Source organism: Miniopterus schreibersii (genome assembly GCF_964146895.1).
Source record: "Miniopterus schreibersii genome assembly, chromosome: 8".
Classification (NCBI taxonomy): domain Eukaryota; kingdom Metazoa; phylum Chordata; class Mammalia; order Chiroptera; family Miniopteridae; genus Miniopterus; species Miniopterus schreibersii.
Window position 1 is genome coordinate 41,880,245 of NC_138109.1, and position 123,799 is coordinate 42,004,043.

General features: G+C 35.0%; 2 protein-coding genes across 13 annotated transcripts; one reads left to right on the plus strand and one right to left on the minus strand.

The window, feature by feature from the left end:
- Positions 1 to 705: 705 nt before the first annotated feature.
- DNAI4 (dynein axonemal intermediate chain 4) lies at positions 706 to 64,136 on the minus strand. Of its 2 annotated transcripts, XM_081144701.1 has the most exons (17): positions 63,946 to 64,136; positions 59,355 to 59,538; positions 50,470 to 50,654; positions 49,039 to 49,151; positions 40,766 to 40,919; positions 34,941 to 35,080; positions 31,737 to 31,931; positions 30,095 to 30,289; positions 20,694 to 20,902; positions 16,708 to 16,794; positions 15,356 to 15,507; positions 13,373 to 13,530; positions 12,301 to 12,422; positions 10,467 to 10,565; positions 9,382 to 9,608; positions 6,680 to 6,836; positions 706 to 2,025 (listed from the first exon to the last, which is right to left on the minus strand). In XM_081144701.1, the coding sequence occupies exons 1-17, from the start codon at positions 63,990 to 63,992 to the stop codon at positions 1,975 to 1,977; spliced, it is 2,475 nt and encodes an 824-aa protein (XP_081000827.1). In that variant the 5' UTR covers positions 63,993 to 64,136; the 3' UTR covers positions 706 to 1,974. The 2 variants fall into 2 exon arrangements, with proteins under 2 accessions (XP_081000827.1, XP_081000828.1); XM_081144702.1 differs by lacking the exon at positions 16,708 to 16,794 and having other exon boundaries at positions 63,946 to 64,105.
- On the plus strand, positions 64,097 to 116,235 carry MIER1 (MIER1 transcriptional regulator; the record flags this gene model as incomplete). Of its 11 annotated transcripts, none has more annotated exons than XM_081144704.1 (16): positions 64,097 to 64,379; positions 65,435 to 65,535; positions 67,652 to 67,747; positions 68,249 to 68,338; positions 78,753 to 78,777; positions 83,212 to 83,357; positions 90,622 to 90,783; positions 91,470 to 91,602; positions 93,717 to 93,781; positions 96,768 to 96,840; positions 103,908 to 104,059; positions 104,816 to 104,897; positions 106,074 to 106,168; positions 108,609 to 108,736; positions 110,858 to 110,997; positions 113,309 to 116,235. In XM_081144704.1, the coding sequence occupies 16 exons, from the start codon at positions 64,097 to 64,099 to the stop codon at positions 113,611 to 113,613; spliced, it is 2,076 nt and encodes a 691-aa protein (XP_081000830.1). In that variant the 3' UTR covers positions 113,614 to 116,235. The 11 variants fall into 11 exon arrangements, with proteins under 11 accessions (XP_081000830.1, XP_081000831.1, XP_081000829.1 ...); XM_081144705.1 differs by lacking the exon at positions 67,652 to 67,747 and adding an exon at positions 78,908 to 78,944 and having other exon boundaries at positions 68,265 to 68,338; XM_081144711.1 differs by lacking the exon at positions 67,652 to 67,747 and having other exon boundaries at positions 64,290 to 64,379; positions 68,304 to 68,338.
- Positions 116,236 to 123,799: the final 7,564 nt, after the last annotated feature.

A 123,799-nucleotide genomic window follows, 5' to 3' on the forward strand; every position in this document is an offset into this window, starting at 1 on the left:
AGATTTATTCTGAGAATGCAGAGAAATTTCAACATGAGGAAGGCTATCAACACAATTCTTTTTGTTTTTTTTAATCTCACCTGAGTATATATTTTACTGATTTTAGAGGGGGGGGGGAGGGAGACAGAGTGAAAGTGAGAGAAACAGAAACATTGATGTGAGAGACACACCAATTGGATCCCTGCCCCATGCGCCGGGGATCAAGCCTGCAACCAAGGTTCATGTGCCCCTGACCAGAATCAAACCCGAGACCCTTCAGTCCGAAGGCCAGCACTCTAACCACTGAGCAAAACCGGTAGGGCTATGAGAAATCTCTGTGCCTCCCTTTCAATTGTGTTATAAATCTCAAATTGCTACAAAAAAATTAAGTCTTTAAATTTTTAAAAATTTTATGGTAACTAAAATTTACTAGTGAGAATCCAAAGCCAGCCTAGAAAGCCAGCAAAATAATGCCTTCTGTAATCCGTAACTCTCAGGTGAAAATCTTCAAGTAAAAATTTGATGCTAATCTGAAAGTATAGGAGAGTCTACAAGATCAGGGTTGAGAAACGCAGAATGGAATAGTTCAGTGCTTCAGGCTCAGTTGCCCAGGATCCGAGTATGAAATAGCTTCATTTTTCATTTAGGCTTGATGAGAGTAGAATATGTGAAAATTTTTAAAGATCAAAAACACATAATAAAAAGAAACACATCTTTTTTTTTCTTCAATGAAATAAAGTTTTATTTTGTTGCACAAAGTGTTTTAGGAAGACCAGCCTTTCAAGAAAGACAAGAGGAAGTATCACAAGAACTTATAGGGCCAGAAAGGGTTGCTCCAAAGAAATGGAGATTTTGAAGAAACTGACACTTGTGAAAGGTAGTTCCCACTGTTGCACTGATTGCATTCTCGGTTTTCTATATCTGTCTTTTTTCAGAGAGCTTAGTGAGTTTTAAATGCCTTATCTTGCCCTCCTCACGGAACATGCTTTATAGGCCATACTGTCCTTCAGCCTCAGTTAACAAGATCGAGGACTTGTTAAACAGCACGGAACAGACTGTTAGCTATCTATATTTGGAGGAGTTGCTGCCTCCCACTCCTTCTATTTCCACAAGCTTGCCCTAGAACCCATTATAAAGTAACATCCTGATGCAAACTCTAGATCAGGGACTTTGTTTTCTCTGTGGGCCCATTAAGTCTGGGCAGATTCTGGGTGTGCAAGAGGAGGGAGCCCTGATGTGTCCCAGACTCTCCTCACTGAACCGGGAGTGTGATGCCCAGGGGGCAAACAGTTCAATTCTCACATTTGCTGTCATATCTTTTGCTTGTTGAATAGTGTAATAAAGCTCTATAGCTTCAGCTCTCAGATCCAAGAAGATTAATATTGATTTAAAGTTGAGCATGAGGATCCAATACTCTTCTTAATACTAACACCTGCATAATTCATAAACCTTGAAAAACAGAGCTTGGAAAGTAGAAGTGTATTTAAAAAGTAGAAGTAGATTTAAAAGTGTATAGAACTTGGTCTTAATTAATATTTTTGTTTAAGTAATTCTAATACCTTCCATGCTTTTCTTCTAAAGAAATAATTTTCTAACATATTTAGACATTTTCTAAGTATGTATGTCTACTTGGAATATGATTAAGAAACAGAGTAGGAGTATCTTTCAAAATTTAAGAAAATCTCAACAATACCCTTACAATTAGCTTAGATAAAAAATTAATCACATAACTCTGGAATAAAAGTTGATTAAATTTATATTATACTTAAACAGAAGTTATATGTTAAATATTATTTTTAAAAATAAAAATCCCAGCTTACTGCATCTGAATCAGACTATTGGATATTAAACGCTCTTTCTTTCTTTCTTTCTTTCTTTCTTTCTTTCTTTCTTTCTTTCTTTCTTTCTTTCTTTCTTTCTTCTTTCTTCTTTCTTCTTTCTTCTTTCTTTCTTTTATTTTAAACAATAACATGAAAAGATATCAGTAATGATGAATTATCCTGGTTGGTTTGACCTGGGTCCAAGCAAATTATCTATCATATCTCTCTGGAAAAAAAAAAAAAAAAAGTCACATAATTACAATCAAAATACAAATTAGGAGGTAAAGTAGTCTTTAAAATGTCATTTAAAATTTATAAGTTAGTGATACACATATAAAGGACATCTGATAAGATTGTAAAAGGGAAACAAACCAAGGTAAGTTTAAACAGTAACAGTCACTTCCTTGTATAAACTTGCTCTTTCCTATGAAAGGCTTTTACTGCAGTTTGATAAACAGATTTATAAGGATTAGTAAAGGGACAATTTTGGCAGCTCCTGTTTAGCTTAATGCATAGACCTGAGTTTTCCCATCTGTAAAATAACTTTTAATCTTAATGATATCTTAGGCTTTTTCATGATCTGTAATACTTGATTTAGAGAGAATAAAATGTCTGAATTTCGTATTTCATTTAATAATAACAATCTTCGTACTAAAGGGTCAAAATGATCATATGTAAGCGGATGAAACCAAAGAGGGGCGAGGAGTTTTTAAGAACGATACAGTGAAAAGATGGGAATTGGAAGCAGAAGGCTGGAGATTTTTCAATCACGCAGTCAAGGTGGTCTTGAGAAAATCACTTACATCTAGAAATCTTAGTTTCCTTTAGTGTATAAGGGAAATATTTAACATCTACTTCTAAAAAGGTTATAAGGTTCAATGAGCTAATGTATGTGAAAGTGTGTTATAAACTCTGAAGTTACAATAAACACAGTAGCTAGCGCTGTGCGACCCAGGTCCTGTCTTTCTGCCTGGACTATCGTTCTCCTTGGCCTTTCTCCATGCTTCACGCCCTGACACCCCAAATCAGCTGCCACATTGCTTCTCAAACCCACCTCATTCTAGTTCCTTCTCACTTGGGCAGATGTAATAGATCACTACTGTAATGTGTTCACTGTTATATTCTTAGTGCCCAAAATAGACCTCACCATAGTGCATACTCAGTAAATATTTGCTGAAAGAGTGGTCTGTTTTTTCTGCCTTCCATGTCTCTCAGCATTTATTTATTGTGTGTGTGTGTGTTATGTTTCTAAAACCCCATTTTGAAGATTTTACTTTTACTTTTTCTTTAATTTGGGGGAAGAAAAAGGTAAATGCCCAAAGTATACAGAATGACATGATAAACATTTGTGCATGGAAACGTAAGAGTAGACGTAATAACACCCAGGAGTCATTCTCTACAGGCTGCCTCCAGAAAAGGAGTTTCTTTGTGCAATGCCCCATGAAAATTGGCGTCTACCAAGTGCTTAAACCATAATTCTATACAATGCAAGACTTGAGCCCCCAGCAACCTGAGCCAGTTGGTGTTTGGACAAACAATAAATGCTAATGTGGTGGTAGATCCTGTTGACAGCTGGCTACATCATTTGCTCTAATTGCAAGGCTCGGACCCCAGGCCCGTTCACGCCAGGCATCAGAATGATGTTACGCCTAACCATGAGCCCTGACTGGGTAGGACAGGGCTGCAGCCAATGTTCCACCACGTCACAGCACAATAATATTCTGGGTTTTGATCACATCAGGGAGCAGCCAGAGCTTTAGAAATCTTGTCCCTCAAAACCTCCACAGCCCAAGGGTCCTTCTCCTCCTGCTGCTGTGTACGGCTACAAGGCTGCTGGGCAATGCGGAGATGCAGGGGAGTTCTGACCCTAAACCTGCTGCTGGTCCTTTCTCTGTGGGTTTTCCCCAGTGAGCCCTGCGGCAGCACACTAGGTGCATGTGCGTCTGTACTTTGCCTTTGGAAAACACACATCCACTCCAAGTCAACAAATGTCTCTTTGCCTTGGATACTTTTTAATAAAAGAAATAAAACCTTATTGATAAATTTAAAGTTCCCTTTGCAACCCTCCCCAATCCTGTTCCCTCAGCATTCACCTCCCAGAGACAGCCTTTACCATCAATTTGGGACACATTCTTCCTATAGAATGAAATCATAAGCCTTCCAAAATTTTGATTCACTCTTGGTCAAAATTAATGGGGAAATGATAGGTCATAATGTTACTTGATAAGATATCTTGATAGAAAATAATGGTTTGATGTTAATTTGAGACTTCATATTACTGTTATGATTATAATTCTCTGAAAAGCTAGGAAAGAGGTATATCAGATAAGCTTGTGTTTGGCTATAAGTAACATAAAAACTGATTATTGGTTAATCTCCCAGAAATACAATCCTTAACCTTTAAAATACTATGACCAAAGCATAAAAAACTTACTTGTAGTAGGAAACTATAGTTATTTACTAATGCCTGGAATATATTTGTTAAAAGAAAATTTTGCTCATCAGCATTGAAATCATTAACACACACACATGCACACATTTGTCAAAAAGTGCAGACTCTTGGAATGTAGCCTTCTTTCTGCTTGCATGGCATACTGCTCACAATAAAAGATGCCTCTAACTGATTTAAGTCCAAACACAAAAATGAAACATTGTCTTCCACATTCTAGTCCATACATTTACTAACTATAAATATGTCTACTAAGAAACACAGTTTTAACTTTTGTGTTTAAATAATATTATATAAATCATAACATATTGTACATTCATGAAATTTGCTTTTATCACTCAACACTGTGTTTTTTAAGATTTATTCAAAATTTGTCATATTGACACACTGAAATATATATCATTTAAACTTTTGTATTGTACTCACTCATGTGAATGTGCTATATTTTATTTATCTAGTTTTCCACTGATGATCATGTAGGTTGTTTCCAATTTATCAACACAGAAGCAAGGCTCTTATAAACATTCTTTTCTCATAAGTATGTCTGTCAAACTATCCACAAATTAAACAAAGCCCTGGGAGATATGTAGAATCCAAACAGATAGCATTTAAACATCTATAAAGATAGTAGTCCTACCAGATAGGAAAACTGTATTAACTTAGAATTAATTACCCAGTAAATAAGTGAATAGAAATCAGTCAAGTGATACAGCAATATGTACAGGATTGCAGACCTCCATGAGAAGATGGAGAATGTAAGTAATATGTAACTAGACTAGGAGACAAGAGCTTCGAGACCACTCCATATGGAGGACACTGACAAGTCAACAGTAGAACAGGGCGCGGCCCGGCAGCCAAGATAGGAAAGTCCCCTTAAGGTCCACAGACAATATGCATCTCAGCCAGTTGAGAAAAGAAATCTCCAAAACTGCTCAGAATGTTTCATGTGTTTCTTTATCGGGAAAACAAGTTTTTACCCTCAGGAGAATAAGAATTGTATATGGAAATAATGTAGCAAATCAAACCGATAATGTTGCCATTTTTGTATAAGGCATTTGAACATATATTTTGTATTTTAAATTATTCATTATATATAGAGAATTTGTCATATTAAATTTTCTAACGAATGAAGTTGTGATTTTAATTTAAATTAACTTTTATTTCTTTCCAATTTGATTATTTATTTAACATTTACAGCTACATAAATGGTTACGGTTGGGGTAGAACTAACTCCACCTCCTACACGTGACCCAAATCTAGTCCACACATCTGACTTCCCTGACCACATTCCCCTCTGGTTGGATACTCAAGTTAGTTCCTTCTTTTTCTTCTTCTTTTCTCTAATACAATCACAAATAATGCTATGGTTAATTTCTTTGATTGCCTTTATGAATATTTCTACAGGACAGAGTCCTAGAAGTGGACAGTCTCGGTTCATATTGCTAAATTGCTTCCAAAGAAGTCATACCAATTTCTCTTCCAACCACCAGTATACCAGAGGACCTATCTTATCAACTCAAATGTAAAAAAAATTTTTTTTAAATATAGGAGAATGCTATCACATTTTAATTTAATGTAATAAATTTTTATTTCTTTAGTTATTAGCAAGGTTGAATTTTAAAGTGTAAGTTACTAGTCATTTTTTGTGAATGAAGCTTCTAATCATTACCCACTCTCACTGAGTCTTAGTGTCTTTTCTTATTGATTTGTGAATATTTTTAACATGTTTATTGTATTTACTGTAATATTTGCAAGGTTAGTCCTTAAAATAGAAATTTAAACATGAAGAACTTGAAAAGCTACCTTAAAAATAATGGGCATCTATTGATACTGCTTTGCTTGCCAATGTTTTACAACACAGTTTTGGTATTTTAAGATCAGAGAAAGGAACTAGAATAATGCCAAACCAATAGAAACAAATGCCTAATTTAGGAACACTAGATACTGTCTAAAAATATTATTTCTTGTAAAAGTCTTTGAATATTTTCAGTAAACATTTTTTGGCAACATTTAACAATTATTAAGCCCTAAATATATACTAGACACAATTTTAAGTTCTTACATATGACATTATTATCCTCATTTTACAGATGGAGAACGTGAGGCTCAAAGAAAATAAGTCTAGGAATCATGCCTAGTAGTAGGTAGCAACTCTTGGGACTTATATTTTTCTATTAGATGTCATATATACGATTAACATTTAAATCAGGAGAATCTGAATATAGCAGATTATCCTACTGCACATGGGTGGGACTCATCCGATTTGTTGAAGGCTGTAAGAGAAAAACCTGAATTCCCGGAGGTGGAATAATATTCTGCCTCCTGACCGTACCATACTTAAGATATAAAAAATGTAAATCCCTTGCATGACACAAAATTGCAATTAAATAAAATCATGTAATCACATAAAATTTTGACTTTTGAGTCTTACCCGGCCAGACTCCGAAGCGGCGGGCATGTTTCTCAGTTCATACACAGCAACCTGCCCATCACTGTCTCCCACTAGAAGGCAGTCTGTTTGCTTAGCAAAGACGACAGTTGTGAACTTGATTCCAGGGTTAGCAACATTCACAATTAGGGGATCCAAACTGCAATAAAATATTTTATTTGTAAATTTAGTTGTTGTTAATACGTTCTTTGTACTATCAGACTTAGACAAGTCTGAAATATGCTTTGTGTTTCATGTAGCAAAAATCAAAAGCTTAAGTGTTTTCAAAATCAAAATAACTGCTTCTTACTCTTTTTTCAATCAAAACTTTCCATTTCAACTCGATAAAGCAATTCACAATTAAGGCGTGCACTTTTAAGGTTAAACTCCGGTGACGGTTAACTTCATGTGCTAACTTGGCTGGGCTAAGGTACTCAGCTATTTGGTCAAAACCAGTCTACATGTTGCTGTGAAGGCGTCATATACATGATGAACATTTAAATCAGGGGAATCTGAACATAGCAGATTATCCTACCGCACACGGGTGGGACTCATCCGATTTGTTGAAGGCCGTAAGAGAAAAGCCTGAATTCCTGGAGGTGGAATAATATTCTGCCTCTTGACCACCTTTGAACTCTAGGCTGCAGCCCGGACTCCTGACAAAAATGCCAGCTTGCCAGCCAGTCGTGCAGATTTGGGGTTTGCCAGGCACCTCAAGGATGTGAGCCAGTTCCTTACAAAAAATCTCTCTCCCCTTCTCTTTCTTCCTGTCCGCCTCCTCTTCACCCCCCCTTCCTTCTTTCTTCCCTCCCCCTCTTTTTTGGTTCTGTTTCCCTGACTAAATACAACTCCTTAAATAATAAATTTCTTTTAATAAAAGGACGTTTTGGTCCAAATGAACTTCTGAAACATAAAAGAATATTTTGAACAAGAACTTTTCCTACTCTTGGTCATCCAAAGCATCCATTTTTTTAAGGGAATTTTTAAGATTCCCTTAAAAAACAAACAGAAGCAGGAACTTGAATATTTCTTTTGAGGAAATGGGGTCTTAGGAGCTTCAGTTTTACCAGAATAATTAAAATCAGAGGTGGGATCATTTAAGTAGCCACTTTATATATTAGTCATCTCATACTCAAAAATTAATTGCTTTGTGATGTAATCCTTGATTTTTGGTTCAAGCTGTCTTAAGGAACAAACCATAACAAAAATTTTAAAGTTAAACATTATTAACTTCCAGGAAAAAATTTCTGCCATGAAGAATAAACCCATTGAATTTTCCATCATCTATTTAAAAAATTTTTAATTTATTGACTTTAGGAGGGGGAGGAGACAGAGAGAGAAGCATCATTTGTTGTTCCACTTATTTATGCCTCATTGGTTGCTTCTTGTATGTGCCCTGACTGGAGATCAAACCAGCAACCTTTGTGTATTGGGACAACGCTCTAATCAAGTGAGCTACATGGCCAAGGCCATCATTTTTTTAAACAAGAATGTTTTCCCCTGCTCCTTCTACTGAAAACTAGCATAAAGATCTCCAATATTTTCCAACTGAGGTGGAATCATTAAACACTTATTGCAGCATTACATAAACTTGCAAATTAAAAAGAATAGGTGGGTATAAGTGACACTAATAACTTTGGTGTAACACCTTAAGTCAAAAATTTTAATTAAATGAATTCTCCTTTGAATATGTTCTGAAACAAGGTAAGAGAATAAGTAAATATTGTAAAAAAATAATTATTTTGTTCCTTTTCTTTATCTTATTGAAGAAAATCTATAGTTAAAACAATTAGCTGCCTCTCTGCATTCTATAAACCGGGCAATTAAAAAGAATTAAAGGTAGTTATGATATTATATATCAGCCTGTAATCATTTGAGGAAATGAATAATATAACCTATTTTCTCTTTATTTTTATTTATTTATTTAAAAATTTTTTTTTTTTTTAATATATCTTTATTGATTTCAGAGAGAGGAAGGAAGAGGGGGAGAGAGAGAGAGAAAGAAACATCAATGATGAGAGAGTCATTGATCTGCTGCAGCCGGCAACCCAGGCATGTGCCCTGACCGGGAATCGAACCCTGATCGCCTGGATCCTAGGTCGACGCTCAACTGCTGAGCCACGCCCGACCGGGCTATTTTTATTTATTTTTAGAGAGTGAGGAAGGGAGAGGGAGCGTGCATGCATGAGAGAAACATTGATGTGACAGGGACACACTGACTGGCTGCCTCCTGCACGCCCCACACTAGGGATCAAGCCCACAACCCGGGCATGTGCTCTTACCAGGAATTGAACTGGCAACCTTTTGGTGCGAGGGACTACATTCAACCAACTGAGCCACACTGACCAGGGCAATATAACCTATTTTCATTGAAGTATTTTTAAAACCACATAAGTAATTAATGTTAATATAGCATCTTGGCATACATCTTTATTCTTAAAGGACTCTCATAGTATAAACTATTACTTGTTTCAAAGTAAATGCAAGATGGGGGAAGTAGGTTTGCAGTTGTGAGTACACAAAACACAGAGTTCATTCTTGTATTATTCTCTATTAATTATTGTATTATTTTTGATAGAACAGCTGTAAACCTGCTTTTGCCCTACCCTGTACAGGTCTCTCTAACCAATGTCAAAACTATCAGGTATCGCTTAGTTTGAACTGCTTCTACTAGAAACATCCCTAAGAAAAATACTAACACTTACGTGCTGATGTGAAGGTCCCAAATCTCCACTCTGCTCTCATTTGCAGCTGCAAATATATAGGATGATTTTGGAGACCAGGCAACATCATAAACGACAGAAGTAGTTGGATAAAAACTCAAAAATGGCTTGGGATTCTCCTGTTGCCATATAATGACACCCCAGTCTGCAGAACAGCTTAAGAATACATCATGACAGAATGGATTCCATGCTATCTTATATACTGGACCCTTAAATTAAAAAAACAAATGAAAACACATAGGTAAATAGTATTTAATATCTGATACTTTAAACTTCACCAATAAAATAAAAATGTTAAGATTTCTTAAAAAAAAAAAAAAAAAAAAAAAAAAAAAGCCTGGCCAGGCGTGGCTCAGCGGTTGAGCGTCAACCTAGGATCCAGGAGATCGGGGTTCGATTCCCGGTCAGGGCACATGCCCAGGTTGCAGGCTCGATCAATGACTCTCTCATCATTGATGTTTCTATCTCTCTCTCTCCCTCACCTTTCCTCTCTCTGAAATCAATAAAGATATATTTTTAAAAAAAAATCATTTAAAAAAGATTTCTAGAAGATTTATCTACCATGCATTATTGTGTGGGTATTATTTTTGCTGAGGGTAAGGTCATAAATTGAATCTTCTCTAAATTATGCCAAACAAAAACATAAAAAATAGTTGATATAATATTCACTAAATATTAATACATATTATACATATTTACTTAAAAATATAAGGAGTATTAAGAAATGAATATAGATGGAACAATCATAAAAGATACAGAGAACAGGGATAGCCAAGAGACAATTTTACTTTCGGATCAGCAAGTTATCATAAGCAAAGCCTTTCAGAAACAAATAAAAATTGTGACTTCCTTAATGTGCAAGAAAAAAATCGAGGGTATCTGGAAGCCAGATAAAACGCCCCAGACATTATGAGTGGTTTCCAAGTAAGAAAGCACTTATTTTGAGTTGATATTTTTAACTCTGAAGTTGTAAACTTATTGCATGTTAAAAATACTATGTATAATGACATTATTGTTTCAGAAATACTACAAGATAAATTTTCCATACTCACTATAATTAAACTAACCTTATGTCCTCTGTAGGTATCTAAGTATTGTTCATTGTATGAACAAGAACATTTGTGAATATGGCCTTCTTCAGTGCCAGCTAAATAGATATTTGTGTCCTACAACACAAAAAACAAAATGCGTTTGTTTTTAATACATTGGTAAATGTGCTAAATAGAAGATTAGACCATTCAAGATACATTAAAATCAATTCAAGAACCAAAACTAGAAATATTACCTCAAAGATAGTTGTCCATTGCCTTTTTCTTTCTATCATGATTTTATAATCATTAAACTACCTGAAGGCCTACTGTGCAAAGAAAACATAGATTTGTTCTTTGTTGGAATAGAGGATATAATTTAGAAATTATAAGGACAAACACTGGCTTAAAATGGGGAAGAAACTCTTTAACACTTTTACTATCTGACACTGGAACTAGCAGTCCAGGGAAATAGTAAGTATTCTTTCATTAGAACTAGTCAAGGATAAGGCAGATGACTTAATAATACCTATTAATGTATATAATGCTGAAGAATGGTTCTTGCTGGGAATGAGAACTTGAACTAGATGGTTTCTCAGAAATCTGTAACTAAATGTATGTATTAAATAAAGATTTTAAATGTATTTCCTATAGAGAAGTCTGGAAGTAAGTGTCCTATGTCCTCACTATGTGGGGTCAGAATCACCTTGGGACCATTTTAGAACTGCAGAATCTCAGGCCTTACCCCGGACCCTCTGAGTCAGAATCTGCATTTTCATAAGATTTCCAAATAATTTATATGTACATTAAAATTTGAGACACACTGTTTTAGTGTGTACCAGTACTTGAAGAATGCAACTACTGGATGATGGGGTATATGCAGTTTTAAATTACACAAAAAGTAAAATTTTTCCCCCAAAGTAGTATTACTAATTTACATTCAACTGTAAATAAAAGTCCCCTTTGACCTATGCTCTCTTCAACAGTTGGTTATAAAGAAATCTTAAATTTTGCCATTAAGTGTAAAGTTATACCTGATGATCTTAGGTCCCCTGTATGTGAATATTAAGTGTTAAGCACATTTTTATTTCCTATTCTGTTCATATCTCTTGACTATTTTACTAATAACCTGTCTTTTTCATATTTATTTGTGTAATTTCTTTATATGTTCTAATATATATGCTTTATCTATTAAATATGTCACAAATATCTTTTCCCAGTGTATGGCTTCTTATTTTCTTTAGTGTCTTTTGGTAAATAATAGCTCTCATTTTAATGTCATGGTTTGATTCCTGGTCAGGGCACATGCCTGGGTTGCAGGCTTGATCCCCAGTAGGGGGTGTGCATTGATGTTTCTATCTCTCTCTCCCTCTCCCTTCTTCTCTCTGAAATCAATAAAAATATATTTAAAAAAACCCAGAAGTTCATTAACTGTGCTTTGATTTGACTCTGGTCTTGATAAGCATGAACTTAAGTGGTCTTCCTGATCCCCAGAATCATAAGAGTAACTGCTCACACTAAGGGTATAGAGGGCTATATAGTACATTTGGTTTCTATCAGTACAATAGAGCAGCAGAGCAGATAAGAAGGGCAAGGAGGGGCACTCATTAAACATGCAGTTGTAAAGAGGATCCTGCCATCGTGCCTCAGAAATGCAGACCTTACCTCTGGAAAGTAGATAAAGACAGACTATATAGTCAACTGGAATGTGCCATACTACCTTAGGTTGGAAGCTATGTTTGTTATTTTTTTCACTTACAAGGCACAGTATTAATCAACATGCTAACCTTTTGTCTTGCTTCCTATCTTAATACACTTCAATTATTGGAAGTTGTTCATATGCAATAGTAAATAATGGCTTGAAATAATTTACCTTGGGATGAAAAGCAAAACACATTCCAGGAGCCTGTCGAGATATCAAAGCTTCACCTTTCTTTTCCTTTTCCCCTCCTTTTTTACTGGCGGTAGGAGTAGTTCGCTTCAAACGCATCAAATCTTTATTTAAAGGAAAAATACATTACATTTCTTAGGCCCCCCAAGGGTTTCAAATTATGGAGGTACACAGGTTTTTATTGCCTTCATGGGGAAATAAAGTCACTGTGATTTTTGCCATTAGTTCTGTTTTTTCATGGTCTGAAAATAGAAGGTTTTAAGTTGCTTTCCCTGGGACCAGGATGGGGGTTTTAGTAGCTAGAAGAAGCTAGGATGGTGAGTGGACCAAGCAGGTAACAGGGGAAGAAAATCAATTACCATGTGATTTAACACGCATATGCTGTTTCTGCTACATCTGTGCCATCGTTCCAAGCAATTATATAGACAACTGTCAGGGCATCTGAACTAATTTTTAGAATGATGCAGGGCAGAGATAAATAAATGGAAAAAAGAATGGGAGAGAATAAGGGAAAAGGCTTTCTGCCTTAGAAAAGTAAGTTTGCAAATATAATAGTGTTGTTTGAGAGTGTTACTAGTTTCAACTGAAATTCTAAACTGTCTCCAAACCTCTTTGTTAAAATTACTTTAGAAGGGCAAAAAATAAATAAAATAAAAATCTATCTATCTATCATCTATCTATCTATCTATCATCTATCTATCTATCTATCTATCTATCTATCTATCTATCTATCTATCTATCTATCTATCTATCTATCTATCATCTATCTATCTAATCTATCATCTATCTGATTTACCACATGAAAAAGTATTGTAGATATAATGTGTCCCTTCTGCAAATAATGATTTCTGCCATCTTTTGCATGTGATTAGGTTAAAATTAGCAAATACCCAAACTAGATCCTTAGAAAGAAAATGACCAAGCCCAGTTTTCTTATTTAGCAAAACCAAAATCTGTCACCTCTTACACATGGTCTCCTAGGAATTTTTAATTCAGCATATAACAAGAGAAAGATAATTTGACATATATTTATTAGTAGTATATATTTTTTTACCGTGACAGTCCAGTCCTTTCCTTATAACCCATTTGGAGATTCTTCCATCTGCTGATATAGAAACTAATATTTCTCTCTTGTCATCACCTGTTGTCCCTCGATCTTGCTCTATCCACTGTAGTTGCCATACAGGCCCCAGATGTTTTTGAGGTGATTCACTGAAACAGGGAAAAGTACTAAATATAGATTCATTATAATATTTTTTTTAAAAAAGACTTGGACTACAGGTGATAAGGACAACTCTGTAGAACACCATCACCTACTTACAGAATGCTTTTATTGCTCAAATCTGGACTTTTAATTTAAATATTTTGAAAAACAGGAAAGATCATCACTTTGCCACTTAATATTCACTGCTGTTTTTCTCATTTCTTAAAAAAGAAAAATTTTACTGCCATTAATTAAATTGGCTGTCATAACAAACACAAAAGCAAATTATTTCCTCTCTTAAGAATATATTTCACTTACTCTATTCCTTTTATTTTTTCCCAGTTAAGTTGTTTAAATTTAGTTTATTTTAGACAAACTAAATAAAAGTATTTTATTTTTATAAGGATTTTTCATAGTTTAAATGAATAAGTTGTTTAAGTTTTATTCACTTCTCAGTGAATTTTAAAATCACTTGTCAGATTACTGACTGTTTTTCTATCAATGTTAATGGGTTGCTCTGTTCCTAGTCCTGAATGCCTTGATTCTTTTAAAAAGCAAACTCTCCAAAATAATAGTTCTGAATCTTTTTAAAATCATAGATATCTTTGATTATATGGTAAAATTTATGGACACTCTTCCTGGAAATAAGCAGAAAGGCCCACACTTACAAAACTATGCAAATAATTTCAAAGTTAAGCTTAAGAACTCCTGTTTTAATGCCTACTGCCACCCAGTTCTTGCTAAGTTTACTCAAACACTAACATAAATATTCTACCTCATTTTTGCCCCATTGATATCTGGTCTATCACAAAAACCTAACGTACTCAATATTTTTCCCCTTTAACTTTTTCATTTTCTCAATATGACTCATTTATTTATTCATTCACTGTGTTTTTTTTTCTTTTAAAAGTTCAATATCTATTTCTTTTTTATTAAATGTATTAGGGTGACATTGGTTAATAAAATTATATAGGTTTCAAGTGTACAATCCTATAATACATCATCTGTATATTGCATTGTGCCTTTACAGTCATTCATTCATTCTTAAACACTTACTATAATCCTATTACATATCTAATATCATGTGACAGATGTACTGAGCATGCAAAGATAAGTAAGACTTAATCCTTGCCTTCAAAGAGCTTACAGACTCCTCAGGAAGATGATATATACATAAACAATTTACATACAGCACGATATATCTGTGACAGAGGTGTGTATAGGATGCACAAAAGAAAGACATGGGAATGTTTCCTTGAGAAGATGACACCGCAGCAGTCCAGGGTACATACAAACTTTCAGCTATAAGATGAGTAATTTCTGGAGATCTAATGTACAGCATGGTGATTATAGTTAATGATACTGTATTGTATGCTTGAGTTTTACTAAGAGAGGACATCTTAAGTGTTCTCACCACACACACAGAATGGTAACTATGTATGGTGATGGATGTGTTAATTAATTTGATTGTGCTCTTCATAATATTTACATATATTCAATCATCATATACAACCTAAATATATACAAATTTTTTAGTTATACCTCAATAAAGCTTAGAAAAAATTAATTTTCTTTAAAAAAGAATAAGCATAAACTGTCAAGCCAAAGGAAGTTTGTTGATGAGGTGGGCAGAGAAGGAGATGAAGGGGATATTAGAGCAAAGCATTGCAGCTGGGGAGACAGGATGAGGGATCAGTAAATGTTTGAAAAATAATGGTAGCCCTCTCGGTAACAACGTAAACACTCATTCAGAACCAAATAACGTTAGAGTGTATTTTTACTTCTCTCTAAATAAGTATGTCCTATACGTTTATCTAATTCTTGGATTCTCACCTGCTATCCAGAACTGGAACATTAACATTGCTCTGTACGTTATACACCGCAATGGTGCCATTGTGATAGCCAACTGCCAGAAGATTGGGTGTTCCAATCGAAAAGTCCACAGCAGTAACTCCATGTAGACTCTGATAAATACGTTCTGGCCACTGAATTAAAAAAAAAAATGACATCACATTGGTTTCGTAGACCACAGCAGGTAGGGTATGATGATGGCTGCAGTGTTGTTGGGTGGCAGTGGGGATGTGAAAAGAGTTAGTCCCCATTTAGTTACTCTTCTCTCCCTAACTTCCAGTATAAATGAGAACAGAGCCTCCTTGCCTTTCCTTTGACGAATCCTCAGAGCTCAATAATTTTAAGAAATACAAGATGGGCTTTTACAATAATTACCATATTTTGGCAATCTTTCAACAGGATTTGTTTGATCACTATAGGTTTACATTCTGAAAGAAAGAAATAATGGGCTCCAAAACAAATTACCTAGCATATATATTCCTATCTTCCAGTATATGTTCCAAAACAACCGATAGAAGAAGCTCCAGGACTCTCTAAGGTACTCTTTTCTACAACTCTGTCAAGAGTTTTATTGTTTGTTTTAATGTCTAATCTAAATCCTTTCTTGTTTTTAACACTCTACATGGAAAAGAAGACAACCTACTGATGAAGAATCTTATATCAATCCTTCCACATATTTAAAGTTGCTTCTTCCTTTCTTTTATGCTCTATAAACCTATCTTCCTAACAAACGTGAGACTATTTATAAAAACTCTAATTTTATATGCTCTTCTGATCCTTTATTAAGTTTTTTACTTTACATCTCAGTTGTGAATTAAAACTAAATGCAAAGCTATAAAGTAACAAGTTGACTAGGGCTATTTATCACACACACAAAAACATGACTGATTCTTATTTATTCTCTTTGAAAAATTCATGGCAATAATATCAATCTATTTTAAATCAACTGAGGGCAGCAGAAATCTGTATTGTAAGGTGATAAGGAGATACTCATATATTAAGAAACCACCCAGTATTAAATGAGATGTAATTTTCAAAGGCTTTTCATTTGCAAATTCATTCTTTGTATTTAGCAGTGATAAACAATGATGGTTCAGCTCTGGATCTTCAGATCTGACAGCACATAGTAGATGCTCACTAAATACTGAATGAATTTGTAAATGAATTTACTTTATCCTTCAACAAGAACACATTTTAATTGTTATGTATTTAAACCAAAAAAGAAGTTTTGTTTGAAAAATATTCTTGACTTTATCATACACAATTAACTACTTTATGATAGTTATGCAAACATTTAATTAAATAAAAATGGGTCTTATTCCTGTTTGGATTACCATGGGATTCTTTATTGACCAGCAGCAAGCCAATCCTTTTTTTTGCTCTTTAAATCCAAAATGCCCATAGCCAACAGCCAAAAGGTCCTGAAAACCAGAAAAATACATTTAATATAAGAGAGGGTGGTATACAAATATTGGCAAATGTATAAAGATGCATATTAATTAACTGTGTTTAAAATAGTTCAACTGAGATTTTTTAAAATGACAGTATACCATGTATTTTACTTTATACCTTCATCTTCCTAAGCAAAACTATAATAAAAATCAAACTTTCAGATTAAAGAATAAGTACCCCAAAAGAATGAATTGCTAACAAGTTCTTTTATTATTGAGATACATATAAAAGATTTATAATCTTTCCAAGATTGCATTATTACATTATAATATCCCATGAATTTTTGAATCATTTCAAATGTAAAATAAAAGACATTTAAGGTAACAACAGGTGTCATGGAATGAATTGTGTCTGCTCCTTCAAAACTCATATACAAAAGTCATAATCCCCAATGTGATTATTTTAAGGATAGGCTTTTAGGACGTTATTAAGGTTAAATGAGGTCATATGGGTGGGGTCCTAATCTGACAAAATCGATGGCCTTATAAAAAGAGAAAGAGACACCAGAGCCCTCTCTCTCCACCATGTGAGGACACAGCTGTCTGCAAGCCAGGAAGAGAGGCTTCACCAGTTACCCAATCAGTTAGCACCTTGATTCTGGACTTCCTAGCATCCAGAACTGTAAGAAAATAAATTTCTGTTGTTTAAGTCACCCAGTATATGGTATTTTATTATGGCACCCTAAGCTGATGAGTACAGCAGGTCATTTCAAGAAATGGTTATAAAGTTAATGATTGCCCTGGCCAGTGTGGCTCAGTGGGTTGGGCATTGTCCTGTGCACTGAAGAGTTGCCAGTTTGATTCCCCGTCAGGTCAGTCAGGGCACATGCCTGGGTTGTGAGCTCAATCCTTGGTATGGGATGTACAGGAGGCAGCTGATCAAAGTTTCACTCTCACATCTACGTTTTTTTTTTCTCTCTCTCTCTCCTTCTCCTTTCCTCTCTAAAAATTAATGAAAGTGTTTTTTTAAAAGCTAGTGATTGACCAAACCCAGTTTTTTATTTGTAATCAGAATACCTTTATCAAAAATATATTGTTATGTTTTCTTGCCATCACCCTACTTTCAAGCAAAATTCATCCGTCTACAATTCCCTCTGCCTTAAAATATTCTTTACTGCTGTCCTTTCACCCAGACATTGAAAAACTCCTATTTCATCTCTTCTAAACTCAGCATAGGCACCACTTCCTCTAAGAAGCATTCATGAAACTCTCTTATGTGCTCCCACAGCACTATTTATTTTCCTTATTAAAGCACGTAGAAAACAATTATATGGGCAGTGTCCATATATGACTAAATTACTACTATATCTCTAGTGCCTTAACAGAGTTCCTGGCACAGAGTAAATATTCAATAAATATTTGTAGAATAGTTTAGAATAATAAATATAATAAACACCATTTGTCATATATATTTTAGTTTCACTCACAATTATTTACGTTTAATCTTAATAGCAATACAGGGTGGGGCAAAAGTTTTACAGTTGTTCATATAGAAAATAACAAAATAATAAATAATAATACACAAATAAACCCTGTGTTTTATGTACTCACAATTGTAAACCTACTTTGCACCATGCTGTATATTAATTTTTAAAATGCCAATGGATATCCTAGATGGCTACAGAGTAGGTGGAAGCTACACTCACCTCCTAGTGACCAAACTGAAATTGCAACTAAAATATAGTACAATCAACCTGAATAACCAACTGAACATTGGCTGAACAGAAGTCTTATAACCAAAGATTTACAGAGGAAGCCACATGATGACTGGTAGGAAGGGTGGAGACGTGAAAGGAGCTGGCCCCACTCCCATGGGCCATGGCTGAGATTCCAGAGGATCATCTCATCTGCAAAGGTTCCCCTGAGGAGCAGTGTCTCAACTCCAGTGCCAAGCTCCCGAGTCCAAAGCACCAAAGCTGGGAAGAGGAGTCCATATAACATCTGCTGTGAAAAACAGTGAGAATTCTGTCCATCAGGGAAAGACAGGAGTATTCTAGAGGCACGGAAGCCATATTAAAGGGCCAATTCACAAAATCTTGTTCACAGCCACTCACCCTGGGCTCTGGCAGGGAGAGGGTAGAGCAGACTATAAGACTATAATCATGTGAGGATCGGCTGGGGTTTGTGGCTCTGGGGAAGAAGCTGAGGGGACAGTGACCAGAATTCCTGCACTGAGGCCCTCTACCACACTGCAGACACCATCTTTCTTGGGTGGGAGCCCTCCCCTTTCGGCATCAGCCTGGGGAATGCAAGAGCCCCACCCTCTGATCTCCCTGTTGTCCTACCCTGTAAAGCTCATGCCCTGCTGCGAAGTCTGCTATCAGAGCCAGGGAGCAAAAGTCCAGGCAAACTCAGGGGGTGTCCATGAATGGGTTGTGTGGCTGTGGGGCAGAAGCCATTCCCCACGCTTTCCAGTGAATAGTGATTGAGACTCAATTATAACAGGAGGGCTCACATAGCTCACACCAGGGAGGATCCTGGAGCACCCAGCTCAGATGGTAAGGAGACTGCACCACTGGGTCCCACAGGACACCTACTACATAAGGCCACCCTACCAAGACCTAGGAACACAGCAGATCTCCTAATACATAGAAACAAAGACAAAGAGGCAGAAAAAATGGGGAGACAAAGAAACACACCTCAAATGAAAGAACAGGGAGAAATCTCCAGAAAAAGAGCTAAATGAAATACAGGCAAGCAATCTACCAGATAGAGAGTTCAGCAAAATGGTTGTAAGGATGCTCAAGGAAATTAGTGAGAACTTCAACAGAGATAGCAAGCGTAAAAAAGGACATAGAAGCCATCAAAATGAACAAGTGAGGAATATAATATCTGAAATGAAGACTACACTAAAAAGAATAAAGGGTGGGTTGGATGAAACAGAGGATCAACGTTTCTCTCTCTCGCTCTCTCCCTCTCTCTCTGTCCCCCCTCTCTAAAATCAATAAAAGCATACTTAAAGTAATAATAATAATATATATAATTCAAATTATGTGTTAACTTTAAAAATACACTAAATATTTATTTCAAAGGTATTGACATTACATGAAAGGGTTTAGGAATAACTAATCCTGTCTTCAGAAGCAGTTTACAAATCCCAGGAGAAAATAAGTTTCATTACTCTATAATCATTTCTCTTTTACAAGCAAACATACCATTCCCCTGCTTGATGATTCGTCTAATTTGTCTCAAGATGATTTTTAGCAGTGTAATATTTAAGAGTAAGAAACCTGGAGACGGATGTCTGTGTTTGGACCCTAGCTGTTTCACTTACATTGCATAACTTTGGGCAAGTTATTTATCCTTTCTGTGCTTCAATTTCTTTATCAACATAATGGGGAAATTAATACCTAACTCACAGAGTTTTTATGTTAATACAAGTAAAGTGCTTATAATATGTCTGGTACGTAGTAAGTACTATTTAAGTATTTGCTATTAATAGTAGCGATAGTATTTTAAGGAATCTCAAAATTATTTTGCACATTTTCACTGTTACTGGATGAAGTATCTATTTCTGAATATGATTAACTTAAGGAGAATACAAATTTGGGTCCGTGAGTTTAGTAAATGTTGAAATAAATCAATTATATATTATATCCTAGGTCATTTCTCACTATCTGGTGTGAATTCAGAGAATGTAATGTCCCAAGTAAATCTCTCAAAATAAAAATGGTAAGGAGAAAAACACTTTTTCGTAACTGTAGGCATTCTCCCCCTTTTGAGATACGAACTTGCTTTACAGGCATTTTTAAAAGTACGGATTATGTCCATTTAAGTACCTTGCCTAATAGATAAAGGAATTTTCCTTTGGACTTGACAGTTGCCCTTAAAAGCTAGAGACGGAGTTGTTAAAATATTCGATAACTTACTGGATTTGTTTTATTCCAGGCGAGGCTGCTCACGTTAAGCCCTTTGGTTAAGTCACAGGAAAACGACCACAGCCGCTCCAGGTTGGCTGGTATGGTTGACTGCCCTGCGCCCATCTCTATTTCTTCTTCTTCTTCCTTCTTAGGCTCTTCTTCTGCCTCTTCAAGCTTTTCACCTTCTGAAAGTTCTTCAGGCTCTTCAGGTTCTGGTTCTAAAAGTAAATCGAATAAAGGGAGTAGCATTTTCTATGCCTGTAGGGCCCTGCCCAAGGATCCAAACAGCACCTCTGTCTACTGCTGACACCACAAGCCCCACTGGACCAGCTGGATCATGTGGCTCAAATGACAGCGCACCCTGCAATAGCCGCCTGGCCCTGTTACAGAAGCTTCTATGGTTCTAGGCCCCCTCAAAGCTAGCAGCTTTTCAGGTCACTCAATGAATAAGCCAGAGTAGCACATCCAAATGAGGAATGTGTTGCTTCCACAATGGGAAGAGGTCCATTGGGCATTGTGCCTCTCTTTTGGTTGTAAGAGGGGCTGGATGAAAGTATGTCTTGACATACTCCAAACCACCAGAAATTTAACTGAGGTGAAAGGCCCCTGAAACTTTGTGGGATTTATTTCTCACACTGATATGCAAATCAGTATGTTTATTTCTTGCTCACTGGATCCAGTCAGCATAATGTCATCAATGAAATGAACGAGTGTGATGTCTTGTTGAAGAAAAATGCCCCTGCAGACTAAATTACAACATAAAGCCCGAGAGTTGATATACCCCTGTGGTAGGACGGGGTCTTGTATTGTCAGCCTGGCAAGCTGAGAGCAGATGGTTCTGGTGGTTTTTACCAACAGATATTGGGGGGAAAGAAAGCATTCACTGTATAAATAAGTACACACCAGGTACCAAGAAAGGTGTTAATTTGCTCAGACAATGAAATCTCATCTGGAACAGCAGCTGCAGTTGGAGTCACCTATCATTAAGTTTATAATAACCCAATGTTTTTCTCCAAGATTGTATGTTTTCTACACAAGCCAAATAGTTGAGTTGAATGGGAGATGTGGTGGGAGTCAGTACTCCTGCATCTTTCAAGTTCTTGACGGTGGCATTAATCTCTGAAATCCCTCCAGAAATGTGGAATTGGTTTACTATTTTCATAGGTAGAGGCAGCCCCAGTGGCTTCCACTTAGCCATTTCCTACCATAAGAGCCCTCACTCCACAGTTCAACTATCAAGTGTGGAGACTCTGCCAGTTGCTAAATATTCTCTTGCAAGTATACGTTCTGGAACAGGGGAAATAACCACTGGACGGGCTCGGTGACCCACTGGACCCACTGTGAGATGGACCTGAGCTAGAGCTCCACTGATCACCTGACCTCTATGTGCCCTCACTCTCTGACTAGTGGATCACAGCGATGTTTTGGGTCTCTGGGAGCTAATGACTAATTATGTTTAGTACCTTTTTAGGTGTCTAGTAGTCATTCTTGTATATTTTGGTGAAGTTTCTGTTCAAACCTTTCACCTATTTTCATTAGACTGTTTACTTTCTTTTTATTAAGCTGTAAGTATCCTTTACAATATTCCAAATTTAAGTCTTTGATCAGATGTATGCACTGTAAACATATTCTTCTAGTCTGTTGCTTGCATTTTTTCCCTTTAACAGTTTCTCAAAGAGCAGACATTTTAACTATCTCAAAAGTCTTACCAGTTTTTTCTTTTATGTCTTGGAATTTTGGGGTATTAAGTAATCTTTTCTTATAAAAAGATGACAAACATTTCCTCTTTTATCTTTTCAAATTTTTAAATTTAAATGGTTCATTCTGAGTTAATTTAGACATACGATATGACATAGGGATTGAGGTTAATTTTTTGCCCATATAAATATCCAATTGTTTCAGCATCACTTATTTAAAAATCAGCCTTTTTCTACTGAATCACCTCTGCATGTTTGTCAAAAAGCAATTGATCATATAGGTCTGTGTTTATTTCTGGACCTACTCTTCTGATGCCATCTATATATCATCTATCCTTAGGCAAATACCACACCGCCTTGATTATTATAGCTTTATAATAAGTCACTTATAAACAGATAGGGTAAGTCCTTCACCTTCATTCTTCTGTTTCAAAATTGACTTGGTTATTCTAGGTCCTTTGCTTTGCCACGTAAAATTTGGAACCTTCTTGTCAGTTTAATTCTATTTAAAGAAATTTAAAATCATGGGAAATGTCTCATTTTTTACTCACAGTTTCCAGTTCTAGTACTCTTCATTCATTGGTGTGGATGCTAATATTTGTTATTGTCTTTCATCAATCTGAAGAACTTCCTTTAACATGCCTTGCAGTGGTGGTCTGCGAGCAACAAATTTTCTCATATTTTGTTTGTTTTTATTTCACCTTGATTATTGAAGATTATTTTCTCCAAGTGTAGAAGTTTTTTAGCACAGTAAAAATGTCATTGCATTGTCTTCTGGCTTCTGATGAGAAATTAGGGCATTATTCACTTTCTTCCCTGAATGTAATGCATTTTTTTTGGCAACTTTTAAGATTTTTGACATATTACTTATGATATGCCTCAGTCTTGTTTTTATTGTGTTTAGCTTGCTTTGGTTTTGTCGAGCTTCTTGTAATGGGTGGTTTAAAGATTTTTCAAGTATGGAAATTTTCAGCTATTCTTTCTTCAAATATTTTTCTGCTGCTTCTCCTCTCTTTTCTACCACCACGGTTCCAAGTGCATGCATGTTAAACAGCATGATCAATCTTGAGACACAGGTCACTGAGGCTCTATGTTTTTTTTAGCCTTATTTCTCTCTATACTTCATTTTGGAATGTCCCTATTGCTTTGCTTTCGAGTTCACTGATCTATAGTTTTTAGAATTCTTCAACCCATCCAGTGAATTTTTTTTATTTCAAGTATTATGTTTTTCAGACCTAGAAGTTTCCTTTGGTTCTACATGTAGCTTTCATTACTTTTCTTATATTCTTATTTTCCTTTAAATACTTAAGCATATTTTATTTATTTATTTTTTTAATATATCTTTATTGATTTCAGAGAGAGGAAAGGAGAGGGAAAGAGAGAGACAGAAACATCAATGATGAGAGAGTCATTGATCGAGCCCACAGCCCGGGCATGTGCCCTGACTGAGAATCAAACCCCGATCGCCAGGATCCTAGGTCGAAGCTCAACCGCTGAGCGACGCCGGGCTGGGCAAGCATATTCTAATATATTTTTCTTTAATAGACTATTTTTAAGGCAGTTTTAAATTCACAACAACATTGAACTCAAAGTGTAGAGTTCCCATACACTCAAACACAGATATATGCACAGCCTCCCCCAGAATCAACATCCTGAACCAATGGTACCTTTGCTACTATCAATGAACCTACATTTACAAATCATTATCACTGAAAATTCACAGTTCACATTAGGGTTCACCCTTGGTGTTGTACATTCTATGGCTTTGAACAATGGTACAATTGATATGTACCCATTATTCTAGCATCATACAGAATAGTTTCACTGCTCTAAAATCTTATATGCTCTGCCTATTCAATCTTCCCAACCCTCTAAACACTGGCAACCATTGATCTTTTTTACTGTCTTCATACTTTTGCCTTTTCCAGACTAGCATATAGTTGGAATCATACAGTATGCAGTCTTTTTAGATTGGCTTCTGTCACTTAGTAATATGCCTGTAAGTTTTCTCCATGTCTGTTCATGACTTGGTAATTCATTTCCTTTTAGTGCTAAATAATATTCCATTGTTTGGAAGTACCATAATTTACTCATTTATCTACTGAAAGACAGCCTGGTTGCTTCAAAGTTTTGGCACTTATCAATAAAGCCATTAAAAACATCTGTGTGCAGGTTTCTGTGTAGATATACTCAACTCCTTTGGGTAAATTCCAAGGTGTGCTATTATGAACCATATGGTAACAGTACATTTAGTTTTGTAATAAACTGCCAAACTGTCTTCCAAAGTGGCTAAACTTTTGTGCATTCTTACCAGCACTGAATGAGATTCTTGTTGCCCCACATCTTTGGCAGCATTTGGGGGGGGTGTTTTAAATTTTGGCCTTCTAATAGGTATATAGTGGTCTCATTTTAATTTGCAATTCCCTAATAACACATGATGTTGAGTATCTTTTTATATGCTTATTTGGCATATGTATATTTCTTTAGTGAGGTCTCTGTTAAGGTCTTCTGCCCATGTTTTAATAATGTTGTTTGTTTTCTTATTGTTGAGGGATTTTGGATAATATGTCTTTTGTAAATATTCTCCAGTCTGTGACTTTACTTCTCATTATCTTGAAAATGTCTTTCACAAACAGTTTTTTAATTTAATAAAGTAAGCTTATCAATTATTATTTTCAATGGATCATGCCTTTGGTGTTAAATTAAAAAAAAAAGTCATCACCATACTCAAGGTCATACTCATTTTCTCCTGTGTTGTCTTTTAGAAGTTTCATAGTTTTGCATTTTACATTGTGGTCTTTGATCCATTTTGAGTTACTTTTTGTGATAGGTGTGAGTTCTGTGTCTAGATTCTTTATTTTGCCTGTAAATGTCCAATTGTTGCAGTACTATTTGTTGAAAAGACTCTTTCCTTCACTGTATTGCCTTTCCTCTTTTGTCAAAGATCAGTTGACTATATTCATATGGATGTATTTCTGGGCTCTGTGTTTTGTTTTGATCCATTGATCTATGTATCTATCCTTTCATCAATGACCACACTGTCTTAACTACTGTAGCTTTATACTAAGTCTTGAAGTCCAGTAATGCCAGTCTTCTGACTTTGTTTTTTTTCTTCAATATTTACTGACTCTTCTGGGTATAATAGCCTTTTAAAAGTCCCTGCCTGCTTTCCCATCATCTCCACCACCTTTCATCTGTTTCTGTTGACTGAGTTCTCTCATGGCATGGCTCATGTGTCCTTGCTTCTTCACGTGACTAGGAATTTTTTGCTGGATGCTGTACATTGGATGTTACAGTATTGAAAGTCTGGATTGTGTTTTCTTCCTTTATACAGTGTTAAAGTTTGTTTTGAAAGGCAGTTCACTTACTTTCAGGTTAGCTTAATTTTTCTGAAAGCTTTTTCTAAAGGGTTGTTTGTTGGGGAAAGTGGCCCTTCTGGATATCTATTGAACACCCCAGGTGTGCAATAAGGTCTCTACCTTCAGCCACTCAGAACTCAAAGGTCTCCTAGTCCTGAGTAAACTCTGACACTTGTTCATCTTATAGCTCCTGGTAGTTGTTCTTTGTTTACATTCTGGAATTTTACTCCAACATGCACAACTTGTGTTTCGGCCAAAGACTCAATGGTAGATTTATGCATTTATTTCTCTTCATAGCTTCCTCCTGTCTGATTCTCTATCCTACCAATTCCAGTCACCTCAGCCTCTCTGAACTCTTATCTTTATGTGCCATAGAATAAGCAAAATGATGTACTCTACTACAATTCATCTCCCTGTCCTGTGTGTGGTCTCATAATTATCTACATTATAACTAAAAGTAGAAGTACTATTTCATCTTTTTAAAATGGTCAATGATGGGTTCCACATTGCTATGATAAGCTTCCAGTTATTATGAGTTAACTGTATTAGACTTGCCCTCCTACCATAAATAGATATAAAGCTGTATTTGAAATATGAGGTAACTTTTCAGGCACTAAACAATAGGCATTGCACAACTGTAAACACCATGGTCAACCACACTTTCAGCCTGGGACAATGACCTCACCACAGTGCTGGGAAGTGAGTGTAGCAAAACACAGCAGTCCAGCTGAGTTGCAGAGGCAGAGATAAAAGTTCAAAGAGGCAGAGATAAAAATAAGCTCCAACAACTTGATTTAAAGGTGGAGATTGTTAAACTGAGTAAAAAAATCAAGACCAAACTATATACTGTTTACAACAGATACATATTAAACATAAAAATAAAAATGTTATAAGTAAAAGGTAGGAAAAATATCTACCATGCAAATAAAAAGGCTAGGAAAGTTAGTATGGCTATATTAATGTAATGCAAATTAGACTTCAAGACAAAAAGTATTATCAGAATAAATACAGGCATTTCTTAATTATGAAAGTGCAAATAACGATTTTTAAAAAGGGTAGCATCAATAAGACAGAACACTTTTAAATTTGAATGTACCTGAAAACAAAGCTCTCAGATATATAGAACAAAATTAACAAACCTAAAGGAAAATATAAACAAAACTATAATCATAAACTAGGGATTTTAATATTACTCTCTTATTAATTGATAGAAAGGGTCAACAAAAAGTCAATAAAGGTAAAATTTTGAAAACATTAACAGCAATTTGACAAAATTAACATTTAAAGAATACCACACCAATAATAACAGAATATACAATGTTCTTGAGTATAAAACACTCTCCATATGCTGGGCCATAAAACAAGTCTTGATAAATTTCAAAGGCTAGAAATCATAGGAATATGTTCTCTGACCACCCCACAGTATTAAATTAGAAATCAATACAAAAATATAGTATAAAAATTAGTAAAAAACTTTAAAAAATACACACTTCAAACTAACCTATGGGTCAAGAAAATCCACATAAGAAATTAAAAATTATTACTAACTGAATAATTATGAAAACACAAGCTATCAAAATATGTGGGATGCAGCTAATATAGTACTTACAGGTGAATTTATAGTACTAAATACCTATCTTACGCAAGAAAAAATATGTGAAATTAATGACTAACCTTCTATCTTGAAAAACTTGAAAAAAAGAGTAAATTAAACACAATATAAAACAAAAACATAAAAGTAAAAATGGAAATAATTGAATTTTGTTTTTTTAAAAGCAGATAAAAATTGAGAAAGTCAAGAAAGCCAGGTGATTTTTTTTAAGGATTAATACAATTGAAAAAGGCCCAACTACACTAATAAAAAAAGAGGAGAAAATTCACAAATGACCAATATCAAGAATGAAATAAGTGATATCACTATAAAGCCTGCAGATATTAAAGGATAGAATTTAAGGAGAGGGTATTATGAGCAGCTTTATGCATATAACTTCAACAACATAAATAAAATGGGTAAATTCCTCACAAATTACCAAAACTGACATAGGTAGAAATAGAATATCTGAATAACCCTATATGTGTCAAAAAAATTAAACTTGCAATTTGAAAACTTCTTATAAAGAAAATTCAGTTCCAGATGGGTTCATTGGTAAATTTTATCAAACAATTAAAGAAGAAATAATACACTTCTTTTTTTTTAAAAAAAAGAAAATGAGAGAAGGCTTCCAAAACTCATTTTATATATCTATCATAAAACTGATACAAAAACTCATCATGGTCTTTACAAGAACAAAAAATTACAGAAAAATATGCTGCATAAACTCAATTGGAAAATTCTTAACAGAATATTAAAAAATTGAATTTGCCAATATAGAAAAAGGACAATACAACATAACCAAGTGAGATTTAAACACAGGGATTAAGTACTTGGGGAAAAAGCACCTGAAAAGTACTCAATGTGATTAGTCTTTAGGACATTAAAAAGATTGCCAACATCAGGTGTTACCGAGAGTATGGAGCAACTGCTACTCTTGTATTTTGCTTGTAGGATTGTAAGATGGTACAAGTACTTTGGAAAGGTATTTTTCAGTTTCGAAAGAAGTTAAACATACATCTACACAATGACTCAATAATTCCATCTCTAGGTATTTACCCAAGAGAAATTAAAACTTATGTCCACAAAAAGACACATAACAATGACCATAGCAGCTTTATCCATAATAGTCTAAAACTGCAGATAGCCCAGGTATCCATTAACAGATGAATCAATATACAAATCTTTACGGTACATTCATTAAATGAAACAGTACTTGGGGGGAAAATGAACTACTTATATATGCATCGCAAAATCATTATGTTGAGTGAAAGAAACCAGACACCAAAGAATACTACTATATGAACCCACTTATATGATATACCAAAACAGCTAATCGATGGTGAGAGAAATCAGGTGAATGCTTTTTATGGTAAGGTGTAACTAAAAAACAGCACAAGGGAATTTTGGGGATTGATGGATATATTCTCTACTTCTATTAGAGTATTAGTTACACAATCTTATATACTTTCAAAATATATCAAACGATACAGTTAAAATATCTCTATTTTATTGTGTGTAAATCTTATCTCATTAAAATACTTTCTACAATATTTAATTTCTTAGATACATTTAAAGAAGTAATCTATCAACAGTTTTGCTTTTAAAATGTCAAAATGCACAGTACAAAGTAAATTTCAACCTTATAGCTCTTTAAATATAGAATTAAAAGTTTACATATATGATGAAAATGGTAAATATCAACCTAATACAAGAGAGGGGACATAGTTTTTCAATATTCTTGGATGTATGTAAGGAAAAGGTTTACAACCATTTGTCACACATGCTATTTTGTAACCTAAGTTTTTAATGTAGGCATACAGAAGTTTGATTTTGACTTGAAGGATCAAGAAAGATGTCATGAAGCAGCCTGCCCTAATGCATACTTGAAAGATAGGAATATAATAGGCAAAGATGGGATGGGTACAAGGGTGGGTACTTTTAATTGAAATATGCTTGGACTGTCAAGCATATTCCAATTAAAAGTAAAGCAGAAATGTTTAGATTTTGTTTAGGGATTATCAGGTGAGTATAATATGGACAACTTTTAGGGTCTCCAAAGTCATACAACGAGATAAAGTAGTCCGTGTCCAGATTGCAAGTATCTTTGTATGATACGTTTGTAATTTATACTAGGCAATGGGAAGGTACTGAAGGGTTTTGGGGGCAGTTAAATGCCATGTTCAAACCTGTGTTTATGATACATCAGTATGTCAGGATGGTAGAGTGGAAAGACAATTGGAATGGAATCAAAAGATCTTGGTTGGATGTCTAGCTTTGCCATAGACTATGTAACCTTAGAAAGTTTCTATAGCCTTTATTTTGTTCATTCATATATTGAAAGGTGGAATAAGATCATCTTTAAAACCCTTCAAAATATTCTGAGAACAAAGAGGTGGAATTTGTAGCAAGGAGAACAGGAAGAATGACCCTGCAATAAAATTAGGGACAGGTGATAAAAGCCAGAACCTGGGAAGTGTTAATGGCAATGGAAAAGGAAGTCTGAATATGAGAGAATAATTTAATGCAGGGAGAAGGAAGCCACAGACGCTTATGAGTTTTGAATCCAAGGGACCAGGACTTGCTGTGGGTTCTCTAGTCTGGACTCTACTGTCACTCGCTCCCATGTTTAGTGCTGAAAGCTATATAAACACATCTTCTGATAAGTGATAACCCAGTCGAGATTACATTTAGAAATAGTAACATCGTTTAATTTTTAAAATTATTTGAGTTTGTTTAAATGTGATTATGTTTTGAAAATACCTTTTAAAATAGGAAGCTGACGATAAGCTGCAAGTTTGGGCTGAAATATATTTTCCATTAGAACTCGTTCCATAAAAAATAAGTCCTGCTGAAACTTTCCAGATTTGAATATTGAATCTGAGTAGTTTTCTTCATCATCATGCACTTTAGACAGAATTACATTTTCTATTTCCATTATAGAACTAGCTTCACTATCTGTAAAATACAAACATAATGATAAAATAATCCAAGTAATATTAGATGATTCATGCATTCTAAATATTTTAAAAATGACATTTTGCTATCACTATTTCTTTTCTTCCAGTACTCAACAACTTCAATATACATTTAATGAATATCTTTTATGTACTAAGCGCATGCAAGATATATATATATATATATATAATATACATATATGTGTGTATATATATATATAAAACACACACACACATATATATATTATCTCATTTTGGAATTCTCAACCACTCAAAAATGTACTGTCTTTTGAAAGATAAAAAATGATAACCTCATGAGGTAATTTTTATGTCTGTACATTTTTTCCAATTAAAATAAGATAATCAGTCTTCAGATAAATGTCTGATCTGATTATTGCTTCATAGGAATATTCTACTACTGTGTTAATTTTTTATTGATGCTATAATTAATTATCAAAAACTTAGTGGGTTAAAAACATGCAAATTTATTAACTTAGAATACTGTAGGTTAGAGGTCTGGTTGCAGGTCTCACTGGGCTAAACCAAGAAGTCAATAGGGTTATGTTCCTTTCCAGAGGCTCTAGAGGAGAATTTATTTTCTTTCCTTTTCCAGCTTCTAGAGGCCACCCACGCCCTCCCCCATCTTAAAAGTCAGGCAACATGGCATCTTGCTGATCTTCTGTCATTGCGTCTCCCTCTGACCACAGGTGGGAAAGGTCCTCCACTTTTAAGTACACATGTGATTAGATGGAGCCCACTTGAATAATGCAAGAAAATCTCCTCCTTTGAAGATCTTTATTTAATCACATCTGGAAAGTCTTTTTTGCCATGTAAAGTAAGATATTTATAGATTCCAGGGATTGGGATGTGTACATATTTGGGGAACTATTATTCTGCTTACCACACTACTTAGCACACTCTTATTTAAAAAAACAAAAACCAAATAAAGGTCAGTCCTACTTCCATGAAGATGGCATAGACATATTTTTGCCTGTTCCTCTTGCTAAAAACAACTAAAAATCCTGGAATATATGTGACAAACATAAAAAGGCTTTAAAAGTCTTTGGAAGAAGGCAGAGCAACTAGATAGAGTCCTGGGAACCTAAGGAATGACACAGTTGTGAATTCTCTGGGTTTCCTTATGGTCACATATATTCCAAATATAAAGCTCAAGAAGCCAGCAAATTTAATAAAATTGAATTTGTAATTGCAAAATTCCCCCCCCCCCCAAATCCCCAGGCACAGATAGTTTTACTGCAGAATTCTACCAGACATTTAAAGAATGAACACCAATTCTACACAATCTCTTCCAGAAAATAGAAGGGGAAGGGAAACTTTCTAATTCAATACTTTTCATGTTCCACCAGAAAGAAAATATTATAACTGCTAAAAAGAGAATTTATTGAAAATATCATGTGAAAACCTCATTCAAAAAACTGAAATCTTACTTTTTTCTGTAGTACTTCCTAGCCCTTTTCGGTCCTGATCTTTAGGAGGTACACTTGCTCTGCTGCTTGAATCAACTACAGATCGTTTTACACTTGCTTTACTGCTTGAATCAATTATAGATTGTGTTACTGGTAAGGAGGAAACTTCCAGAGCATTATAAGAATCATACAAATCCCAACCAGTAGACATTATGCCTAAAGAGACAGAAAGGTAAAAATTACTGGAGACCAAATTCTAATATTTCAGCTTATACATAAACTAGTCATAGCAAAATCTAAGATATCTACAGTCTAGGAAAAAAAGTACTACTATTTAACCACAAAAGTACCAGTGCAGGAAGTGAATAAAAATTAAAAAGAAATAGATCATGAAGACAACTTAAAAAATCCTTAGGCATCACACTCTTAGCATCTCCAAATACCTTACTGTTTTGGTGACAGCTCCAAATTATCCTCACCATCCTTTCTGACCCCCACACCTCCCTCCTCTTTATCCCAAGTTGGTGCAGCATAATCTCATCTGTCTGTGAGTTGATATGGACTCAGACAATCATGTTATAACAAGGTTTTAATGTTCCTTTACTATGGTTAACAGATAACATGTTATATTCTGCAGAGCTTTTCCTTTTTAATTATCTAATTCATTTTATCAAGAAAAATTTTCTATATGCTTATGTGAAAAGATCATACATTTTGGGGAAATGATAGACTGTTCTCAAAAAATTGGTAGACTAGTATGGTTTTTAACTTCTCTTTTAAATTTTTTGTTTATATTTGTTCAAACGGGCAAATATAACAATGTCTCAGGAAAAAAGCTCCCAACACTTCATTGCTGATATAAAAATGAAAGGCTTATATAGCAATTATTTTATCAGTGACCACATAACAATATATTCCTACATGCTAAACTTACTAAACTTTCAGTTAAAGTACAGTGATTTAATAAAGAATTTTTCCCTGAAAATAAAAACAGGATCTGGATCTAACAAGTGCAACTATTTCATTGTTAGCAGCTTTTTCATAACGTAAAATGAAAGATTTCTGGTGTCTAACAAGGTTTTCAATTAGTAGGAGGGTTAACTTACATTTTATAACATTTCTATCTTATTGAGCTTAATAATATCTAGCAAAATCATACACGGAATAAATACCTACTGTATTTTGCTGAATTGGAAGGGGTATAATGTCCATGTTCATGAAGTAAAAGATCATAGAAAGAAACTGTCTTTGAATATTGAATTAAAAAAAAAAGAATGCTCTACCCTAGCTGGTTTGGCTCAGTGGTTATAGCGTCAGCCCATGGGCTGAAGGGTCATAGGTTCAATTCCGGCCAAGGGCACATACTTCGGGTGCACACTTGATACCTGGCCCTGGTCAGGGGCATGTGCGGGAGGCAACCAATCGATGAGTCTCTCTCACATTGGTGATTCTCTCTCTCTCTCTCTCTCTCTCTCTCTTTCTCCCACTCTCGCTGAAAAGCAATGGAAATAAAATCCTTGGGTGAGGATGGAAAGAATGCTCTGCTTAAAAAGAAAGAGAGAACAAAATTACCACTCGTAGATGAGGACTCCCAGGAAAAGATAATCAGAACAGTCTGGGCCATAGTCTGACTTCAGCTTCCTTGAGAGTCTAGAGGAGCCACTTATAGGGAAAATACAGGGTAAGACCATAAATAAGTCCCCCGAAACAGAGTTTAACCCACTGAGGGCACCTGACAAGCTAGACACTGAATGTCCAGTGAAATAAAGATCAGGGTAAGTGGGCTGCTCTATATTTTCTATTCATCATGGTTTCTCTGAAGCTCTCCAGAGTAAGGTAAAACAGAACATGTCTGTGCAGTGAAATCCGTTTTCTCAACTTACCAAGAAAGGCCTATTGGAAAGGAACTACATTAAGAATGATAAAGGCAAGCTAGATACAGAGAAGAATCTGGGCAGATTCAACTGGGCATTCTATCCTCAGGTTTAGAAGATAGGACTTGGGATTTCCAGTTCCGTAATTAAGGAGCTTGGAAGTCACCATTCGGTCCTAAGAACAAGTGAAAAGCTAAACAGACTGAAAATCAACAACTCGTCTTGGATCTAAAAGAGAGGTAAGGATACTGCTGCCCCCAAGAGTGAAGAGATTAACAGGCAAATACAGGAAATCATGGCTTATTTGGAGCCGAGACTCAGGAGTGGAGTCCACTGTGGGAACCAGTGCTGGGGCAGGAAAACCTGGATTGTATTATCAGGTTGCTGGAGAACTCCACAAGATTTTGGAGAATAAAATATGCAAAACTGCCTTACCACTTGAGAGTTACGAGTTAGGCAAAAAACAAACAAACAGAGAGACAGACAAGTACATCAGTCCTTCAGATAAAACAGTCAAACCAAATTCCTTGAAAAAAAGGTCTGTTCTGCTCCCTCTCAAACCAGGAGCCAGGGTCTCATACTGGGAAGGCAGGCAGCTGTCTTTAAGACAAACCTTTCCCACTATTAAGTTCTTCTCTTGATTTAGCATTTGCCTAGAAGTTTGTCTTTTAAAAGAACTAGCTTATAGTTTTGCTGAGTAACAAAGGCCATTAAGATTATAACCTTTCTTTTAATTACCACTTTGACCACACTTCACTATTTTGGGCTATGCAGTGCTCTCAGGGTTGTTAATTTATAAACATTAAAAGATAGTAGTAAGAGAACAAGCTCTAGAGCTAGACTGTTTAGGGGTATCATTGTCTTCAATAATAGCTGAGTGACCTTGGGCAAGTGAGCTTGTTTCTTCCTCTAAAAAATGGGGGAATAATAATAGTACCTACCTTGTAGGGTTGTTTTGAGAATTAAACTGGTTAAAGGTCTAGAATAATGTAAAAGGCCTAGAATAATGTCTGGCACATTTTAAATGTTATTAGTTGTACATGATAGTCTTTGTAATATAAACAATTAGTCTTTATAAAGTTTCATAAACATTTGAAGAGTATAAAGTTCTGTGAGATAGTTTGTATGAAAATCAAAATTGATAATTATGTTATTCAAATATTCTCTATCTATTACTGGTTAACTTATTTGTCAAATTCTGAAAGCTGTACATCACAGTACCCAGTTACTGTTGTGATTTGGCAAATTATTTGTTGCTTTATATATTTTAACATTTACTTGTTAATTGACAGATTCAGAGAATGTATATCAAAACATGGTAGTTTATCAAGCAGAATAAAACATAAATTACCTTTCTCTTCCTTTATAATTTTGTCACATTGAACATCTTTATTCTTCGGTGCTCCATTAATAGTCTGCATCATTCTTTCAACATATAAGTCATTGCCTATTCTATTTCTACAAAGGTTCTCATAATTCTTGTTTCTATAGCTATAAAAAACAAAGTATACTCAGTTCATTAATAAAAATTTATTACCACACATGTCATCTCTCTATATTATGCATTTTCTTAAAATTATCTTCCCAATGTGGACTGTACCAAAAAGTAAGAGATCAAAAAACTCCTTAGGAAGAGATTGCATTAAACTAACAACAAAGGAGTTCTTTATGATATATCTCCCAACTTCACTAGTACTTTCAGTGGCCACCAAAAATATGTTAGCACTATCTCCACATAGATTTTATGAACTTTGATATGGACACTTAAAGCTATAAATTTCCCTCAAAGTACTACTTATTTTTTGTATCATCCTGTAAGCATTACTTTCATAATTGTTTAGTTCTGAGTATTTAAATTTCCATTATGACTTTTCCTTTGATTCATGAAGAATTTAGAAAATGTACTTGTTAACTTCCAAATGTATATGTGAATGTGTTTATGTTTTAGTTGAGACTTATTAATTTTTATCTTCATTCCACTGTGGTTAGAGAATTTATTTTGTATACCACTTCTTAGACATTTTTTTTTTTTTTTTATATCCTTATTGATTTTAGAGAGAGGAAAGGAGAGGGAGAGAGACAGAAACATCAATGATGAGAGAGTCATTGATCAGCTGCCTCCTGCACGCCCCCGACTGGGGATTGAGCCTGTGACCCGGGCATGTGCCCTGACCGGGAATCGAACCCCGATCGCCTGGATCCTAGGTTGACGCTCAACCACTGAGCCACGCCCAGCCGGGCCACTTCTTAGACATTTTTGAAAGTGTTTCATGGCCTTGTGCATGGATGATTTTTATAAATGTTTCATGTGTGCCTGAAAAGAGTGTGTGTTCTCCAATTGTGGAATGTAGAGTTCATGTATAACTATTAAAATATATTTTTGGTTCAAATTATCTACATCTGTACTAATTTTTATCTGGTTGACCTATCAATAATTGATAGAAGTATGTTTAAATATTTTACTTTAACAGGATACTTATCAAGTTTCCAATTTTTACTTTATATATTTGGAGGTTTTTTATTAGGAAAATGCAAGTTTAGAATTATTATAAGTTTCTGTCATTATGAAGTGACCTCCTATATCCCTAATAATGCTGTCCGTTTAATTGTTTCTCTGTAGATGATATGTTCTCTTTTTTCCTTCTGCTTTAAAATCTTTTAATATTTGATATTCAATACAGTATCATACAATGCACTAAGTTCTTTTGGTGTGTATGTAGATTTATTTTTATTTATTTCTTTTTCTGTAGAATGGTGTCTCTAAATAGTTTGGGAAAGTCCTTAACCACTTTCTTTGCTTAGTACCTCTCCTCCATTCTCTTTATACTTTGCCCTTTTGGAACTGAGGATATGTACATTAGACATTTATTCTATTGTCAATATCTTTTTAAATTTGTAATACTTTATATACCATTCTTATTTTTTATATTATACAAATTTTATTTTGTATAATTTATCCAGATCTATGTCTGTACGGTATTCAGATCCAATTTATTAAATCTATATTCAATTATGTCTTATTTAAATTTAATATTTACTTTATTTATTTATTTATTTATTTATTTATTTATTTATTTATTTATTTATTTATTTTTGTTCCAAATATTACAGATGTTCCTTTTTTTCCCCATTGACCCCTTCTACACCACACCCACTCCCCTCCCCAGGTCTTCACCACACTATTGTCTGTGTCCATTGGTTATGCATATATGCATATAAATTCTTTGGTTAATCTCTCCCCACACCCCACCCTCCATCTTCCCTCTGAGATTCATCAGTCTGATTCATGCTTCCATGCCACTGAATCTATTTTGTTCATCAGTTTATTCTGTTCTTTAGATTCCACATATAAGTGAGATCATGTGATATTTTCTTTCTCTGCCTGGCTTATTTCACTTAGCATAATTTCTCCAGGTCCATCCATACTGTCCCAAAGGGTACGAGATCCTTCTTTACAGCTGCATAGTACTCCATGGTGTAAATGTCCCACAGCTTTTTTATCCACTCATCTACTGATGCACACTTGGGCTGTTTCCAGATCTTAGCCATTGTGAATTGAGCTGCTATGAACATAGGGGTGCATATATTTTTTCTGATTAGTGTTTCAGGATTCTTTGGATATATTCCTAGAAGTGGGATCAATGGGTCAAAAGGCAGCTTCACTTTTAATTTTCTGAGGAACCTCCATACTGTTTTCCATAGTGACTGCACCAGTCTGCATTCCCACCAGCAGTGTACCAGGGTTCCCCTTTCTCCACATCCTCGCCAGCACTTGTTGTTTGTTGATTTGTTGATGGTAGACATTCTGACAGGTGTAATTTTAATTGTGGTTTTAATTTGCATTTCTCTGATGATTAGCAACGTTGAGCATTTTCTCATGTCTCTTGGCCATCTGTACGTCTTCTTTGGAGAAGTGTCTATTCAGGTCCTTTGCCCATTTTTTAATTGGATTGTTTGCCTTCCTCTTGTTGAGTTGTATGAGTTCTTTGTGCACTTTGGAAATTAGCCCCTTATCAGATGCATCCTTGGCAAATATGTTCTCCCAGACCGTGGGGTTCCTTTGTATTTTGAGGCTGATTTCTTCTGCCGTTCAGAAGCTTTTAGTTTGACATAGTCCCATTTGTTTATTTTTTCTTTTGTTTCTCTTGCCCTAGGAAATATATCGGTGAAAATTCCACTGCGTGAGATGTCTGTGACTTTACTGTCTATGTTTTCTTCCAGGATTTTAATGGCTTTGAGACTTATATTTAAGTCTTTTATCCATTTTGAATTTATTCTTGTGTATGGAGTAAGTTGGTGATCTAGTTTCATTTTTTTTGCATGTACCTGTCCAATTTCCCGAATACCATTTATTGAAGAGACTGTCTTTACTTCACTGTATGCCGTAAGCCCTTAAAAGTGGGAACAAGACAGGGTTGTCTGCTTTCACCACTCTTACTCAACATAGTACTGGAAATCCTTGCCATAGCCATCAGACAGGAAGAAAACATAAAAGGCATACAAATTGGAAAGGAGGAAGTAAAACTGTCATTATTTGCAGATGACATAATATTGTACATAGAAAACCCTAAAGACTCCACCAAAGTACTACTAGATTTGATAAATGAATTCAGCAAGGTAGATGGATACAAAATTAACATCCGAAAAGTGACAGCATTTTAATACACCAACAATGAACTCTCAGAAAGAGAAACTAAAAAAAACAATACCACTTACTGTTGGAACAAAAAAATAAGATACCTTGGAATAAACTTAACCAAGAATGTAAAAGACCTGTATTTGGAAAACTACAGGACAATGAAAAAAGAAATAGAGGAAGATATAAACAAGTGGAAGTATATACCATGTTCATGAATTGGAAGAATATCATTAAAATGTCCATACTACCCAAAGCAATCTATAGATTCAATGCAAGTCCTATTAAAATACCAATGGCATATTTCACAGAGCTAGAACAAATATTCCAAAAATGCATATGGAACCAAAAAGGACCCCAAATAGCCGCAGCAATCTTGAGAAAGAACAGAGTAGGCCCGGCTGGGCGTGGCTCAGCAGTTGAGCGTCGACCTAGGATCCAGGCAATTGGGGTTTGATTCCCAGTCAGGGCACATGCCCGGGTTGTGGGCTTGATCAATGGCTCTCTCATCATTGATGTTTCTATCTCTCTCTCTCTTCCTCTCTTTTCCCCTCTCTGAAATCAATAAAGATATATTAAAAAAAAAAAAAAAAGAACAGAGTTGGAGAGATCACTTTACTGGATATCAAACTATACTACAAAGCCATTGTAATCAGAACAGCCTCGTATTGGTACAACAACAGACATATAGATCAATGGAACAGAACAGAAACCCAGAAATAGACCCACACCATTATGGTCAGTTAATATTTGACAAAGGAGGCAAGAGCATACAACGGAGTAATACTTACTTTTTAATTACAAGAATTAAGTCAGTGTTTACTTTCTGATTTCAACAATCATGTAAACATACTTTAAAGTACTTTTTAGATGTTTTTCCAAATATAAGTCATCATTGTGATAGTTTCTTAATGTTAATGATGTTTTAACGCTTTTACTTAAATGTTTTACATATATTTTACATTCTATATCTAGTAATATCATTATCCATAGTTGTCAGGGTCTAGATATCGCATTTCTTATATCTTTTAACTCTCATTCTTAATGGCTTTAAAAAAAACAGAAACTAGTAATCTTTATTAATTTAGTGTACTTTTAACAAACCTTATCTAAGGGAATCTTAAGAGCCTAAATGGGTGTTTTCCTTCAGAGAAGACTTGTACTAGCTTATAATAGTAGCTAGGAGACCCTAATGACCTGGTACAACTTGAGATAATTGAGATCTTCTTAAGGGTCTGGGCTTAATAAAATAATCGCTTTTAGCTTTCTCAATTTGTTGGGGACCCAAGACTTACTGGTGGACTCTAGATCCATGAGCTAATATAACATTTGTTTCTAGCATCTCTCGCTTTCTGATTTCAGATCACTTATTTATCTCTGTGTTATTTTTCCCTTCCCTTTTTTTGGTCCTAGTAGCTTTCGTTTATGTCATATAAACTTATTTATTTATTTTACTTATTTATTTTTTGTTAATCTTCACCCGAGGATATTTTTTCCATTGATTTTTAGAGAGAGTGGAATGGAGGGAGGGAGGGGGAGAGAGAGAGAAAAAAAGAGAGACATAGATTGATTGCCTCCCACAACCTGACCAGCCGCAGGAACTGAAGCCAGGGATCGAACCTGCAACCCAGGTATATGCTCTTGACCAGGATTCGATCCCATGACCCTTCAGTGTGTGGGCCAACATTCTATCCACTGAGCCACCCCAGCCAGGAATGTCATGTGAACTTCTAAAAGTACGTTATTCAAGATCTAATTGTACTATATTTTATAGTGCAAATAATTCTATAATATTTTATATTTGGATAAGAATAATGCCCTAAAAAATATTTTAGTGGATTTTTTTATCACTACTCATCATATTCAAATTATATTTGAAGCTAAATAATTTGAATAACTACATTAATAATTTATTTGTAGTAACTATATCAATTTCAAACAGCGGACTTCAGAGCAAGGAAAATCATCAGAGATAGACAGTGGTGTTACATAGTGATAAAGGGGTCAATTCTTCAAAAACAACAATCCTTACTTAATATGTATGTGCCTAACAACAGAGGTTCAAAATACATAAGGCAAAAACTAGTAATCTATTTATAGTCATTAATAAAGAGAAATGGAAAATCTCTAATATAATAAAGTCAATTATTTTCCCATAACATATATTCCCTTAAGTTCTGAATATAAAAATGTCAGTCCTTTCTTTTTTAAATTGAAAATAATTTATATATGCATAAAAATCATTAAAACCTATATTGAGGCTTAGAAGCTTCCTTTATTTCTTTTATGATTTAACTTAGAAGTTCCTCTACTTTTAAAAGAATATGGTAAAGTCATGGGTTCCTCCTTTAGAAAAAAAGTACATACAGCATAAACATTTTAAGTATAATTTCACAGGGCACATAGAGTAACAAATAGTTTCACCAGGCACATACACCACAGTATTTATCCAGGTACCCCCAAGGATAGAAACAAGAATAAGAAATTCCATCTTAGCACTCAAATTACAGAAGCAATGTAAACAGTTGAACCATACATACAGCACTTTGTCAGCTTCTTCAGCTTCTGTAGAAATCATGACTGTTGGTAGGTTAAAAAATGTCATTGTTTCTGTCTCTGTGAGTAGTATCTCTACAGTCTTCTTTAAGTCTTCTATTACAGGTTTTCCATCTGTTTTCTTCTTAACTGGTAAATCTAAAATGCACAATACAAATCATTTACTGATTGCTATTTTAAAATTTCATTTCATAAGTTATTGTGATAGGTCATACATTAGAGGTGGCTTTATATGGTCAAGAATCAGGACATGTTGAGAGATGTAGTCTGTCCAATTCCTCTGAAGCCAAACTGAATCTTACAGCCCATAAACAGTCTCTGTTTCTAATACAATAAGCATACCCGTCTCATACTTTTAGTCATAGCTCCAAAAGCATTCCATTACATCTCCCATAATATTAACGGAGAATGGGGTGAATGACTGTTGATACTACTCAAGAATATGGGCAAGTGTATTTTGGGACAATAGTATACAACCCTTCTTTGAGCCTAAGCTAACTTCTAGTCTATCTCTACAACAACCTTTTGTTGTTTGGCCTTCTTATCAGTTGTCTTTCGATTTAGATTACAGCCCACACCTCTAATCATCTTTACCAGGAGCTAAAGACTCTCCAATGAAAGTTCTGCTTAAATATAGGATCAAAATAGGCTCAATATCCATGTAAGTAATACAGGGAAAAGGGTTAGCCTCAAGCCTTTAGGCAAACCAGAGGTTCAAGTTCTTTAAAAAAATTTCATTCAGGACTGGGGAAGTTGGACTTGGGTAATAAAGAGCCATGACAAGGTATATAGGTCAGGCAGAGTGCAATGCTTTCTGTTAAAAACAGGATGTGAAGAAGGAATCCATGAGTCTTTGGGAAGGGTTAAGCTTGAATAGCTTTAGAAAAACAGAATTTAAGGGTGTACTTTCCAGAGACTAAGGCTCAGTCTCCTCTTAAGAAGGCCCAGAGCCTGAGAAAAACACTTCTTATAATCTAAAAAAATCCACAAGTTATTAATTCCACTAATTCCAGGAAATTAATAGTCTAGTCAATCTTCTAATGGCAGAGGAACTACCATTCACAGACAAAGCCCTAGGTTGGCAAAAAGGATTTTTGCCTGGATCTATCAACCATTGTCTGAATGTTGTTTAAATTTGGTATATATTGAAAAATTGTCTGAAACTCCCCCATATAACCTATAGAATCTATTTCGTGGGTCAGATCCCCTAACACAATTAGATCTTGACTACTTATCCCTCTCCACCTGGAAAAGTATCCCACATTTATCAATTTGCCTTGCCTGCTCCTATTTACTCCCAGTAATGGAGAGAACACTTCTCCATTCCTGACAGTTCTTCTGGAAGGGAGCTCTAGTATGACAACCTTGGCTCCTCTCCATACCTTTACAAATGATATACCTTACGAGGGTTGGGGTGGGCCTGAGGTGGTCTAGATTCTTTAGTGAATGGGTGGGTAGGTCTGTCAAATTTGGGAGTTCAAGAGCAGGACTTTATCCATAATGTCATATTTTGTCTCCAATCTATCACAGCTACCCTTACTATATTTTTCAATTAAAAAGGGTTGCTATTATTTGACTACCTTTGGAGACCCCAATAGACAGGAATCTGTGAAGCCTTCCTTGGTTCCTACTTAGGCTAGAATTGGTGTGATACAATAACAATACAATTGAGTCGCAAAAGCATTTTATTCTTCTCTCCCTACAAATGGACTATATGCAGCAAATCAAGATACTCTATGAGTTTATGTAAAAGGTAGATAGCTATTACTTATTCATTTATTCAATGAGATCATTCAGAGACAATCTGTGTGTAAGGTGCTGTTTGGTCCCTACCTTGCAATAAAATCACAAGCTTTTCTAATCGTAAGCTTCCTTTTGATTATAAATAAAGCAATGGTTCTAAACTTTAGCATGCATCAGAATCACCTGAAGAGCATATTAAAGATTGCTGGGACTCACAGCTAGACATTTTTTAAACATTTAATAAACATTTGATTTTAGAATCATTTTACATATACAGAAAATTTGAAAAACTATTATAAAGAGTTCCTTCCTGTTTCCCTTCACCCAGTTTTTCCTATTGTTAACAATTATTAAAACTAATAAGTCAATATTGATACCAATATTGATACATTATTATCAAAAGCCATACTTTATCACAATTTTCTTAGTTTTTAACTAATTTCCTTTTTCTTTTCCAGGATCTCATCCAATATGCATTACATTTAGTCATCTTATGTCCTTAGGCTTCTCTAGACTGTGACAGTTTCTTAAACTTCTCTCATTTTTGATGACCTTGAGCTTTGAGGAGTACTGGTCATGTATTTAGTAGAATGTCCTTCGATTTGGGTTTGCCTGATGGTGGGGAGGGGTTATGGATTTCTGGTAGGAAGATTACAGAGGTAATGTGTCATTCTCATCTTATATCAAGGGTACATGCTATCAACATGTCTTACCATTGATCATGTTAACCCTGAACTGAGGTAGTGTGTCAGGTTTCTCTGCTGTCAAATTACTCTTCTCTGTATCCAGTACTCTTTGGAAGGCAATCAATATGCAAAACCCACACTTAAACAGGATGGAGAGTTAAGCTCTGCCTTGTTGAGGGAGGAATATCTATGTTAATTATTTGGAATTCTTTTGTACAGATTTTTCTATTCCCCCCATCTATTTACTTGTTCAATCATTTACTTACATCAGTATGGACCCATGAGTATTTGCTTTATACTTTGGAATATAATCTAATATTACACTATTTATTTTGTTGTTGAAATTTTTCACCTTTGACCATTGGAAGCTCTTTCTGTCGGCTGCTGTGTCCCTTTCACTACCTCTACCATTTTTTGTTTGTTTATTTTTATTGTAGTTTTCTTTCTTAGCATTTGTTTACTTTCTGATCCCTGCCACAAACCTAGAATGCATCAATTCTCCAAAGATTCCTGTTTCCTTTTATTAGAGAATGGTATTAGAAACCAAGATCTGGGTACTGGGTAGCTATTGCTACTGGGATATCATTGTTTCTAGGCTCTTCAGACACTGTTCCTAGCAGACAGAACTAGGAAATATTTCCTTTTATACTAACCCATGCATACATCTATATCAATATACATATATTAATCTGTATCTATATTAAGCTAAACATGAGTTCATATTAATGTTTCTGATTCTCATCTAGTGCCACATGTATAATTCTAACCTCCCTTTGTTTTATGGTCATCTTCCATTCCAACAACAGTGTAAAATCTGCTTCCCGCCATCTGCCTTCCATTTGTTTACATGTTCAAACCTAGTATACGTGTACAACGGTTCAGAATTGTTTACCTATACTCCCTTGAAAAATGACTTTATCAACTAGAGTACACTGTTTTATGTGCAGTTCCATGTTTTAAATCTTACACAATCTACTCAATATCAATATCATTTAGGTCTACACCTTCCCCCCTCAACCACCACCACTCTTTCAGTGAGGTGATGTCATACATTTGTAAGTTATATTCTGATGTCACAGTTTGTATTCCATTCAAAGGTCCTTTAGCTTCTTCATTTCTTAATGTAGATATATTAAAGTTCACTTTTGTGCTGTAAGATTCTAGAATTTATAAATGTATACTTTTACGTATCCACCACTACAATATCATACAGAATAGTTTCACCCTCCTGAAAAATCCACTGTTTCACCTATTCAACCCCCTGCCCTCTCCAAGCCCCTGGCAACCAGTGATGTATTTTCTGTTTCTTTACTTTTGCATTTTCCAGAATATCATATACATGGAATTATGCAATGCTACACACGAGACTTTTCAGACTGGCTTACTTGACTTAGCAATAAGTATTTAAGATTCATCCATACTGTTGTGCAGATTTATAGCTCATTTATTTTAATTGCTGAATATTCCATTGTATACATGTACTATTGTTCATTTATCCATTCGCCTATTAAAGGACATCTTGATTGATTCCAATATTTTGTGATTATGATTAAGGGGCTAGAAACATTGGAGTGCAGATTTTCATGTGGATATGTTTTCAAATCAGTTGAATCCTTAGGAGTGGAACTGGATTATATGGTAATACTATATTTAGCTTTATAAGAAACCGCCAAATTGTCTTTCAAATTTGTTGTGCCATTTGCATTCCCATCAGTAATGACTTAGAGTTCCTATTGCTTCTTATCCTTGCTAGCAATTGGTATTGTCAGTTTTTTTGATTTTAGTCATTTTAATGGGTGTGTAGTGATATCTTATTGTTTAATTTGCAATTCCCTAACTACAAATAAAGCTGAGTATCTTTACATATGCTTATCTGCCATACATATATTTTTTTGTAAAATCTTTGTTCTACTCTTTTTTTATTTTTATACAAGTTATCATATATGTAATTTTCTAATATTTTCTCCCAGTATGTGGCTTGCATTTTCATCCACTTAACACTGCCTTTTACACAGTAAAAAATTTTAATTTTAATAAAGCCCAACCAATCAACTTTTTTCTTGCATGGATTATGCTACTGGTATAATATCTAAAATCTCATCACCAATCTAAAAATCACAGAATATTTTGATATTTTCTTCTAGAAATTTTATACTTTTCATTTTACATTTAGGTTTATGATTTATTTAGAGTTAATTTTTGCGTAAGGTGTAAGGTCAGTGTTTATGTTCTTTTATTTTTTTTGCATTTTGACCTACAATTGTTCCATCACAGTCATTGAAAAGATAAGCCTTCCTCTATTGAAGTGCCTTTGTGCCTTTGCCAAAGATCAGTTGATTATACTACTGTGGGTCTATTTTTGGGCTCTCTATTCTGTTTCGTTGATCAGTGTTTACTGTTTTACCAGTATGCTGTCTTGATGATGGTAGCTTTACACTTACTCTTGAACTTAGGTAACTTGAATCCTTCAAATTTGTCCCTTTTTTTTCAGGGTTGTGTTGGCTATTCTAGGTGCTTTGCCTTTATGTCTATAGAAGTTATAGAATCAGTTAGTTGATATATGTAAAAAATCTTGCTGGGATTTCGATAGAGATTGTATTGAATCTATACATCAAATGATGAAGAACTGACATCTAAACAATATCAAACTCCAATGCACAAATAGAGAATACCTCTCAATTTATTTAGATCTTTTTAATTCCTTTCTTCCCTCTTTTGCAGGTTTTGCATACAGATTTGGTCCATATTTTGTTGGGTTTATACCTCTTTTATTCTGCTCTACTATAAATGGTATTGTTTTTGAAAATTTCAAGTTCAAGTTGTTCATTGATGGTATACAGAAAAGTAATTTGCTTTTATATATTATCCTGCAACATTGCAGGATATAAGCTTATTGGTGCCAGGAATTTTTATTTTTTGTAGACTCTTTAGCATTTTCTACATAGACAATCATGTCATCTGCAAGTATACAGTTGTATTTTTTCCTTTCCAATGTATATAAATTTTATTTTTCTTGTCTTGTTAAACTATGGAGGACTTCCAATACAATGTTGAATAGGACTTGTGAGAGAAGACATCCTTCCCTTATTCTGGATCTCAGTGGGGAAACACTCAGCCTCTCATCATTAAATATGTGCCCTAGGGTCTTTTTTGAGATACAACTGACATAACGTTATATTAGTTTCAGGTGTATAATGTAATGATTCAATATTTGCATATACTGCAAAATAATCACCACAGTAAGTCCAGTTAATATTCATCACCATACAGTTACAGATTTTAGCTCCACTCTCCCAGCTACTTTCAAATATGCAACACAGTATTATTAACTACAGTCACCATGCTGTATATTATATCACCATGACTCATTCCTTTTATAACTGGAAATTTGTACCTTTGACTTAGGTTTTTGTATATTTCCTTTATTAGCTTAAGAAAGTTCCTTCCAGCTCTTGTTTTTAAAGTTTTTAAAAATTATGAATAGATATTATTTTTTCATCAAGTACTTTTTCTGCATCTATTGATAGATCATATGGTTTTTCTTATTCAGTCTTTTAATGATAAATTACATTAAAAAAATTGTAAGTGTTGAACCAGCCTTATATTCTTGAAATGGGCTCTATTTGGTTGAGATGTACTATCTCCTTTATAAATTGCTAGATTTTGTTTTCCAATATTATTTTTTAAGATTTTTTTTTGCATTTATGTTCCATGAGAGTTATTGGTCTATAATTTTCTTATGTCTTTATCTAGTTTTAGTATTAGGGTAATGCTATCTCATAAAATGAGCTGGTGAATGTTTCCTCTTTACCTATTTTCCAGAACAAACTATATCAGCGATTTTCAACCCTTATGCCACAGCACACTGGGGAACCACAAGAATTTTTAACACATGCAATACCTGACTATTTAGTCAAGGGCACTGACCTCTTTTCCCTGAGACTGTCAAATTAAAAAATGATAACATCCAGCACAACAATAGCCGTGTGATGTGAATGAATCAAAATTAAATCTATTTTTTTCCTACCTCAGAGGAGATAGGTTTACACATATCAGCACACCACTATTTATGTCTAACCCCCACTCCCAGATATTCCAATTTAATAGGGCTGAAATAAGACTTTACTAGGGGAATTTTAAGAGGTATACCAGATGATGTTAATGTGCATTTAAGATTAAGAAACACTGCTCTAGTCTAAATAATCAGCTATGTGGCAGTAGAATTGTTTAGGTGTAATTCACTTTAGAGACTAGCTTCACCAGCACCTGGCCAAGACCACATAAACATCTGTATCATTCTTCAAGGCTTCCAGGGTGAGGCTGTGTCACGTCTGTTTGTTTTTGATGTAGACAAGCAGAGGAAAGTCTTAGGCAAATCATTTTTATAAAGATTTTAGTCCTTATCTTAAGAACAATGCAGATCCATGGAAGGGTTTTTAAGCTGGCGAGAGTGATTAGATTGTGTTTTTAAACAGATCATTCTGAATACAGTTTGGAAAAACAAACTGGAGGGTGGCAAGAAGATCTGTAGAGAGGGCTGGAGATAGTCATGACAATAATCCAATCCTCTTGGTCTCCCTCTGAGAGGGTGAGTTTCACTCCTGGGACAGATTGTTGATTGCCTAAAATTCTTCGCTAAGTCTTTCTCCCTTACTTTGCCTCTCTCCATATATATAACAACAGAGAGATGGGGACATCAACTATTTAGTTTTCCAACACTCTCTTGAAGCTAGGGGTGACCATGTGGCACATTTCTGGCCAAAAAGATAAAAGCAAAAATAAACAAGAAGAAAAGTCTTCTGGGGAAGCTTTTCTTTCCTGATGAGGGAGAAGTGACTGGGGCAACGGCCTTTCTCCTTCTCCTGCCTCTTACGTGGATATAATGCCCAAGAGGTGGGGTGAATATTTTGAGTCCATGAAGCAAGAAGAAAGGGCTTAGGGAAAGAGAAGAGTGAAGCTGCCATACCAGAGTCTGGCATAATTAAGTCACAAAACCAAGGCCAAAAGTTAGCTACCTCTTAACTTCTTTTAATGTGAGAAAAATAAGACTTTGTTTAAGCTAATGGTAGTTAGGTATTCTGTTACTTGTTGTCAGATGCATGCCTATTGCACCGAAAATGTGAGTCCATCACCAAAAAAGAGGATTCCATCAAGCACTTTTCCAACTGTATCAATATTTTCACTAATCCTTCATTATCATCTTAGAGGGAAAAGCATCCTTACTGTGCTCTTAATGCAAATGCCCCTCAAGTAGGTACTCATTTCTTCTGGTGCTTCTAACCAACCATTATTTCATCATTGTTTTATCTTCACTTTCAAAATCCTTTGCACTACCTCATGGTTTCTCCTTGGCTTGGAGTGGGCCTCTCCCCTTCATTCTGACAAATTACCGTTATCTTTAAAAACCCAATTCAAAAAAGTCAGTGACGTTCTCTGTGAACATTTTCTCTTTTTCTTACCTCAAAGGAGTTAATCTTTCCTTTCTAAGTACTCCCATCACATTCTGCATATGTCTTAGTATAGCATTGATCACAATGTATCAGGATTATTTGTCTCCTGAGTAAAAAGCTGAGTTCTTTAAAAAACAAACAAACAAAAAAACATGGTCTGTGATTCCTCAAGCTGGTGATATAGGAACAGTCACCTTGGGAACTTCTAGAAACATATGGGTAGTTATTACTCTGGTAATATTCATGTGGCTACTGTACACACCAGCATTTGGGAATCATTACCACAGTTCTTTTATCTTAAGTATCTAACAAATAATGAGCATATCTGCTAAAGAAATATAATGGTCTGCTACTGATAAACAGCTGTATTTTCATTACCTGTAAAACTTGTCAGTCCTTCCCGTTTATAGGGTTGTTCTTCTATTTCTTCTGCTGTTGATTCACTAGTTGATAGACTTGACTTAGAAACTGTACTGCTTCCTAAAACTGATCTTTAATAATAACAACATTATTCGTTTATTTAGATGTCAATATGGATAATTAAATATACAAATGAAAAAATCAGATTGAGAAATCAATTATACATAAGCAAAATTGATAAAAATTAGTTCTTCAAACATCAAGGTGATTTTTAATATTCTTTAAGAAGTCATTTTAAATATATTTTAGAGATGAGACATGTCAAAACTATGCCTGAAGTCCTTCAATGGATTCCCAATATATTTAGGGTAAAGACCCAAAAGTATAGCCTACCTACCTAGACCCCACCTTCAGTATCACTCTTTACTTCCCCTCTTCTTTCTTTTCTTTAAGTTCCTCAATCTTGTAGAGCTTTCCTCCTTCAAGACTTCAGCCTAGAACACCCTTCCTTTCATGTGTCACCAGGTTGCTGCTCATCATTCAAATCTCATCTTAACTGTGACTTACTCAATTTGATAAGGATCCTCCCTAGATTTACTTAAAAGAAAATCTGTGTACTCAATGGAAAATCAATACTAAAGAATCCCAAAATAATTTCCTCAAATATATGAACTTAAAATTACTCCATGATATCAAGTGCTTTCTTCCTTTCTATTTATGGTCCCAACTGCACTCCCTGAGGGTGGGTTAAGTTTACCGGAATATCCATTGTTTTGCTTAGCACTCCCATGGATACTCTAGAGCAGCATTCCCCCCCCCTAAATCTCATGCTTAGTTAATATCTGGAACTTTTGTCAGATTGAAAATTACACACTCAAATATTTCGCCATAATCTTTACATTGTTTTAGGATGTATACTGTTTTATTATTGCAAAGACTCTGAACTTCTCTACTATAAGCATTCATAAAATTTCAAGTACAAAAACAAATTTCAAGTACATTAGTATATATGTAATAGATGCATAACATTTCATTTACAAAAAGGAAAATTATAAAATAGGAGAAACCAAACCCTGAGAGAACAGGGATTTGCATGGGAAAATGGGGGTGGGGGAAAGCCACTCTTTCCCAGAAATTGCAGCATAAAAGAAACTGAATAAATATGTCTGTGGGCATGTAATATGGCCCCCTCTTTTGGTTTTTCAGGAAATACAGTAAAATTTATATATTTTTTCACAAATGTTTTGGTGTGAGAGCAGGGGAACTTAAGCCATGCAAAGTTCTACATCTAATTAAAATTAATTATGAGAAGAGCATAAGGATGGCACATTAGCATGACAGAGCGGAGCCGGGAGACTGGAGACAATGGGCATCTAAGTTACATATATGCAACTTAATGGAAAAACAGTATATATGATATAAAAAAATATATAAAATAGTATACTCTACCTTGTAAACTGCCCTAACATACTAGGATTTAGTGTATTTTGATAAAGGCTGTGGGAAGTTACATATTCTGATGCAAATGATCCTTCCTGTGATGTCAATAGTTTATTTGGCTTTGCTGTACCAGTAAGTGGATCTGGACGGTAAAGAGGCCGAGGAGTAACATCAACTCCATTTACATCAAACACCTGTGGGAAGTGTAATATAAAATGAAATAAGTTCAAAAGATGAGGTTTCTAAATAATTAGTCCTATAAATTAGAAATAAAAGCAGTAGGGGAAAAAAGATAAGCATAATGTTTCTAGGATAGAATAAACATGAAAAATTGATCAATAAAAGATTTTATGCTTAAAAAGTTTCTTAAGTAGGCATACGTTTTTAAGTCTTATGTTTCACCTATGTACAAGCAATATATACTAATTTTGAAAAACTTCAGAAAGATCATTATTCATCCAGATTATTTTTGTATATTTATTTTTTTGTGTATAGCTTTTTAAAAACTTACTTTTCACATTAATAATCATTTCCAGATTACATATGGAGGGAGGGGAACACAGCATTTATTCTTGCATTATTGTTTATTAATTATTGTATTATTTTCCATATGAACAACTGTAAACTTACTTTTGTCCCACCCTGTATTCTCGGTTTGTTTTTGGCTAACTTTTCATTTTTTCAATTTGAAATTTAGCATATACAGAATTGTAATTAAAACAAAACCATACAGTTAATATAAGGCAAGTATTACAATAATCACAACTAAAAAAATTAGAACATTGATAGCACCTCCAGAAGACTTTGCCTCTCTGGATCACAGCTAGTGCCCTTAGCCTTTGCCCCTTCTGGATTTCAGCCATTCACTCCTCCCAGTGGTAATTATTAACTTGATTTTGCTAGTCATTTCCTTTCTTCTTTTTATAGTTTTATTAAGCATGCATTCTTAAACAACAGCATTTACTTTTTATATATTGTATCGAAGTAAAATATGCATATAGAAAGTACACATATAAATGTACAGCTTAATGCATTTTCACCAACTGAACACACCCATGGGCCCAGTATTCAGGTTTAGAAACAGAAAATTACAGAATCCCGGAAACTCCTTTCATGAGGGATACTATCTCCCACCAAAGGTAATAATTACTCTGATACCATGGATTAATTTTGTCTGTTTTTAAACTTTATTTAGATGGAATCATACTATATTTCCCTTTGGTATCTGGTTTCTTTTGTTCAATATTATATTTGTGAGATTCATTCATATTATCAAGTATAGTTGTAGATGATTCATTTTCACTGTTTACACTATTCCATTGTGTGAATATGTCACAATTTTATTTACCTATTCTATCGTTCATGGACATTTCTGTGGTTTCCAATATTCTGGCTCTTACAAATGGTGCTGCTATGAATACTGTTGTACGTATTTTGCTGAATATGCTGTATGAATTTATGTTGGATATGTACCTGAGAGTGAAATTTCTGGGTAATGAATTATGTATATGTTCATCTTTAATAGCACTGCTAACGTTTTTGCAAGTGGTTCCCACCAACAATGTATGAGAGTTCTGGTTGCTCCAGATTTTTGCAAGCAAAATCCCAGTATTTACCATGTTTGTCAATGTAATTTAGTTTTGCCTGTTTTTAAAATTTATATAGTCATATATTATGACTGATACTCTGTCATCTTTTGTTCAACATTTTTATATTTCTCCATGTACAGAAGAGGTTTGTTCATTTACTGATGACTATAAACTAATCTGTTGGATTAGTATATCATATATTATTTTTCCATTTTACTTTGACTAGACATTAAGTTGTTTCTAGGTTTGGAGCGTCATGAAAACTGTTTTAATGAACATTTACGTAAAAGTATACTGATACACATGAGAATGCAATTCTGTAGGGGATGTATAAATGTGCATTTGATGGGTCAACCTGATTAAATTACACCTAACTATTCGCCAAATTGGTTGTAAAAATTTTTACGATTACCAGCACTGTGTGACAACTGCTATTACTCCACATTCTCAACAACTAGCACTGTCAGATTTATAAATTGAAGCCAGTCTGGTATGTGTATACAGATATCTCATTTTGATCTTAATTTCCATAAAGTTGAGTTTCTTTTCATATAATTACTCCCATTTTAATTCTTTTTTTTGGGGGGGGGGGAGAAAAATGTCCCATACCTGTCTTTTGCAGACTTTTCTTTTTTTTAAATTGATAATGGGAGTTCATTATATATTCCAAATATGAATCCTTTCAGTTTTATGTGTTGCAGATGTCTTCTTTCACTCTGTAGCTTCATTTTCTTTGTGATAATTTTTAATAAATAGAAGTGCTTAATCTTAAAGTAGTCAAATTTATCACATTTTCCTTTATGGTTTATGCTTTAGATGTCTCGTTTAAAAAACATTTCCAATCCTGGAGTTATGAAGATGTTTTTCTGTTGCTTTTCATGTTTAGATCTACAGTATACCTGGAATTGGGTTTTGTGTATAAGATGCGGAAGGCAAAAAAAGAATTAAAATGGGAGTAATTATATGAAAAGAAACTCAACCTTATGGAAATTAAGATCAAAATGAGGTATCTGTATACACATACCAGACTGGCTTAAATTTATAAATCTGACAGTGCTAGTTGTTGAGAATGTGGAGTAAAGTCCTGATCACATTTGTTATAAAACAAGTGTTTATATGTGCTTGAGTCACTTGTAGGCTCTCTGCCCATCCCTTTGCTAATGTCACCCTTGTTATTAAACTTGGTATCTGAGAGGGTAAATCTTTCCACCTAGTTCTTAATCAAGAGTGTCTTGGCTATTCTTAGGCTTTAGCAGTTTCATACAAATTTTAGAATTACCTAGACAAGTTCCTGAAAAACATATCATGAAAAAAAAACTTCTGAGATTTTGACTGAAATTGCAAAGAATCTATATGTCAAAATTTGAGTATAACTGATACGTGTACAATCTTTCTATGCATAAACATGACCTATCTCTTCATTTGTATCTCCTTTAATATCCTCCAGTAAAATATTAAAATTTTAAAAATACAGATATTTACATCTTTTGTTATACTTATTCAAAAGTACATGATGCATTTAATGCTATTATAAATGGTATCACTTAAAAAGATGTAATTTTAAAATCATTTGTTGCTGGTATACATATGTCATGTGTTGCTTGTTTGATTTGATATCCAATAACCTTGCTTAAACTCTTACTATTTTGATAATTATCAGTAGGTTATTTTCAATTTTATATGTAGACTATTGTGTCATCTACAAATATTCAACATTTTGTTTCTTCATTTCTAATTCTTATTCTTTGCATTTCTTTTTCTTCTCATACTGAACTGGCTGAGGCTTCCAAAAATGTTGGATAGAAGTGGATCCTTCCTAGAAATGCCTCACCATTAAATATAATCATTGCTGTATGATTTTTATAGATAAGAAATCAGATTAAGAAAGTTCCTTGTGATTTCCAGTTTCATAAGAATCCTTTAAATAATATTTAATCTTATCAAATACTTTCTATCTGTATTTAGATAATCATATGCTTTTTTCCTTTTAAATGTCATTATGGTAAATTACACTAATGAATTTTTAAACATTAAACCTATCTTAGTATTTTGGTATACACTCAACCTCCTCATAATGTATTATCTCTTTTTATTGATATTGAATTTTGCTAATATTTTATTGAGGATTTCTCCATTTATGTTGGAAACTCAAATAAGATTGGCTTATAATGTTTCTCATTTTGTTGTTGGCTTTTAATATCAAGATAAGACTAGCCTCATAAAATGAGTTTTGGAGTATATCCACTTTTCTATTTCTGTTTTCATCCATATATGTTTAGCACATATCACTAGAGAAAAACCATCTGGGCCTAGAATTACTTTAAAGGAAGGTTTTTAAATTATTCATATTACTTTCTTTAATAGATTACAATTTTCAATTTTTCGTCTCAGTAAAATGCATGTTTTGAAAGAATTTTTCCATTTTATCTTAATTTTCAAAATTTAAAATTGGAATAAATTTACAGACAATATGCACTATCTTTTATTTTTATTTAAAAAAATTTTTTTAATCCTCACTTGAGGATATTTTTCCATTGCTTTCCAGAGAGAGGGAGGGAGAGGGAGAAAGAGAAGTATCAATGATGAGAAACATTCGTTGGTTGCCTCCTGTAGGCCCCCTACTAGGGATCCAGCCTGCAACCCAGGCATGTGCCCTGAGCAGGGCAGTTTGTGTATTTTTAGGAATGTGTCTATCTTACATAAGTCATTTTATTTCTTGGCATGCAATTTATTATAGTATTCCTTTATAATCCTTTTTATTTCTGTAAGGTTGGTGGTAATGAACACTCATTTCTGATTTTAGTACTTTGAGTCTCTTTTTTGTGGTGAAGCAGGATACATGATTGTCAATTTTTGCTGATCTTATCAAAGAACCAGCTTTTGGTTTCACTGATTCTATTGTTTTTTATTCAATATTTCATTAATTTCTAATCTATATTATTTCCTTCTTTCTGCTTCCTTTTTGTTGTTGGTTTTTTTTCTTCCCAGTTTCTTAAAGTGGAAATTTATGCTACTGATTCTAGACTTATCTTCTTTATAATGTGGGCATTTACATGTATAAATTCCCCTCTAAGCACTGCTTTAACTGTACCCCATAAGTTTTGTTATATTGTGTCTTAATTATCAATCATCATAAAATATTTTCTATTTCCTTTTGATTTTCCTTTGACTCATTGAATATTTAGGAGTGTGTTGCCTGATTTATACATACTTATGAGTTTCACAGTTTTTTCCTGTTATTGATTTATAATTGTATTCCTTTTGTTGTTTATTCATGGTTTTATAAACTCCACATGAGTAAAATCATCCAATATTGCCTTTCTCTGACTTTTCACTTAGCATAATACCCTCTAGGCCCATCCATGTTGTCACATATGGCAAGATTTCATTCCTTTTTATTGCCAAATAATATTCCTTTATCCATTTACTTATTGATGGGCATCTAGGTTGTTTCCTTGGCTATTACCAGTAATGCTGCAATAAACATGGGGATGCATATTTCTTTTTCAATTAGTGTTTTTACTTTCTTCAGATAAATACCCAGAAGTGAAACTGCTGGATCACGGGGTAGCTTTTTTTTTTTTTGAGGCGTCTCTAAAATAATAAAAAGTATAGTATAGTAAATACATAAATCAGTAACATAGTTGTTATCAAGTGTTACATACTGTACACAATTGTATGTGCTATACTTTTATATGATTAATCATATAAAAGTATAGACATAGGTCTGTCTAATCTAGCATCAATACGAGCATGTGAGTAATGTGTTGCACTCAGACATTATGATAGCTATGACATCCCTAGGTGACAGAAATTATTCAGCTCCCCTATAATCTTCTGGGACCACTGTAGTATATGTGGTTCATCATTGAACAAAACATTGTTATGCAGTGCATGGCAGTCATTTTTTAGGTCAATCTTTGATATCTGTTCTCACTACAAAAGACCCCTTCCAGCTGTCGTTATTCCCTGGTTCCCTGTAAACTAGACAGCCTACAATCTAATGTATATCTTCACTAGATCCACAAATCTCCCAATTGCCTCCTACCATAACCTCCACTGTTTTTTAGGGTACTCTTGGGTTTAAACTTCATGCTCTGTTGAAAATAAAGTTGGTTACTTTCAGAAGATATTAGGGGCTGTTTTACACCTTGCTTCTTCCCACCGATTAAATCTCTCCATCAGGTCCCTATAATGTGAGTGGGGACAATGTTAAACTTCCCTATGAGTGACAACATGGAGGGGGTGGAGCAGTAACCTGAGGTCTTCTCAGCTTAGATCTCCTGATAAGGAACCATAATCTCTTGAACCAGAGGACCCAATATTCTCAGGATGTCATATTCAAGGTTGACCTCATCAGTGGGGATTAGGCAGAAGAAAAAAAAATCCACACTTCTCAACCACAGGATTTAGCCTCAGCAATGGGGCTGGATGAGAATCACTAAGGTTCTGCTTCTGGGAAAGTAAGTCATCAGCTGGGAGGTGAGCGGAGAGGGAGTTGTGTTCTTGGCCTCAAGCAGTCTAGAGTGCAGTGTTACTTTTGTATAGGGTGTGAGATAAGAGTCCTACCTCATTCTTTTCGTGTAGATATCCAGTTTTACCAACACATTCATGGAAAAGACCATTCTTCCCCATTGCATAGTCTTGGCAGTCTTGTTGAAAAGCATTTGACACATATTGAGGGTTTATTCCTGGGCCCTACATTCTATTCCATTGGTTTATATTTCTTTTTTTTTAATGTCAGTACTATACTGTATGTTTTTAAATTAGGAAGTATGAGACCTCCAATTTTGTTCTCTTTTTCATGATTGTTTTGGCTACTTGGGCTCCTTTGCTATTCCATATAAATTTTAGGATGAATTTTTTATTTCTGTAAAAAATGTCATTGAAATTTGATAAGGGTTGCATTGAATCTGTGGATCGCTTTGGGTAGTATTGACATCTTAACAATATTAAGTCTTCCAACCCATGAACAAGGGATTTTTTTCTCATTTATTATTGTCTTCTTTTATTTCTTTCAGCAATTTCTGTAGTTATCAGTATACAAAGCTTTCACCTCCGTTCTTTATTCCTAAGTACTTTATTATTTTTGATGTTATTGTAAATGGATATCTTTTTCTTAATTTTCTTTTGGGAGTGTTCATTGCTCAGTGTACAGAAATGCAACTGATTTTTGTGTTAATTTCCTATCCTACTTTTCTGAAAAATTTTTTTTAAATGTGAAATCATTAGGTTTTCTATATATAAGATCACAGCATCATGTTTTCTATATATAAGATCATGTGAACTGAGATAATTTTACTTCTTCTTTTCTACTTTAAATGACTTTTATGTCTTTTTCTTGCCTAATTGCTCTGGCAACAACGCCCATTATGAGGTTGAATAAAGTGGCAAAAGCGGGCATCCTTGTCCTGTTTCTTTATTTCATCATTGTGTATGATGTTAGCTGTAGGTTTTACAGAATGTCACTCAGGAAATACTTTCTCTTTCAAGTTAGTCAAAACATTAAAGAAAAAAATTTAAAAAAAAATCATGAATGGATATTGAATTTTTCCTAAATGCTTTTCCTTTATGTGTTTTTTATTTTTTTTTTGGTCTATTAATATGGCAAGTAGTAATGATTTTTAAATGTTGGAACAACCTTGCATTCATTATCCCTATTTGGTCATGACTGATTATCCCTTTTATGAAGTATTGCTAATCCTATGTAATATGTATGTTATATATGTATGAATGTATAATATATACATAATGTATATAAATGTGTACACAATCTGTATATTGTTGTTATGAAGTAAATATTTGTATACTCCCAAAATTCATGTTGGAACGCTAATCCCAATGAGATGGTATTGGGACATGGAATCTTTGAGAGGCAATTAGGTAATGAAGTTGGAGCCTCATGAATGAGATTAGTGCCCTTATAAGAAGAGGCCAAGAGAACTAGCTAAATCTCTTTCAGCCCGACAAAGATACAATGAGAAGGTGGCAGTCTGCAACCTGATAGTGGGTCCTCACCAGAACCTCATCATACTGGCACTCTAATCTTGGACTGCCAGAAGTGTGAGAAATACATTTCTTTGTTTATAGGCCAGCCACTCCATGGTGCTTTGGCATAACAGCCCGGACTAAGATGATGGTACATGTAATATATTAATTTATTAAAAATGTATAGGGTTGTTTCCATTTTTTGGCTATTATAAATAAAGTTGCTATGAACATTCCAGGTACTAGTCTTTGTATAAACCTATACTTTCTTTTCTCTTGGGTAAATACCTAGAAGTGGAATGGCTGAATGCTACAGTAGCTATATATGTGACATTTAATAAACTGTCAAATTGTTTTTCATTTTTCATAAGAGAGTTCTAGTTGTTTCATATACTTGCCAACATTTGGAATGATCAGTCTTTTAATTTTAGTCATTCCAAAATAGGTGTTTAGCAATATCTCACGGTTTTACTTTGCATTTCCCTAATGATTAATACTGATCATCTTTAATGTGCTCATTTGCCATCTGAATATGTTCTTTGGTGAAGTTTATTCAAATGTTTCACTCTTTTTAAAATGAGGTTGTCTAATATTGTTTTGGGCACTGTTTATATATTTTGGTAACTACTTTATCAGATATAGGCTTTGTAAATAACTTTTCCCATTGTGTGGCTTTTCTTTCCATTCTCTTAGCAGTGTCTTTTAAAGACCAGAAGTTTTCATTATGATGAAGTCCAGTTTATCAATTTTATCTTTAATGGACTGTGTTTTTGGTGTCATATCTAAAAAATCATTGCCTAGCCCATTCAGATTTATATATTATAAACTTTTCTGTATAACAAGCTGTTATAACAAAGTACATGTTTTATATATACATAACAAACATATATATATATATATACATGTTATACTTTGTTTAAAAGTTTTAAAAGGCAATTCTTAATAGTCCTCTATTGAGATAACCTATTTTATGACAATTCATTTCATGATATTTTCTAGAGAATGCTGCAAAGAGGGGATGAAAACTGTACTATCTGTATTATAGCTAGATTAGTTACAATTAATATCATAACCAACTAGTTATTAAGGTCATGAGGAAATTTTTCTCATTCCACTCTAATATTATTATCAATAATAAATTATAGGAGGCAACTGCCAATATTATACTGGAAGATGTTATGTGGTAAAGACTAATAAAATCAAAATATCAGTATTAGGAGTGATTATTTCAAAGCATCATATTTTCTACCTTTAACATTTCATCAAGTTCTTCAAGGTGTCATTTTCAAATAAACTCAGAATACTAAAGAATATTACCTGTGTGACTGTCTTTGTCATGGGAATATTCATTCTTTCTGATATTTTCACTTCCGGTAGAATCATCATGTTTTTTGACATACCCATTCTGCTTTGGTTTGAACTACTATATGCTTTCATTTGAGCTCCTTTTACTGGGTTGGTAAAGCCAATAACAGACCTCCTTGGCTGAAGGCCAACGCTCCTATACCAGGAAAAAAAAACAATACAGAGGACCCACAATTGAAGAAAAATTAACCAACGATAAAAAGGCTTTCATTTAGAAACATGAAAACAATCTAGACATATAAATAAGAAATAGTAATAATACTTAAGAGCTCATTAGGGGTAAGCACAGTTCTAGAATGTTTACATGCATTATGTCAATATTTCCGCACAACTCTTAAGAGGTTGCTATTACTATTATTTATATGAAATCACAGAAGTTTAAAGGGAAACATTTCTACTAGAGTTGAAATTTAAACCCAGGCAGTAAGATCCAAATTTCACATTGATTCCTCTGGGTCTGTTTCCTTATCTGTATAATAGGGATAATAATAGTATCTAATTCATAGGTTATTTGAGGATTAAAAGAATTAATTTATATATTATGGTTAGGAAGTATCTAACATGTAGTAAGTACAAATGAGTGTAGAGTGCACTTACATAGGCAGATTAAAGCATGAGTATAAACCTGGGAAAGAATATCATTTCTTGCCTAAGCAATTACATAATAATTTTTAATAAGAAGAGAAGTTATAAAGTCATAATCAAAATATTTATATCCTGAAGTAAAAATATGATTTCACTTTTGGATCTACTCTGTAAATTCATTAGGACAAAAACCTACCTTATCATTCATTCATTCTAGTATTCTGATTGTACTGTGGATTTCTATAAAATAAGGATAATTTGCCCTTAGACTTTAAAAAGGAAATATATTTCCAAAGAAAGTGTTCTTAATGATAGTGTTACTTTTCAAATCATAAAAGATCAGACTACAATAAAATATTTGTAAATGACATCAATCCACTTTTCATATTTTATTCATAGCATTTATTACTCCTTGACACTTTGTTGTTGTCCACTCCTCTGCTAGAATATAACCATGTTTAAGGCAAGAACTTTGTCTTGTTCACTGCTATGTCCCTAATACCCAGGACAGTGCCCAGTATACTGTGGGCACAAAACAAGTATTTTTTGAAGTAACTAAGTAAGTTCCATTCATGCTGCATTGTTTTTAAGTATTCCACCTTATCCTCCCTACTTCAGCCTCTAAACAACTTTACCTCCAACACCGCTAAGAAAATAAAAATGACCAATCAGGTAAAAACTCTTTAAATTATTTCTCCACCTTCATTAAATTCTTCTTCCACATCCTACAAACTCATATAAGCCCATCTTTATTTATTTCTTTCTCTTTCAGTAGAAGAGTTGCCATTCTTATCTAAGGCTATCTTTCTACCTATGCTTTGAAATGTCTTACTACTGTCTCAGGGACACTTCTCCATCAATAATTCCCTGTCTCCTATATCTTATTTCCTATCTTTTCCCCTTGGCATATAATTATGCCCCAGTCATCCCCTAATTTAAAAATCTTTCCTTTAGCTATGTCTTCCTCTATCTATTTACTGTATTTCTCCTTCCTTTCATAGTCTAACTTCTTAAAATACTAGACAGTTATACTGGCTACTTCGTTACTCATTTGCTTCATAATTCACTACAATCCAGTTCTACTTTTTCCTCTCCTCTCCTACTGCACAGAAACTATTTTCATTAAAATCACCTAGTCCTCCAAACTGAAATCCAAGGGACTTTTTCAGTACTTATCTTTGCAGCATCTGACAGTTGACCATTCCCCCTTCTTCAACTTCTTTGGGGCCTCCAGTCACCTGACCCTTCCATTTTCTACCAACTAGTACCTTTTAGGTTTCTCTTCTTTCTCTACTCAATCCAGAATACACAATTCATCAATGGACTTACTTTTATATATATATATATATACACACACATATATATATTTTTTTATTGATTTCAGAGAGAGGAAAGGAGAGAGAGAGATAGTTGAAACATCAATGATGAGAAAGTCGTCACTGATGGGCTGCCTCCCGCATGCCCCCGACTGGGGACCGAGCCCGCAACCTGGGCATGTGCCCTGACCGGGAATCGAACTGCAATCTCCTAGATCCTAGGCCAACACTCAACTGCCATGCCCGGCCGGGCTGGAATAACTCTTTTAACATAATCTTCAACTCTTATTTTCTTTCTCCTTGACATTTGCCCTCTCATCGTTACAAAATCCAGTCTTCCCATTCTATTTTTCCTTTATTAGTTTCCTATTTTGAAGATTACACTGAGGCTCAAACCTCAGTTATCTGTCTTCACACTATACACACTACTCCTGAGTAAATATAACAAAACACATGGATTACATGACTACTTATATTCCACTTCCTTAAGGTAATCTACATCATCATCACTATTTCCTTTCTCCCATCCCTTAAAGATTTTATATCCTGAATTACTGACTCTGAGTATTTCAATACCTATGAAGGTAATCCTGCTAATACTATGGTTTCTTAGTTCCTTGAAGTCTTCTCGCATAAATGATATTGTCATCCTTGCTATGTCAGCTAATTACTCCCATGTTCATAGCAGGTCAACCATCACTTCCTATTTTTCCATAGCTTGGGTGAAGACAGATTAACAAACAGAGTATACCAAGTAGGGGTAAGTTTCACAGAGAAAAATAAAGCAGTGTAGATAAGGAGGAAGTATTGTTATATATATGTGGGGTGGTTAGAGAATTCTTTGATAAGGTGACAGCTAAAGGAAATGAGTGAGTCATGGGGTCATCTAGCGGTACAATATTCCAAAAGACAGCAAGTACATCTTTTTTCTTTTTTTATCCTTACCCGAGGATATTTTTTCCTTTGCTTTTCAGAGAGAGTGAAAGGGAGAGAGAGAGAAACATTGATGTGAATGAGACATCGATTGGTTGCCTCCTACACACCCCCTACTGGGGCAGGGGATTCAGCCTGCAACCCAGGTTCATGTCCTTGACTGGAACCGAACCTGAGACCCTTCAGTCTGGGGGCCGGTGATCTAAGCACTGAGCAAACTAGCCAGGGCAAATACATACATCTTGAAGTGGGAAAATAATGTGCCTGATATTATTTAGAACAATAGTCAGTGTAACTAGTCAAGAGGAAGAGTCCAAGGTGAAATACTGTAAGGCAATGTAAGTAGTGAGCTTTAACTCGGAGTGAAATGGGAGGTAGAGGTAGAGGAAGGTTTTGAGAAGAGCCACAGCCATTACTATGTTGAGGATGTTGGCAAGGCCATTTATGTGGTTACTGCAGTGTTACAGTGACTTACATTGGAGTGGTAGTCTGGACTTATTTTGCAGATAGAGATGGTAGAATCTGCTAATGGAGTGGGATTTTAGAGAAGTCAAGGGTAACTCCAAGGTTTTTTACTAACAGAAAGAGTAGAAATTGCCATTTCACTACAGAGTTGGTTAGAAAATTAAGTTCAGTTTTGGATATGAATTTTGAGATGTCTTATTAACTTCTAAGTGCAGATGTTTGATTTTTTAAAGTCTGTTTTCTTGGGAGAGGTGCTGGCTAGATATATAAACTTGTGACTCATCAGTGTATAGGTGATTTTTAAAGGCATAATGGTGAAGAAACGACATTTAAAGACTGACCCCAACAACACTCCAATATTTAAACACGGAGAAATGAAGAAGTAACAGCAAAGTATTTTGACAAGAAGCCATAAACCAAGGGAAGAACTAGGGAAGAGTGGTAGTGTCCCTGAAACCAGAGGTAGTGAATGAAAATTCAAGAAGTGATAAACTAGATCAAAGCTGCTGATGGGTGAGTTAAGAATTGAACAGACATGGCCATTGAATATGGCTGGGCAGCTACTGTTGTTGACCTTTACTAAAACAGAAGGTTCTCTCCCAAGAACTTTCAACAAGTTCTGCTAAAGAAAAATTAGCTGAGCTGGAGGAGATGGAAGAGATGTTCAAAATTTGAAGAGAGAGAAGAAAAGGGGTCTGGAAATATGGGAGAGTGAACTAATCAGGGAGCTTTAGCGGCATTGCTGAGCAGCATTAAGGGAACACTTAAACTTATCAGCAAGACAAGTCCTCGGAGCTGTGTGCTTTCGCCAGCCTCTTATTCACCTGTTGCAGGAACAGAAGAATGTTGTAAGCAGGAAGGAGCTTTAAGGCAGGATGGAGTGAGGAGGAGACAGAAAAAGAAACCCGCGACTACAGAGCAAAGTAATGTTCAGTTAGACCGCTCTCAGAAGTTGAAAGGGTTGCACGTGTAGGCACAGGGTGTAGGCAACTAGCTTGAGTCTGCAGAGTGAAAAAACGGAGTGCTAGGAGGGTGGTTCTCAACAAATTCGGTCTTTTCTCATAGAGCAAGCACAGCAGGAGGTTTGAAAAAGGCTGTACTGGGTCAAGGAAGGAGAGACATTGCCGCCTGGAAGGTTCGAGGGCTGCTGACTGAGCCCAGCTGAAGCCGGAGAAAGGCTCTGAAAGGGTTGCTTCCCTGCGCGACCCAGAGGGAAGGACTAAGGTTTTAGCGCCGGAACTTACATTCCGAGGTTCTGCTGCTTGCGGCTGTCTCCTGGAGAGGTGGGCATGGTGGCGACTGGCTGGGAAGGGGTCGATCACCCCCTTCCCAGCCGGTTTCTGGAGTCCCTGTACCCCAACCCCAGGCGTTAGCGGCTGGGGCAGAAGCACCCGAATGTTTGCCGGGCGCCATGGAGACGGTGGAGCTCAGGCTCAACAAGCGGCCGCGCGGTTGGCTGGCGGCCGCAGGCCAAGGAGGAGGGCGGAGGCGGAGGGGAGGGCAGAGGGTTGGTGGAGCAAGAGGAAGCTCGGGGAGACGACTAGAAGAAGGAGGCGGGCGGCCCCGGCCCCAGGCCCCTCCCAGGCTCCGAGTCTCCCCGGCTGCAGGCGGATGGATGGGGCTTCTTCAGGCGGTGGCGGCAGCAGCGAAGGTGGCGGCGGCGGCAGCGGCAGCGGCTGTAAGTGCAGCCTCCACAAACCACCTCTCCTCTCCTAGTCCTTTTTGGGACGAGGGACTCCTGAGTTGTCCTCTGTCCCCTTTCTCCCCTTCCCCTCCCCCACCGTAGAGTACCGCCCGGAAGACCCCTAACTTCCGGGGAGGGGCTGCGGCTCGCTTCCCCTCCCAGAGTGGCGCCGGCGCATGCGCAGCTCCGCTCCGCCCCTCCCAACCCCCCAACCTGGTCTTTCGCTTTGGCGGTGGCCACGGCCCGCTGAGAAGCCTGTGCGGAGTGAGTTTGCCTAGCCCCGTTCGCCTCCGCCCCTTTCTCCTGTGGGCCTCTGATCCTGGTCGGGGTGGGGCTAAGCTGACCTCCCCTCTGTGGCTCCGCCTCTTTTCCCCAGCATCTCGGGGTTCTGTCCCAGCCCACGGGAGGCTCCGGCTCGCACCGCAGCCCTTGGGGTGAGCAGGGTCCTGGGCAGATCTGCTCTTTTTAGAGGGAATGAGGGAGGGAAGAGAGACCCTAAGAGGGCATTATTGTGAGGGACCGAGGTTCTCCCAGCCGGTGGAAGGATTCCTGGGAACAGATGCCTCCCCCTCCTTTGAATGGCCTTGTTCTTCCAGCTTTTAGTGGAGAGATCTCTGGCCTGTAGCTCATCTCTGGTCCTCCTCGCTTGCTGTGTGACCTTGAGCGAGTCACCACCCCTTTCTGGGCCCCAGTTATCCATCAAGCTTTCTCCAACACTAAAATTCTTAATTTTGCAGAAAAACTTATGCAGTAACAAGAGTGTCCGGTCTCCTGAGGCCGCTTAGCCGAGATGACCTGGAGTTGACTGAACCTTCTTTCTTCATTCCTGGGTGGAATGAGGTGACCTATTTATTGGGTCGCTTTTATTCCTTTACCATTGGTTACAAATTGCATGACTCAAGATTCGTTAATGTTTTCAAAAATTGTCATGGGATCCTTGTTCTAATTCCTGGACATCTTTTAAAAATTAGAGATAGGGTGAATGGTGAGCTTGTGGTACTTTCGTCTCTGGTCTAGTTACTACTGAGGCTCTCTTTCCTTTGATCCAGATGGTGTGGTGGCTCGATTCTCCCAGTGCCTGGCTGAGTTTCGGACGTGGTTAAGAACCAACTGGTTGAGGTTCAATGCAGACAAGACGGATGTGATGCTGGTAGGCAGGGGCACACTTGGAGATTAAGGGAGGGAAAATCCAAACTCCCTCAAGTACTATCAATATACTGTTCTTATATGTCCCATTGTTTGAGAACTGCGAATGGGCCAATAATTTCCAGAGTTTGGGTGAGATAAAAATAACATGTCAATATAAGAACTATAAAAATATCGGTTGGTGATAATCTGATAAAATAGTGCCACTGGATAAAACTCTTTATGTAAAAATTATGAAAAGAAAAACCTAAACTGTTCTTTGAAGAACCAAAAGGCTATGTGAGTGTATTGGGCTGGCGTTAACAATAAAAATCAAACTAATATAAAGATGCTGATGCTGATTGTCGAATAGATGAGGGGCTTCCAGATGTAATGCATTACTGCTTTGTAACCTGCATCCTGCCTACTAAAGTAAAAGTAAACTCTCAGCCTTTATCTAAAATGTCATTTTTAAAAATAAGTGGTATTTAGGTATTTTCAACCAAATTAGTAGTTATCCATAATTTTTTTTTACCGCACATTGTGTAGGCTTTCACTTTTAAACAAATTTTAGGAAATAGTTTAAAAATCTCAAAAGGAACTCAGGGACTCTGAAAATTGTTAGATATAGAATTTGTTTTTAGGTTTTTGTATGTGCTGTATTAATCTTGTTTCATTCAAACAGCCCCAGAGTCTAAATTGTTACAAGTATTTTTGGGGTGCATTTTGAGAGGTACCTTTTTGAGTTGCGTAACAGGATGTTTATATGGTATGGGTATATATTACTTATATTTGAATCAGGTGTTGGTACTGAATAAAAGGTTATATTTCTTAGGATATGTAAATTGCCAGAATTGTTTACTTATTGGTTAGTTTAAGGTATTGGTTGAAGTAAAATTGTGACCTTAAAATGCTTTTGTTAACAGGAAAATAATAATTCTGAGTGGTTCTTGTGTGTGTATTATAGCTTCTATAAAATTGTTTAATAACTTTAATGGAGCATTCAGTAAATTGCTTAAAAATAATTTCCCAATATAATAGCAGTTTTGAGTAGCTTAATATAGTAAAAGTTAATGTTAGTTTCCCTGAAAATAGAAAGCCTTAGGTGGGGAATGGGAGCTAAAGAGGCATTTATTCAGGCTTTGTATAGTGATTTTTTGGGGGGGGGGGGACATTAGCCACAAACCTCACATAAAATTGGAATTAACCACACTTTTTAGTTTAACTTTAAACATATACTACAATTAACAGAACTACTATTCTGAATGTCACATTAATAAATACTGTAAACCATAATAATTTTACACAACTCATAGGTATTGGTGAATTTTCTCATGCCTTTAACTCTATCATGTCTTGTTTTCAGCTCTTCTGATATCAGTAGTCTTTCAACATTTATTTTTTTGTTAACCCAAGTATAAATATTGACTGTTTGCATTTGAATACAAAGAAGACATCTGTTGTATTAATCCAAAGTGCTGAAGAACTCAGGGTAATGGATGGAAGTAACGAGGTAGATGCTGGATTAATAAAAAGAATGTTCCAAAAATTAGAGTTTTATTTTTGAGAAGAGCAGCTTCTTCATGACACAGTGAGTTATTGGAGGTGTTTGAACATAGGCAGAAAAGCCTAGTAGTGAGTAGGAAAACATAGTGAGGGACTCCTACCTAGAGAGGGGAGAAATAGACCAAAGACCTTTAAGGTCTCATCTAACACTAAGATTCTATGGCTAATGAATACTTAACTTTTACATATTTGATACTGAAGAGGTAATCAAGAGTTTTGAAAAAGACTTCACTTTCCTTAAGGTGGCTCCTAAAATTTGTAAACATATATCCCTAGAATAAAATGGGAGTAGAACTATACTGAATTTAGTAGTCACATGGTACCAATGACCTACAGTATTGGAGCTGTTTCTCTTTACATTTAGAATCTCTGAACCCCCCCTCCAAACGTCACTGGACCCACTTTTATAAAGATGGGAAAGAGAAAAATGTAGAGGGAGGTTTTTTCTCCCTCTATACCATAATGCCACTAAAAATTAGTAAAATTAATACACAGTATTAATAAACTTAAAGGTCACTTGTCATTAATACCCATTTCAAGTACTTCTCAGACCTCGTTTTTCCTGACAATTTCAGAATTCATTCAGTAGTTTAAGAGGCTGTGATCCCCAGCTTTTTATCACAGTTGGGACTTTTATTGATGGTTTAACTGAAGAATCAAAGATTAAATGGGCCTAAGCAAGCAAATTATTCCTGTACCTTACATTTTTGACAACACTTTAAAATTTTCCTTTTGGTAACAAGCTACAGAAATTTCATATATTAGCTTTCGTATTTAAATGGAAAATCCTTTATCATCATGGTATTATAAAGCCTGAGTTTCTACCTTGAGGCCCCTTATTATTTTTATCTTTACCCACCTCAAGTCTATGCACATCCACTGTTCTTTGCCTTTAGCTGTATCCATCAGACATCTAAAGTGAAAATTATGTGACTGTGAACTGACTTTAAAAAGCCATTTTTATTTCAAGTCCTAAGGATTAAGGTAATTCAACAGGGTAACTTAAAAACTATATATCTATGCTAAAATATTTATTCCCCCAAGGAATCCTGAAATACACTTTTATATAAGTATTCTAAAAAATAAAATGAAAATACTGTACAGTACAGTTTATGGTAAAACTTGTTTGTAGATTTGGGAACCTTAAAGTTTTCCTTTCTCTTCTTTCCCTTGCTTTTCTTTCAGTAGAAAATGTGCATCAGATGTTTATGTTTAATTGGTTTACAGACTGTCTGTGGACTCTTTTCCTGTCAAATTACCAGGTAATGTCTTTTCACTTAGCAGCTACTTCATATATCTGTAAATGCACAAATTATTATTGGACATAAGAATTTCAAGTTAATGTTGAATCTTTAGAAATAGGAAACTGCTTAACAGTCTAGAATTCTAAGGGAATACAAACACCGTAAGAAAACAGCCTCCCCCATATTGCCTTGTAAGTTAAGTATTAAAGAAAAATTTTATATGCGCACATTTGTGCAATATATTGTAGCACTGGCATTACATTATTTGGAGAGAATGAGCAGTTTTCATAGTTAACTTGGTGATTTTGGTAGTCATTTAAAAAATTGCATTGAGAGGAACCCTTGTACATTGTGGAGGGGGGGCTGTCCTTTTGAAATAAGACTTTTAAACTCCTGGTTTAGTAAAATATGTTAATGTATGTTTTAATATCACCTTTGCATTAGCCAGTATGTACCTTAGTAGTGGAAGTGAAATATATTTGTTATTTTGCAGTCATTGGCTCTGGCAATCAGAGCTGGCATTAAGGCCCATTGACAGTTCTAGGCCAATATGTTATAATAAACTTTCAAATTGCAGGCATTGTAGGCATTGCAAATAAGTTCTCCCTACATGCAGTCAAATCAGAGATTATGTCCATCAAAGAGCAGCTTTTCAATATTTCACATTTAAAATTGTTTCTCTAGTGGAAAATTCGACCATTGCACACTTACTTGTTACTGGCATGTCAGCAGGTGTGTGAGGAAAAGCAAAGCGAGGAGGATGGCAGACTACCTAACACAATCCCTTTTCTTAATCTCTGCCCGTATCGCTAACATTTTGAGATACTGAATTTTACATTTCCCATTGCAAATCAATCAAGAGAGGAGTATATATGTCAAGGGATAACTGCTTTAAAAGCGCACTACTTGCCGCTGTTGCATCACAGCAACATCCGTTTTCCAGCAATGCACTTCAGAAAAGGCCTACATGTAAAATATAACGTATCTTTTTCCCTGCGGCGTGAATGCCAGAGGCGGTGCCTTTGGCACCCCTTGACTTCTCTAGATCCGAGAGTCCTCTCTCCTGGCTGGAGTCGCGGATCGGCCAGGTCTGGGACTTCCTGAGATGCCCACCTCCCTCCACACCCACCTTGACTCCGCCCCCGCCGCCCAGCACAGGGGGAGGGGGGAGGGCTGCCGCGGGCCCGCGCTCCAGTCCCCGCTCCCGCGCGCGCCGCCTTCTCCCTCCAGTCCAGCTCCGCCGGGTAGCCGCGAGGGGGCAGAGTGGGGCGTGGTGGGCGCGCTCGGGCTGCTTCTGCGCGTTCCCGCCGAGGCAGCGGCGGCGGGAGCGGAGAGGAGGCGGGAGGCGGCAGCGACTGGAGTCCCGTTGCCGAGTCTCACATCCGGGTTCTGGCCGTGACCCAGCTGTGGCCGTAGCGGCGATGTGACCCGTCAGTACGGCAAATATGGCGGAGGTAAGGGAGCGAGCTCCCCCTCCCCGTCCCGGAGCCGGGCGCTCCCGGGCCCCGGCCGGGGAGGAGTGGAGTGGGCCTGGCTAGGAGAGGCCCAGCCCTGCTGGCGCCACTGCCCACCTGTTGTCCGGAACAGGCCGCGCTCTGGGCGGAAGCTTTTCCTGGAACTTAGTTGGGATGGGTGCGGGGGCTGGAGGGACCGGAGGCATAGTTGGACTTCGGGGACAGTTTGAAGGGTCGGGAGCTGCGTAGTACTGCGTGCGGGGAGAGACCCGGGGCGGGGGCGTCCGCTGAGCGGGGGCGCCTGTGGCGCAACTTTGCCGCCGGGTTCTAGGGGCCGAGAGAGGAGCTGCCGCTTCCTCTTGCGAAGTTTCTTCCCTCCCTGACCGAGATGCTGTTGCGCCCTTCCGCGCCACCCCCGCCGTCGCTGCTGACAGCCAGCCCGTGTTGGTGGGGAAAGCCCAAGGCTGGACGGCCTTGGAATAACTAATTTTCCTGATGGAGATAGTATGAGCTTGGAGAAATGAACCTGGCCTTTCGCAATCCAGCCCTCTAGGATGCGGGAGTCTCCCCATTTCTCCAAACTGTTCCATCCCTCGGCCCCAAGGTAGAAAGAACCTCTTTTTTTCTCTATATTTCAGCAGAGTGGCTTTTTACCTTCCCCTATTTCCCTTTCCTGGCATTTTCACCCCATTCCAAATCTAGTCGATCGTTGTCTTTTAATATATTTTTTTCTCCCTTGGGGAAGTTTGTTTTGTTTGGTATTTTTTTGCCCCCCTTTCTTCGGTGGTATTTATTTTAAATATTTGGCCTCAAACTGGTGGACAAACAACACTGTCTTGATTAATTTGACCTTAGTATATGAACTGGCGATTTAAATTTTTGCTTCTGATTTAAGCCGTAAACATTCGATTTTTACAAAACTTTTTTCTTATCCCAGGAAGAATTTTATTATTCTTTACCTTTCAGTTCAAGAGGTGTGATATATTTAGATTTTTGTTTTCTTTGAGTACAGCCACTATTAATGATTGATAAGGCATTTCTCTTGTGTGAATTGCCATTTGCATGATCTCAGAAGCACCCAAAAACAGATTCAGGAAGTAGGCAACTTTTTACCATCAGCCCCCAATTTTTGTCTTTTTTATTTGGTAATTGAAGTCAGTGGAGAGTACTTTTATCAAAACCATAATACCTCCTTTTTAAACCTTGGAATACAGAAACATGATTAAATTAAGGAAAGTTTATTTGGAGGTCTTTTCATGTACCTGTTGCGTTAACTGTATTCTGGAATGGTTCTTAGGATGCTCCTGCTTGCCTTATGGAAACTGGCTTTATACTTATGTCCTGGAGTATTTGCTATTAAACAGGATGAAATTTTGCTGTAGCCAGCCTGTTTGCTACCAGTATTCTTTTTAAAACATTTAATTTTTCAGATTTAAGATTAAATTTAACCTTATATTCTATTTCTTTGCTCTTTGTGGTTAAAGAATTGTATTTTAATTTCACATGAATTGGAGAAAACATGGTACTTTGTGTTTACTTAAATGTGACTGGATTTAGTCCACTCAGCTGAAAGAATTTTAGTCCTGGTGAGTCTTAAGTGTTTTTCCCTTCATATATAAGAGGAGGGAGGGGTTGTATGTAGCTGACTTTACATATATTTTATCAAATAGTCTTTATTGGATCATCCTGTCAGTGAGTATTCATTGGATAAGCAGCAATGTGCTTGCCATGTTATAGGTGTTGTGGTTTCTTCCCTAGTTGTGCTGCTCACAATGGTTTGAGTTTTAAGTTCTGTAGTCATATTTTAAAGCAAGATATTACTGAAGGAAAGTAACTTACTATATGAAAATATGGTGAAATTTAAATTTTTAAAAAACCTCACCCAGAAATTTTCACTGCCCAGCACACTGAAAACTTACTACGTAAATGGAAGTATATTAACATTTTCTTTCTTGTTTTAGAAGTTAAAGATGGTTGCATTAGTGTAATAGAGGAAAAGCAATATTTTGAATCATCAGTCATTTCCTAGTATTTTCAAGTGTATATTTTAGTTTTCTTAAAAATTGCATCGCTTAGAGAATGGAACTTGCATTCTGTAAAAACACTTGCGTGGTTCAATTTTAAGAAGAAAAACCCTGAATTTTGTTTTCAGCACATTTATTTAGGGACCTGGTATCTTTAAAAAATTCATCTTTTACATTCTTCAGTTACTTGTAGATGGTTTTCTTGATAGTGAATTTGGAAGAAGAGTGGAGTAAACCTTCATCTGTGTCCTACAAAAAATCTAAAACAGCTGAAGAGGTGAAAAGTAAAATTAATTTATAATATTCTGGTTTCAGCATTTTAATAAAGATGATTTTAGTGACTGCTCATTTAAAAAAATTAGATGAAGGAGAAATGCTTGGTTTATAAAGTGCTTTTACTTGCTTTTGTGTGAGTTTTCTGGAGATTCATTCTTTATGATCCATGTGGTAAAATAATTCAAATGCTGGCTCTTATTTCTTTGGTTAAGTAAACCTGAGGATTGAAGCTAACTGATGAAGTAACAGTAAGTGCAAAGCAACAAAATGCGTTTATTCAATAAATCTGAGGGGAAAACAGGTTATTGAAGAAGCATGTCTCCAGAGGAAAAAATGGAGGTATTATATGCTTCTGGGGGTTTTGGTTGTTATTTCCTACATAGGAGAATGACCCTGGCCTTGTTTGTTTGTCGTCCCCCACCCCAAAAAGTATTTAATTCTTGAATACAAATTACTTTAGATGTAAATAGAATATACCACTTTTTCATACTTGGTCTGATCATCTCAATCCATAATAGGAAGTAACTAATTAATGATTCTTCAAATTGCGGTAACATTAAAAACAGTATGCTTAGAAGAAATGGCATATGCTCCCTTTTAAAAATACTTTTTGGTAATATTTTTCATTCTTTATTATCCCTTAAAGTTATTTATCAACATTCTAAAAGAAGACTCTTCTAGTCACACTTGAAATTACAGGGCAGTCACAATTTTACAAAGGCAGTGAGAAAGAAAGAATAAGAGGAAGAAATAGTTGATCCTTTGGGTTTTATAAGGAACGTGGTGTAGGGACCTCTGGGAAGAAACAATTTGTCTTTATTTCAGAGTTTGTAAACACATAAGGGACTTTTTTTCTCTAGGAAAAAAAAAGCCACAGCATAGCGCAAGACCTATCTTTTCACTTAGGCCATATTGCTGTTATGTAAAGAGAAGAAAATTTAATGGACTTGCTTTTCTGTGTTTTATGTATTCTGATATTTCCAAAAATTATACATAATCGTTTATTCACTATCACATCTATTCATTCATTTCTTTAAAAACATACTCCTTGTTTAATATTTTTTTAGTGTTTTTGGGTTTGTTTTTTTTAAGGAAATGTGATCATCTTGCTATTCTTGATAGAATTAATTTCTACTCTAAAAACTTATTTTGCTACAATGAATTTAGATCTTAAATAATTCTCTGTATTGGTAATGAAATTTTTTTCTTTTTATAGTATTTATAATTCAGAGTTAGTAAGGATTTATCGAAAGTAATCAAGAACATCAGTGCATGAGATTCCTTAAAAGCTTAATTCAGAAGAAGTAATAGGTAAAAAAGTGCTTGATAAGGTAGGAAAGGTTGATGGGGAATATATAGACGTGAATTAGTTTTAGAGAATTCTTGTGAGACTAATCAGTTTCCCAGATAATTTGGAAATACAATGTTGCCATTGGAACTTTAGCATGTCTTTATGAAAAGTAATTAACTGTATAGAAATTTCTTTGTTTGAACTTCAGATTGAGTCCCCTGTACATTTCAAAAGATTTGCAAATGGTTTCAAAAATAATTGCAGTGATTAAACTGTTCAAGTACCATTCTTTGCTTGGCAGCCATTGTGCTCGACTTATTCTACGGTTTAGAAGAATGACTTACAATTATGCTTATGTAGATGTGCCGTTCATAAAGTAGTGCCCCTAGAAAGCTTTTTGCAAATTGAGATCCTCTTTTCCCAATAGTCCTAGATTAAAAAAAATAAATTTTGAAGAGTCTGTTAAACATATCCCATCCATTTGGCTAAGGATTCCTTAGTAGTAGTATGTCTTACAATAAATTCATAATAAAAGTAAAGAACTTTTATTGTAAAGGAATTTGAACTAAACTTGAAGAAATTTAAATCTTAGAGAAAATGAAACTAAGCAAAGAGTTGTAATTTGTCCTAGGTCCTGCAGTTAGTCTGTGGCACAATTAAGACTGGAACCTCGGCTTCTGAATTCCTAAAGCTTAATAATAGTAATTCATCCTTTAAGTCATTACTACTATAGTAAGTTTGTTAATTTTTACTCCAAGACTTAGTTATTACTTAACCTTTTTATGCTCTGGAATTCCTCAGGATAACAGCAAAGTTAAGTGATTTAATTTTGTATGGAGGAAGAGGGATGGTGAGCTCTTGGCATAGTCCCTTCTGCCTTTCCCGCTATGGAGTAAGGCCCTTAGCTTCTTCCTGGCTTCTGTTCTCACGCCCATCTGTGTGAGAATCTCCATTTTAGTGTCTACGTTACTAAGTAGGTGACATACACTTAAAGAAATGGCGGCAGAATTGGTTTGAAGGGAAAAATTCAGACAGTTATATTAATATGCTCTTGATTGCCTGGAATTAAAGAATCTAAAGATTACTTCATGTTTTTACTACCTTATTATTTTTAAATACTGGTAATATTCTACTTTATTTATTTATTTTTTTACTCTCTCCCAATTTATAGTTTTCTGGTGTATGGGATATTTCTCACCGTGTGCTAGAAAAATATAAAATCATTTGAACATATCTGAGGCATTGAATATTTGTTACAACTATTAACAACTTGATTGACTAAATTGTATACTATATGGGTCAAGGTATAAAAATTGCTATAAAAGTTAATAGGTTTCATTTTTTAAATTTGATTTAGCCTACTCATACTGTGTGTATGTGTCTGTCTGGTGTTACGTTTTCCATCTCAAACAATTATGTATGTACCTAAAAGAAAACTAGGTTATTTTTCAGAATTACAGACTTGGTAAAGAAAAAATAGTGGTGAGTACTAGGTTTTTTTAACAAAGAGTAAAGGAAGAAAATGAAAATGTCTCATAATTCTACAAGACAATCTTCATTGACTTTCTTTTTAAGAAACAAGGAATAATGCTTGTAAATAGTTAGAAATCCCAACTGTACAGAGAGGTATAAAATGAAAAAACCCTTCTCTCCCTGACCCATTCCTTAGTGGTAACTGTTGTTAACAGATTCTTGTATATACTTTTGGGAAAAAAGTTTTTTATGTATATTCTAGCCCAATTTACTCCCTTACTCTACACATCTCCTTCCCTCCCTCCCCCCCTCCCTCCCCCCCCATAGACACACAAACATACATATGTATGTATTTTTATATTAATCAATACAAACATCTGTGTCCTTTTTGATGGATTAATAGTGTTCCATTGCTTGGAAGAACTGTATTTCCATTTCTAACTAATTAAATAGTGGGCTTTAAAAATTTCCCCCAGCTTTTTGCTATGAACAACTTTGTGATGATGAACATTATACATCTTCGTGTTCTTTATTAGGCATATCAGTAGGGTAAGTTCATTTTGGCAAAATGATCTCCCGAGCAGTTAAACCAACTCGTATTTTTACCAATAATATATGAGTTCATTTAAAATAATTTTAATCCCCAATGTAAAATCTTTACTGCTTACATTTAATCGTTTGAGCTTTTTCTAAAATTTGATATTGTTGCAAGTGAGTACCTGTATGGCTTTAGTTTTATTTTTTTCCCCTTCTTTCTCTTCTCCAGTTTACTGTAGTCATTGCTGGTAGATTGTTGCAGTTTTCCTGGAGGGTATTAGAGATACCATTTCCGAAGGAGACATAGATAATAGTCTGACATGACCAATGATGACTTGCAGTCACATTTTAAACCTTTGGACAGATGAAAACCATTTGAAAAAGAAAAAGAAAATAAGGGTAAAGTAAGGGTAAAGGAGAAAGCAAATGAAGAGAAATTTTTTTTACTTGTTTACCTGGGAGGTATAGAAGGAATTGGGCCCTAGGTTTTAGTTCCACCTTTTTCATCTACCATGGAATCCTAAATAAGTCACTCTATCTTTCTGGGTTTGCTGAGATACAAAATTAGGTAGCCGGGGAAGGTATTATTGCCAGGTTTATGGTTATGATCATATAACCATATATAGTCCTATATATAAATGTAAACTAGTTTTAAATACGTAAATAAAAAAGGCCCTCATTCCATACTGAAATGCCCTGTATTATTATTCTAAACTCATATTTTGAAAGATACTAATTTTGTTTGTTGGTTGGGCAGAAGTAATCTTTACAGTATAAACTGTTTTCAAATGCCAGTTTTCCAGAAGCTCCCCTTTTTCAAATTTATTTATTTAGTAATCAGTCATAGTTTTTCTTTTTTTTAAATTAAATTTATTGGGGTTATATTGGTTAATGATCTTATTTAACTGGATATAATTTCAAGAAACTGATGTCATTCCCATCCTTCCCAAATCAATACAATGGAATTTTATTTTGAATATAGAATACTAAAATGTGTATGTGTAGGTTAAACCATCCCTACTTTCCCTTCCCCATCCTAATCTAGATACAGCATCAGTCAAGTCATGGTTTTTGAAACATTCCAGTATGTCTGACATAATATGATCATTAATGCTATCTTTTAACACTGGGTGTTCTACTTTATGCCAGCTGTACTTACAAATGCTACCGTCCTCGAGATATTTGGTATCTTAGTGAATGGAAAATATTTGTGGGCTTTTTTGTAACCTTAAAACCTTAAACTGGTAACTACCAATAAAATAACAATCAGTATGGTATTGGCATTTAGTGCTGTTTGAGGCCTTTTACAAACTAAAGTATACAGACACTATTCACAATTCAATGTCTCTGTTATTACCAATATCTAACATCAATGAAAATGTACCAGTTATTCTTCAGTAGAATAACTTATTTTTAATCACAAAGCATTTTTAGCAGACTGTTAGATGGAATAATTATTGGAGTGTTCAAAAACAACTAAATGTTCAAAGAACATTTCTTTTAAGCTGCTCATTTGAAAGATGCTGGTTTTTCTTCTTTATGCCAAGCAAGCCTGTTTCAAACGTTTAGTAAAAATGAAAAACAGAGTTGTAAGGCTACTTTGTGGATAGTGAATCTGAGACCAGGTGAAGATAGTCACGAACATTGCTGTAGCCTTGGACCAAGGTTGTACTTAAACTTTGGAAATAAAGTATAATTACACAAAATAAAAGATTAATTTTTGAAAATATTGATTAAATTTGTATGGTGGTTAAATTCATTTTCAGCTAGAAATGTGTAGTTCTGCCTGAAAGATGTTAAGCAAACTAGAAACCCTTTTTATGGTTACATTATTCTATTCACTCACCCTACTCTTCAGCTTCCCATTAGAGGAACTGAATTAAAAAGTAACACTTTGTTTGATTGTTGTGGCAGAGTAACTTAAATAAGGATGATGACACTTGAAAATATGTATTACTAAATACTGTCAGTTTTTTGTTAGAATAAGACAATGCTATAGGCAAGAACCATTCTCTTGTAAGAATTAAAAGAAGAAAATAGGGCCCTTGAAAAAGTGTGCCTTAAAAGAACTGCGTCACCACATGGGATTTGGGCACTTACTACAGTAGCATAATGTGGACAGTTTTCAAAATGGAGTTCTAACACCTTATAAAAATGTGTTGGGCTTTTGAAGTATTGAGCACATTCTTCATTTCTATTTTGTTGTTGCCTTTCTGTACCATTATTTGGGAGAAAGAAGGAAAATACTAGAATATTCCCTATCTCTTCGATAGTGTTTTGGCCTTCTAGTGTCTCTTACTTCTATTGGGCATAAAATAGATAGCTCTGAATGAATAGATAAGGTTTTAATGATAAAGTTTATATCATTTGAAGCATCTTTTGAGTTTCTCACTGAATTTATCTTATAGGAGTTTATGTAGATGACTTTGTTATAATTTAATTAAGATAAAATATAGCCACAAACTCTCAAGTGGAGATATTACTAAAATAAGTTACTAACAGTTTTATCTTCTAAGTTTTCCAACATGTATGTGATTAAATTTGAGAGGTGGAATGGTACAGTAGAAGGAGCATTATAATTTGGAGTCTTTGTGGTCTTCTATCAGATAACCTAACCTCTCTAGACTTAGCATGAAAGGTTGCTAATTTTGTCATAATTTACAAGTATGTTGTTTGTTAGTGAAGTTAACCTAATGTGCTGTTTGGTGCTTAAGTAATATTTTAATCTTTCCATCTGCTTGCTTGCAATATAATTTTTAGTTAAAATAATGTCTTAAATTGTTTCCGCCTCCATTCTCACACATATTTAAAAAATATATTTTTATTGATTTTTAGAGAGGGTGGGAAAGGAACATAGGCTGCCTCCTGCATGCCCCCTACCGGGAATCGAGCCAGCAACCTGGGCATGGGCCCTGACTGGGACTCAGTCGGCAGCCTTTTGGTACAATGGATGACACCCAACCGAGCCACACGGGCCAGGACTCACACACATTTTAAGTTAGAGATCAGCTTTATAGCAAGCCTTGTACATAGTTTTCCTGTATTGATATGAGGGAATATTTCAGAAAGTTTCAAGATCTAAGTCACATCTCTTAAATTACATATGTTATGGGACCCATATTTGCCTTTAAAATCTGAATCAATTTCATATTACTGTCTTTGCTTCTAGATTCAGGAGTGTTTTTCAATTTCCCTATGTGTTTAAATAAATACAATGTCAGAAAGGATTATATGGGAAGTTTTTGTTCGTCTTAGACAGTCAGACATTAAAACTTAGGGTAGTTTTTGATGTCATATTAGCCATTGAATAATTCCTGTAATGTTTGTAAAGATGACTACACAAAAATGCTAATTTTTCTTCTTTTCTCCTCCCTTAGCCATCTGTTGAGTCTTCAAGTCCAGGTAAGTATTTTCTATATTTTTTATAATCTCTATTTGACTAATATTTGTCCTACTAGTTGCATAAAGGCTAGAGGAGTTAGACTATCATCTGACTTCCTTTTCTTTTGAACGCTTCTTTTCTCTGGGAAAAAAATGGATGAAATATTTGACTGCCCATGAAAATACAGGTGAGGCTGCTCTGAGTTCAACCTCATGACTGTTTGTGGGCTCTCTTTTTTTTTTTTTTTTGATGAATTTTCACATGTATTTCATAATAGTTTTTAATTGCTATTTGACTTGAAGTACATATGAAGTGTACCTTTAAAAAAGGAATTACTAACTGCTTAGAAATATGGCTTGTATAGGAAAGTCAAAGTATTTTATTTGAGAGAGAAATTATTAAACATTTAGTGAAGGAAGGAAAAATAAAATAAGGAAAATATTCAACAAATGAATATTTAATGTTGTAGGTTAAGGATGTTATTTTTATATTTCAATAGGATCAATTTTTATCCTGTGACCATATATCTTTGGATTTTTGTATTCAAATACAAGACAGATTAATTTTTTCCTAACTTATAAGTTGTTATCTTTGGGCCAAATCTGGGCGACAAATAAATGTGTTTTTGTTTGGCTAGTGTAGTGATCTTAAAAAATTTAAATATTTTATATAAAAATCTTGATTTAGGCTTCTCATGATCAATCAGAGGTTCCAGCTCCACTGGTACAGGATTTCTGTGTGGCAGCAATTGGTAGGAGCTAAATAGCAGTCAGCAAAGAGTTTGGCACCAACCAGTTTTTCTGACTCAGTGTCCAGGGACTTTACTGAGAGGGAGTACTGCCTTCTGCAGTGAAATACTTGGATTAAGTGGCAGGGTAATATAGCTAAGAAGAGAGAGAGAGAGAAAGGGAGCTCTCTGAGGCATTGTAATATTTTATTTGAAAACATCTCACATTTATTGAATATTTAGTTATGTATTATTGAATTTTCCAGATTATTGAAGCAGTTACTGTTCTGTGTTTTAAATTTTAGAAAGTTTGTAAAAATGCTTAACATGATATTTGGCTTTTTTTTTTAATAGAACAGTTCTTTTCATGAACATATATCATTGTACTCTGTATAGTATAAGGCATCAAGTAGGGTTGAACTAGCATACCTCCAGATTCCTTCTAAATGACTAGTATGCTAAATTCACAGTTGATTTTATCATATTTATTTCAACTTCCTGGTTTATAAATATGTTCTGGATGGTTGAGTCTGACCTCAGATAATACTAGATTACCATATCTTTTATAGGACATGCAATTTTTCCTAATTTCTTTTTCTTTCAAACAGAAATCATTTTCATTGAAAAAATAGGTTGTAGTTGGTTTTTGTTACTGTTGTGACATTGTCGATAGACTGAGTTTTAGATATTGTTCTGTGAAGTTTTGAGACATTCATCAGGTAATACATAGGGACATAAAATAATGAACGACTTTCTGAGTTTCCATTGCATTTGAATCAGGCCAGGCTGAACTGGAAGTATACAGCAGCTTAAAGAATGTAAATGTCTTTGGTGCTCTTTACTACTTGCTGAATGCTTATACAAACAGATTGAATCTTTGGGTGTTTTTTGTTTAGATTTTTTAATTGTTTTAGACTAGGGAAGATCTTTTAAGATAGATAGTGCTTCTGCCCAAAGGAATATTTATTCTTATAAATAATACTAACTACATAAGTTGGAGAAAATTAGGATAGAGGCTTCATTTAAAAAAGTGTTTGGCTCACTGGTGAAAGGCTGTGTCCTGTGTAACATCTGCACTTTGGAATTCATTCTAGTAATAATAGTCACATGACCCAGGTTAAGTGGTTTGTCTATAGACTCCACCAAATAAACTAATGTGGAGGCATAATACAAGGTTTAACCTGTAAGACTAGTAGCCATTAGAGGCGGGGATTTAGGGAGGGGAGGTAATAAAATAATTTAATGAGTGCACATGATATAAACTGAATTTATCTTTTGAATGTTTGAAATAATGTAAGGTACCTTTTAGTAATTTTGCAGTAGAATGTAATTTTATGACAAAGCACTGACTGATATTGGCTGTAACTCTGAAATATAATATTTATTTACACAAAGCATCAGACTCCCTACCCCTAATAATTTACTTTTGAGACTTTTTTTCCTATGAGACAGCCTAACAATGGGCCTTAGTAAAAGGAATAGGATGGTTATTTTGTCCCAAACAACAAGGTAAAAAGAAGTCAAACAAAGAAGTCACATGAAGGCAAGAAAAAATTGAAAGTTTATAAGAAACAATACAGTGTATATGTGGGGAAAGGAATTAGAGTGAGAAGGGAGAACAGGTTTACCCAAACTATTCCGTGTCGGGAGGGAAGTGGCAGGGCCTTAAATGTAATTGGCTTTAAGTGTAATGACAAAAAATGAGGGACTTTAGGGAAGTCGTATAATACTCATGATTTGGTCTGTATACTCATGTGAGCCCGATTTTCTTTTTTTTTCTTAAGTTGGTAAAGGAGGGTAAGTTGTTAGTAATTAAGCATAGTTATTGTGACAATATTTGCATCTAATAGGAATTATATTAGGATAATAGTATTCACAGGGGTTGTGTGAGGCTTTTTAGTATCTTTCTGTGTATAGGGGAGAAGAAAAGTATAGTATCATCTATAGGAATACATAATTATTGACTGAGTGTCCTAGAAGATTGATTGCTAGGTGAACTGAAAGTTTTTGGAGTGTTTTCCATTAAAAACTCAGAAGGGATAATGATTGGGACCAAAAAGCTATGACTAAATTAGTGATTCTCAAACTGCAAGTCCCTCAACCAGTACTAAAATGCCATATTTTTCTTAATTTTCAAAAGAAATTAAGGTAATATGCTTTTCTAAATGTTTTTATTTTGTAAATCATTCTAAAACTTTGATAATTTGTTAATTCTTTTGTACTGTACTGTAGGATGAGACCTGATTTAGCAGTTACGTGTTTAGTTATTTTATGTTTAAAGTCAATATTTTATTATGTTCTTCAGAGAGTACAATGGCTTCTAAGTGTTTTGCTTTCTGACCTGGCTTGATATTCACTTATAGTAAGCATAGGCTCTCTTCAGGTATTCTTTGAGGCAGGATACCTACTGTTTCTGAGGCTGAGACTTACAGGAGGCTTGGAGTGCACTAAAAGCACAGGCTTTGGAATTAGCAGGCCCAGGATTCAAATTCCATCCTTGCCACCTACAGGCTCTATGAGTTTAAACAAGCTTCTTAACTCTCTGAGCCTTAAGTTTTTCTTTTTGTTTTTGATAGGATTGTTTGAAGATTAAATGAAATAATGTATGTGAAGTGCTTGAACATAGTATTTGGCACATAGTAAGCACTCCAAAAATGGTTCTTACTCTAAAAATTGTGGGACGTGACAAGAACCCAGAGTCTTCTGCATTTCCTTATCCCCAATAGTCTGTATTTCAACAAACCAGCGTCTGTATCGCTTTGTTTTACTTATTGGTTCTTTAACTGGAGTGAAATGGAAGGGTAGGTGCATCTATAAATACAACCTTTAACAGTTTAAACTTAAGTTGATTTTTTTAATGTTAAATAACTTATTTGTTTATTAGTAAACAATGCTTTTGCAAACTTAAGTCCATGTTTGACAATAGCCAGATGTGGGGATGGTTTACAGAATATGTATGCCATCTACTATTACAAGGCTTGACCTATTGAGTACAGCAATATTCTCCAGGCACCAGGCTAAAAATAGATTTAGCTTAACCTACTAGGTTATTTTTAATGCCTTTCATAAGAGTTTTATATGTAATGTTAGTACATTTTGCTTTTATATTTTATCTTTGAGTTATTTCATATAAAATCATCTAAGTAAGTTAAGGACAGTTACCTACTTATTGGAATAAATTTTCATGGAAGTGCTAATAGAAGAATAATATTTGAGTGCAGCTTTATTTTCATTAGACTATATATTCAGATGGCTACATATTTTACATGCCTATGTATTCTCAGGAACCGTAGGGGTTCATACTTGTTGGGTCTATTAAATACCAATCAAATGATCAAGAATTGTGAACTTTCCCACACAAAAGATCACTTTTTGATATGACCATTTATTTTTTACAACTCAGGTTTCGTGTTTAGAAGATTACAATATTTTTCAAATGCTGTACATACTTTTTAAAATTTATACCCTCCTACCCCCCCCCCCCCCCCCCCAGTTCTAACTGTGTATAAAGATGAGACAAGGCAAAAAAGAATTCCTTAAATTCCTTACAGAAGATTTGGCGGGGGTTGGGGGAGGTATGAGTAAGGACAAGAATTTCAGAAAACAAATATTTGCTGTGCATAGCTTTTCTTTGACTTATATCAGCTTCAGATAACATACATTATATTAATATTTATAAGATAAACTTAATTTGATTTACTAAACTTTTAAAATTATTCTTTTCCAGGAGGTTCAGCAACATCAGATGACCATGAATTTGATCCATCAGCTGACATGTTGGTTCATGATTTTGATGATGAACGAACATTAGAAGAAGAAGAAATGATGGAAGGAGAAACAAACTTCAGTTCTGAAATAGAGGATCTTGCAAGGGTAAATAACAGTAAGAACTAGAGGATGAAGCATTGATAACTTTTTTGTGGAGAGGGGAAATGCTTGAAATTTTGGTTCTCTACCTATGTTTTGAGAGAAAAGGGATATTATATACACTTGATACTGAAAAATTCTATGTGGTCATAGGTGGGATGTTTAAAGTTTGAAATGAAAAGCTTTTTTTTTTTTTTAAATATATCGTTATTGATTTCAGAGAGAGGAAAGGAGAGGGGGAGAGAGAGAGATAGAAACATCAATGATGAGAGAGTCATTGATCGAGCCCACAACCCAGGCATGTGCCCTGACCGGGAATCGAATCCCGATCGCCTGGATCCTAGGTCGACGCTCAACCGCTGAGCCATGCCTTGCTAGGCTGAAAAGCTTTTTTTTGAAGAAGTAACTTTATTATGTAAAATAGAATTCAAGTACTTACTTTGTAAAACATCACAGTTATTGGGTCAAAAATGGGCTGTAAAAGGATCCTAAATTCCTTCTTACACACCTCCTGTCCTCTCCCAGTTACTGCGCCTTTTATTTTTACTCCCCTCATAGCCAAAATTTAAGAGTTGTCATCTCCTTCCTCATTTCTCATTTATTCCATAAAGTGCTGTAGTTTGTCTCTGCCCCTTCCTGTTTTTTTTTTGTTTTGTTTTGTTTTTTTAAATATATCTTTATTGATTTCAGAGAGATGACAGGGGGGGAGGGAGAGAGAGAAACATCAATGATGAGAGAGAGTAATTGATTGAACCTGCAACCTAGGCATGTGCCCTGACCGGGAATCAAACCCTGATCACCTGGATCCTAGGTTGACACTCAGCCGCTGAGCCATGCCCGGCCGGGCTCTGCCCCTTCCTGTTAAGATGACCAATGATTTTATTATCATATCCATCAGTCGGTTTTCTCTATTGCCAGTGGTGATTGACCCAACTTACCACTCCCTTCTTTACTTGAATTCTGGAGTACCCCACTGTCCAGTTTTTCCTGTCCACTTGTTCCTATTCATTATCCTCTGTAGACTCATCTTCCTTTACCCAGGGTTTAAATTTGGAATTTCTCAATTCTTAGTTCTGGACTTTTTCTTCTGACTCTAGAACAGTGCTTCTCAAAATGTAATATGAGGGTCAGCTGCTTCAGAATCACTCTTGGACTTACTAAGAAATGCAGGTTCCTTTGCCTCTCCCCAGGCATACTGAGGCAGAATCTCATGGGGGTTAGGGAGTCGGTGCGTGGGGCTCAAATCTGTATCTTCATTAAGTATGCACATCACATTTGAAAATTGCTAAACTATTAGGTGGTCTGATCTAATCTTTTCTCATGGTGTTTGTAAGCTCAGTATCTTAGTTCATTTTTTCTAGCACTATTGTATTCTCTGCTCCAGTTTTGTTTATCTAACCACCTGTTTGACATTTCTGCTTGGATATCTCAATAGACATCTTTAAGTTTTAAATGTTCAAAACAGAACTATTAATTGATGTTCTTCATCTCTACCTGTTCCTTCCCTGTCTTTCACTTCAGTAAAAAATGGTACTACTATTTACGTTGTTACCTAAGTCAGAAACCAAGGAGTCATCTTCCTTTATTCTAAATAAGTCTATTTCTGTTTACAGAAGTATCTCTTATCACCCGGCTGGCGTGGCTCAGTGGTTGATTATTGACCTATATGATCCAGGAGATGGTGGTTCAATTCCAGGTCAGGGCACATGCCCTGGTTGCAGGCTCGATCCCCAGGCTCTGTGGTATACCACCATCATATATGTGGTGCATCATTTACAAAATATCATGACTGTAGTTATGAAAACTTCAGGAATAGTTTAAAAAGCGCATGAAGAAACTGGAGTCAGAACTATAGAAGAGGCTGGAAAGTCATTCAAAACGCAGATAATTTGCTTGGATAACTCAGAACCTAGGTGAACGTCAGAGGAAACAAATGGTTTAATAATCACAGTCATTTCATATATTCATGAAATGTAAAGGCAGTTATTTTCAGTTATTTGCCTGTATATACACACAGATTTCTATCATTTTAGATATAGTTTCCTGTTTCTGAATAATACATCCATGGGATAAAAGAAGGAAAATCTTGTATTTTCTATCTTTTCACATTCTACATTACGCAAGTAATTAACTACTCGAGGACATAATTAAGTACAGGTTATAATAGATTATGAGATGGAATGATTGTTGTTTTCTGTTTCAGAAAATGGGCTATTACATTTAATTAGCATAAAGTTACTAATAGGCTTTGTTGAAATTTTGGGCATGTGATTGTCTTTTCATTTTTTCTTTATTTTACCTCCTTCCCCATTCCATAACAGCTGCTCAAAATTTGCTTTCAAACGACTGTTCCTTAGGAAATAGTAATTAAAATAGAATTATTTATAGAGGACATAGAAAGGAAGAGAAAGACAAGGGAACCAGTCTTTCATCATTATTTTCAACAAGACAGTCTTAAACCTTTTCAGATACTTCTAACTTTTCCCAGACTAACTAAGTAAGGCTTAGGTTTATGTAGCACACAATCACCAGTGCCTTCATCAGTAACCTATAGCTAAGCTAGTTCAGGGCCAGTGTGTTGGATTTACTGTAGTTATAAAATCTTCAGGTATGAACCAGACCAAACTGGTTTTTGTTTTTATTTTAAAAGTAAGCAAGATTTTATCTTTACTTGCTTTTATAGAAGCTAAACATATAGTTAGTTATTCCATGGATTGCAAAGTGTTTTTACCTGGCACTTTTGTTGCATGAAATGGACTTTTGATATAATTGTGGCAGGATTCTGACAGTTGATTCATTCATGAGTAATCAGTAACTGCATAGCTTGTGGTTTTCAGTTCATTTCATTTGAATTCTAAAATTTTAAGTGAAAACTAGCTTTTCATAGAGGAAGCTTTGATATGTATTGTTATGGTTGCTTGCATGAAGCTTACCAATGTAAAAGGTAATTATATAAGTTCAACGTTTAAATGTTTTAATATAATTAGATATACAGGTTAGAATTTACTGTGGTGATCTTAATAGGGATGTTGGAATCATTTCTATAGTAAATAGACTTTTGTTGGCTAGAAATAGCAATATGCAGATTTAACCCTGTTTTTCAAATGCACTCTTAAAACTCATAGTTTCACAGGGTAAAGTCTGGACCTCAAGGACTCAAGTGCCACCAAAACATGCTTTTTGTTTCTGCTTTTCTATATGGTGATGTCCTTTTTCAGGCCAGCTTTCTTCATACATTGTCAGTTCCCAGGTCTCCCAGATTTACTGCTTGAGATAGTCTGTGTTTCTTTAATTGCTATTGATAAAAACCTAGAAACAAACTGTAGCCACACTTGGGTCACGTTCCCATTCCAAACCTGTGGTTAGGGAATGCAGTAATTTCAGTTGGGTCAGGTGCTGTGTGATCTAGGGGAGGCTTTCAATCATAATACATGCTTGGAATGGAGAAAAGAATATTCCTGGAAAAAGAGTATAAAAGTAGATTGGGAGTGGACAACAAAAAATGATTCTTACATGATACTTACTAAATCTTTAAGTATTTCAGTTAGCACATAGTAGGAACACTGTTATTTGAATTTGAAAGTGAGGATTCCTCAGCAAAATTGATGTTGGTTTTTATTATAGTTTTAGCCCAGTGTTTGCTATAAGATCTTCATTTTATACTCTAGATCAAGTAGGATACTTTTCATATTACTGTCAAACTCTAGATGTTGTATTCCACAGTGGGCCATGACTGTTACTTAATAACTTATTGCTGCTGACTGTTGCTTACTAAATTGATATTGGGTGACAGAGGTTAAGAAAAAAGTTAATATCTAAACAGAAGCACAATACCACTATATACTTTGTTTTTATATTAAGCAAGCATTTTCTTGATGGAATAGGCAAGGATTCCTTTGCTTATACATGATAGAACCCACCTAAAACTAACTTTGAGAATAAACGTTTTAGATGTATATTAGAACTTCTTTAGAAGTTTATTGTTTTTATTATTTTTTAGAAGTCATATGAATGTGTATCTGGGTCCAAGGAATGCCTAGAACCAGAGATTCACTGTCACTAGGACCTCTTGATCACTCTTAATCCATGGTTATAAATCCTGTTTATTTCTTCTGCAAGGCCTCTTAAGATTTTTCTTTACCACAACCACTCATTTAGGTTATGTTCTGATTATACTGCACGTGACTTAAAGCAGTGAATTCCAACTTAGCTTAGTCTCCCAGGCAAACTAAATCTCTCCCTGCCTATGTCCATCTTGAGCATTTGGTTGTATTTTCCCTAAGCCCTGCCATAGTGTCAATCACTGCTCAACAGCTACTCTCAAACTGAATCAAAAGTAGAATGTGACAGATTTTTTCGAAACTAAATAAAATAGAGAAAATAGTTTAAAATGCCAGCCCTAACTTTCTGTTTTTAGTTATTACAGATATCCTCTACTCTAATCACGGTAACCTATTCATTATTGTTTCTATACTTGTGTAGTTTTTTCTGACTTGATTCACGTTTTTCTGTTTGCAAGTTCTATTACTATTTTTCAAGTTAAAGCAGTTCTCCAAATGCACTGTGATCAGCCACTTTTGACTCTCACTTGTCTGCCTAGTCAATATTGGAAGTGTTGGTAAAATTTTCTTTGAGAAATAAAGTTTTATAAAGTGAGTCACACTTCTCAAATATGTATCCAAGAGGGGAAAATATTAACCTAACCGTGGATGTCAGACATTCCACATTCTTGATAGTGATTTAAAAAATAAAAATTTCTTTCCATGCAGTTAGTATGATACCAATTCTTTTGACACATAACTGAGCTAGATGCCAGATATCAGTGATAAGGTTTATTAAAGATAACGATCAAGCTTTATTACCGCCCACTGGAAATGCTGATTTGTAGGTATTTTATCGTAGAACTATGAGATAAGTGGTTCTTAATCTGATCTCATCAGATACTGATGCCAGCAGCATCAGTATCACCTGGCACTTATTTTTAAAAATGTGTATACTCAGGCCCCACTTCATATTTATAAGATCAGAAACTATAGGGTGAGACTCAACAGTCTGTTTTAATAGACTCTCGAGGTGATTCTTTTGCCTTTGGGTAAGACAGACCACAGGGTAGAGAGCCTGAGGACATTTCTTTGGTAACCTGCCTGTTTTGTGTTATCTCTCAAAGTATCAGTTAACTCAGTTGTTAAAAAGTTATTAGGATAGTTTTAAAGATGAAATCAAATGAAACAAGCTCTTCATGAATTCTTAAGGTCCATGTAAATGTCAGTTGCAAACTTATACTAAAGTGTTTTTCCTTGTTTTGCCCTTACTCGTACCAGTGACTTCAGTGACTTGTTCATAGTAGTGACTTCAGTTGTTAAACCTGCTTCTAATTTGTGGTGCAGAATGAGTTTATGGAAAGTATGAGCTGGGATTAGGAGGTCTAGGTATTGTAATAAAGTCTCTGTCAGTGCATGATGTTTCTCTTTGCTTGGTTTTCTGAATATTTATAAATAAATAAAAAGCATTCCTATCTGGTACTTTTAAAGATCTAATAAGATTGTGTAATATTCTCACTGTGCTTTTATTTCTCTCCTTGAAATGCCTGGCACATAGAAGATACTTTATGGCAGCTTTTTGTTATTATTGTGTATAAAACCAATCTCTTATCTTCTCTTATTCTACTTTTTTCTTAGTTTCGGAATTCTGTTTTACTTCTCAAATCTTGGCTCCTAATTCCCAAATTTCTGTATCTTGTACCAGATCCTTGGTACATGGACCAGATATCTGCATGGACTAGATCCTTCAATACCTCAAACACTGTGCTATTTACACTTTGAGAATCACAATATAAGATATCAGTTAAGTGTATACCAGCTGGTCATTCAGCTTGGTTGTTATACCTTGCCTGACATAGTTGCCACTTTTCAGGCTGTGGCTACCGTAGGTCATTAGTCAGGGATTTTAGAATCGATTTCTCTTTCAGAAACAGATTCTCAAACTGACTTTTAATTAGAACATTGATTTATAATGTGAAGTAGAAGTGTTAAAACAACATTCTTTTCCTATTTTTATAAGAAAGGTTTTAAAAATTGTAATAGTTGCTTCTTGCACACGAATTCTGAGTGATGGGAGTTAATTATATGATCTACGTGATTAGTGTCATTGGGTTATATCATCTAGTTTGATGTACCCATCTCTACCGCAACAATATATTTAACATGGGCGAGATTTATTTCTGCCCATGAATAAAACTACAAGACTGCTGGAGAAATACACAACATGTTTTGTTTCATGATTACCCTTTTGCTAGTTTCTAAACTGACTCTTTCTGTTAAGGGTTTCGTGTGTGCTTGTGTGTAACACGTTCAGGTGATTGGGTTAAGTATTTTTAGAATCAAAATTTTGTCATGTTTCCCTGACAGTTCATATCAGTAATCATATTGATTACTGATTAGAGTGAGTACCTTCTGCAGGAAGCCGATTTCATTTTACTATCACATGGATATTTCTTCATTTCTCACCCTCAGGGTATGTTTTTGTGGGATTTGGGGGAGATCCCTGGCTGAGGCAGCATGGTATACTGATAAGGGTATGGACTTCTGGAATTAGACTTGAAATCTGGCTACGCTAGTTGTAACTTATATGACTTTTTTTGAGAAATGGCTTAATCTATCAGCCTTAGTTTTCTTATCTATAAAATGGAGATAATATAACAATTTTATAAGGTAAATAGTAGGGATTGCATGAGATGGTTTTATATGTAATTATAGATTACTCTAGAAAAGAATATATGGCTAATGCAGTTCAGTATCATTCCTGTACTATATCATTGCTGTTTTCTTTTAATGTATTTGGCTGGGTGGGCTGTGAACTTCATCTCCCTTTCTGGATATATTAGTTTACAGTCTGTTTATTTTCTAATTATTCTATTTCCCCACTTCCATATATGGCTCCTAAGTGTGAGCATCCATACATGGTATTAACTGATGGTGTACATTAACTGAATTGATTGCATACAAAAATAGTTGTAAATCAATGTCCCTGTTTGTTATACTTAAATATTTTGTTGTGAACAATTTTAATTGGTCAGTCTCTTAAAAAATTCTTAAAAGACTAGAATTTTCTTAGCTTTCAGAATTATTTTCAGTTTCACTTTTTGTGATTTGAGAATTACTGATACAGATTTAAGAACATTCTTCTGTATGGAATGAATACAGATTTGTGAAGTATAGGAATATGAAATATTACTTGTTCAGAAATTAACTTTTTATTTTGGTCTATTTAGGAAGGCGACATGCCAATTCATGAACTTCTCAGCCTTTATGGTTATGATAGTACTAGCCGACTACCTGAAGAAGATGAGGAAGAGGAGGAAGAGGAAGAAGAAGGTGAAGATGATGAAGATGCTGATAATGATGATAATAGTGGCTGTAGTGGAGAAAATAAAGTAAGCTTATACGCAAATTTTTAAGATTGTAGTCTTTATTGTCAGTTTTAATTTTTGAATACAGTCATTTTGACTACTTATTTTTATAATCTGTCTTCTTTCTGATTTTAGAAGTAATACATTTAAATATTAAAATTTAAGATATAGAAATACACTATAAAAATTAGAAGTCCCCTGTTATCCATTCCTAAGGGGTAATAATTTCATCTGTGTTATTCAGATTTCTTTTCAATGCATATTCTAAATAAATTTGTACCAACTTCTAAAAAACACTATGTTTTTAAGTAATAAAGGCTAATTTGCAGTTCTGTTCATTTTTATTATTTGTTTTGAAATAATTTTAGATTTACAGAAGAGGTTCTGATGTTGTACAGAGACTTCCTATGTACTCTTCACCCAAAACTTTCCTTTATGTTGACATCTTACGTAACTATGGTATATTGATCAAAACTAAGAAATCAACACTGGTACCATACTATTTAATTAAACTATAGACAATTCAGATTTATCAGTTTTCCATTAATGTCCTTTCTCCTGTTCCAGGATTTGACCCAGGACACTATGCTACAGTCAGTGTATTTTAGTCTTCTGTTGTATTTGGAATATGGTGACCTTTTATCTCCCAACAGGTTTTTTGGGGTGAGGAGGGGTTACATCTTAAAGGAATTTAATTTATGATTCCACAGGAAGAGAATATAAAGGATTCATCAGGTCAAGAGGATGAAACTCAGTCTTCCAATGATGATCCATCACAATCTGTTGCTTCTCAAGATGCGCAGGAAATAATCCGCCCACGTCGATGTAAATATTTTGATACAAGTAAGTGTCACTGGTTGCTATAGTTGGGGTATAATTTTTACTACCTAATATAGGGCCTAAAATTCTAGTATTGTTTTTACTGCTGTGTTTGAACTTACTCTGAAATCTCACTCAGCAGTAATGGGGTTTTGTTCTAGGTTATTAGTTTTGTAATGCTGGGCCCTGTTCATGAATATACTACAGTAATTATGTCACTATACTACTTGTTTTGAGTGTCTTCCTTTTTTTCTGTCCTGACCCTTTCTTAAATTTAGCTTGTTTCATGGTCATCTTTATTTCTCCTAGTCTTTTCCTCAGTTTTCATTTTCTACTTTCTTTGCCCTTACCTTTTTGAGATATATTCATAAGCCTTGCTTTCTCTAATCAGTGCCTCCTAGGTCTGAAGAAGTGGTTGACTCTTGAGATAAGAATATGTTATACATAGAAAGAATTCTCCTAATTTTTCTACAATTATGATCTAGTCAGAAATGACCAGTAGTCAGATCAGCATTTAATGTATCTATCTGGATTATTTGCATGCTCCATCTGCTCCACAGTGTTTCATTCTAAACAGTAATCTTTACTCTAGAAGTCAGCTCTTTGATAAGGAATCAACCATTACTGTTGTTTGTTTAAATTTTTGGTCTAAATTTCTGTACTTTAAAAGAAAGAACACTTAAAGAACAATAACTTTTCATGAAATGTAGTAATGTATTAACTGATTAACCATGTCTACTGCTTTGTATTTCTGTTACACATTTAGTTTAGAAGTGAATGTAGTACTGCTAATAATAATTTTACTGAGTTTTGATTCAAGATATGGGCCAGTTGAAAAGTGCATCAGTGCAAGAAGAGATTAGTTACTGAAATAATTGTGTTGATTTTGTTGTTGTTCCTCACCCGAGGATATTTTTTCCATTGATTTTTAGAGAGAGTGGAAGGAGAGAGAGAGGTCAGTCTGTTGCCTCCTGCCCACACCCCAACCAGGGGTGGGGATTGAACCTGGAACCCAGGTACATGCCCTTGATGGGGAATCGAACCTTGAGACCCTTCTGTTTGCAAGACAATGCTCTAACCACTTAGCCACACCAGCCAGGGCAATAATTGTGTTAATTTTAAGTTTGGGGAAATGTAGTATTAATCACTTAGAGAGCAGATCCATTGACAAAGTGGGGTGCTAAGTAACTGCCTCTTGAAATAGTATTTAATCTGGTATTTCAGTTGTGATGTGTGCATGGAAGCTGTACATATACTGCCTAGCTTAGTTTCTCCATAAGAAGATTAATATCTTTTTTTTTTTTTTTTTAACATATCTTTATTGATTTCAGAGAGAGGAAAGGAAGGGGGAGAGAGAGAGAGATAGAAACATCAGTGATGAGAGAGTCATTGATCGGCTGCCTAGCCCACAACGCAGGCATGTGCCCTGACCGGGAATCGAACCCCGATCTCCTGGATCCTAGGTTGATGCTCAACCGCTGAGCCATGCCCGGCCAGGCGGAAGATTAATTTCTATATGTAATGTTACTCTGTTGAAATTTGTATGCCATTTTTTAGTTAAGATGCTGAGAATCTAATCGTTTTCAGATTTCCCACCCCTTTCTATAAATACATTCTTACTCCAAAATGTAAACACACAGCAGCTGATTTCCTGCTCTGAATAAAACAGAGGTTGGGGAGAATGGAGGGCTCCTCCCTTCACGTGTTTCCCCCCCAAAATGATGCTAAAAGTTCTCAGTGTTTCAAGCACTGTTTGGAAATGACTGTTTTGTCCAAATTCTCATTTTATAGGGAAGAAATTGAGATCATAGAGCTTATTCTGTCACCAGGCTGTTGATAGAAGAATTAGGTTTAGAAACATACTATTTTGATTATAAATTCTGTTCCTGAAGTTGTTGTAGAATATCATTTCATGAGAATACAGTTGTCTAAGATAAGGATTGACCTAGAACGTTTATGGGCTTTTTTTTTTTTTAACCGATAGGGTATTATTTGATTAGAAATATCTTGGCCTAACTCTGGAAATACCTTTGGGCTTATTTAAATATTTTGATGATAAATGTAAGAATAAAATACAAATATACAATGTGGACAGGATAAGCAATCATTTTATAGTAGTATTGTCTTACTTATTCTAGATAGCGAAATAGAAGAAGAATCTGAAGAAGATGAAGATTATATTCCATCAGAAGACTGGAAAAAGGTAGTTAGAGCCATATTTTCCAAAAACTTAGATAAATTAATATTTAAAAAGCCAAGCGAAATTACTTTTTTACTAGCTACATATATGTTGATAATGTTGAGGTAAGCCCTTTTGTGACATGTAAATGTTGGGTAGATGTTCAGATTTCCCCTAGTACATTCAGGTGTTTATCTTTTTATGAAATAAAATAATGGTATAAAAAGAATTGTCCTTTGTTGAACAAACTGACACTCAAACCAAGATTAGAAATTCAAATTTCTGAACTAGTGCTGAATTAGACTTTGTTGCACTATAGAAAGTATCACGTGATTTTTTTTTTTTTTAATGTATATAATTGGAAAAACAATTGTGGAGGCCTTCTGGTATTTGTTAAGTAAATTCTGTTTAAAAATTTAGATTATAAAATTTTCTATCTTATATTGTTGATATTTACAGCTTCAAATATAATGTGTAAAGAGATGGATTTGAGCTTCTCTAAAACTGCATAATTAAATAAGTCGATTTCTAAAATGAATCTAAAGATAATATGTAAGTTTTAAATTACAGAATTGAAAAGGGACATCTGTAAGATTTTAAACAAAAATAAAATTTTGAAAAATTACAGAATTGTATAACATTGTTTAATCATACAATTAAATTGAATTAATTTTAAGCTGTTGCAGAACTGTTGACTTATGAATATGTATCAAAATGTCATGTAAAGTTGTTTAGAGCAAATCACTTATATAGAAGAAATGATGCTATACTTCTTAGATCACCTGGTTTTTCCCTTAAAAACTCTGTTGAGTGTTTTCTTGTTGTTTTTCCTACATTTGATTTTTAAATTTTGTGCATAAACAATCATTTCTTTGAACACAGACTAGCCCAGAACATCAAATTAAGTGGAATTTCTGCAGATAAGTCATGATTGTTTGATTATTTAGTTAATACTTTAGAGCTTTCCCTATGGTTTCTTGTTTTGTTTAAAGTTGTCTGGTCTGGGATGCTTGGGGCAAACTTAAAAATGAGCTGACCCCCTTGCTGATTAAAATAAGGGAACATTATATTTAGAGTTTTTAATTAAGAAGAATAAAGTATTCAAATGAATTTGGACTGGGCTACCCAGGATTTTGGGCTACAGCCAGAATTGATCTATTACAGGTTTCCAAAAGGTGTTTAGAAGAGAGGGACATCTGTTTGAGATAGAATGGTAAGGGAAAGTTAGCCCAGTACAGTATCTGTTAATTAATTCGAGTGAGTGGTGAATGAATGATGGGTCTGAAGACAGAACAAGGTTCACAGAAGTAACTATTTGTGTGACCTATTTGGGGAAATGTTTTTTGATCCAGTTTTTTTCTGGTTTTTATATCATGTAGAAATTAAAATGATAAAATCTAGAAACCTTGAGTCATCTTAAACTGTTATTTTCCACCACACATTCAAGTTTATATAGCTTTTCTCCAACATAAATTAACCATTTTTGTATCTGGAGTGTTCAGTATAGTATTTAATTAGATGTTATTTTATTTTAATGAAGGGACAAAAAGCTCAGGAGGGAGAACAGAGGGGACGTGAAGTCTTTGCTGAGGAGTATTAAGTGCTTCCTCAGGAATAGTATATAAGAAAGCAGGCTATGGTAAATCCAGATTGTTTTATTTTAGTATGATTTTGTTGCAATAAAAAATTGTCTAGATTCAGAGATCTAAGGCTTGTAAGATAAAATTGAATTTTTATAGAAACAGGTAGAAGAAACAGCTTTGAAATCAAATCTGTGTTCAAGTTATAGCCCTAGAACTTACTAATAGCGTGTTCTTGAGGAAATAAATATTTTTGAGTTTCATCTCGTCACATAAAATATGAGAATAACAATTTCTAACATCAGTGAGGTGACAGTAGCTGTAGAGAGGGAGGAACTTTTTAAATCCTAATAGTTATTTAAACTTACTAGACCAAGATTTTTGTATCTTTCCTCCTTTAGTCTTCATTTTTAAAATGCAGTAAATTTATTCTTAACATTTAGCCACCAGACAAAAGAGAGTCTGTAATCTTGGATCCTGTGTGTTGTAAAATCTCATCTGTGGTGATTTCCAGTGTCTTTTTGAACAGCCAGTTTCCCCTAATTTGTGATTTGACTATATAAATATGATTACTAGATTTCCTAAAGTAAGATTTAATTATGTTTTGGGAGGTTTTTATTTTATATTGCTTTAATGAAAGGCACTTACCTGCTTATCCATTTGGTTTGGAGTTTCATATATTTGGTCTCTGCTGAGCTTTATGCAAACCCTTTTTATTGCTTTCTTTATCTTAAAAAGCTCTGGTTCTCAGACTTAAATGTGTGTCAGAATCACCTGGATATCTTGTTAAAACACTAATTGCTAAGTCCTATCCCCTGAGTTTCTGGTTCAGTAGGTCTGGTATAGGACCTGAGTATTTGCATGTCTATCAGTTTCCCAGGGACCATAGTTTAGAGTGTAGATACTATGAAAATATCTGAATTTGACTTCCTGTTTTTTAGTGTTGGAATGATCTTACTAATTGAATAGTAAGAATTCACTTTTTTATCTATATTTTGAAGTAAAGTTTGTATCCATTGTCTGTATTGCATTTCACCCCATTATTATTACTAATATTTTCATCCAATCATATCCAAGCTCCTATCTATTATTAACTCATTCATCCTCACAATACTTCTCTGAGGTAGTTAATTGTTGCATCTTTATTGTATGACACAGGAACCAGGAACAGTTTGCCCAAGAAGATGGTAATGCTAGAAAATGGATATCTGTTACTAGGTCTTCCTAATGTATTTTTAAATTTTTTTTATTGATTGATTTGAGAGAATATTGATTTGTTATTCCACTTATTGATGCATTCATTGGTTGATTCTTGTATGTGCCCTGACCAGGATCGAACCCGAAACTCTGGTGCATCAGGACGATGCTCCAAACCAATTGACCTACCTGGTCAGGGCCCTTACTAATGCTTTGTGTTATTTTTAAAATAGGAGATTATGGTGGGCTCCATGTTTCAAGCAGAGATTCCAGTTGGCATTTGTAGATACAAAGAAAATGAAAAAGGTGGGTTATTAGTAAAGTTAATAGCTGAATTTATGTTTTTGAAGTGATGAACGGTTGTTTTATAATGGGATAAGAACATGACAGTTTATGTTACCCCATTGAATTTTGAAAGAGGGCCTGCATTATTTCTGTAAGAAGAAATATGTTTACTGTTTTTTTACTTTTGTTCACACAAGTCTAGTGAAAAAAGTGAATTCTTATTTTGGTATTAAGTGACTTAAAACATCCCAACTTTTTATTTCTTTTTTCTTCATATTTTAAATACTCTGAATATACCCTTTCATAGCCTGTATAATTTAGATTTTAAAAGTTATGTCAGTGGGAACTGTTGGACAGGTCTAAAAAAAACTTAATTGCTATAGAAAGCAAATTTACTTCTGAAACTTAACATTACTTATTAAAATGTATTACTTTGATATTTGTGTATTTAAAATAATTTGGGAAACAACATATACTTGAAGTCTTTCAGGTTACTCACTTTAGGTGAGTTCTAGAAAGAATGTTGTGGGTGTATGTGTGTTTTCAATGAGTTCATGTGCAATGTGACATCACTCAGTGCTAGAAATCTTTCTTCATTTCTTTTATTTCAGTTTTCTCCACATTTCAGCTTACATATGCAGATCCTTTTGGAGTTGTAGATGTCTTTCGTTGTTTGTTTTCTTTTTAGCATCCCCTCCAGAAATTTACTTTATATTCTCAGTGTTCACCTGCTTTCAGGGCAAGCAGCAGATCAGAGGTAATTAAGGGAACACCACAGACTGGTAAATTCTAGTGACAGTAAAAATGTTTTAACACACCAGTAACTGCTTGCCACTCACTTTCAAGTTAATTCCTACAACACATAGGAACATTAAAAATATCAATATGGAGTGACCTAGTTACATAGAAAAGTTGTGCATATGTTTTGTTAATACATTGTAATCGTATGTAAAAATAAATGATTCATTAGCTTTTATATTGAATTTTTGAAATTGAATTTTCAACGTTATGCTTTACCTGTGTTATATAATGGTTAGTATATGTTCATTGAGTTTTTTCTCTCCAACTAAAGAACTGAAAGTTAGACATTTGTTCCATGTTATTAAATTTCTTTATTAAGCTCTATTACAAATTAATTTAAAATTGACTATGAAAGATAGTGCTTGTCTTTGAAATTTTGTATTTTGTCAATGGGAAGGAAAACTCAGTTTTATATGTGGCAAGTTAATGTTATGGCTAAAGATAGTTTAATTATCTCAGTGTGTTCTGTCTTTTTTATTTTAAAATTTTTTTGTCATATATCACAGTAAATAAGTGATCATAATCTCTAATTTTCAATTTTTCAATTTTGGTTTAGTATTTTTAGTTTTAACAATTTTAGAAAGCAATTCTTTTTTGCCTTTTTTTTTTCAGACAAAGCAGTAATTCATGAAGCTTTCTCACTTTGAGAATTAAAGCCTATTATATTGTGTGAGGATCAGAGTAGATTTAGCAAGGTGATACTGCCTTGGAGGGGGTCACTGTGGTATAGGGCCTGTCCTCTGCTTTGTAGCTACAGGAATTGAAACTTTTGTTGTGATACCCAGAATTTGTTTTCACTTAAGGTACCCCATGCATACAAACCAAACAGATGCAAAACTTACGTAAACCACATTGTTAGAAATAAAGCTGTGAAAGGGACTGTGCTTGGTTAGTGCGATCTTTTCTTAGAAAAACAAGTATAGGATATTTTTCGTTGGTTTGGTGAGCACACATTCAAAAGGGAAAACATTTGGTTTGAGCGATTTTGATAAAAGTTCCATAAAACTAAGATACCCTGATATCTTCACTGTGGGAATTATTTGACAGGTGGATTAGGATTTTTTCATTGATACAAGGAAACCCTGTTACTGAGTATTTGGACAGACAGTGACAAATTTTTTCTCTGTGACATCTGATTTCTTTTTTACTAGGCTCTATGCAGATTATATATTCCTCATCAGTTATCACTCCTAATTCAAACAATTATATAAATAAGATTTATTTGTTACAGTCAATTCAAAGCATGTTCCTTTGAACCTATACCTATTCTAGTCACAAAACTTAAACTACACGTTAACATTGTCTTAAATTTTTGTAAATTATCATTTATTCTCAACACAGTATGTTATAATCATTTATTCATCTTTGTATCCTTAATACCTAGAGTGATCCTTGTCACATAAGCACTTAGTAAACATTTGGTGGCTGGTTATTAGGTGGGTGCAGAATGCTGTTAACACTACTGATACAGAGTCAGTAAACTTGGATCAGTATCTAGGTATTTGACTTTGTACATATTTCTTAATTTTTTTCCCCTCATCTGTAAAATAGCAACATTAGAGCATTTATTTACAGAGCCTGTTGTGAGGATTTATATAGGACATTTTTATGTGTAGCACTTAGCAGCATAGTGTCTGGCAAATAGTTAAGTGCTCGGTAAATGGCATTAATATTCAATAGATGATTAATTTTATCCATTATATTTAGGTTTTATTTAGATTTTTCAGAAAGCATCAGTTTGTGCTCTTTTGCTTGCAAGTGATTAAAACCCAGTTCAGTTTAGCTTCAACTAAAAAGAATTTACCTGATTGCTTTACTGGAAAGTTCTTTCTTTAAATATAACTAGATTCAGAGGTTCCTCTATCAGGTGTCCCTTCCCTCCTTCTCTCTTTTTTATTGTCAGACATGCTGAGATGGCTACTGGAAACTCCTGGCTTATACTTTACACTGTCCTTGTAGCTGGAGAACCAGCAAAAATAAGAACTTCCCCATCCCCCTTTACTCCAGCAAGAGTTTAAAGAGAGCCTCTGTTGACTCAGCTTGGGTCATATACCAGCCAGAAATAATTATGGTGACCAGAGAGATGAGTGAGTAATTTAGTTTGCCCTGGCTCCTTTATCTGCTCTTGGGGCTCCCGGGGGTGGTGTCAGCCCCACTCAGAGCATATAGGAATGGTTTAATTCCCCAAGATGATGAAAAACATGATTTTTCAAAGTTATGTATGTTTTATTTATGGACTAAACTGAGTAGACAGTGCAACTTTGTGGTCAGACTAAATAATTTGAGTGCTGGTAAACATTCTACAATCAAGCCTCCCATTACTCCCACCACTAAGAATTATCTGGCCAAAGTGTCAGTAGTGCCAAGGTTGAAAACCCTGGACTAATTTAATTGAGAATTTAGATGGGCTACTTAGGAAAAAAGAAAGTCAAGATTCAGGCTATTCCCAGCCCAATTTTCATGCTTGCGTGTCATAAGTTTTAGAGTAAGTAAATGATTATTAGGAATTACAAAGCAGTGAATAGCAAAGGACCATGTAAATTGTTTCTAATGAGCACTTGACATCGATTCTTAAGTTATTGAAAACTGAACATGTGCATTTCTCTTAGTTAATAATACTGTCAAAACAGGCATTTTATTTAACTTTGCAGGTTTCTCTCACTATCCCAAAGTAGAGCGTTCCTATGAAACCTTTTGTAAGCCAAAATGGCACAAAGCCGAGAAGCAGTTACATTAGCCTTCTCCCCTTACTCGAGGGCACTACATTCCAGCACTACCCCCGCAGCAAAAGCAGTTGTACCAAATCCTATATATACTTTTACTTAATACATATATGTACTTATGATAAAGTTTAATTTATAAATTAGGCACAGTAGGAGATTAGCAGCAATACTAATAAAGTAGAACAATTACAGCAATATACTAATAAAAGTTTTGTGACTAGGGTCTGAAAATATCGTACCATACTGTACTCACCCGTGTGATAATGTGAGAGGATACAGTGCCTGTGTGATGGGATGAAGGGAGGTAAATTACGCAGAGCTCTTCAGACCACAGTTGACTGTGGGTGACTGAAACCACAGAGAACAAAAACGCTTATAAGGGGTAGCTACTGTACCATTAATTTATGGTACGCTTAAAATTTTTTGAGCATTCCCAGGTGCAAAAAATAACCTACCAAATCATACCAAATAACACATAAAACCTAAAAGAACATTATCATATAGTAAAAACAACAATGATATGAGGCTTCTCTGTTACCGTAGGACACATCTTGCCAAGGGATGCACAAAATAAATAAAGATAGATCAATACTATGGCAGCTTGATGCTGAAATGATGAATGTAGTATCCAGGGCAGAAGCCTGGGGGCGCCACTCAGGCACGCTGGCTCTGTAAAGGCTCACAGCAGAACAAATGCTGGACGCCATTGTCACTTTTTGCCTTTTTTCAATCAAGCGAAATTGTTTTCAGATATCTTTTGATTAGCAAAAACAGCTACTAATCTAGGCCTTTCATGAAAGTGAAGTTGTGTAACTGGAAAAACTCAAACGACTTAAAATTTATATCATTAATCATAGTATGACCTTTTAAGATCGGAAATTGCTATTGTAAGCCTCATTATTACAACATAATGCTGATTATGGATCACCATTTTCATCCTCATAATATAGAAATTAGAATTTTTACTTAGGCATTAAAAATGGAATAACACCAAAAAAAAACACTGGAGGTTAATAAATGCACATTTATTCATTGGGAATTAATCTCCCAGGTTGCTTATGGTTTGGTTGTGGTTTCTCAGCTTTCTACATTAGTTACACAGATACAATAAACTTTGTTAAGTTATTTCGTAACTCATTTGGCTTATCTGAGAAAAGCTTAGTTTGATTTAAAATGCCATAAAAAGCCCTTTCCCAGCTAACCTTTGATAATATAATAAATGAGCTATTGCCTTCTGAACTCTTTCACATATTTACAATCATGTAAATTATGTGTTCAGGTAATATAAGGTAAATATATTTGTGATTGCTTTTTAAATTTTCAGTATTTAGGCTTGGGAATTCATTTGGAATGAAATAGTTTCAGATGTTGTTACATTTCAGTGATTGTGATCTTTTAAAATCTAGCATGTTCCTGTCACTTTAATTATAACAAAGTATGTTTTTCTTTGTGTTACTAGTAAAGAGGGTTTTCCTGTCACGTATTTATAAGTGTTATTTCTCCTCAGTATCTTAGTGTGGAGTTCTTCTGGATTTCTCATCTCTTGGCATTTAGTCCTTTAGCAGTTGTGTTTCCTGGTTTATTTAGATCATAGTTGAAAGTCATTTTATTTAGAGTGTCAACTTCACTGGAAAATAATTTGGTCTATTTCTGGAAAGGCAACATGGTTTATTCTCTGTGAAAATGCTAATTGTTCTCACAGCATGGTCATTTTTTTAGTATATTGTAATCGCATAAAACCAAGTGTTATATTCTCAGGGCTACGTTATCTAGTCACAGCTCTAGGGGTCTGGCTTGTCATTTGGCTCCATCTGGTGATGCTTGTGTACTCAATTTAAATAAGGTGATCTATATATCCTTGGCTACCTGGGACTTCCAGAGTGATTCCAGACTTACCTCCCAGGTAGTTTGTGTTGGTTTCATAGACTTTATATGGGGGTATCTATCTGGGAGAATACTGGGGGCTCAGGGACACCCACCCTTATCTTCCTCCTCCTGAGTCAGGGTTTCCGTGTAATAAGGCCTTGTCCACCCCCTAACCATCACTCCAAGAACAGAACTGCAGTCTGCTCCCTTCAGTGAACAGAGACTGAGCAGGGAATAGAAATCAATAGCAATATATTCAGATTCACTCTATCATGGGAGTTTTATTGTATTTACAATTTAGAGTTTCACTGGAATTATACTAGCAGATTTAAAAAGGAATGAGATTTACAAAGGAAAAGTTTCTAGAGATTATCTGTTGAGCTGTATTTTAAAGAATATAAATCTTGGGAAACAGAAGGGTAGATTATTTGAACTGTATGTGTGTGGTGGGTAGGGCAGGCAGTATACATGAAAACACTTAACATATTGCCTGGTACATAGGAAATGTTTAATTAACTGTTAATTTCTTTTTTATTGCAAAAGGAACTTGAACACTGTCAGTTATCCTTTGTCCTTTGTCCAGCTGGCTTTTTCCTATTGGTATTTAAATGATAATGTCTCATCTATCTCTAAAAATCAACAAACAAAACCAAAAACTTTCTTCCACTCTACTTCCTCTTTAGCTACTGCCCTAGTCTTCCTCACAACTCAACTTTCCAAGAGTTTGCTACTTTTTTCTTAACCTTTCATTTACTCTCCAGTCTTCCCCAGTATGGCTTCAGTTTCTATCTCCACACAGAATGTTCTTAAAACATCTCCCTCCTTGTTAGTAAATCCAGCGTACCCTTTTTCAGTGTTCAACCTGGCCACTTAACAGCATTTAACCAGTCTTACCACTCCTTGAAACATTTTCTTCCCGTAGCTGCTGTGGTGCCAACAGTTTTGATATTTTATCTTGTCTAATGTTTTTTTTCTTCCTGTCATTTAGAATTTCACAGGGCTCTCTTAGGCTCTCCTCCTCTCCTTTCACTTTTTAAATTTTGTTAAGATTTTAGGCTTTAATCTTATTATAATGGAAATTCTAATGATGAATCAAATGCTTTTAAAAAAATAGTGACTTGTTTTTATGAAAATTACTTATATTCATTATAATACATTTTCAAGCATCATAGAAAAATATAAAGAAGAAAAAATTGCCCCAAATCCTACCACCAAGAAATAAAGCAGTGCTAATGTTTGAGTGAGCAATTTTTTAGACAACCCTTTTAAAAAATATTAAACATAATATTGAATCTTAAAATGTGCCAGAATTGTTTTAAATTATTTTAAGTCCTTATAACCCTATGTGATAGGGTTGCTAAACCTATTTCACAGGTGAGGCAGAGAGAAGGGAAATAATTGCCTAAGGTCATACAGGTAGTAAGTGGTGGTGCTGTTCAAACCAAGAGAGCTGGTAAATAATCTTAAGACAGAACGTGAAAGGGCATAAAGTGGTCTTCTCTGGTTAGATTGCTTATTGACGGAGGCTGTGAAGATTGCCCAAGATTGAAGTCAGGCAAGTAGTAAGTAGTAGGACCACAGTTTACCTTTCAGTTTTTGTCATTTTGGTTCTAAGTATGAGTTATTTGTTCAATGATATGTTTTAACACAAACTCAATTTTGGGCATTTTGAAAAATAATTATGTTTTACTAATTTAGTATATGAAAACGATGATCAGCTTCTGTGGGACCCTGAGTACCTACCGGAAGATAAAGTGATTGTATTTCTTAAGGATGCATCTAGAAGAACAGGTGATGAGAAAGGTGTAGAAGCAATTCCTGAAGGATCGCACATAAAAGACAATGAACAGGTACATGAATAAGAAATGTTGTAATTTCCCCAATATAAATTAATCATATACATTTTAAAATGTAAATGCTGTCACATTCAGTGTTGTCACTCACCAAAATTCCTATAATGTTATCAACAGAATATGAAGTTATAGTCAGCATGTAAGATAGCTACTGTTAACACACTCACTTCATGGGTTATGATTTCAGCTCAAACAAACAAATCTTGATATTTCAGTTTGCCTGTGTATATTTATTAGGCTTTTTTGAGAAAAGTTCTTTGGATGTCCCTGAGAATCTGGATCTCATTAAGTTGGGAATATTGTACACATCTGATTATAATGTTCTCATGCACACGATAGACCAGTGCCTACCTCGAACCTAATGACAGCATTATTTCTTTTACCTTTTTTAGTCAGTGTTTTTCTTTTCTGATTTGTTCTAAATTATTTTAGAATAGAAACCCCAAAAGGCTAAAAAGAAGAAATTTGTGATCTTTATAAAATAATTTTTTATTTCTAAATTCCTGTGATACTGTGCCAACCAAGTTAGAGTAGTTGTTTATCCTATTTTCTAAATATTTAGACACAGTTAATTATCAGGATTGAGTTTATGTTTTTTTCTCTGTAGTGTTCCATATGTTGCATTCACTAGAATTATTTGTCCTCCAGAAAGGATGAAAACACTGGATTCTGGAAAAGCCTTTACTGTCTTAAAGAATTATAGCTTTCAACTGTTCATAGTCTGGGTCACATTGAAGCCCTTTATTTTTGTAGGCATTATATGAATTGGTTAAATGCAGTTTTGACACAGAAGAAGCATTGAGAAGATTAAGATTTAATGTAAAAGCAGCTAGAGGTAAGCATAATATTAAATTTTATTTGTTTTCATGATGTAGCAGAAATTTAAAACTTAAGCTCTTCAGTCCATGTACTATATACTACATTTAATAATACTGATCTTTCTGAATTCCAGTAAATATTTGTTTAATAACAAGTAACTTGTTAAGTAACTTGTGTATAACAAGTATTTTACAGGGGTGGGCAAAAGTAGATTTACAGTTCATATGGAAAAAGACATGCAGGTTATGATTATATTACAATAGAATAAACTTTGTGTTTCATATACTTAAAACTATAAACCTGCTTTTGCCCACCCTTGTACGGGCATTATGGGAAACAGGATTAAGGCTGTCCCTTCTTAAGAGACAAGAAGTCTATTTAAGTAAAAGTACATTTTCTTATTTGATCTTGGTGATGGCACTATGAGCTAAGTAAGAAATATGACAGGATGTTACCTTCACTTTAAAATTGATAAGACTGAGGTCTCTGAGCTGAAGTAACCTAGCCGAGGCAAACATTCATAAATAGTCATAACTAAATTCTGGGTTTGAGGTTTTTTTAACTCTCAACTAGCTACCACCCTGCTTCATTAAGAATATTGTTTATATATAACAAATGAAAGGTTCATTCAACAAAAATTGGAAGATCTGCTAAGTTCTAAGGACATAACAATAAACAAAGTCCCTGCCCTCATGGTGCTTAGAGACTGAGTAGGGAAGCTGAAAAATAGTTACAAGTTCTTAAGGAACTAGAGGGTGCATTTCGAACTTATTACAGTGGGACTTAACCTACTTGTGGGAAACAGTAAGGCTATTAGGGAAAGCTTCTAGAAGAAAATGGTATCTTTTTTGTGATGTTGGAGGCAGGAAATAATTCTAGGCAAAAGGAATAGCGCGCACAGAGTCTAAAGAAAGAACCTAACAAATTTAAACAGTTGAAAGGTGGCCAGTATAGTTGGATCATAAAAAATAAAGGAGAAAGTGGCCCAGGTTGAGGTTGGAGAGAGGTTATCATCCAAAATTTTATTAATAAGGAGTTCTTGTCACTTTATCCTTTGCAGCCATCAGTGATAGAGCTTAGGGGTAAAATATTTCCTTCATTGTGACCAGAAAGTTTCATTTTTATTTGCAGTTTTGCTAAATACAACATTTGGGGGAATATTGCTTAACAGTTTTTCCCCCCATTTTGTCAGAGGAATTATCTGTTTGGACAGAAGAAGAGTGTAGAAATTTTGAACAAGGACTGAAGGCCTATGGAAAGGATTTTCATTTGATTCAGGCTAATAAAGTAAGTAGTGATACATGTTCTCTCTTTTACAAAAAGCAATTTAGTTAACTACCCAGTCCGTCTTATATCTTTATTATTTTCTAATGTTAAAAGTTCTATAATGAAATTTTAATATATCGGTATTTAGGGCATTATTATAATAAGCATGCCTGGACTTCTGGCATATATTTGTCAAGTGATTGTTTTTAGCGCATGATTAGAAGCCTTTATATTGGACTCATTTGAAAGTATGTTCATCAACTTCTGGTTGGGATTTGTGTGTACAATGTAATTAATTAAAGCTATTTTTCACAACCTGTGACAGATTTTTTTTAGGAGGTCTTCAAAGTAATTTTGAAACTTTAAAGCATTTTCATTTTTCTTTAATCCTCACTTGAAAATATTTTTCCATTGATTTTTAGAAAGTGGAAGGGAGGGAGAAGGGCAAGAGAGAGAGAGAGCAACATCAAAGTGATTGATTGGTTGCCTCCGGCACCTGCCCTGACCAGGGCCAGGGATCGAGCCTGCAACCAGGATACTTTCCCTTGACCGGGAGTTGAACCTTGCAACCCTTCAGTCTGTGGGCCTACGCTCTAACCATTGAGCCAAACCAGCAAGGGCACTTTATAACATTTTTGACATGACATTATTTATACTTAAAATATTTTTTACATTTGCTTAAGTCCTGAGTGGTCTAAAGTCAGTCAGATGCTTAGTATTTAATTTGGTTTTAATTAGGATTTAATTTTCCAGAAGAACATCTCAACAACTCAGCTTTATTATACATTATTGTAATTTTATTATTTGACTATTTTATTTAGTATGATCATAATTTCATATTGGTAATATCAATCATACAATGTCAGTGTATACCCAAAAGAACTTCATAATTACTTGCAGTTTTATTTTTATTTTTTTATTTTTAAATATATCTTTATTGATTTCAGAGAGAGGAAAGGAGAGGGAGAGAGAGAGATAGAAACATCAATGATGAGAGTCATTGATCGGCTGCCTCCTGCACGCCCCCAACTGGGGATCAAGCCCGCAACCTGGGCATGTGCCCTGACGGGGAATCGAACCCCGATCGCCTGAATCCTAGGTCGACGCTCAACCGCTGAGCCACGCCCGGCCGGGCTGCAGATTTATTTTTAGGTTTAATTCTCTTGCAGCTGTAACCAGGTAAGATTTTTAATAGTAACTACACAATTATATGGACTAGGAAAATGTGCTGTTCCTATGGGAAATTGGGACTGGCAAAATTGAAATCTGAGTTTAAATGTAGGAAATTAAGTAATTTCCAGGCTTATAAATAGTACATTTTTAGCAAATATAAGTTGACGAAGAGCTTGGCTTTACATGTTTCCTTGAAGATAGTAACCAAGTCTTATGTGATGGCTTGTCTAGGATGATCTTAACAGTATCTGGGCTTATGTCTGAGCTCTAACTATTTTGTCACCACATTTTCCTTATATACCTCTGGATGTGATCGGATGGTGTCCACTTGATTTGTTTCAACACATACTTAACAGTACTTTATATTTCATAAGTAAAATAGTTTCTTACAAATCCCGTGAGTTCATTTTTCTTAATTTTGCTCTTGGTTATGTTGTTGCATTTTGGTATATGACATCAGACATAACTAATAGAAAAATTTCAAGTCTTAGCATTATTTTTAAAAATGTATCTATACTCCTTAATCCTGTGTCAAAATTGTGACGTACAGGCAGAGGGCGAAAAAGAAAAATGTATGTCATAAAATTGACCTTAGGTGCAATCAATCCCACAAGATACCTACTTCAAGATAGAAATTATAAAATTAATATTGTCTTACATCCCAAACAACTCGTGCAGATACCTTTTTTTCGTTTTAAACTCCCGGTGTTTTATTATATACATCAACCCTTCCAGCTCTCCACGCCAAGTGGCAAAACAGAATTTTGTCAACATCATTTGCTAATCCCATAGGTGAACATTATGTAAGGTGAACCCATTCAGTTACACTAAATCACTGGAGTACCTTAGTAAACAAAGCATTGGCATTATTATAATCGTTTTGACTCACTGAAGACTATTGTCAGCCTTTCTAGAAAGTAAAATAATTGAGTCTGGATCACTGTTGGGAAAAGTGTTTGCAAGCTGTTTATAACATTAATTGTAACTCAAATGCCACTTACAGAGATTTACAATTGGGAAGTACTTATTTTTATAGTAAATTAAGATGATAGCTGTTTAAAAGCATAATATTGAATATCTGAAGACCTGTTGCCAATGTATTATTTCTCTTAATGGGTGTTTAGAAAGAATAGTTTTTAACACAGCTGCTGCAGTGTTGTATTTTATACATAGTAGTGTATGTTACCTAAGGACCAGCTAAATTTGTTTTCTAACTTTGGATATTTTTTATGAAATAAGTCCTTTTAGGAAGGGGTGATTCTTAAAAACAAGTGTTTATTTCTTATAGGTTCGAACAAGGTCAGTTGGTGAATGTGTAGCATTCTATTATATGTGGAAAAAATCTGAACGTTACGATTTCTTTGCTCAGCAAACACGATTTGGAAAAAAGAAATACAATCTTCATCCTGGTGTAACGTGAGTTTACATTTTCTTATGAGTCATGTTTTTACTAAGCTTTTCTGTTTGCTTTTTGGGTTTTGTGTGTGTGTCTTTTTAATTTAATGACTTGAGAGAGAAAGGGAGAGAGAAACATAGATTTGTTGTTCCATTTATTCACGCATTTTTTCGTTAATTTTTGTATGTGGCCTTGACCGGGGATCGAACTCACAACCTTAGCACATCAGGATGATGCTCTAACCAACTGAGCCTATCTGGCCATTAATTTCTTTTTTTAAAAAGTAAAAATTAACTTAGCATAACTCTGGTTATTTCAATGCTCCTCCACCCTCCTGGGTGGTCTTCCTGACTCTTCTTCTTCCTTAACCATCTGGATGCCATTAATCATTAAGAAACAATAATAATTCTTTCACAATATCATTAATGTATTCAGAAATTTAAAATAACTTTGATATCTAGTCAACTCTTATTTCCTTTGCTTGGCTTTTAGCATCCTCCATTATCCATTCCCACCATACCAAATTTATTTCCAACAGTTCCTCATCATGCATCATCTGTTCCTATTAGCCTTAGTTTCTGAGTTCCCTGTGGTATTCATCATACTCGTTTGTTTCTGTGTGCTTCAAATTTGTTACACAGTTGTTCTATAGTTAAGATGAATGGCATAAAGCTGAAGAGGTCTTAAAGACCATCAAATTTAATTTCTTTCATTTATAGATGAGGAAAATACAATTAGAGTGTTAAATTGATCCGCTTGTCATATATGTTTCTTTGATATGTGTTAGTTTTGTGCATCAGATTATTGGAAGCTTTTTGAGGTCAGGTACCACATCCCTTTATTTATTATATCCCATAACCTAAGGAACAGTGTGATCATGAAGTTTGAGGTTATTGCTATACTTGACTGTCTTTTTATGGACTTTTAACACAGACTTTGAGTAAAGCTCTGAGTCCTTACACTGTTTTCTTACCCACATTCTTTGTCCTGCTTACAAAATTCTAAAACATTTGACTTAATGTTTCTATTATACTTATTCTGAGGGAATTTTAAAATATGTATTTAAGTTTTTATTGAGAATCTACTCTGTGCCAGGCACAACTTAGGCATCAGAAGTGCAGTGGTAAACAAAACAGACCAAATTCCCTGCCTTCAGGGAGTTATTCCAGTGCCGGTGTTGGCAGTCTTTTTCTGTAAAAGAGCTAGAGAGTGAATATTTTAGGCTTTGCAGGCCTTAAGTTTTCTAGCAACTACTTAGCTCTGTAGTGCAAAAGCAGTCATAGACACTGTGTAAACGAATGGGTGTTGTGTTCCAATAAAATAATATTCACAAAAACAGGTGGCCAGCTCACAGGCCATAGTTTGCTGACCTTTATTCTTGTGACTTAATAGCACTTTATAGTTTACAAAACACTTTCCTGTACATGTCTTATACAACAACTCTATATGGCAGATAGGTCATGCATGATTACGTGCATTTGATAGATAAGGACACTATACATCAGAGAGACAAGTATTTAGCCCAGGCCTGCTAACCCCAAACCAGTGTCACACATCTGTCCTCCCATCCCATAAAGTTCAGGAGTGACTTGGGGAAGAAGGAAACTTGAGTTTAATGATATACTGGCAAATAATGCCAGCAGATAAGCCCAGAAATTTAGTGAACTTATAGTTCAGAGCTAGCAGAAAGATAATATAGAAGGTGTCCAGGAAGATTTAGGGAGGTGATTCATTGTTAGGACCTAATTTGTCCTTCAGGTGTCGCCATAGTCATCAAATAGACTTTAGGGGCTTTAAAATTCCAACCTGTTCAGAAATTCTTCTGTACTCCTTCTGGTTGACATCATCCCTATCTCTTCACTTGCAGATCCTTTGGTTTTAATTGGGCCACTCTACCTGTAGATCTCTAAAATTAGCTAGTTTAAAGGCTCTTATGCATTTTTCCTATAAATGTGTAACCAAAAGCAGCTTTCCATTTAAATGTTCAGATCCTGGTGTGATTGATGAGGCACTGGAATGAATGTAAGTGAAAATTAGAATATGTTTGTTAATAAAGCCTTCTAAATTTAACCTTGCTTAATTTTAATTTTCAGCTTTTTTTAATAGAAAATAATTACTTTATCATTTTACTTAATTTTAAGGGATTACATGGATCGGCTTCTAGATGAAAGTGAAAGTGCTGCCTCTAGTCGAGCACCATCTCCTCCCCCAACTGCCTCGAACAGTAGTAATAGCCAGTCTGAGAAAGAAGATGGCTCTATAAGTAATAGTAATCAAAATGGTAAGCAACCAAAGAAACACTTCTGTTTCTTTCTGTAGCCTGGAGTACTCAGTTTTGGTTTCTATTAAACTTCAAAGCAGAAGTTAGAGTAATAATTGTAAATACCAGATGAAACATACGTGATATCAGCATACATACATACATACTAATACACACAGAATACAAATTAATTGGAAAGACTTCCCATTGATATCACTAAAAAGTAAGTTTAATAAACTGTCGACAGTGACCACTTCTTTTAAGAAATTTATTCTTTTTGAGTAGCATCTATTTTCTTATCTGGTTGGGATACCTGAATATAAGTGTTCTTGTTAACTCTTACACTCAAACTCCAGCCATTTCACATCAGAAATACACAGATATTTTTAAAATACTTTGAGAGCTTATAACACATACAGACAAAAATAAATAGATAAAAAAAGCACCGTTTTGAATATTTTTCTCTTTGATAGCATAATAACCTTGAAGGATAGGAAAAGGTACAGGAGGTTTCTATAAAAATAGAAACATTTCTATTTTTATCTCCATGAAAAAATGTGAAAAGCATACCCACCACTATGATTGAGGTTCAGATAATGTTCTTGTTTAAAATATACAGTGGACCAAAGATCATTGTAAGACATAGAGAATTATTTTGACTTCTAATTTAATAAAAATGATCTTCCTAAGTAAGACAGTTGCCAGGCAGAAAGAAATAAGTCCTTTACTCCTCTTTAGAAAGAAACTGGTAAATTAGATAAGTTCTGCCCACCTACATTCTGATACATTCGCCTTACAGGAGGGCCAGTATAGAGCTAGCTAACTTCCTTATGACAGAAACTAGAAGAGAAACACTGAGAAAAATGTGACCCTGGTTCTCTGTCAGACCTTTGGTCTCACACTGGCACTGCTGTGGTGAATATACTGTACTTTGTTCATTTGATGACCCCTCTCTATTTCCCCACTACTTCCCTGATAAGAGCAAGCCAAATAAATAAAAATTAGGGCCATTTCCTCATCCAGAAAGTTTCACTGACATGGCATCTAATGCTAGCACATCCACCCTGAAGTACAGTAAAAAGCTGAAACTCAGACTTTGGGACTAGGGGTAGAAACTCAGTTGGTACTACTTTTGTGTTTTCCTGTTTGCTTATAATACCAAATAAATAATTTTCTTGTTCTTTTTTAACCATTTGATGAGAACATGCAGTTAGCCTAGGAGAGTTTCATAAGTTACCTATAAATTACTCAGTAGCCCAGAAGCCATTCACATCAGGTGTTTAAAAATCAAGTTTCTCAGGTTTCTGAAGGAAAGGAAGGAACTTTCCAACCCAATTTTCTTTGTAAGGGACTTTATCAGCGCCTTGAAATCTTACGGTTATTTTTGACCTAATCTCAGTGTCACCAACTCTTTGGGCTTACTACGACCAAATAGTTCCTTCAGTGTCATGATGCATGATTCCCATGTGCATTCATGGTTTGAGTGTACTTTTGAGTTGGGGAAAATAGAATATTTGCCTTGACCAAAATGTAATTGAGGCTCATCCTTTATACTGAATATTTTAATTAAACTTTATCTTTAGTGGCACATTCTATATTTTTACATTAAATATTCCCAAAATTTCTACTTCATTTTGCTGTTAACTTGAACATGACCTTTTTACTGTTACTTGCTTTTATTAGAATAATTATGTTCTTTCTTTTCTCACCTATTATGGAGGAATTTGTGTTTACTTTTAGCATTTTCAGGTGTATGCTTAGATAGTGCAAGCATTAATTTTTAATATGACAGATTTTTTATATTAATGTTGTGTATGATTTATCCTTAAATTACAGTAATAGCCATATACTTACATTAAGAATAAAAATGTCACATCATCCTGATTTTATATGGCAGTATAAAGCTCAAGCTTCTAAAGAAAGAATATAATTTACATGGTTTTAGAAAGTTACAGCCATTTGCTAAATCTAAATAATTTGTGTATCTTTGCTTAAATGCAGCTTATTTTGACTGCTGGATCCAGTGCTTATTTTGTCACATAACATCCACCTGCTCTTAATATATGCCGAATTCTGTTCTTAATTCTTTACATTTATTAACTTAATCTTCACAACAGCCCTGTAAGGTAAATTATCCTGATTGTATATGTGATGAAACAGGTACAGAGAATATAAACAACTTGCCTAAGGTCACACAGCTACTCGGCAAATAGAGCCTGAATTCAGACCATACACAGATTTGATACCTCGCTTCCTTGATGAAAAGCTGTCTTATAACAGTAGCTATCTCCTAACAGTTTAATATTAGCAGTTTATGTTTCTTCCAACTTAGGGGTGTCATCTAATGGACCAGGTGAAATGTTAAACAAAGAAGAAGTAAAAGTTGAAGGGTTACACGTTAATGGACCAACAGGTGGAAATAAGAAACCACTTCATGCAGATATGGATAGTAATGGTTATGAAACAGATAACCTTACCACTGACCCAAAACTTGCCCATATTGATGAAAAAAGTGAGAGACCTGCCAAAAGGCGAAGGGTAAACAGCAATGGAAAAGAAAGTCCAGGTTCTTCTGAATTTTTCCAAGAAACAATCTCACATGGAAAATTTGAAGAACTTGAAAACACAGATGACTGAATTTTAGATTTAAAATACTTTCTTTGGAGTAAATCCTGGTATGACTAAAATTTTCAGGGTTGATGGGTTACCTTAAAAACTTGATTTCCTTGAAGCAATTCGTTAGAATTTGAAAACTGAATTGCGTCCTAACTTCAGTAAATAAGATTTCGTAATTCTGCCTTTTGCAGAATTTTTATTTTAAAACTATAAAGACCCATTTAAGGATATAACAGATAGTTTAGTAAATTTGAATGAACTGAAGATGTACATGTACCTTTTCATTGGATATATTAATCCTAAAGTTTTACTACAAGGTACTTTTTGCTTAATTTTGATGGCAGAGAAGAAAAAACGAATTTTCTGCTTAACAGCAATTTTTTTTAGTTTATTGAAATCTTTCAGACATTTTTCTCTATATACAAGTTGAGTTATCATTATTAAGGAAACCCCTCTGAATCCTGAAAGTTATGCTAGCATGATTTTTTATATATAGAAGTTTAAAAATAAACCAAGTCAGGTTTGTATATGTAAAATTGTTGACATCAATGATGTCTTTCCATATTCTTATCTGGGCTTAAGAAATACATTCTGTATTTTTCCAGATTCTTTGTAGCCTTTGAAAGATTTTTACAGTACATATGTCTTGACTGAGCTGTCCTTTCTTAATACAAAAGCTTGTATAATTTTCTTAAACTTGTACAGTTGGTAAACTTTTATGAGAGGAATTGATATTCTGAGTCTGTCAGCTTTCATTTTATTTTGCTATGGTTTTTCTAATGAATTTTTAAGTGTTTGTGTAGTAACTGAGTCATGTTTCTTATCCAGGTGGTAAAAGCATTCATGAAGGATTGTGAAATTTTTTCCCCAAATTTTTACTTATGGGCAAATAGTGTGAGAATTCTGAAATTAAGCATGATACTTAGATTGCATAGTTTGTTTGTATTTGCTATAATTTTCAAAATTATTTTTGAAGCAAGACAAAAGTTTGTTAGCTTAAATGCTTAATTGTATCATGCTGACCAGAATCCTGTTCATTTATTTTTATATGCATTATGAAATTTCCCACTTTTGCATTAAATAAACTGGGGAAAAGGTCAAGTGATATTTAGGTAATTGGCACACACAAGGAGTTGGCAGGCAACAATATTGATTTTTAAGAGGAAAAGTGATGAAGTTAGAAAAGTTTTTGGACTTTTCCAGTTACATCTTAGTTTTCCAGATTTGATAAGTGTATTTCCAAAATGAAAATAGGATATACAGTGACTATTGCTCTGTGATTACAAATAGGATCATCCATTTGCATAACCTTGCAAGAGTGCCATTTTATTTTTAGTGCAAAATTCTTGTTAAAAAATGTAGTTTTATACAATAGCTGATAGACCAACCTATATCCAAACTTTTATAAAAGATTGTTAACTATTGTTTTTCACATAGGCGTACCCCAAATGCTTCTACCAATTCATCTCTTTCAGCCATCAGTTCAAGAAGAGCTGATGCCTTTTAAAAATAAATCTGTGATCATCTTTTTAATGGCTCAACTGTCTAATGCAATTGAGTAGAGGTTTGCACTGAGATATGGTTTAGGCCTTACTCCCATGAAGTATTACTGTTAACATATGTTCAGACTGCTTCGCTCCACCAGTGTGAACAAGTCTCTTCCTCCCCTCCCCCCAAACAGTGTTAAAAGCCACTTTACAACACTTGACTGACTTCATATAATGTACATTCACTGTTACATACATATCCAAGTAAATCCAAGTTTTGGGTGGAAGTGTTGAGAAGCATGAATTTCTTTTTTTTGGTTTTTGTTTTGTTTTGTTGTACCTAGAACATTAATTTATCCAGAATGGCAGCTTTAACATGGTTGCAATCCATTTTCTAAATCAGATTTTATTAAAACAAATCCAGAGTATCCTAGCTCTTTGTCAAAGACAATAGAAATGTTTCAAACAAATAGTAATATACTTTTTAAGTTGTTGCAATATTTGAGATACCATTTTCACCTTTTATGAAAGATGCATTTTGTTTGCAGGTTTGTGAAGTTCTTGAATATGGCACATGTATACATGTTAGGAAATCTTAATCTTATCTTTTTAAAGTATGCCTAATGAAAGACATTCCACTATTATAATACATAATGCTCAGCTTTTCATAAAGAAATATTTAATTATATTTTGTGTTTATACAGGTATTTCACACAGTACTTTGCTCTTCATAATGCAACCATTATAACTTGATAAGTCATTGCACTATAAAATTTTTAGTACTATCATGAATCTAATTTGCTTAATATTTAGTACATTTCATAACTCTTGAACTCCTGACAAATTGCATTGGGAAAAGAAGTCTTTGTTAAAGCTACTTAGTCTCTCCCACCTCCAGCAAAGCACTATTATTTTCATTTGGAATGGTGTTCTGTTTATGATGTGTTTTCAAATAGAGTTCAGAATCTGCAACTCAGTTCAACATAAATCTGTTGAGCTTTAAAATGTATTTGAAATAATATTTAAATGGGCATTTAAAATTATGAGTTAGATGTTTTTAAATTTATGCATAGTAATTTTGCACTGTAAAATAATTCCCTTCTCCCATTCCGCCTGCCATTCTGAATATGCTTATTAAAATATTTTTTTAAACATATTTGCCTACTTAATGTTGTGTGAATGATTTTCATTACATTGATTCACTAGAATTACAGGTTTTGTTTGTATGATGCACATTGTTTATAGTACAAAACATACACAATGTCTGTTACTCCTGCTTTTAGACATACTCCACGAAGTAGTGTTTCAGTGACTCCTGACCGCTTCTTGCTCATCTTGGATGATGTATTTTTGTCTTTTTTTTCTTCAGAGAAATCCTTTGGTCTGTGGACCTCTAGCCACCTGTTTTCTCTTCCTCTGAACTATATAATTAAAAATATTTGTTCCCTTCTTTTGCAGTGCAGATATCACTGCAAAATATAGTATCACATAATATTTTGCAAAAACTTTTGTCAGAATATTTGCTTTGCTCTTAATGGAAAATTAAGAATGGGCACCTAGAACAATTGAGTATTTGTGAACTTTCCTAGGCAAGATGTGTGCTGATGACCCTGGGTGTGTAACGTGCTCTGTATCACATTAAATGCCAAATCAGAATTGAAGGTTATCCCAACTATAATCCACACTCATGAAAAATGCCATGTGGAAAATCATATAACAACATTATGGGAAGGAAAAAAGAAATTTCCAAATTTTAATCTGTTCTGTCTTCCTACAAATGACGTTTCTGTATCATGTGATTCTATAGATTATTAAAATTTTTATAATGAAATCAACACTGCTCTTTAATAATCAAGTTTATCCTTTGCAAAATCTTAAAGGGTCATTCCTCCAAGTTGTGGACTAATTTTATGTACTTAATTATTTGGATTAGCCTCTTCTAATACCAATTTCTGTAACCTCATTTATTATGTACCCATAGTATTATGCTGGTGACATCTGTATGTACATTGGGATTTTCCTATTCTGAACCAAGGATATTTTTTATCTTAGCTCCTATGACTTACTTAGGATGTATATTAAAGTGTCATTTTGCTTGCTCTGAGGAAGAGTAACCCTAATCTCTTGTCCAAATAGATGCTGAAAGGCTTCTTGACATTTAAATGTCATTGGTGACAACTTTTTGTTATGTTTCCATTTACCTTATACAAGTATAGGCCCAAATACTATCCAGCAAATATTTGGGCTTCTACTCATGCCAGCTCTTATGCTTGGCCTCTGGCCTCAGAGATGTGGCATGTTCTCTCCAAGAAGGCATTAGCAGGTAAGTGCTGTGATGGGAGGAAGGGAAGGCTGAGTGCAGAGGACAAGTGGGAAGGAAAAGCAAGCACCGATCTCAGGCAGCTCACTAGATTCTGCCATGTAATTCTAGCTAAGTAAGATTTTCCTCCAACTTATTATTTCTGTTAGAAATTAAGCCAACATGAAAAAATATGTTTCCCCTAAGGCCATTTATTTTAAACATTATAGGGCTGATTATACATATTATTAAGGACTCGCCCCTTTCTCTTGCCATCCACTCTGGTGGGGAGTCTCCCGATTTCCTGAAGTTTGGGAGGCCTACCTAATGCAAATTTTGTCTGGTAATTAAATTCACTTTTTACTATTCTCATCTTTAACATGAATGGTTGATTGTAGAGTTGGCTAAGTGTTTCTTTCTGCACACCAACTAGAACTTGTTTGTGTAGAGTGAGTTTAAGTAGTTCTAAAATAAATGGTCTTGCTCCTTTCCCTCTGAAAGAAAATGGATTTTGGATTAATATGAGGCATATATATAAACTTTTTAATGAGAAAAAAGAGGCAATCTGGACCCTGAATTAGGGGTGGGTTTTTTTCAGAACTGAAAGAGATCAATCAGAGAATGGCATCAGACTTTTTGTTTTGTTTAGATTTCACATACAAGTGAAATCATACAGTAGATGTGTTTCTCCGTGACTTACTTCACTTAGCATAATACCCCTCTAGGTCCATCCGTGTTGCAAATGGCAAGATTTCATGTTTTCCTATTGTTGGGTAATATTCCATTGCATGTACCATATCTATCCATTCATCTACTGATGAACACCTAGGTGGCTTCCATATCTTGGCTGTTGTAAATAGTGCTGCAGTGAACATAGGGGTGTAGAAATCTTTTCAAATTAGTGTTTTTGTTTGGACATATATATGGTGGTATAGGTATTTACAGTTATATCTTCTTGGATTGACCTCTATCATTATGGAATGTCTTGTTTACAAGTCTATTTTGTCTGGGACAGGTATTGCTACCCCAGCTTTCTTTTCATTTCTATTTGCATGAAATAACTTTTCCCATCCCTTCACTTTCAATCTGTGTGTCTATCTAAAATGAGTTTCTTGCAGGGAGCATATAGATGAGTCTGGTTTTTCTTGGTGTGTTTTTTTTTTTAATTCATTCTGCCACCCTGTGTCTTTTGGAGCATTTAGTCCATTGATGTTTAAAGTCATTATTGATAGGTATGTGCTTATTGCCATTTTGCTAATTGTTTTTTGGCTGGTTTTGTTCTTCATTCCTTCATCTCTTGATTTGATGGTTTTCTTTAGTGTTTTGATTGGGTTTCTTTTGCTTTATTTTTTACAGATTTTTGGTTTGTGGTTTTATGAGGTTCATATATATATATCCATCTATCTATAGTGGCCTATTTTAAGCTGGTAGGCGTTTAATTTCAAACGTACTCTAAAAGCAATATATTTTTAATCCCCCTTCCACACTTTTTGACATTATGTTTTGTATGTTTTAGTTTTTGTGTTTGTTTTTTTAAAATATATCTTTATTGATTTCAGAGAGAGGAAGGGAGAGGGGGAGAGAGACAGAAACATCAATGATAGAGTCGTTATTGATCGGCTGCCTCCTGCACGCCCCTGACTAGGGATGGAGCCTGCAACCTGGGCATGTGCCCTGACCAGGAATTGAACCACAATCTCCTGGATCCTAGGTTGATGCTCAACTACTGAGCCACGCCCAGCCAGGCTATATGTTTTAGTTTTGTGTGCCCCTTGACTGTTATAGTTCATTTTCCTACTTTTGACTTTTAAGCTTCATATTTGCTTTTTAAATGCTTGATTCACTGTTTATTATGTATTTGCCTTTACCAGTGAGATTTTTTTTTCTTACTGTATTTTCTTATTTCTGGTTATGACCTTTTCTGCATAAAGAAGATCCTTTAACATTTATTGTGGACCATTTAGTGGTGGTGAACTTCTTTGGTTTTTGCTTTTCTGGGAAACTCTTATCTCTCCTTCAATTTTGAATGATAACCTTGCCTGTACAATGTTCTATGTTGTAGGTCCCTTTTAGCACTTTAAAAATTTCCTGCCACTCCCTTTTAGCTTATAAAGTTGTTGAGAAATCAGCTGATAGCCTTAAGGGGTTTTCCTTCTTTGTGACTTGTTTCCTTCTTGCGGTCTTCAAGATTGTCTCTTTATCCTTAACTTTTGCCATTTTAATTATATTAAGTCTTGGTGTGGACCCCTTTGGTTATTTGGAACTCTCTTTGCTTCCTGGTGGATGTCTCTTTCCTTCCCCAGATGAGAAATGTTTTCAGCCATATATTGAAGAGACTTTTTCCATTGTATATTCTTCCTTTGTTGTAAATTAGTTGGCCATATATGTGCAGGTTTATTCCTGGGCGCTCTGTTCTGTTTCATGGGTCTGTCTGTCTCTTTTTCTGCCAATACCATACTGTTTTGATTAGTATAGCTTTGTAGTGTAGTTAAATATCGGGGAGTATGTTACCTTTGGCTTTGTCCTTTCTTTCTTGGGACTGCTTTGGCTATTTAGGGTCTTTTGTGGTTCCATACAAATTTCAGAATTTTTTGGTTCTATTTCTGTGAAAAATGCCATTGGGCTTTGGATAGGGATTGCATTGAATCTGTAGAATCCTTTAGGTAATATGGACATTTTAGTAATGTTAAAATAATGTTAACTTCTAATCCATGAACATAGAATACCTCTCCATTTCTTTGTGTCTTCTCTAGTTTCTTTCAACAATGTCTTGTAGTTTTCAGTGTATGGGCCCTTTCTTTTGTTATTCCTAGGTATTCTTTTTGTTGTGATTGTAAATGAGATTGTTTTCTTCTTTTCTCTTTCTGATATTTTGTTAGTATATAAAAACACCACAGATTTTTGTACATTGAGTTTGCATCCTGCTACTTTGCTGTATTTGTTAATAGTTTATTGGTGAAGTCTTTAAAGACTTCAATATATAAAACCATGTCATGTGCAAATAGTGATACTTTTACTTCTTCCTTTCCAATGGATGCCTTTATTTCTTTATCCTGCCTAATTGTTCTGGCTGGGACTACCAGTACTATGCTGAATGCCTGGTGAGAGTGGGCATCCTTGTCTTGTTCCTAATCCAGAGGAAGAGCGTTGTGTTTCACCACTGAGTATAATGTTAACTGAGGGTTTGTCACATATGGCCTTTATGTTGAAGTACTTTTCCTTCTATATCCATTTCATTGCATTTTTATCATAAACGGCTGTTATATCTTATCAATTGCTTTTTCTGTGCGTTTATATCATAATTTTTACCTTCTGTTGTGTTCTGTTGTGTGGTGTATCAAGTTGATTTGTGGATGTTAAACTATCCATGCTTCCCTGGAATGAATCCCACTTGATAGCAGTGTATGATCCTTTTAATGTATTTTATTTAATTTGCTAGTATTTTGTTGAGGATTTGATCATATGAGATACTGGCCTATAATTTTTTAAAAATTTTTTTTGTGATGTCCTTGCCTGGTTTTGGTATCAAGGTAATGGCACATAATGTGAGTTAGGAACCATTCCCTCCTCTTCAATTTTTTGGAAATGTTTGAGAGAGATAGGCATTAAATCTTTTTTGAATGTTTGTTAGAATTCACTTGTGAAACCATCTGGTCCTGGACTTTGGGGGGTGGCAGTTACTGTTTCACTTTCTTCTTAGTGATTGGTCTGTGTAGGTTTTCCAGTTCTTCATGATTCAGTCTACACCTTCTTTTGTCTGGATATCATTTGCTTGGACTATCATCTTCTCCTTCACTTTGAGGCTATATTTGTCTTTGGAGCAGAGATGGGTCTCCTGAAGGCAGCATATAGTTGGGTCTTGTTTTTTTCAATCTATCCAACTACTCTGTGCCTGTGGATTGATGCATTTCATCCATGTACATTTAGGGTGTTTATTGATATATGAGGACTTACTACAATCATTTTATCTTTTACTTAATGGTTGCTGTGTATCTTTATTGTTTCTTTTCCCTTGTGTTCTTTTGTGCTATTTTGTTTTTTGTGCTGTTTTTCTCCATTTCCATTTTTTGTTTGTTTGTTTGATGCCTTAGCTCTAGACTTTCATTTTGTGGTTACCATGAAGTCTTTATAAAGTGTTTTATAGATAAAAGTCATTTTTATTTTAATAGCGTGTCATTTTCATTTGCCTACACAAGTTCAGTCCTTTTCTTCCTCCCCTTTTATATTTTGTCACAAATTAATCCCTTTTTATGCTGTGCATTTTTTACCAAATTGCAGTAGCTGTAGTTATTTTTAATGCTTTTTCCCCTTCAACCTTTGTATTATAATGGTTTAATATCCTGTTCTCAAATAGAGTTGCAATTTCCTGCTTTTGTCAGTTTGTCACCTTCCTCAAAGTTTTTTGTATACTTCTGTCTTTTGTTTCAGATAGAAGAGCTCCTTTCAACATTTCTTGAAATGCAAGTTTTGTGGTACTAAAGTCCCACAGCTTTTGTCTGGGCAAGGCTTTATTTCTCCTTCACATCTAAACGATAAATCTGGATATATTTGCTGGTAGTTCTCTCTTCTCCTTCTGGGATACTCTTATTATCCTTATATTGCAGTTTCTAATGTAGTTATTTCTACATAGTTCATTTTTTTTAAAATTAGTTCTTTCTCTTCTTCCTCCTATGTCATTTCTAGGTTTCTGTCCTTGAGCTCACTAATACTCTCCTTCAGCTGGTCTGCTCTATTCCCAGTGCTTTTTAATGCATTCCTTGTCTCATTTATCGAGTTCTTCAGCTCCAGAATTTCTTTCTTTATAGTTTGTCTCTTGTAAAGTTCTCCCTTTGTTTAATTTTATTCTTTTGCTGTTGAACAGCCTTGGCCGGAATCAAACCCAGAACCCTACAGTCCGTGGGCTGATACTCTAACCACTGAGCCAGCTAGGGCTTTACTTTTGTTGTTGTTGTTATTGATTTCAGAGAGAGGAAGGGGTAGGGGGAGAGAAAGAGAAACATCAATGATGAGTCATTGATCAGCTGCCTCCTGCACGCCTCCTACTGGGAATCGAACCCACAACCTGGGCACATGCCCTGACTGGGAATCGAACCATGACCTCCAGGCATGTAAACAGGAAGCCAAAAGTAAACAAGCAGGGTGCTTTGATATGTACAGTAGCTATACCGGAACCCTGCACACTGGGCTTTCTGCAGAGCCAACAAGAAGCCTGTAAATGAAGCAACTGGGCGAGAGGAGCCTGCCAACATCCAGATGTGGCCCTTCTGGAGCTTCCCACTAAGTCCTCTCATTTTACAAAAGGGAAATCCTAAGGCCCCAAATTGAAAAGTGTCCAAAGTTCAACCACCTTAGCTGCTTAGACAAGGTCTGATCCCTCTGTCCTATTCTCTCATGGCATTTAATAGTTTATAATCATGTATTTATGCCTAAGGCCATGGCCTCAACCCTTGGCCTGTCAGTCCTCATTGCCAGGAAAGGGAAGTACTACTGTAGCTGACCTATCACTGGTTGGCAGGTGGCTCTCCTAAAGCAGCAGCTCCCTTTGTATGCATTTGGCTAGAACAGTTGGGGAAGAGGCATTCCCTCAAAGCGAGCATGTACTGGTCACAGAACAGTCATTAGGCAGCTAAGACAAGCCTACTGCAAATAAAATCACATACCATCACTGACTGCAGTTACCTTGCTGTGCTAAATACTCATTATAAACCAATCCTCACAACCTTATTTCTCCCAATTCTCAAGTGAAACAGCCACCTAGAGAAGTTGAAAGATTTACCCTGTCCATTGATCTGGATTTTGTTCACCCATTTTCCCAAGTTAGATCTTTGCATTCAGGGACAATGTGTGTTGAAGGTTGAAAGCAGACATTACTTGGAAACGACTTATTAGCCTTTCTCCCGCAAGTCTGAGTTCTGGAAAGGGGAAAGTCCCCCAAATTGGAAGGGGGGGGAAATGTCAGTAGGTTCTGAGAACAGCTGGAATGCAAGTCTCATTCTTTAGCAAGACATCAGAGGAAAAGCTGCATGGGGCCTAAGACAGGCCAGACTCCAAGCACTGGAACTTAACAGTAGTAGAAACTATTGCTGTGCCAAAGTTGATGTTTGGCAGTGACCATGAAGGGCAAACACAAGAAGGTCCCTCCTCTTTTTTCCAGGCAACAGGCAGTTCCCTTGAATCTTGTATAACTTTAGAGAAGGACTGGGATTGAAATTCCTGCTACATGGCAGGACGGAGATTACTCTGCTTTGACTTAGAATAATAATTTGACATTACTTCCATACCCACACATTACACTTGTCGACAGCTTCATGAACTCAGAGCAAAAGGTAGGCCTCACAGGAAGGAGCCTTCCTGTGACTGTTTCCTTACCACTAAAATGCAGACAATAAAAGGACTTACTTTAAAGGACTGTTTAGCAGGT

Bases quoted from the DNA above. Each gene is read 5' to 3' on its own strand.
- DNAI4 (XM_081144701.1), bottom strand. From the start codon at position 63,992: ATGCCCACCTCTCCAGGAGACAGCCGCAAGCAGCAGAACCTCGGAAT. The intron at 35,081-40,765 runs GTATGTATGGTT...TGTTTTTTATAG, and splicing joins GAAGAAGCTGACAAAGTGCT to CTATAGAAACAAGAATTATG. The intron at 15,508-16,707 runs GTAATCCAAACA...TTTTTAATTCAG, and splicing joins GGTCAATAAAGAATCCCATG to TGGCCAGAACGTATTTATCA.